Source organism: Tauraco erythrolophus, chromosome 4 (assembly GCF_009769465.1).
Source record: "Tauraco erythrolophus isolate bTauEry1 chromosome 4, bTauEry1.pri, whole genome shotgun sequence".
Classification (NCBI taxonomy): domain Eukaryota; kingdom Metazoa; phylum Chordata; class Aves; order Musophagiformes; family Musophagidae; genus Tauraco; species Tauraco erythrolophus.
In genome coordinates, this window is record NC_141468.1 from 28,667,253 (window position 1) to 28,810,797 (window position 143,545).

The window sequence follows — 143,545 nt, forward strand, 5'->3', positions numbered from 1 at the left end:
ATATACAATCAGGTGAGATGGGTCCTACCACAGGGTATTATCATGACTTGAACCATTCCAGAAAAGAAGAGAGACGCATTACCCATGTACATATGGAAATCTAGAAACCAAATTTAATCTCCTATTCCTTTACCAAACCTAGCATATTAAAATCGTATTTTCAGTGAGAATTACTGAGATTTTTATTAAACTGAAGAGAAAATGCTAAAGGTAAAGGAGGGAAAAATACATCTTTCCATTTTTATTCTGCATTTCTTCTCAAGGTAGAAATCCTAGTTGGAGTTAAGCCTTAGCTCACTATTAGTTTTGGAGAACACAAGGCAAAGCTTATACCTAAATTGAAGGTTATATCTAAACACCATGAAGGAAAGCCTTTGCTTTGGATTTATATAAATTTAGGATTCAGAGTGCCTAGAAAGAGCATCGTTTCCAGCAGAGCAGCTTTCAGGGAAGTAGTTTGCATTACAGGTTTATGCCAGAGATATAAGTAATTTTACAGCTTTGAAATAAATACACGATGATCCTGTTTAGGCTCCAATGTATACCTATGACTCATTAAATGGATCATTGTTTTCTGTGTTCTTGCCAAAATCTCTACTCCATTTGCTTCCAAGCTTCCTCATCTACAAGTACCACATATATCTAACCCTGGAAAGTTGTTCAGACCTTCCCACCATGCTGGTGTGTCATCATCTTGGAGTCCACACAGCTGTACAGTGTTTTCTCCTGTGTGCGTTTCTCCTGTGGCATCCTGAAACACATGTAAATGTCCCTTTTTTGGCCTTGGCATTTGGTGTACTACTCACCAACATAAGCAATGTAACTGTCTGCTGCAGGAGGAACCCCAGAGCCTACCATGGGAGTCATGGCAGGTCAGATGACACCTCCCAAGAAGGACCCAAACCAGGCAGCACATTGCTTCAAGAGCTGCCTTAGCCAGCAGTAAGAAACGGTGGCCACCAGACAGCATCCAAAATCATGCACCTCCTCAGGCCTCTTTATGAGGAAGGAGCTATGTCTGCTCAGGATCCACAGGGCAGTGCCTGGCTTCAGCCTCTGTGCCTCAGGGCTCTGGGGTCAGCTTCTCTGGCAGCCTCCAGGGATCCAAACCCCTGTCCATCACTTTGAAGGAGCAGCTCTGCCCTCCGGCTATAGAATCTAGCTGGAAATATTCACCTCCCTGCTGAAGCCAATGTAGCAAGTGCCACGAGCCTCGGGCCGGCGGGACAAGAGCTGCGAGTCACAGCAAGGCTAATGGGGTCAGTGGCCTCACAGGCCAGAACGCAGTCCCACCAGCCCTGAATAAGAGAAGCAGAACACCGTCCCGTGACAGCAAGCAGAGTCAATCAAAAGTGCTCCAAGGCTACACAGCTGTACATCAGTGATGGCCCTGAGTCGACTCCAAAAAATCTCTGGAGGTCGAGGATGCGCTTGGGGCCATAATAAAGCAGTGACAAAGAATGCCCTGTTCATCCTTGTTTTGTATAGAAGTGCATCAATCCTGTGACCTGCTCCAAGTACCCATGTCTTTAACTGCATGTGGTCCCTTCCTAGCTGCTATTTTAAACTAGAGAGAGAGGCACTCCCTGAGGGGCTGCAAGATGTCAGCACTGCAAAGGAAAATAAAAAAATTAGGACTAATAAGAGAGCTAAAATTCTTCCCGCCCCACAGAAAACCATGTCTGGGCCATGTTCTCTTAAGATTCCCTGGCCTCACTGAGTTTCTTCATGATCTCATGATATAGAGAAGATGATGTAAAATAAGAATTTAATAGAGAAGCACTATCCCAGTATGATCCTAATAGCAGCAATTTAGCAGACAAAATGCATACATTGGGAAGGAGTCATATCATATTTTGTCTTAATTCATGCTGTCTCCAGGCTGCAACTGAGTAATAATTAAACATAAAAAATCTGCCTTTCTGTAATGCTAGGGTTAATATTTTATGCGCAGGAGGAGTGAAGAAGGAACAGAATTATATTATTTGTCTGTCAAGTCAGACGAAATTGATCTATGCAGAATATTTTATGCCTAAAGAAAGAAACACATTGCTCACTAGGGGGTAAAAATAGGAGTCATGTCATTAGAATACTAGAAATATGAAATAATCTGATTTATATCACTATAATTACAGTATTTTTGAAAGGTACATAATAAAGTCTTGTTCTCTATCTTAGGGAACTGTGTTGTTTTACTTGCTGTCACTAGTGGGCACATGTTCCACGTTATGCTCCTGTAGCTTCAAATAAAATGGGCAGCTAACACTGCATAGAGCTATTTAACAAGATTCAGAACATTTAACTGCATCTGTGTAAGAAGGAGTCTGAATATAAGAATTTATTGCGAATAAGAAGAATCATTGCCAATATTAGTTAGTCCTAAAGTGTTTCTGTTACTGATTAAATTACTGTCACCTTAAAAAAAATCACCTTCTAAAGGGAAACTTTCTGAAATCTCAGATGCCAGTATCTCCTGGTCCCAATGTCTTTCTGCGTGCACTTTCCTGACCTCTGCTAAAGTCTGCCTTGTGTCCTGCATTCATTCATCAATTATAGTGCAAGCTGTCCCCATTTTGCACTGTATTTGGCAACCAGAGTGAATCCTGTTCTGGAGTGACCAACGTCACCACCAGTTCAGTGTCTGCACCTCTCAAGGTCTTAACCTTTGCAGTGAAGGGATTTTTCACATACGGTACCTTAGCAACTTTCTTCCATTTGGACAGTTTTCTCTGAAAATGCCACAAATAGGTGAACTCCTTCTTGCCCTCCCACCTGCCCTAGACATGCTGCTAGATTTTCCGGAATGCAACTACCATCCCAACTTTTTCAAAATCTGGTCCCTCACATTTACGTATTTAACTTTATCTTTGCTGCAGTTTACATTACTTGTTCAGCAAAAGCTCAGCATTTCGCCTGTCCCTTTGCACTAAATTGTGCCTGTCATGAAGCCATTAAGTCAATCTATACTGCAGCTGAGCATAATGTTTTGCATTTGTAAAATAACCTCAGGATTGTTTCATTTGACACTGGAGAGAGATAAGAAAGGCACATTGCATAAGGGGGAGGAAGACTTTGACCTGCAGCTACTCTGATACTTATCTCTGTGTAGCCATCAAAGTGTTACTAATGTTATGTTTCTTGCTTCTCAGCAGTAAAAGAAAATACACCTTGAAACACTTGCACTTCATACTTGAAAATTACAATACGTATTTTGGAGGTGTGATGACACTCTTTGCCTTGGAAGAGGCACATAACTCCTGCATCTCCAGTCTGAGCATCACCAGTTCCTCTTCTGGCATTATCACAGGATGGAATTTTGGGGAATACTGCAGCACTCATGCACTATTACAGTGCTCTCACATCGTTCAAAGTTATGCTGTGCTAACATGCAAATTACTAGCTAAACAGGAAGTTCAGGAAGACATCTGTAATTACCACATACAAGACAAGGATACCTGCACTTATTTTGGCTTTGAACCAACAAAGTATTTAATCACACATTTATTTTTGAGCATGAGACTAGAACAATTAATTTCAAGTGACAAGATAAGGAAATACTTAACTGCTCTGCTAGACCAGGGCTATGAATTGCATTATAAATTAGTGATAAGGAAATAATAATGCCTTTCCGTGTGATAAATCAAGTAAGGGCAAAAGAATTCATCTAGGAATACTCAACTCAATAGTAGAAAGAGAGAAAGTGTGGACAGCCTGTGGGAAAATACAGACATTTCAAAATGGTTGACTGAGGTCATGCAATGCTTTGATCCCATTTCAAATCTGCAAGTAATCGATGACTACACCCTTCATGCACAAAATAAATCTCTGAAGATTTGCAGGACTATGAAATTAAAGACAAAGCTCTAGCTCAGGTGTTGCATTCCCTATGGAGCCATTCACTGTCTTGAAAATATGCAGCCCTAGAGAAGATCCTCAGTTGATATAAAATGATACGCTACTGAAGCAGGATCAACTCACGCCATCCAGGAATCTGTACTGGAGGGCAATAAAGCTGGGGGAAAAAAGAGGAGGAGATAATAACAGAAGACTTTGTACAAAGAGAACTTTAATGTCATAGCTCTAAAAGAAAATTTATGGATAGGTAGATGTGCAATAACACAGAGAGAAAGCAAACAAACAACAACAAAAAACGAAAAAGCACAGTGAGAAAGCATAGGTTGCTGAAATATTTGTTTAAGATATTACAATACCCTCAGGAGGTATTTGCAATGTTACTGAAGTTGAACAGGTAATCCGAGAACTTCCACTCACATACCTGCTGGAAAAGGGACTGAAAATACGAAGAACTCAAGTCTGATTAGGGTGCTCCTACATCAGCAAAGAATTTGGTATTGTCTTCCTTGTGCACCCAAATTTCTTACAGCATCAGAACCACCAATACACGAGTCTTCGTTTCCATCTTAGCCGCTTTTCGTTACCCGAGGTAATCAAAACCCAACTGAAAACTAAAATGGAGCATATTAGGAAGGGGGGAAAGGAAGCATAAAATTATAGATTGGTAGCTAATATCCAAGCAGCCCAAGAGAGAGATGAAGAAAGATGTCATGCTTATCTTCTGTTTTCCTTCTGTGTCTCAAAACCCATCTATCATGTGTAATCAAGTTATAAAACTGCTCGTCTTAATAACTTAACAGTCAGAAAAATATTCCACTCCCACACACATCGTCTGTGGTAAAAAACCTGCATATCTCGTGAAATTGTGTTTAACCATACAAAGAAGAAAGTGTATCTTATCTTTATTATGAATGCTGGATTCTGTGATATTCTGCTGATATTACTCTATAAAAGTAGATTTTCAGTATTGCTGAAAATACCCAGTAGTAATTAAGCAATTCTTTACTTTAAATATTTAAAATCTCTCACTGACATTCTGGAACAGCCAAACCTCACTAACTAACATTAATGATCAGAGCGATCAAATTAGTGAATAACAGAACAAACGCATGAACAAAGCAGGGTAGTATGTCAATAAAAGTTGGTTTTAATTTATTTGTTGAGAACAGTTTCATTTCCTATGTAGGGAATTATGATTAGAGTTTACTAGAAATAATAATAATAATAATAATAATAATAATAATAATAATAATAATAATAATAATAATAATAATAATAATAATAATAGTTGTAGTAAAATACTTCCACAGTGGCAAATGCCAATCTGTTAAAACTGAGATATCCTGTAGTAATATCAGAAAGCAAGAAAAACATTCACAGAGAAAAACAGTACACTTCCCCAGCTCTTTGGTATCCTACCAAAGGTAACACTGCCCTGTTCCAACTACTGCCAGGTAGAAACATTGGGTCTACCTCCAGATAAATCAGTGTTCCCATACAGCAGAGTTCAGTGTTATCAGATATTAGCTTGGGTCCCAGATGCAGTACCCACCCCATGTTTGCACAAACCTCTGCTCATGCGATTTAGCCCAGGCAATCAATGGTGAGCGCAATACCCATAGTGGGTCAAGTTCCGGACCTGGCTGGTTCAGAACAGCCTTGCACCATACAGTTGCATGCCCAGAGACAACCAGCAGCCTTGCAGCTCTCATTCAAGACTCCAGCAGAGATTCAGGAAGGCCTGAAAGCACATTCTGCATCCTCTTGCTGCAAGTATGTATGTATAGTGATGGCAGGATTCCCTCATCTCCATGCTGGACCCACATACTGTCCCTAGGGCTGATCTGGACCGCTCCATCACTTTAAAATTAGCAGAGAAACTAATTTCCATGTTTCCAAACTAAAAATTTTAGTTTAGAATTCTTTTTCCATAGAAACTCTTTAAAATCCACATTTTTTTTAATTCCTGAAATGATAGAATTTTAAGAATTGCAGTGCATGATATGTTAAAATGATAATGACACATTTAAGCCCTAAAACTCATATTGTAGAAAACCTGAATTTTCTTAACATGTCTGTGTTCTAAACTTGCTCCCTTAGGAGTGTCCCTAACTTTACCAGCTAGACATTGAAGGAACTATTGGAGCACACAACAGCTGCCATCTGGCATCAGGCATCTGTGTTTCATTTCAGACAGAGTAATTATTGGAAATACATCTTCCAGAGAGGTTTGACTACTAAAGCAATCTAGAAGAAAACTCACTTTTATGTAAAAATGCAAGTTAGTAAAGTTTTGTTTTAACACTTCTTCCCAAGATATGATAGCTAATCTGGCATGATAACAAAAAGGCAAAATAGAGACATATAAAATAGTAAGACATTTAAACAATTGTCGTGGGTTAGGCCGATCTGGCAACTAAACCCCACGCAGCTCTCCCACTCCAGTAAAACGGAGAGGAGAAAAATATAATAAAAGAGCTGAGGGTCGAGACAGGAACAGAGCAGCACCCACCAACCACGGTCCCGGGCAAAAGAGGCTGTTTTCTTAAAGCAAAACAGTTTATTAACAGCTACCTAAAAAGAGAAAAGCAAACAAAAACAGTTACTTGAGAGGATAAAAAGAAAACAAGGCCAGATTTAAAAAAACACCACTCCCCCCCCCTTTGCCTTTTCTTCCTAGCTCTACCTCCTCCCCCCAGCAGTGCAGGGGGCAGGGAATGGGGGAGTGCAGGTCAGTTCATTCCATGTTGTTACTGCTGCTTCCCTTAAAGGAGAAGGAGTCCTTACACCATTGTCCCTTGATCCAGTGGATCCCCTACTCACAGCGAAAGCATGAATCCTACCTGCTAGGAGGCAAATCCTTCTCCCATCGGATTGCCCCAAGTGCGGACTTTACCAGTCCTGGGCTTTTAAGGAGTTGTAGCCACTCGCTCTGGCGTGGGTCATCAACAGACTTTAAATGCGCTCCGGCGTGGGTCGTCATGTCGACCTTAAATGCGTCTCCGTACAGACTTAAAACGCGTAAATGCGCCTCGACCTGTGCCCATGATTCACAATAGTCTGCGGGCTCAGGCATCTCCTTTAACAAAACACCTCCCCGTCGGCGGGGGTTGTCCCACAGACTCTAGATGCGTACTGTACTCAGGCTCTGGCATCTCTTCTCCACGTGGATCCTCCAAGGGCTGCGAGTGGGTCTCTGCCTGCTCCACCGAGGACTGGTTGCAAGGGGCTGCTCGCAAGGGGGACTCAGCCGTGGCACACGTTGTTCTGTTCCATCTTCACTGACCTTAGTGTCAGTGTGGCTGTTTCTCTCATATCTCAGTCTTTTCTGGGTGAACTTGGCCCGGTGGGCGCCCCGGGAGCAGAGCTCTCCCCGAGTTCCCCAAGCGGCTCCATCAGGGCCATTCCCAGCGGATGGCCCTGGCCCGGCCTGGGCCGCCGCCCAGCCGGGCAACAGGGAGCGGGGGGGCCATGCCCCCCTCCCTTCTCCTTGCTCCTGGGCAAAGGCACACCTTTCCAGTTCCTTTGTCCCGACGTCAATAGGGCAATTCGCAGAGGCGTCGATTGGCTCAGTCCCCGAGGGGGATGGGAGTCCGGTCTGATGGGCAGCTTCTGCCACCCGGCCCTCCCCCCAACACATCAAACCATGACAACAATTTATACATATAAAATAGTAAGACAAAAGCTGACTATTAAATGCAAATGTTGAGCTCCTACAAACGCTATGTAACTCTCTGTAGAGGAAGTGCACCACTGCATGTACCTGCGCTTCTAGAAGCTCTATGATAAGCCTATGCTCATTTACAGCCAAAAAAGGGAAATTGGCAGTGGAAGTTATGCCGACGGAAGCTGAACAGATAAGATAACTCCCCAGGAAGATAACTCGGTGATGTCTACACAGATGGACAGGGACTGTGCATGGCTTCTCTCTTTCATGCCCTAGCACTGAGCCATGAACAGCTTCACCCCAGGAACCAACCAGTTGTATCTGCAAAATGCAGAGTTGTGTGGGCAGTGGGAGCGGACAAGGCTGCACTGCTCTAGACAGGAACGGGGATCTGGCCAGGCCTGGCTTGCACCTTCTTCCAGTGATTTCTCTGTTGGGTGACAACACCATATTAACAAAAGTTGTGGCACTTTGCCCAGGGTCCCAGCCCACCCACTGGTGTTCCCCAGCCTGAGAAAAGAGTTGCTATGCACAGCAGGGCTTCATGGCTCTCCTGAGCCTCACCCCTTCTCTTCTTTATTAAACAGGGCATATGCATGGACTGTAAATAAATGAATTCACCAGGGAAATTACTTTCTGTGTCACTAACTTTTCTATAGCCTCTCCTTCCAGAGCCCTGAAAAGACTCGTACTGAGCAAACAGGCAAAAATAATTAACCTCTCTGCCCTTCCAATTGATCAGCTGTGACCATCCCTCTTTTTTTCTGGCTAGGAGGAATAGGTTTGTGAAACAGCTTTTCTATAGTTTACCACTGGTCACTGCATGGGAAATTATGAGATCTACTGATGCAGAAAGAGCTTATAATTAACTATCTGAGACGTTCGAAAGCTGAGCTAAAAGGTCAGAGATGAGATCTCAGCCTTTATCGAATATCTGGGGAAAATGACCAGCTCAGTGACAGAGTCCAGCTTCCCGCTGGCAACAGTCTACTCTAGAAGGATTTAACCCTTAGACACTAAAGTATTTTGCATGTGGAAATTCTGTTGCAAGGCTCCAAAGAAACAGTTTGAATGAATGCAGGTTTGTCCTTCCAGCCACCCAGTTGCCAAACTTTAGAGATACTCACAGGTGATGTGTGATGCAGCTGTCTGCTTCTAAGCATCTTTTAACATTATTTATTAAAGTGGGTGTGGAACTGTTCCAAACCTGGGTTACAAATAATCATCTCAAGATAACACAATTATTGCTGTATGTTAAAAAAGACATAGCTATATTTGTTCTGAACAAAAGCTTCTGTAGATTTTGACCAATGAATTGTGGAAATAGTTGGGAAGTGTTTTACAATAACTGTTTCATATGAAAGTTGATGGTCTTTAACTGATAGTTCTGTGCTATGCCCTAGGCCGATCTGCTCTACTTCTATTTTTTCTCATAATTATAAAACTAATAAGAATAATAGCTCCATTCTTCCAATGCTGACATAGGAGTTCTTGTAACTCTTCCACTCCCAGTTTTTAGCCAGAGAAAGGCAGAAGAGATCAGAGGTCACACAGACTGCTGTGACACCAGTGAGGTTTTGCTTAATGATGTCACACATCTTGCAGACAGTGACGGCACAATGGGGTTTTTGGAGGGGGAGAGAGGGTCTGCTGAAGTGAATGGGGAAGTGGAGCCTCACTGGGGTTCGTGGGTGGCACTGCTTTCTGGAAGCAGAAGGGGTGACCACAGCAAGTGAGAGGTTTAGTCATCACCAGGTGACCAAGGAGATTGTTTTCCTGTGGTACCTTCTGCAGATCTGAGGAACGCAGTCTTGGAGAAAGAGACCTGAAAGGGGAGTGCTGATTTGGAGGATTTGGTATTTAGGTTGTGTGACTGCATGTCAACTAAGGCAGGAACAAAGGGACTCCTTTCCCACAGTACTCCAGTGAAAACAGGATGAGCGGCTTTCCTACTATATCTCAAGGACTGCAGAGACCAAAGTAACCCCACTGGTTACCCCTGCTTGCTCTGTGGACAATGACTGTTTTTCCTCTTCTTATTGACTGGCCTGGACATCTTAATTTCCATTTGTCTCTGACTCACAGAGCTTCAAAGGCTACACTCAGCCTGCATCCCATCACACTGTGTCTGAGGTGCCTGGGGTTTTGCTTCAAAAGTGGCCAACGTTGAAGAAGACAGCCAGTTGCTCCCTTAAAATTCAGAACAGTTCTGCTTTAGGCGGAAACACGAGCTTACTGTTCCTCATCTTTACAATTGAGACTGATCCAAATGACTAACATTTTACAGACTGTGTTTATTAGTCTCTTTTAAATATTTTTTCTCTTTAGTACCCCCATAACTAATTCCTTCTCTTCCAGTCTCTCTTTCTTTATACCTGTTTTTGTCTGCACTCTTTAGACCAGTGCACCTGGTGAGTCATTTGTGCTGCCGCCCAGCTGAACTTGAAGATACAATGTACTGGATAAGATGGAGTCCAGTGTTATTAATCTTAACTAATCCACTGTATAGCTAGTTATCTAGCCATAAACAATTACTCCAGAGCTGTTTGACAGATGTAGCACAACTAAAAGTTCAGTGGTAGATCACAGTCACTGGGGACTTGTGCAAAAAAATGCATCAAGAAGAAATCATTAAACTTGTACACTCTACTGAGGCCTACGTATTGTACTTCTGCGAGAAAGAAGTGGCCAGTCAAGTAAAACCCCACAAAATACTAAGATGCATTAAACTGATGCTAAATGATGCTAAATAATATGGAAACTTAGTGGTTCTTCAGCAGACATGCAGGTTCATCCACAGCTGAAGTTCACTAGAACTTCAGAAAACAAATAAATGCACAATATACAAACAAAAATCTCCAGTAGGAACTGGAGGAATTCAGCTACCTAGCTAGTGTTCCTATTGCTAGGGTGGGACGTGACTAAGCCAAAGCCCCTGGCAGACAAAGTACTGAACAAGGTGGACAAACTCTCTAGAGAAGAGTGACAATAACAGTGACATTCTTGTTTTTACTGTGGTCAAGCCTAGAGACATATTATGGAGATCAGCTAGGATCAAGCCTGAGGGTAGGAAAGTAAAAATGTGTCACATTTCTCTGAAAATAGTGTTGTGAGGTGGTTTTTTTTTAAAAAAAAAAAAAGAAAGAATATATCCATAACATCTTTTCTTGGGAATAAATACAAGCAGCCTGGTAAAGAGGCTGACAGTAGCCGTCAAACCCCTGGGAACAGCACCAGGATTCACTACTGACCCACTGTGTGTCACACGTAGCTGCTAGGTGTCTTTTGACATGTGATATTACTCCATAATGGTTATGTTATCTGTGATGAACAAGGCACTTCAACTACACCTCTTTGGCTTTTATAGAAGAAAAAATACTTCTTTCTCTCCCCCTTTCCCCACACTTGGAACAAGAATTAAAATTTTATTTTTCTGGATTCCATCCTTGGTGAATCAGAATTAATTAACACTGAATTTGTTTTTTGATTGGGTTTTTTGTTTGCTTTTTTCTGTATAAAGAAAAAAGGAGGGGAGATTTTTCCCAAGTAGTTTACAACCACAATTCCTCTGAAAACAAACAAGGTTTGTATTCCAAAGCTAGTTACACATTTTAAATAGCTTAACAATTGTATTTTATATACATACTTATTCAACTACATTTGTGCATATGTATTATGTATATAAAGAAAGCCACAAATAGTGCAAGGTGTATACAATAGACCCCTGTAATTTGAAATGTATAGCAACTGGCAAGGAAAGCTCCAGCCTTTCTAATGAAGAAGAAAATTATTGATTTGTGATTACTCACTTAAAAATCTTGTTAGTGGAAACTAACCAGACAAAAAATATATACATGGCATAACAGTGGTACCCAGAGACGAAACAAAGAAATGCACCCAGTTACTTCACATCATTTATAAAAGATTTTTCTTAGACAATATTTTCATCATCAAAAGTAATCCTTTCATTAGCTCATGTAAAATTCATACCCTCTATTTTCTGCCTTTCGTTAATATACCATTAGTGTTATGTGCAAATATAGAAATCAATGTTTTTAAAAACCTGATGCTGAAAAATAAATTTAACCTACACTTTCCAGCTTGTGCACCACATGGGTGATTCTTTTCTTATCTGCCTTTTAATTGCATTTATAAACTGCAATGGCCAACTGCAATTCTGCAATTTGAGGAAATGTTGCACTACCTTTTATTATACCCCTTAGTATTCATCGCTTATTTATCTCTTTCTAAAAGATAGCTGTCCTTCCAATAATTACGGTTAGGCCAATAAAAATATAAATGCCCATTTTTCTTCTAGTTATGGGTTAGACTTGTACAGCGAAAAACACTGAATTATTATAACTGTACAATAGCAGCGGACCACTCGATGTCTTTCGCAGCAAGCTCTGTACAGACATAGCAAGCCAGGTTGCTATTTAAATATGAGACGAGAAACAAAAAGTGGTTATAGTAACTGAAAAGATGGGGAAAGGCGGTAACAAAGCGCTAACTGCATTCAGCACACTATTCAATACCAAAAAAACAAACACCAGTGAAACAAGAGTAACTGTCTCGCTCTGAGAGCACCAAATACAGATAGCTGAGCATCAGCGACAGAAGAAGGCTCATTTTACCATTTCTAGCTACTCATTTTAATTTGGTATAAAAAAGTCTGACTTCATAATTCCCCTCTTCTTTATGTCACTCCTACAGGTACAGGACAGTTTCTCAGCTTCTCTCACACACTTAAAGGACTACTATCACAGCCAATGGCAATGAATAAAGGCTGAGGCTCAAACCAATAAAAGATTTAATGGTTCAATGAGCCTTTTACTTTCATTCTATGAGCTTATAACTTTAAGCAGCTTCAAAATTATTTATAAGCAAAGATTATTTTAAGAGTATTGTAAACCAATTTCCTTAGACAGAAGAAGAAATTGAATTGCAAATACCCCTCAAAATCTAAACATTATAGGCATAGAGGCTTCGACACATAGAATCACAGAATCATAGAATTTCTAGGTTGGAAAAGACCTTAGAGATTATCCAGTCCAACCGTCGTTAATGCCCCATTAAACCATGTCCCTAAGCAGTTCGTCCACCCTTTTCTTAAACACATCCAGGGACGGGGACTCAACCACCTCCCTGGGCAGCCTATTCCAGTGGCTGACAACCCTTTCAGAGAAGGAATTCTTTCTAACATCTAACCTGAACCTCCCCTGACTAAGCTTATACCCATTTCCTCTTGTCCTATCACCCATAACTAATGTAAAGAGCCCTTCTCCCACTTCCCCACCATCCCTTCTCAAGTATTTATAGGCCATAATCAGGTCTCCTCTCAGCCTCCTCTTCTCTAGGCTAAACAGCCCCAATTCCCTCAGCGGCTCCTCGTAAGTTTTATTTTCCAGCCCCTTGACCAGTTTAGTCGCCCTTCTTTGGACCCGCTCCAGGAGCAAAATATCTCTCTTAAAGCAAGGGGCCCAAAACTGGACACAATATTCTAGGTATTCAGCAGAATAATGCTCTAGCAGGACAGGAAAACTTCCAAAAATAAGGTGGAAATGAAAGAATATCATTCCTTAATCACGTCATACCACTTAAAGATAAGGAAAGGGCTCTGCCCCCAGCTTGGCACTCTATATAACCATGTCCTGCAATAAATAAAACAGCGTAGGTGATCCGGAGCAGGCAATTTGGCTTACTTACTGAGACTATTTCTGTGGGTAAATATGTAACATTTATGTTTGCTGGGCTCGTTATGTATTAGCACATTAAGTCTTTTACTTATCATGAAAAATTTAGTATCCCAATAATAAACCACACATTTGAGATATCTTTGCTATTGGTATTCTTTTTCTTTTTCTCTTTGCTGGCCTTCTTAAAATTCAGTTTAAGTTCTTGTCTTGCAGTAATAGATTTTCAGAAATAAAATGCTTGTCCCAAGAAGGAGCATGGAAAAGACACAAATTCTTTATATTGTGCAGCATTTGAGCTATGACTATTCACCCTCTCCTGGATTCACCTGGAGTGGTGAAGGACTTTGCCACTTCCAGCTGTCAGATACTGGCCCTCTCTCAGAACTACTATCCCACAGCTGGGTGTAAGCAGAGAGTAATTTTGCAGACAGCAGCCAATATCCTCATCTCAAGCTATCACTTCGAGCCTGTGGATTATTTTGCTAAGTACTTCCTCAACTGCTTCAGGCAGAATCCAGTCGATCACTTTAAAAGGGAAAGCCCATCAGGGAATGATTACATGTACCACAGAAGTGAAAGGCCACCTCTTTCCTTCTGAGTGGAAGGCAACAGCAAGCAGCTGGAGGCAAGATAACCCTAAATCACCACAGACGCTTGCTAAACAAACATCTATCAAACAGACATCTGGAAATGGTGTAGTAATTGGACAGTAGCCATCTGTGAAGTTTCCATAGGGGAAAGCAAATTAGCAGGTTTCATTTCAGGGAAAGGTGAGCCACTAGAGCTCAGTGGGGAAACAGCTCTGTAGAGACTCATCAAATGAGGTGGGATTAAGGGTCTGTCCTCGTGGCATCCTCGTGAACAGGGTGAAGATACTACTAAACAAGCTCATTTGCTCATGGGAGCAAATCTAGACATGGCAATGTAATCTAATTATGCTAAGAAAACGTCCAACCATAGAACGTAGATCTACCTTAGCTCCTCATCTCCAGTGCAATGCTACTTTGATCTGTGATTTCAATATTGCCTTCGACTGGACGGAATTTTGCACAGTGTTTCTGAATCTTGGGAGATAACGCCTGTCTTGGAGCCAAGAAAAATGCACTGTCAAAAGAGCCTGCTTACCAAAGGTACGCATTGCATAGTACTCTTCAGACATTATAACCTTCTGGAGAGTATTTGGCCGTCTCAGTGTTGTTCTGCAAGATTGCTCCTGAGGGTTGCCCTGGTAAAGCTGTTTAGATAAAGGACCACTCCAAGGTCACATTTCGGGACATCAGGACTTGCCTGAAAAACTCCATAAACAGCTACACTTCATGTCATGTCTACTCCTGTGTGCAACATCTATCCCAAAGCACCTGGGACATACCTGCTACGGTCTTTTGGCATGTACCACCCATGCTGAAGCTTGCTAATGGTTGCTATAGGACTCAGTACCTCAGCAGTAACCTGGATGGATATTATTACTATCATACTTGCAAAATGGTAAGATCATGGCGTCTTTCAGATGTGAGGTGACCTACAGTAGGCTTCTAATTTCTGGATGTGAAAAGACACTTTTCACAGCCTCACATCAGGCACTAGAACAAGCCATCAATAAAGACAAACTCATTTCCAAGTCACAGCCTGCTTCAAAAGTGAAAGCTCAGGAAGGTTGCCACATACAGTCCCTACAGATCTGCAGGATCGTAGTTCAGTGAGGGAAACTCCTCTAAAGCAATTTGGCATCCATGTCCTGGAGCTGGTTTAACTACCTGCATCTCCAACGCAACTGCTGCATTTCAGAGATACAGCATACTTAATTGTGCTGAGGGTCGCCGATGGAATTAAAATTTCCATCAAAATATGACTTTTCATTTTAGAGGCTCCACAATGTTGCCTTTCAGGATACATTCCCAAATCAGCAACAAAGCATCCGTATGATCACATAATGGGTATTTGCTTAAATAACCCAAAACTTCATTAAGCTTCAGAAAAGCACCAATTTTTGAGAATTCCTGTGATTTTACTTGACAGTGGATACTTCCTCCAGTCTGACCATTCCAGGAAAAGCTGGTCTCCTGTCCCTTCGTCACAGCAGTACAGTCAGTAGAGTGGATGGATAGTTGCACCTACAGCACAGTTTTTGTACCACGGCTAGAAAGTGCAATTACCAGAGGCAAACACTACACCAATAGGTTGCTGCCACTAGATGGCAAAAAGCGCACATGGAAAGCAGCAACACGCTCCTGAGAGGACAACTAGTCTCTTCACTCAGGGGAGTTGGTTCCGTCCTCGGGCAGCACAGGCAGGAAGGCAACAAGGCCTGTCCAAGGCCTGTCCAAGCCCTGTCCAAGCATGCACTGTGCCTTTGGAAATGCTGCATTGGATCCCAATGCTGCCTAATTATCCACCTCCCTCTGCATTGAGTTGTGTTATAAAGCTAGCTACCAAAAAAAAAAGGCTGTTGCTGGAACCCCCCCAGGGGACATGGGGAAGCTTTGAGGACAAGGCTCAATAGAGTCCCGAAGTCTGGCTGCAAGAGACTGTGAACCTCTGGGGAGAGCGCAAAAGGGGACAGGGGGACATCCTTAGCCATTTGGAAGGCATCTGATCATGGGACACACCACGCGATGTGGACAGACACTTAACTACCAAAATCACCTCACTCACCCTAGATGTGGGGACAGACTGCACTGTGGGGGGTCACCTGGGAAAACACTGGCACCAAACGCTAATTACCACAGTGATGGTGTTACAAGATTTCTTTCGCAAACACACTGGGAAACAAATTCCTCAGCTTATCTCCCCCATCTATACGGCACCATCTCCTTTGAACACTAGGCTGGGTAGTGATTCCTACTGCCATTGCATCTCCGTGAACACAAAATGAGCTGTCTTTGGGGGCCGAATGACTGCAAGGCTCACAAGCCACATGGCGTCAAGGACTTGTGCGACACATCCCAGCAGGTGTGCTACAAAGGACCATGTTACTGGCAAGCTTTATATCATCTGGCACAGCGCGACAGACAGGGCACAGCCGTCCTCTTCTTGCACCTACTAACTTCCTTCACAATGAAATGCCCTTTCCATGCTTCTTGAGTTTAACAGCCTTTGCAACACTTTGCAAAGCACAATGACACAAGAAAAAGCAGACTTAAGAGACTTCACTCTTGGCTGCACTAGGGCCATGCTAGGGCAGTTACAGGCATGTCAAGGGAAAGACAGCTTACATGAATCTATTTGCTTATTAATACATTTTTGTCCTCCACAGCCCCCAAGGATTAAATTGCACCTTCCTTGTGCTGACCCCTGTGCCAACACAAAAGCTCAGTCCTGAGCTTCCCACTGTGTGGCTGAGGAGGAGGAATTCCTGGCACAGGAGCTGCTGGAGGTGGCGGTCTCTTACAGCATCCCTTCACAAACACCAGCTGTATCACATAACCTTTGACCGTCCATTAGGGAACTGTGCGGTTTCCCCTGCTCACAGCTGTACTGATCCACTTACAGTTGGACTTGTTGAGTATGATATAATTTCACATGCTGCTGCATTTTCATTCTTTGGCTCCTTCTGTATCCTACCATGCATTCGGACACCTGGGACTAGAAAGGGTTGATCTTGTTCCAGGTCTGGCCAGGTATCAGTAGCAGCAGCCAACTACCAAGGTCCACCTAACCAGTCCTCATCTCTTCAAATGAAAGGAGTTACATAAGCATTAAAACTTTGACAAACCACTCTGGACACATACAGCAAAGCACACATGAAAAGAAACGTGAAGACAAAACACCATCTTCTTCCTCTCCTCATCAGGAATAGTTTGGATTAAAGAAAACATTATTAATGAGAGAAGAATGATCAGGAAGGAAAGAGAGAGAGGATGAGAGAGGTGCTTTCCTCCCTCACAATGTAGGGGACTGGGAAGGCGATAAGCTGTCGTGGCTCCACTCCCATGACCTCATTCTCTGCAGATATGCCAGTTTCCCAAAGAACGGATACTTCCAGAGGAAACCCAGACAGTATCAGAACTGACTACAGAGGTCTAGGAGCAGTAGTGAAGGGCACGAGGGCCCAGGTTGTGTTGTCCTCAATCCTGCTGAGGAGGGTAAGTCAATAACTGGTTGTAGAATTGGTGTTGGCGACAGTGTTTTGGGGTCTATGAATGTGGGACCCTGTTTGCAGATCAGTGTCTGCTTGAGCGAGATGAGACACACCTCATTAAGCAGGGCAAAGCTATGTTCACCAACAGGATGGCTGACCTCATAAGGAAGGCTTTAAACTAAGAACAGTGAGGGAAGGAGAGAGTAAACAGCAGTCCTGTGGGGAAGCGATGGACAGGATCACTAAGCAAAGGGCATGGGGTGATGTGGCAGGAAGAGACTATAAGATCAACAAAATAGGTCTTAAGGAAGGACACCTCCAGTACTTGATGTAAGTGAGGAAGTGTCTACAAGGTACTGTTATGGAAAAACATGTGGCAGAAATGTCCATGTGTCGTGGCTCCATGGCTGGTGTCATTGCCACAGTTTTGGCTTTTTTGACAATGGGATGGGCCACACAGCACCAGGCTTACTGGCACCACATGGGATTTGCCTTTCTCAAAGGTGAACAAGGGTCTTTGCACAACAGCTCGCAGGGCTCATTCACAGGGCTTTAAACTACATTCAAAGAGGGAGGGGGATAATATCAAGCTCGATCAAGATATGCTGGAAGCACCTGAAGAGCAGCAGAAAGGAATTCCAGCCACTCCAGCCAGGAAGTCAGATCCATCCAAATTAAATGCCTCTATGCAAATGCACACAGCATGGAAAATAAACAAGAGGAGTTAGAAGTGTGTGTGTGCCTGCAGAAATATGATCTTATTGGCATCACGGAGACATGGTGGGATGAATCCCATGACTGGAGAGTCAGAATGGAAGGATTCAGGCTCTTCAGGAAGGATAGGCAGGGGAGAAGAGGAGGAGGTGTTGCCCTCTATGTCAAAGACCAGCTGGAGTGCATGGAGCTCCACCTGGGGATGGATGAGGAGCCAACTGAGAGCTTATGGGTCAGGATTAAAGGAAGGGCAAGGACAGCTGATACAGTAGTGGGGGTCTGCTAGAGGGCACCTGTCCAGGAAGATTGAGTGGATGAAGCCCTCTACAGACAGATAGGAGCAGCCTCATGTTCACAAGCCTTGGTCCTCATGGGGGACTTCAACCACCCCGATATCTGTTGGAGGGACAACAGGGCATAGGCAATCCAGGAGGTTCCTGGAATGTATTGATGATAAATTCCTTCTCCAAGTGACAGAGGAACCAACGAGGAGAGGTGCTTTGCTGGACCTTGTTGTCACCAACAAAGAGGGACTGGTGGGCAACGTGACACCCAAGGGCACCCTTGGCTGCAGTGATCATGAAATGGGGAGTTCAAGATTCTTAGGGAGGCAAGGAGGGCGCACTGCAAGCTCACTACCCTGGATTTCAGGAGAGCACGCTTCAGCCTCTTCAGGGATCTGCTTGGTAGAGTACAATGGGATGAAACCCCGGAGGGAGGAGGGGCCCAAGAAAGCTGGATAATATCCACATTTCTGCGGAGATCCACTTCAGAGCAGGTAAGACTGCAAGAGAGAGAGCAGCTCTCTCTCTCTGGGGAGAGCTGCTACAGAAAAAAAGTCGAAGAAAAGCTCTTTTTTTGGGCTTTCTCGAAGCATTTTCTAGCCGGGACCAGATTTGTCGCTGTTGGGGGTGGTGTCGGCGTAGGCGGGTTGCTGGGACAGCCGGGGCGGAGCCAGCACACCCGCGGCTCTCTGGGCTGTAAACAGGCTCAGGGAGGGGAACGACTTGCTCACCCAGTATGAGGCAATCAAGCCTATTGTTCCTGCCTAACGAGGGGGCAACTGCTGCTGCTTACAGCTTGTTGGACGGGATTTGAAGTGCTTCACCTTATCCAGGAGCCATGGTGGCTTCTCGGAGGAGGAGAATTGTGCTTTTAGCACCCACTCGAAGGGATGTGGGTGTTCAGGTCACAGGCTGTGAGGAAGGTCATAGCTTTTCACTGGTAGCTGGGAGCAATCCTCAGGATGGCTGTGTGAGGTGCAAGCAGGTTGATGACCTGCTAAACCAGGTGGCGCAGCTCCAGGATGAAGTGTTGGAGCTCAGGGAGGAGGTGAGTAGGTTAAGAAAAATTAGGGAAAGCGAGAGGGAAATTGACAGCTTCTATAATCTGGTTGTGGCAGAGCTGAAAGAAGAAGTGGAGAGGTTAAAGGGGATCAAGGAATGTGAGGAATTAGGGGACAGAGGGCAATGACACAAGTTCCCTGCTCTGCGTGGCAAGCGCAACTGCCTGGCAATTCCTCCGCCTCCCCAGGTGTCCTTACATAACAGGTACACTGCTCTGCAAAGGGAACTGGATAACAGTGAGGATGATGATTCTCCCTGCTTGGAGGTGTCACCAAAGCCTAGTCGGACTGCTATCGGCATTAAAACCTCGTCAGAAGAGGAAAATATAGATGAGGGCCCACCCAAGGGGTTGCCTAAGGTGAGACAGTCTGCCCCATGCATTCTGATTGCCTCTATTAAAAAAAGAAGGAGGGTAATTGTCATAGGTCATTCCCTTCTGAAGGGAACAGAGGGACCAATATGTTGACCGGACCCAACCCACAGGGAAGTCTGCTGCCTGCCTGGGGCCTGGGTCAGGGAGGTCATTAGGAAACTCCCTGGTCTGGTACGGCCCTCTGATTATTATCCATTACTGGTCACGCAGGTTGGAACTGATGAGGTAACAGAGAGGTCCAAAAGCCATGAAAAGGGACTTCAGGGCATTGGGGTGATTGGTTGAAGGGGTCAGGAGCCCAGGTAGTGTTTTCCTCAATCCCTTTAGTGGCAGGAAAGAATACAGATAGGAACAGGAAAACACACTTGATTAACAGATGGCTCAGAGGCTGGTGCCACCAACAGAAATTTCGTTTCTTTGATCATGGGGAGGCTTTCACAGAACCGGGTCTGATGGCAAATGACAGATTTCAGCTGTCTCAAAAGGGGAAAAGGATTCTTGCTCATGAGCTGGCAGGGCTCATCGAGAGGGCTTTAAACTAGGTTTGAAGGGGGAGGGGGATATAACTAGGCTCAGTAAACTAGGCTCAGGGAATAAGGCTTCCCACCCCGCTAGGGTGGAATCGGTGTGCTCAGCTGGCTCTCTGAAATGCCTGTACACCAATGCACGCAGCATGGGGAATAAACAGGAGGAGTTAGAAATCTGTGTTCGATCAGGGGGTTATGATCTGGTAGCAATTACTGAGACTTGGTGGGACAGCTCGCATGACTGGAATGTGGTCATGGATGGCAATGTCCTCTTCAGGAAAGACAGGCCAGCAAGGCAAGGTGGTGGAGTTGCTCTTTACGTGAGTGAGCAACTAGGGTGCATTGAGTTCTATCCAGGGGTGGATCAGGAGCAAGTTGAGAGCTTGTGGGTGCAAATTAAAGGACAATCTGGAATGTGTGATACTGTTATTGGTGTCTATTACAGACCACCGGATCATGATGACAAGGTTGATGAGGCCTTCTACAGGCAGCTGACAGCGGTCTCGCAAATGCAGGCCCTGGTTGCCATGGGGGACTTCAACTATCCTGATATCTGCTGGAAGGCCTACTCAGCCAGCCATCCAGAGTCCAGGAGGTTCCTTCAGTGCATTGATAACTTCCTGATGCAAATGGTGGATGAGCCTACTAGGAGAGGAGTGCTGCTGGATCTTGTTCTCACTAATAAGGAGAGTCTGGTTGAAGCGCTGAAGGTTGAGAGTAGCCTTGGTTGTAGTGACCATGAAATGGTGGAGTTCAGGATCTCATGTGGCAGGAAGAGAATACCTAGCAGAACTAGAACCCTGGACTTCAGTAGGGCAAATTGTCGTGGTTTTTGGACTGAGGGTCGAGACAAGAACCGAAAGGGAGCACCCACCAACCATGGTCCCGGGCAAAACATGACTGAGGCTTTTTTTCTTAAAACAAAACAATTTATTAACAGTTACTTAACAAGAGACAAAAGGGAACGAAACCAGTTACTCGAGAGGAGAAAGAGAAAACAAGGCCAGATCTTAAACACAACAACCTCCCCACCCCCTATTTCCTTTTGTTCCTGGCTCTATCTCCCCCCCCCAGCGGCGCAGGCGGACAGGGAATGGGGGAGTGCAGGTCAGTTCATCCATGTTGTTACTGCCACTCCTTTCTCAAAGGAGGAGGAGTCCTTACACCATTTTTCCCTTGATTCAGTAGATCCCTGTCATGGTTTGATGTGGAGGGGGGGGTGGTTCTGGTGGCAGGAGAGGGATTTTGCTCCCTGCGACCTCCCCGGTTTTGGATCCGGGTTAGGCTTAGTTCTGGCCACCGGATCAGACTGCCATCCCCCTCGGGGTTGAGCCAATAGGGCGCCTCTGCGAATTGCCCTATTTAAGTCAGGACAAAGGGACCGGAAAAGGTGCTTCGCCCAGGATCGAGCAGAGAAGGGAGGAGGGCACTGCCCCCGCTCCCTGGCTCCCGGCCGGGCGGCTGCCTGCGTCGGGCCGGCGCCGCCCACGGAGAATGGCGGCGGCGGAGCCAGCTGGGGAACTCGGGGGCACCCCACTCCCGGGGTGCCCACTGGGCTGAGTTCACCTGGAGAGGACTGAGATCTGAGAGAAACAGCTGCATCGACAGCAGGTCAGTGAGGATGGAGCGGGAGGAGGTGTGCCGGAGCCGAGTTTCCCCTGCGGCTGATGGTGAGATAGCAGGCTGCCCCCCTGCAACCAGGACGGCCTCGGTGGAGCAGAGACCCACTCGCAGCCCGTGGGAAGAAGATGCCTGAGCCCGAGGATGGTCGTGTTGGGGGCACGGCAAGGCAGAAAGGCATCTGGAGTCTTCGTGACGACCCACGCCGGAGCGAGTGGCTACAGCTCCCTAAGTACCCGAGACTGTGGTATAGCCCACACCGGAGCAATCTGTGGGGAAGGATTGTTTCCAGTGGGCTGGACTCACGCTGGAGAAGTTTGTGGATTTTTCCTCGTGGGTAGGGGATCCATTGGAGCAGGGGAAAAGGGTGTAAGGACTCCTTCTCCTTTAAGAAAGAAGCAGCAGTAACAGCACGGAATGAACTGACCTGCACTCCCCCAGTCCCTGCCCCCTGTGCTGCTGGGGGGAGGAGGTAGAGCCGGGAGGAAAAGGAAGGTGGGGGGGGGGAAGGTGTCGGTTTTAAGATCTGGTTTTGTTTCTTTCTGTCCCCTCAAGTAATCGGTTTTTATTTCCCTTTGTCCTTCTAAGTAATCATTAATAAACTGTTTTGCTTTGAGAAAAGCGCTGCCTGTTTTGCCCAGGACCATGGTTGGTGGGTGCTCCCTCTGTTCTTGCCTCAACCCTCAGTCCTTTTGTTTTTTTTTTTCTCTCCTCTCTACTTTATTGGAGAAGGAGAGACTGTGTGAGTTTTAGTTGCTGGATCAGCCTAAAACCACGACAATCCCCTACTCACGAGGAAAAAATCCCCAAACTTTTCCAGCGTAAGTCCTGCCCGCAGGATTGCAATCCTTCCCCATGGATTGCACCAGTTCGGGCTTTACCAGTCTCGGCCTCTTAGGGAGCTGTTGCCACTCGCGTCGGCGTGGGTCGTCCCACGGACTCCAGATGCCTCCACAACCTCGTCGTGCATTCCATGCCCATTATTAACAGTACCTCGTCGTGCATCCCCATGGTCCACGACCTCTCCTGGGCTCAGGCATCTCTTCCCCGACGTGGGTTTCTGCACGGACCACGAGTGGGTCTCTGCTCCACCGAGTACACCCTGGCTGCAGGGGGGCCACCTGCTATCTTCACACTGATTTGCAAGGCAAAACTTCAGCTCCAGTACACCTCCTCCTGCTCCATCTTGACTGACCTGGTCGTTGTGGTTGTCTTCTCTTAGATCTTAATCCTCTCTGGGGGAGCTCGGCCCGGCGGGCACCCCGGGAGCAAGATGCTTCCCGAGTCCCCCATGCGGCTTTGATCTTTTCAAACAATTGCTAGGAGAAATCCCATGAGACAGAGTACTGGAAGGTAAAGGGGCCCAAGATAGTTGGTTAGCCTTCAAGGACCTCTTCTTCCGAGCTCAAGACTGGAGCATCCCAACAGGTAGGAAGTCAAGAAAGGGCACCAAGAGACCTGCATGGTTAAATGGGGAACTGTTGGGCAAACTCAAGTGGAAAAAGAGAGTGTACAGATCATGGAAGGCGGGGCAGGCCACTTGGGAGGAATATAGGTCTGCTGTCAGAGGATGTAGGGAGGCCACTAGGAAAGCTAAGACCTCCTTGGAATTAAACCTTGCAAGAAAGGTCAAGGACAACAGAAAGGGCTTCTGCAAATACATTGCAGATAAAACTAACATTAGAGGCAATGTAGGCCCACTGGTGAATGAGGAGGGTGCCCTGGGGCCAGAGGATAAGAAGAAGGCAGAGTTACTGAATGTCTCTTTGCCTCAGTCTATACTGCTGAAGGCTATCCTGATGAGCCCCGGAACCCTGAGGCTCCTGAGGAAGTCAGGATAGAGGAGGAGTCTACCCTGGTTGATGAGGACTTGGTTAGGGACCAGTTAAGCAATCTGGCCATCCATAAGTCCATGGGTCCTGATGGGATGCACCCACGGGTGCTGAGGGAGCTGGCGGATATCATTGCCAGGCCACACATCATCATCTTTGCTAAATCGTGGGGAACAGGAGAGGTGCCTGAGGACTGGACGAAAGCAAATGTCACTCCGGTCTTCAAAAAGGGCAAGAAGAAAGACCCAGGTAACTATAGACCGGTCAGCCTCACCTCCATCCCTGGAAAGATAATGGAACACCTTATCCTTGGTGCTGTCTCTAGGCATATCAATGATAAGGGCAGTCAATATGGCTTTGCTAAGGGGAAGTCGTATAGCCTTTTATGAGGACATCACCCAGTGGGTGGATGATGGTAGAGCAGTGCATATGGTCTATCTTGACTTCAGTAAAGCATTTGACACAGTCTCCCACGGCATCCTCACAGCTAAACTGAGGAAGTGTGGTCTGGATGATCGGGTAGTGAGGTGGATTGTGAACTGGCTGAAGGATAGAAGCCAGAGAGTAGTGGTCAATGGGACAGAGTCCAGTTGGAGGCCTGTATCCAGTGGAGTCCCTCAAGGGTCAGCACTGGGACTTGTATTGTTCAACATATTCATTGATGATTTGGATGAGGGCATAGAGTGCATGGTCAGCAAGTTTGCTGATGACACTAAACTGGGAGGAGTGGCTGACACACCTGAAGGCTGTGCCACCATTCAGAGAGACCTGGACAGGCTGGAGAGTTGGGCGGGGAGAAACTTAGTGAAATACAACAAGGGCAAGTGTAGAGTCTTGCATCTGGGTAAGAACAACCCCATGTACCAGTACAAGTTAGGGACTGAACTGTTGGGGAACAGCACAGGGGAAAGGGACCTGGGGTCCTGGTGGACAGCAGGATGACCATGAGCCAGCAACGTGCCCTTGTGGCCAAGAAGGCCAATGGCATCCTGGGGTATATTAGAAGGGGTGTGGTTAGTAGGTCGAGAGAGGTTCTCCTCCCCCTCTACTCTGCCCTGGTGAGACCGCATGTGGAATATTGTGTCCAGTTCTGGGCTCCTCAGTTCAAGAAAGACAAGGAACTGCTTGAGAGAGTCCAGCACAGGGCCACAAAGATGATTAAGGGTGTGGAGCATCTCCCTTATGAGGAAAGGCTGAGGGAGCTGGGTCTCTTTAGCTTGGAGAAGAGGAGACTGAGGGGGGACCTCATTAATGTTTATAAATATGTAAAGGGTGACTGTCATGAGGATGGAGCCAGGCTCTTCTCACTGGCATCCAATGATAGGACAAGGGGAAATGGATATAAGCTGTAATATAGGAGGTTCTGCTTAAACATGAGGAAGAACTTCTTCCCACTAAGGGTAACAGAACACTGGAACAGGCTGCCCAGAGAGGTTGTGGAGTCCCCTTCTCTGGAGATGTTCAAAACCCGCCTGGATGCGTTCTTGTGTGATCTGATCTAGGTGGTCCTGCTCCAGCAGGGGGATTGGACTAGATGATCCTTTGAGGTCCCTTCCAATCCCTAACATTCTGTGAATATTCAAGGATCACCTCCTTCAAGCTCAGAAGCGGTGCATCCCAACCAAGAGGAAGTCAGGTAGGAACACCAGGAGGCCTGCATGGATGAACAAGGAGCTCCTGGACCAACTGAGACACAAAAAGAAGGCCTACAGAAGGTGGAAGCAAGAACAGATAGTCTGTGAAATTGTCTGAGCAACCAGAGATCAGGTTAGGAAAGATAAAGCCCTGACAGAGTTAAATCTGGCCAGGGACATCAAGGGCAACAAGAAAAACTTCTATAGGTATGCCAGTGATAAAAACATAACTAGGGAAAACGTTGGCCCTCTCCGGAAGGAAATGGAAGACCTGGCTACCCAGTATATGGAGAACGCTGAGGTACTCAACAACTTTTTTGCCTCAGTCTTCACTGGCATGAGCTCCAGCCACCAGTCACACTGCCCAAGTCTCAGAAGGCAAACGCGGGAACTAGGAGAATGAACTGCCTACTGTAGGAGAAGATCAGGTTTGAGACCATCTAAGAAACCTGAAGATGCACAAGTCCATGGGACCTGATGAGGTGCATCTGCTGGTCCTGAGGGTCCTGAGCAAACCAGCAGATGAAATTCCTAAAAAATTATCCATCATGTTTCAGAAGTCATGGCAGTCAGATGAAGTTCCCACCGACTGGAAATGGGGAAATGTAGCCCTCATTTCTAAAAAGGGAAAAAAAGAAGACCTGGGGAACTACAGGCCAGTCAATCTTACGTCTGTGCCAGGCAAGATCATGGAGCAGAACCTCCTGGCAACTATGCTAAGGCATGTGGAAAATAAGGAAGAGATTGGTGACAGCCAACATGATTTCACTAAGGGCAAATCCTGCCTGACAAATTTGGTGACCTTCTATGATGGGCTTACAGCGTTGGTGGATAAAGGAAGAGCACCCAACATCATCTACCTGGACTTGTCCAAAGCATTTGACGCTGTCCTGCACAACATCCTTGTCTCTAAAATGGAGAGACACAGATTTGATGGATGGACCACTCAGTGGATGAGGAATTGGCTGGGTGGTTACACTCAAAGAGTTGTGGTCAATGGCTTGATGTCCAAGTGGAGGCCAGTGACGAGTGGTGTTCCTCAGGGGTCAGTAACTGGGGCCAGTGCTATTTAACATCTTTGTTGGAGACATGGACAGTGGGATCAAGTGCACCCTCAGCAAGGTTGCAGATGACGCCAAGTTGTGTGGTGTTGTGGACACGCTGGAGGGAAGGGATGCCATCCAGAGGGACCTTGACAGGCTGGAGAGGTGGGCCTGTGAGAACCTCATGAAGTTCAACAAGGCCAAGTGCAAGGTCCTGCTTGTGGGTTGGGGCAATCCCAAGTGCAGGTACAGGCTGGGTGGAGAATGGATTGAGAGCAGCATGAAGGAAAAGGACTTGGGAGTGCTGGTGGATGAGAAGCTCAACATGAGCTGGCAATGTGCGCTGGCAGCCCGGAAAGCCAACCGTATCGTGGGCTGCATCAAAGAATTAGATTTCAATTAGCCATAAGGAAGAAAGTTTTTACATGGCGGGTGGTGAGGCACTGGAACAGGTTGCCCATGGAAGTTGTGGCTGCCTTATCCCTGAAAGCGTTCAAGGCCAGGTTGGATGAGGCTTTGCGCAACCTGTTGTAGTGGAGAGTGTCCCTCCCAATGGCAAGGGGCTTGGAACTAGATCATCTTTGAGGTCCCTTTCAACCCAAACCGTTCTATGATTCTATGACAGACTGCAGACAGTCCAACAAAGGACCCCTAAGCTGATGAAGGGACTGGAGTGTTTCACACAAGGAAAGACTGAGAGCTGGGACTGTTTAGCCTGAAGAAGAAAAAGCTCAGGGTAATCTCATCAGTGTCCATAAATATCTCAAGGGAGCGTCCAAAGCTTTTTTTGGTGGTGCACAGCAACAGGACAAGAGGTAACAGGCACAAACTGAAACACAAGAGGTCCCCTCTGAACATCAGGAAACACATTTTTACTGCAAGGGCGACAGCACTGGCACAGGTTGCTCAGGAAGGTTGTAGAGTCTCCATACTTGGAGATTTTCAAAAGGCAGCTGGACACAGTCGTGGACATCAGGCTCTAGGTGACTCTGCTCAAGCAGAGGACCTTAGCCATTTTGTGATTCTTTGCAGGGAGGGAGCAGCAAGCACTAGCAGAGCAAGAAGAAGGTCTTGATTTTCACCACCCTGCGAGAAGTTCAGACCACCTTTCTGTTGGAGGAAAGCACATCATCCTGAAGCTTCGGCATGGCAGGCTTGGAGCGATCACTGGGCATCTATAGAGAGATCCTGTGGCCCCTGACCGCCTGAGCTGGGCTCTGACCCCACCTTGAGCCTCCTTTCCGTGACATTGAAATGGCTTTAGGCAACCTGGTGTAGTGGAGGGTTTCCCTGCCCATGGCAGGGGGGTTGGAACTAGATGATCTTTGAGGTCCCTTCCAACCCTAACCATTCTATGATTCTGTGATTCTATGACACCTGTCCTGAGGCACCCTGGCCATGTGCTGCAGGAAAACCAGGAGCAGGGGAGGCACAAACTAATCCAGCATCTGCTGCAGCCTTCTGCCAGGCGGGAGAAGCCTGGTCCCCTGACCTGGGGCACTCTGTCACAAGGACAGAGCTGCCTCTCCCCGGGGCCCAGGGAGCCCTCACGAGCCCCGTGTTGTGCTCCTGGCCACCCCGCAGGACCACCCTCGCCCACGCGCCCTGCAGGCAGGCACCCCCCCCCCCAGGGTGCCACCCTGCCCTCTGTCACGCCCCTCTCTGTGACACGTCAGGCACTCGTCACCAGTGGCACCAGCGCAGGGCTGGTGCACGAGCAGCTTTGTGTTGCTGCTCACTGTGGGAGCTGCAGCACTTCCCGAGCTGGAGCATCAGTGTGTCCCTGCCTGCATGTCAGGGGCTCCCGGCCAAGCCCACTGATCCGGGCGAGCTCATCTCCCTTGTGCCTCTCCTTGTTCTTGCCTCACCCTCCTCCTTGCCCTTCTTCGTGTCCTTGCCCAGGGCCTGGCAGTGTTCACCAGGTGCCTCTTGCTGCTGGTCGCTCCCGGCAGGGCCGTTCTGCACTGTGCAGCATGCTCCGCAGCGTGTGGAGAGTCCTGGGGCTCTTCAGCAGGAAGCGGCAGCAGTCGCCCTCCGACCGCGCTTCTGGGCAGCCCTGCACTGCCGCCACTGCCACCACAGCCTACGAGATCCAGGAGAAGGACCTGGGCAGGCTGCACCGCATGGCTGCTCACGGCGACCTGCCCCGGCTGAGGCGGTGGCGCTGGTGGCTGAAGAGAGGCGGCATCGACAGGCGAGACCAGGAGAAGCGGTGAGGGGTTGTGGGTCACCGATGGGACACCGTGGCTGCTTCGGGCAGGTGTTGCTGTGGGACATGCAGGATTGCAGCAGCAAGCAGGAGGAGCAGACTCTGGGCAGGGTCCCCAGGGATGGGTGGTGACACAGCTTTGGTTCTTTCATTGTCTATGTTAAGCTCATACGTTTGATTTTTAGGACACCTCTGCACCTCGCTTGTGCAAACGGCCACGCCGATGTCGTTAGATTTCTAATACAAGCGAAGTGCCAGTTGAACCTTGCTGACAATTTCAACAGATCGCCACTGATGAAGGTATGTGGAATGCGTTAAGCTCTTGGAAGTGGGGCTTATCAACTGTACATTAAACGAGAAGTGTCTGGCAGGATTCTTTACACAGACCTGGGTAGAAACCTGCGTGGTGTATTTGGTATGGAATAGGCATATGTTAGCTCATCTTTAAAGATCCTCTTCTTTCCCAGCATTCAGAAGCTGGGCGAGTTGTGACGAGTGAAACGTAAATGTTGAAAGTGTTTCCTTTCTTGTCTGTTCTTCCCAGGCAGTACAGTGCCAACAAGAAGAATGTGTGGCTATTCTGCTAGAGCATGGTGCTGACCCAAATCTGGCAGATGCTGACGGCAACACTGCCCTGCACCTGGCGGTCCTATCTCCTAATACAGCTGTAGCGGGGCTGTTACTTGAGCATAATGCCAATATTGATGCTCAGAACCAGGTAACCTTGGCACTTTGGTAAAGCTGCTCTTTCAAAAGGCACCAAACTTGTCTTTTTCTAACTGGGATTATTTATCCATTCAGGAGGGATACACTCCCCTGAATCTTGCTCTCTCCAAACACCATGAGGAGATGGTAGAGTTTCTTCAAAGAAAAGGAGCTGATGGGCAAGCTCCAGATCAGCATGAAAGGTGAGCAGTTTGTCAAAACAGCACATAGGTCTCCTCAGTGGTCTGCAAGTGTGATCAATGAGAGGCGTGGGAAGGAGCTTTGGAAAAAAAAGAAGGAGCCGCATGGACCAAGTTCCCTGTGTGACTGGTAAAAGCAGGTCTGCGCTGGGCCGCTCTCATACCTCAACTGCTCTCTTACTTTCCCCACTGTCTCACTGGGGCTCTGACAGATATCCCTTTACTTAAACCGTTAAGCAGTTTTCCTCTGCTTGTGCATAGCTTTGCACCCATGGGAAATGCCTCTTGAAGGCAGTTACATAGACTCAAAAGCTAGGCTGAAGAAAATAGCCCATTTTCCTCAGGGTGGTAGCCAGTTGAAAGCGCTACACTATCCCTAGGAGCATGCCTTCTCTTGCTGTCATGGTTTGATGTGGCGGGGGGGTGGTTCTGGTGGCAGGAGAGGGGTTTTGCTCCCTGCGACCTCCCCGGTTTTGGAACCGGGTTAGGCTTAGTTCTGGCCACCAGATCAGACTGCCATCCCCCTCGGGGTTGAGCCAATAGGGCGCCTCTGCGAATTGCCCTATTTAAGTCAGGACAAAGGAACCGGAAAAGGTGCTTTGCCCAGGATCGAGCAGAGAAGGGAGGAGGGCACTGCCCCCGCTCCCTGGCTCCCGGCCGGGCGGCTGCCTGCGTCGGGCCGGTGCCGCCCACGGAGAATGGCGGCGGCAGAGCCAGCTGGGGAACTCGGGGGCACCCCACTCCCGGGGTGCCCACTGGGCTGAGTTCACCTGGAGAGGACTGAGATCTGAGAGAAACAGCCGCATCGACAGCAGGTCAGTGAGGATGGAGCGGGAGGAGGTGTGCCGGAGCCGAGTTTCCCCTGCGGCTGATGGTGAGATAGCAGGCGGCCCCCCTGCAACCAGGACGGCCTCGGTGGAGCAGAGATCCACTCGCAGCCCATGGGGAGAAGATGCCTGAGCCTGAGGATGGTCGTGTTGGGATGCACGACAAGGCAGAGAGGCATCTGGAGTCTGCGTGACGATCCACGCCGGAGCGAGCGGCTACAGCTCCCTAAGTACCCGAGACTGTGGTAAAGCCCACACTGGAGCAATCTGTGGGGAAGGATTGTTTCCAGTGGGCTGGACTCACGCTGGAGAAGTTTGTGGATTTTTCCTCGTGGGTAGGGGATCCATTGGAGCAGGGGAAAAGGGTGTAAGGACTCCTCCTCCTTTAAGACAGAAGCAGCAGTAACAGCACGGAATGAACTGACCTGCACTCCCCCCAGTCCCTGCCCCCTGTGCTGCTGGGGGGAGGAGGTAGAGGCGGGAGGGAAAGGAAAGGGCGGGGGGAAGGTGTCGGTTTTAAGATCTGGTTTTGTTTCTTTCTGTCCTCTCAAGTAATCGGTTTTTTGTTTCCCTTTGTCCTTCTAAGTAATCATTAATAAACTGTTTTGCTTTGAGAAAGCCCTGTCTGTTTTGCCCAGGACCATGGTTGGTGGGTGCTCCCTCTGTTCTTGTCTCAGCCCTCAGTCCCTTTGGTTTTTTTTTCTCTCCTCTCTACTTTACTGGAGAAGGAGAGACTGTGTGAGTTTTAGTTGCTGGATCAGCCTAAAACCACGACACTTGCCCATAACCATCTGCCAGAAACCACTGGTCACTGAACGCCGACTTCATTGCTTCTCCCCTTGCCTAACGTTCCGTTAGCCTGTATCAATGGGAGGGTGGAGAGGAGGTCACCTGGGCAAACTCTGGCATCTAAACAGCTTTAAGAACAAAGTATGTTTGATGGGCATTACTCTAGGAAAAAAAAGATCTTCGTTCCTTACTCCAGTGTTCTGGCACAGCATAAATGTGCCAACGCATTGTTTTTCAGTGAAGCCTTAGTCTGAGCAAACGCTTCTTTGTTGGTGCTGGTGGAGTTTTAGGCCTCAGTTAAAAAACAAACTTGAAAGGGGTCTCTCTCAGGAGCCCAAATTTACTCTCTCTCAAGGTTGTTAGAAGAGAATATCTATTCGATGGGGTTAATACACGCAGCGCTCAGAACGCAACCACTGCTTGATCACACGTAGGAGCTGTCTAAACTCTCAAGTCCTTGGGCTAACTAAGCATAAAGATTTCAGCAGTCTTTCCAAGCCAGGACTGCATTCTAGGAGACCACAGGCTGGTTTGACCTTAACAGTTTGCAGCACTAATGTAGCATCCCGCGGACATAGCACCTTGCAGTTAGATGTGAATCCGCCAGAGGGTTTCTTCATTCTTGTAGCACTCCCTACGGAGAGATTGTTTGTCAGTTTAGACTGTAGCCAGCAGGGCTGAAGTGCTTCGCAGATAACCAATATGCGTCTAGAGAAAGAACATGCCTGCAGCCAAGATTTCATTAAGTCATAATGGTGTAAGAGCAAGGGCGGGGAGGGTGCAGGCGTGTTACCGTTTCTCAGTTGGCAACGAAAACGGAGAGGCTGGGTAAGGAATGGCTGTTGCTGCCCTAGGCAAGCGTGTCTGCAAAGACGAGCTTATTTTCACCAACCCTATTTCCTCTCTTGCTGTATATATCCTTAGTAACCTACTAGTGGAAAACTGGAATGGTGAAAACGTGGAAGAATGTCCTGCAGGCAGTGCAGAAGACGAAACAGTTCTCAGCAGCTCCCGCTTTGTGAAGACTGCTGACCTTTCATGGACTGCCCTTGCTGAGGACACAGGAGGTAGGACCCTTAACTGTGGAAGAGCCAATGAGGAATATCGCTATGGCCTGTAGTAGAACCATTCCTCATCTTTTGGACACTGGGCTTGGACAACAGGAAAAAGCAGAGTGACATAAACACTCACGACGTGTTGCTTCTTACTTCCTTTGTAGGTGCTCCTGCAGAGCAAGAGGAAGATGCTGAATCTCTCAGGGATTTTGAGGTACTTTCTGTGAGGGACGCAGTGGGGTCCCCCTTGGTTCACTTGCTCTTGGGCTTATTTACCTCCAGGTTCCTTGACCTCTTCTGCTGCTTCCACTACACACTGGTAACTGGAGGCCCTCGTGCTCATCTAGGACTGGGATGAAGGCAGGTCAAGCTAAGGATCCGGGTATCATAGCAACTGGCCTTTGAGTTTCATTTCTAGTATAGACTAGAAGCAGTGAAGATTCCCCCTGCTTCCTCCTGGTAGCATGGAGGTGCTCAGTTCAGAAAGACGGAGAGAGGTCACCAGTTTTGCAGAGGCCTGCTGGTGGTGGGCAATATTTCTTGTCTTTGAATTCACTCTGGAGACTGACCCAATTAGGCAACCTAGCAAGTAAAAGCACACCTCATATTCTCACCTTCTTACCGAATTCTTCGTGCTCATGTAACAACTTTTCTTTAGGTCATGGTCACACAGCTGCAGCAGCAGCTTGCCGATGCTCTTAAAAAGCAAGCTACATCAGAATCTTCACTGGAGGTTGCTACGCGCTACCACAGCGACCTGGAGGAAGACACGTGGCGCTTGCAAAAGGAACTGGACAGGGTTGAAGCCGAGGTATGGAAAGCCTGTCACGATAGGAATACACCTGTGGGTGGCTGCTCCTTCCTGTACATCATGAAAAGGCACAGAACAGTATTCTGGGAGCCAGTAGGAGAGAGAGCTACTCTCTAACCAACAGTGATCCCCTGTCATAATTCATGAAGCCAGTGAAACCTCGGAGTTCTGAAATAGAAATCATCTTACATCTCCTTACAAGGGAGTTGAGAAGTCATTTTAGAAGGACGAACTTTCTAATTCCTGTTTTCAAGGAGGAGCAAACGTGTGCGTACAAACAGTGTCACGAGTCACCAAAAGGGTAGCAGGGGCCGTGTCGGTGCTTAGAACCCTGCTATACGGAATCAGTGGAGGGATGGCAGAGGCCAGCATGAAAGATGAGGAAGGAACACAGTTTGTGCTCTTTTGCTAGGAGGAGTGAAGGTCTGAAGGTACTTGAAATTATTACAGTTCTTCAGGTGGAGGCTATGGGCAGGCAGATGCAGTACTTGAGTTCTTCAGCAGCAGTTGACTCCTCTATATAAAAGCTCACCTGACTACTGTGGCTGCTTGCTGTGATTTCACAGTTGCGGGAGTTGGAAGAAGAGCAGCTTCAGTCTGAGCATCATATTCATGACTTGAAGACTGCCCTGAATGAGAAGGAAAGAGAAGTAGAAGCTTCTTCCCAGAAACTGCAGGACCTCCTGTTGGCATCTTCTGGGACTCATACTACTATAAAGCAACTGGAAGAACACGTGCAACGGTAAGAGAATAACACACTGAAGCAAAATGTCTTATTGCTTTCTGGAATTGGATGAAAACAACACGAAGCCTTGTTGCCTCACAACAAGTTCCTGCACAATTCTGGAGGATGCTTTTGTCTCAAAGTATGTGATTTCATACTGTTCTTTCTGAATGGGTGCTCTGGTGGATTTCTGTAATAAGACCTATGTTTCTTTTTAAGCCTCGAAATTGAAAATGCCAGGTTGGAAGCCACAGTCCAGCAACAAAACAACAGGATTGAAGCCCTTCAGAGAGACCTGCAGGCCTCTGCCTCAGTAAGCTGATCTTAAACTTCCCTCTGTGTGAGCTTGTGAGCCTGGTTACCTACTGCTGGGGGGGAATGTGAAGATGAGGTTTTCCTGGAGAGCCAGGGGAAACTCAGTTCCTGCGTTCTACTGAATATAGGCTGCTTGGAAAGCAGCCTGGTCCGTTCCCCACCTTTTTGGTTTTGAGAGTTTTCCCCTGCTACTATAGCAAGTCCTACTTAACACTCTAAAAGGTTTGCCATTTGCCACTTGCTCATTTTCTTCGTAGTATCTTGTGTGGTGCTGCTTTGAATTTGTGGTGAAAACAGTGTTAACAGCACAGGGATGACTTAGTTATTGCTGAGCAGCTCTTGCACACTTCAAGGCCTCCTCTGTTTCCCATACTGTTTCTCCTGACACCTAGCCAACACCCAGGAGAACCGTGTCTGCCTTTTTCTCAAGTTCTTACATACTCAGCTTTTTCTGTCATCCCCGCCGTTCAGGCGCTGAGCATCTTGTCATTTGGGGCCATGCAGGAAGCAGCAGAAAGAGATGTATTGCAGCTTCTCTGTGGAGGACACTAAATGCACATACTGCACGTAGATATTGTTCCTGTGCTATGTGTGTCACGCATCTTTTCTCTTTGGAAAGAGTGACAGTCAAGAACAGCAAGAGAGGAAGCTGGCAGTGGGGATCTGCATAGACGAACTGCAGCTGTATGAAGAATTGAAGATACAGTTGGAACTGCAGAAAGACCGTGACAGGTATCCAACGATAGGACAAGGGGAAATGGATATAAGCTGGAACATAGGAGGTTCCGCTTAAATATGAAGAAGAACTTCTTCACAGTAAGGGTAACAGAACACTGGAACAGGCTGCCCAGAGAGGTTTTGGAGTCTCCTTCTCTGGAGATGTTCAAAACCCGCCTGGACGCGTTCTTGTGTGATCTGATCTAGGTGGTCCTGCTCCGGCAGGGGGATTGGACTAGATGATCCTTTGAAGTCCCTTCCAATCCCTAACATTCTGTGATTCTGTATGGCTTTTCAGTACAGTGAAGAGGTATCCCTGAGTAGAAGTCAAGCTTTATTGAACTTTAACGTAAAAATAGCTGTACATAACTCTTCGCAAGCAAATTCAAGGCGTTTCTGTGCATGAGCCTCTAGTTTTCCATAGCTGCCAAAAGAACTGCAAATGCTGGTTGCCCTGCAGTTCTCTGGGGAGAAAGGAAGTATTTTATTCTTCTTTTCAGGCAAAATTTGGACCCTCCAAGTGACTTGTTGCACGAGAATGCTGTTTTTTCTCAGTAATTCCTAGTGCGTCAAGCACGTTAGAGACGAATCAAGCCATGTCTGCGTTGTTAATGTGAGAGCATGTGAAACAGGTCGGTTGCTCCTCTGCTTCATTGTTTTCTTGACTAATTTGCTGCGTAGGTTGTCCACTCATCTGGAGAGTGCTATGATGACACTAAGGGCGTATGAGAAGAGACACATGGAGTCCGAGTTTAGTTTCCAAGGAGAAATTCAGAACAACTGCTCCGAAATGGTCAATGAAGGTGCTAGATTAAGAACAAAGGTGAGCTCTGGTTTCTCCGGGTGATTCTTGGTGATTTTGTGTCGGGGAAGTCTTCTGGCTGCTGTATAGGTTAAATAGAAGACACCTGTGGCTCATTAAAACAGGTGTGGTGAGTCACGTTGGTCAGCTGGAAACCACGTGACCCATGGATGGTTAAAGGTGGGGCACTGCCTCCTGGGAGAGGGGGTATTTTCCCTCCTGGGTACTGGAGAGGTAGGAGCCCTTGGAGAGTGGTGACTTGGAGCTCTCTGTTGGATAGATTTCTGATTGAGATAACATTGAGATTAGAACAGCCTTCTGATTGTGAGATACATCGTGATCGCAACAGACCGTTTGGTTGTGATTCACTGTGAGAAGATACAGGCAGTTCGTGACAATTTTGTTTCACTGTTCTTTTTTTTTTTTTTTTTCTTTTGAAACCTCTATTACCCTTTTCCTATACATTTTTGGTACGGTTAATTATCTGTTGTCTTCCTGATGCTCCTTCTGTTGTTATAGTAGGAGTAGTAGATGATGATAACCACTGCTGTAGTTGTCATTGTGGGTAAAAATGAATGTGCAGAGCAGTACCTGCAAAGGCACATCAAGGGCGAGCCAAGAGTCGCAGCAAGGCTGCAGGGTCCATGATCTCGTAGGCCAGGGAACAGTCCCACGGGCCCTCACCAAGAAGAGCAGTACAGGTCCGGTGACAGTAAACGGGGTCAGCCAAGAGTGCAGATTGCCAGGCCAGTCCACTGGAATGGGCAGGCCTGCAGTGCTACCAGGACGTCATGTCCAGGGCTGAGAGTCAGGGCTGAGGGCAGTGAGGCCCCACAGAGGCCTGGCCGCAGCTTTGAGGCGTGCCAGCATCTTCTAGATCTGACAGATGAATTCCTTCTCTGGAAGAGAGGGAAGTAACACCACCATAGCTCGAACTACTGTATGAAGTTGGCTTTGCCCAAGATCACCCCCTGAGCCATGTCTTAGGCATGAGTTGAGCAGGAGGCAGTTCAGGTTTTGCTTTTCTAAACAGTCTTGTTGCTTCCTGGGGCACGATGTGGTGAGGCAACGCAGAAAAAAGGCTGTAACTTTGCTCATTGGTAGCTGTCTCAGCCCACCTTTCCCTTGCCATGGGGACCCAGAAGTCGAGTTCCCAGAAGTGCTTTTGAGGTTTCTCTGGCTGTTCAGTAGCACGTAACCTTTTATCTACTTCTCCGCTCATTACTCAGATTTGTTGCGTTTCCCTATTTTCACAGCCGAAGAGACAACGTCGTTACCGATCAGAAGATGCTGGAGCAGAGAAGTCCCACTTCCAGCAAACAACAAGCGGTTATACTGAAACAGTTGCCGCCTCATTCAAGGACTGGAGTTTCCAGGCAGTCAGGAAGAGCAATGTGATGGCTTGATGTAAAGGGGTTCTGGTGGCAGGAGAGGTGATTTGCTCCCTGTGACTTCCCTGGTTTTGGAACTGGGTCAGACCTGGTTCTGGACACCAGATCAGACTCCCATCCCCCTTGGGGTTGAGCCAATCAGCGCCTCTGTGAATCGTCCTATTTAAGTTGGGACAAAGGAACCGGAAAGGTGCTTTGCCCGGGAGCGAGGAGAAAAGGGAGGAGGGTGCTGCTGCCGCTCCCTGGCTCCCAGCTGGGCGGCTGCCCACGCCAGGCCGGTGCCACCCGCTGAGGATGGCGGAGCTGCCGGGGGAACTCCAGAGGGAACTCCAGGGTGCCTGCTGGGCCGAGTTCACCCAGAGAGGACTGAGATCTGAGAGAAACGGCCACACAGACACCAGGTCAGTGAAGATGGAATGGGATGAGGTGTGCCAGAGCTGAGTTTCCCCTGCAACCGGTGACAAGATGGCAGGCGGCCCCCCTGCAGCCAGGACGGACTTGGTGGAGCAGAGACCAACTCGCAGCCTGTGGAGAAGCCCATGTCGGAGAAGAGATGCCTGAGCCTGAGGACGGTCGTGGAGCATGGGACGCACGACAAGGCAGAGAGGCATCTAGAGTCCATGGGACGACCCACGCCGGAGCGAGTGGCAACAGCTCCCTAAGGATCCGAGATTGTGGTAAAGCCCGCACTGGAGCAATCCGATGGGGAAGGATTGCATCCTGTGGGTAGGACTCACTCTGGAGAAGTCTGTGGATTTTTCCTTGTGAGTAGGGGATCCACTGGAGCAGGGGAAAATGGTGTAAGGACTCCTCCTCCTTTAAGAAAGGAGCGTCAGTAACAACATGGGATGAACTGACCTGCACTCTCCCATTCCCTGTCCCCCTGCACCGCTGGGGAGAAGGTAGAGCCGGGAAGAAAAGGAAAGGGGGGGGGAGATGTTGGTTTTTTTCAAGATTTGGCTTTGTTTCTTTTATCCTCTCAAGTAACTGGTTTTGTTTCCCTTTGTCCTTTTAAGTAACTTTTAATAAATTGCTTTGCTTTGAGAAAGCCGAGTCTGTTTTGCCCAGGACCATGGTTGGTGGGTGCTCCCTCTCTGTTCTTGTCTTGACCCTCAGTCCTTTTATTACATTTTTCTCCTCTCCACCTCACTGGGGAAGGAGTGAGAGAACGGCTGTGTGTTTAGTTGCTGGATTTGCCTAAACCACAACAAGCAGCATGGCCACTGCGTTGGCAGGAAGATGACAGTTTTGGGCTGCTAACACCCTGTATTTAGTTCCAAAGTGGTATTTAATAAACTGCGTTATCTAGTACATGTCTCTGCTTTCTTCTGTTCCTGCTGCTGGCTTTGCTTCCGCCACCCCCTGGTCACACGGCTGTATCCTCTTATTCCCTCTGCTTGACTTTGGTACACACGAGGACCTGTATGATCGCTGCAAAATGGTGATGGCTGCTCGAACTGCCGTGACATTCTAGGAGAACTGCTGGCGTTTCTGTCACAGAATTTGAGTTCCTTGGACGTAGCTAGTAGGGATGAGGAGAGTCCTATTTTTGAAGGCTTCTTCAGGTTTTCTTCCTAGGCAAGTAGTTAAGACTTCTCTCTCTGTCTTTGGTCTGAGTGAAAATCAGTCATGCAGACATCTTCAAGGGTGTGCTGGACTATGTGGTGGGGTTTTGGTAGTGGGGGAGGGGATACAGGGACAGCCTCAGTAAGGAGCTGCTGGGAGTCTCCGTGGCTCCAAAACCAGTCAGACCTGTCTCTGGCCAGGCAGGACCCTCCTGTGACCAGGGCGGAGTTGGCATCTAACATAGCAGGAGTTGATAGCAGTTACAATGGGGTGGGAGGTGAGGGGATAAAGAGAAGTCCACTCAATTCTTTCATGTGAAAGTCCATCTCCAGCGTCACTATGAGGACACTTGATCTCAGAGAGGCCATGGCAGTCAGGAGAGGCTCCTGAGGCCTGGAAGACAGAGAAGATGCAGCACTGATGTGGGGATCTTCACAGCATACGGCATTGTGCATGAGACCTGCCCGCACACAGCCCCTCTTGTAACAGCAGAGCTGCGTCTAATGGACCACCCTAAGCCTGAAGGATGTGATAACCACCCAGTCCTCTTCAAAGCCTCTGAGCAAGCAATGCTGAGAAACTCAATCTTCCCAGACAGCTTTTCTGAGTTGTACCACCCCTCCTACAAATACAGCCCTTGCAAAGCAGGTGTACTAAACCAGATGACTAGCAGCACATGGTTATCAGCCCAACAAGGCTTTACTGAAACTTTTCCTGCTGGGCACGCAAAATACACAGGGTGAATTGATAGTGGGAAAATATAGATTGGAAAAAGGGGATTTTAGACTGCCGTTTTGTACCTCAGCAGTACAAAGACTGTGAGCTAAATTAGCCAGGCACAGCGGGCCAGGCCAAAGGAAAGGCGCACCTAGAGCAGACTAACTCCGGTACGAGGCTTACGCAACGCTTAAGCCACACGTAAGCCCGGCTGGAAATCCTACTGCGGTGCCCGTTCCTGTGCGGGGCGTCAGAGGGCGCCTGAGGGGCAGAAAGCGGCGTCATTCCGTCACACCCCTGACGAACGACTCTCAAGGGCCGAGCAAGAACGGACCGAAAGGAGCCTACGGCCCCGCGCCCCGCTCGGTGCCCAACCGCCCGCCACGGGCCCCACCTCTTCCCGCGGTGCGCATGCGCGGACCCGCCTGAGCTCCCGGAGCAGAACGGGCCTTTTCCCTCCCGTCGCCGCCCAGCCGCGCCTGCGCAGGTTCCCTGCTGGACGGGACGCCGCGGCGCTGGGGGCTGCTGTGAGCAGCGGGGAAGTCGCTGCCCTTGGGTGGCCGGCGGTTCGCTGCGCAGCAGCCGCACGGGCTGAGGCCGCTGCCGGGGGCTCCGCTCCCCTGTCCCGGCCCAGAGGCCGACACAGCCCGCCGGGTGCCTCCCGCCGGGTGCTTCCCGCCGTCGCTCCCCTGAGGCGGGCCATTGCCCGCGTCCCTCCCGCGGGATGAAGAGGATCTTTGGGTTCGGGAGGAAAAAGAAGGGGCAGCCCCCGTCCAGCAGCGCCTCCGTGCCTTGCGCCGCCGGTGCCTACGAGCTCCGGCAGAAGGACTTGGGCAAGCTGCACCGTGCGGCCGCCAGCGGCGACCTAGCCCAGGTGCGGCAGGGACTGAAGAAATACAGCATCGACGGGCGGGACAAGGCGGAGCGGTAAGGTGGGAGCAGCGCTGGGCGGGCGCTGAGGCGGGGTGGGGGGTGCCGGCAGCCCAAGGTGCCCTGGGTGCAGCTGCAGTCCCTGACAGGTCAGCGGCGCTGAGGGCGAGCGGCCGCGTCCCTGGGAGGAGCGGGAGAGCTGGCCCCGCAGCCGAGCTCAGCCTTCGGCTGGTTGTGGGAGTCAGGCTTGTGCTGCCAGAAACCCCTGAATTCGGCCTGGCATCCAGCCGCCGTACCCTTTTTGCCCCGGCCTCCTCGGTGCCCTCATTCCCGGTGTCGCGGTTCTTTGCCTGGGGGCGCAGGGGTGGAAGGGAGCTGGCAGCAGCCTGGCAAAGGTGGGTTTCTGAAGGAGCTTCACGGCCGTTCTCCAGCCACGCTTTGAAGTCAAAGTGCAATCGCATGCATCCCTGAGGGCCCAGCGTGTAGGTTTAGTAGTTGAGCCGAGAAAACTGCACGGTCTCAACTGGGAGTAACTTAAGGACAGGTAAGCACTGCAGTTAGGAAAGAGCTATAGTGCAGAGTAAACGTGTTGTTTACTGATGCTGCATGCGCAGTTGCCTCATGTGCCTTTTGTGACTGTGATGTGGCAGCCAAAGCAGGAGTCTGATTTTAGGTAGCAGTTACTTAGTTGTTTGCTCTGAGGCTTTGGTACAGCTAATCAGTATCTTGGATTGGAGGATCTGGGCGGTATGGGTTTTTGAGTCAAGCACAGCAACTGTTTGGCATACATATCTTAGAGAAGCCCTGGGCTGCAGCGTAGCTCCTAGTGATCCATCCTAAGCATAAGGAAATCAACTGAAGTTTTTAGGTCTTATATGTGACAACCCTTTAATGCCTTTTCTGAAAAGACTTGGAGTCAAAACCTTCGTGGTATTCCAAAATAATGCTGGTTTTGTCAGAGTAGCTCAGCTTCCTAGACTGTCTATCCTGAAGACTGGGCTTTTTGCCAGCCAGCTAGCTTATTGCCCTGAAAACACCTAGAACCACCTAGATTTGTAGGAGCAAGGAGGAGCATGGTAAGCATCCATGTTGTTAGTGTGGGTTGTGTGCCTGAGTGTTGCCAGTCAGTGTTTGTGTAGCTGGAGATGGGGGATGCAGTTTAAGGGGAATTTGGTTTGTTTTGTGTGTACTCCGGCTGCCTGAGTCAAGGTGCCCAATGGCTTTTATGGAAGTAGCTGCTGAATGTTTCTCTTTTTTTCTTCTTACTACCCTCTTTTTCACTGTGGCCAATTCAGTCAGTCATCAGGTCTTAGCAGACCCTAGTATGAAATTCGACTAGTTTTTGCATTTTAAGTTTATCTTGTCTAGAAAGCTTCGTTTCCTCTGGAAGGGTTTCCTTCTGTGTTTCGTGCTATTATCAGTGTTATAACTGGGCAAATGAAGTAGCACACTGTAAAAAAAGAAAAAAAACAAACACACAAGAGACAAGGCAGTGTACATACAATAGAGCACTGCGATGATTCGGCATGACAATGGCCAGTACTGAAAAGCTGCTAAAAGCTTACCCGAGACAGATTCAGTGGACAGAGTCTGTCTGCTTGCTGCAGCCCCTGTACGCTATACCAGCCATGAGGCTTGCAGGCCCACCTTATACCCTCTTGGTTTTTGTGGGTGTGATGTGTGTTGTGAGTGACCACCAGACGCAATAGTGTTTCAGAGCTTCATAGTGTCCTCCAGGGACTGGAAGAGTTGACATCATTGGAAATAGAGGTGAAGAATGGGAAATGAGGGAAGTAATGCCTAGAATGTGTGCATTGTTCATACAAATATCTCAGTTCTGCTCCTTAGGGTTTCCAAAACCAAAATCCTGCACCAGGGACATGGCAAGTATCACACTTACAGGTCATTCCATAAAGTGGGTCTTGTAGCCCATAGGACCTCCCACAAAATGTGCTTGGAACAGCATCGGTTAGGAGCAGGCAGCTTTTCAGAGGTGGTCTAGCAAAGCCTTCAGCCTTGCTGAAAGAGATGGGCAAAACTTAGCGCAGAGTTGGAAGCACTGTAGGCATGATGCCAGCTAGTCATGAATCCTGGGTCAAAGCTAATTACTAAGAGAGATTTACCCTGTCAGCTGCCTGTCAGAGTGAACTGTAGAGCTTTTCATTCCTTAGCCTGTAGCCGCTGGGTTGTCAGCTCAAGTGCCCTTGGAAGTGTGTGCTGCCAACCTGGTGTTTCCCTGTGGTCTCCCAGTGGGGTTGTTTTGCAGCTGCTCAGGCATCAGTGGTTCTCTTCTACCCCATGGGTGATCAGCGTAGGGTTGCAGTAGCAGGAGGAGCAGAGTCTGAGCAGGGTCCCCAGGGCTGGGTGGCAGAACAGCTTTGGTGTAACTAGAGGCCTTTTGCAGGGACAGGCAACTGTGAACACTCTGATGTTCTCTGCCAGCCTGTTCCCCAAAGCGGATCTCCTGTGGAACTCAGCAGGCCTTGCTCCAGGCAGAGCCATCTCCTTTCCTGTCAGCAGACTGAGAGGCTTGGTTGAGGAAGGCAGCAACAAGTCCACAGGTTTTCTGAAGGCTTTTCTGTTTGCAAAGCTGACAGTGACTTCTTCAGGTTTGTCATGTTTCCTAGTGCGTGATAGTAGCAGGTTTTAGATGATCGTGGACTCCTTCATAACCAGCCCTGGTTAGCTTTCAGATAATCTCAGTCCCTCATTTCTTCAGAGATGGAAGATCCTGCATACTTACATGGGAATTTCTCAAAAAATGGTGGTAGTCGCTCTTGAGGGACTGTTCTGTGAATGCTTCAGTGTGTTTCCTGTCAGTAGGAAGACATTACAACTTCTTTGAAGTTTTGTTTCTTGTCCTCATCCTTGTTGCCCTGGAGGAGGCTCATCAGCTGCCCTGTAACAAGAAGTATGTGCATAACAAATTGCTGCATTTCTGCATCATATGCCACTGTGTTTGTGTACCTCTCCCTTTCCGTTCCCACCTAGCCAGTGAGCCGTTGCACTCCTATCTCTCAGCAAGGTACCAAAACAATTGCGAGGTTAGTTGTGCTTTCCTAAATACAGAGAAGGACCTACCCATGGTGATGTGGTTCAGTACTGGTGTTCCCCTCAGTTCTTGAGGAGCTCCAGGATTTTTATTGCATCACCTTAAGCAGAGGAAGGTCCTGACTGTTTTCTAGCTTGTCTTCTGCTCTCTTGGGACAGGTGTCCTGCAGAGCAGCAGGCACTTTGCCTTCTGCACAGAGTGAAGCTTGTTCTGCTTTGTGCCTGTGAGTTAGGGGAAAACGCATGCAAGGACTTTCTGGGTGATTGTGTCTTTAGGTACAGGTAGGCTGGTTAACTGACATCAGACCTAAGATGTTCTGTGGTTTGAAGGCGCCCTTTTCTTTCTGCCAGGGCTTTAACTTGAAGAAAAAAGTTTCGTTTTCTTATGCTGGTCATGTATTGTGGAAACACGGTGCTCCCTCATTGGAGAGGACTTCCTCTGTAGTAGGCTTTTTAAGACTATGACAGTTACACATCAGGAAGGTCAAATACTACTTTCCTGTAGTCAGGGTTACAGTGTTCTGAAGGTAGAGAAAACGCAGATATTCTCAAAGTGCGGGGAAACACTAATATTCTTGCTATAAAACCCATCTCCTACATCTCTGATACACTTCTTGCACATGAATGATCATAGAAGAACTTAGAGGTTTACTTGCTGTAGTCCTCAGATTTCCAACCTTTGGTCTCTGTTGCTGTGCCGTGTGTAGTCCTGCTGCAGACAGTGACCAATGCCTGAACACAGGAATCTGTTTGTGCAGATTCAGTTGTACGATGAAGGAAATGTCACTTTACTGAGCAGATGCTGTGGAGGGTTTTTGCCAGCCAGCCTCAGGCATTTGGTGTGCAACTGTTGTTACTGGTAATGGAGTGAGAAATCTTTTCTTAAGCTTACTTTTTGCAAAGTGAAACTTCTGGTCATGTCCATTTATCACAGCCTGAAATTATTTCTTTAGTTGTCTGTCTGTGCTAAGTCAATATATTTGTTTTTAGGACACCTCTGCATCTTGCTTGTGCGAACGGCCATGTGGATGTTGTCACATATCTAATAGAAAACAAGTGTAAGCTGAATCTTTTTGACAGTGATAACAGGTCACCACTGATGAAGGTATGTGGAATGTGTAATGCTCTTGGAAGTGGGGTTTATTGATTATGCACTAAATAATGTATCTTCAAGAGTTGTCTGCATAGACCTATGTAGAAACACGCATATTGTGATCGGTGTGGAATAGGTAATCTTTGAAGACACTCTTCTTTTGCAGCATAGGAAAGCTGGGGGAGTTGTAGCAGAGTGAAATGTAAATGCTGGAAGTTTTTCCTGTTTTGTATGTTGTTCCTAGGCAGTACAGTGCCAGCGAGAAGAATGTGTGGCTATTCTGCTAGAGCATGGTGCCGACCCAAACCTGGCAGATGTTGACGGCAACACTGCCCTGCACCTGGCGGTCCTATCTCCTAATACAGCTGTCGCGGGGCTGTTACTTGAGCATAATGCCAATATTGATGCCCAGAATAAGGTAAATTTTTATATCTGTTAAGGAAGTTCTTTCACAAAGTTGCATTAATATTTCTCTAGAAGGGTTTTTTGACTTTGATTTTTAACTTGATTCATTTATGTATCTTTTCAGGAGGGGTGCACTCCGCTTGTTGTTGCTGTCATGGAGCATCAGGAAGAGATAGTAGAGTTTCTCCTTAAAAGAGGAGCTGATGTGCATGCTCGAGATCAGTGTGAAAGGTGAGGGGTTTGTCAAAACTCTAGATGGATCTCCAGTATGCTTTAAGTTGGATTGATGAGAGGCATGGGAATGAGCTCTGAAAAAAAACATGGAGCCACACAGAAGGAAATGTTTCAGTGTGACTTGTGAAAGCAGGTGTGCACTTGGCTGCTGTCATACCTCAGTGGATGCTTTTCGCATTCAGGGTTGCAAGGAGGCATTGTCTGTGATGGCCCTGCTGGCAGGAAACGTGCCATGAGCTCAGCAGCATTGCCTCAATTTGAAAAACCATCTCCTGCATAGCAGCCTAGTTTGTATGTAAGTGTTATCTGTGTGGAAGCTTTATCTGAAAATTGAACATTTAATTGTTTTGACTCCCTCTCATTTTATTGTTGCGCTTAATGCTTAATCAAAACTACATTTTCTTTCGTTCATTTTAAAATAATAAGGGAAATACATTTTTTTGAGAGCAAGTAGGAATAAAAATAATTACAGTGTCTATGTAAAATAATCTGTTTCATGTTATATTTTGGATGTTTCAGAACTCCACTTATGACTGCTGCTTCTGGTGGGGAGCTTAATTTGATAAAAGTTCTTCTTCGGTATGGTGCTGATGTGTCCCATAAAGACACTAATGGATGGACAGCTGAAGATTACGCTGTTATTCATGGATATTCTAGGTAAATTTTTAACTTTATTGTTAGGAAACCTGTCAGTCGTGGTTTTGGACGTTTTTGGTAACAGCATGAAGGTTTAATGGTGTTCTGTGACCTGTCTCGAAGCCGTGCACAGTGATGTCTTCTGATACGTAATGTTCCTGCATCTAGTGTTAGTTTGCAAGTTGAGGAAAATTTCCTCAGAATTCTCTGTTAGATTTCAGGTTTTGTTGCTAAGCTCATATCTGCCCAATACAAACTCTAAAAAGTGTATCCTACAGTTATCCAGAGCTGGAGCTTGGCAAACTGAAACGGTGTAAACCCACTCCCCAGACCAGCACCGTTGTCCTTACTGGCTTCCAGTACAATGACCAGGAACTGCCAGCCTTTGTTTCAGAGGAGATCTAAACTGATCTCTCTTTTGTTAAAATCTTAAGCAGTTTTACTCCTCTTACGCCTAGCTTTATACCTGTGGGTGTTCCTGCTCTAAGTTGGTTATGTCTGCTTAAAAACTAGGGTGAAAAAAATGAACTAAGCAGGAGTTAGTAACTTCGTAGGTATGAATATGGATGTGTAGAATGAACACGAGTGTAGTGAATATTGAAGTACGTAGTAGTCATGCAATGAAGTTCTGTGTGGATTACTCTTGGCGAATGCACACAAGTATATGAATTCATGTGTGTATGAATACGTGTAGGATGGATAATAAGTGGCTGTTAACTATTCTATTAAATGGTATATGCAAGTACATGGTAATTTTTACCAAATATACTTCCTCTCTCTCTCTAGTCTTAGTAAACAACTGGCAGAATACGCAGACTGGGAAAACACAGGAGAAGCTTCAGCAGGTAGCGCGCAAGGCATCACGACACTTAGCACTCCTCACCGGGCAGGAGCTGCTGGCTTTACGTTGGGTGCACCTGCTGTGGACAGAGGAGGTAGGATCCTTAACCGTGGAGGAGCTTATGAGGAAAATCACTGTGGCCTTTTCTTTAGGTGGCTTGTATTGTTAACGCTTATTTGTGCTCACCGTTGACTTCAGTGGAGGCGTCCAGTGGAATAGCACAGGAAGTTTTGTGAATGTGCTTATTTGCTGCTAGCTGGAGATGCTTCTTGTCAGGCTGTGAAGGCAGTTGTCATTTGTGTGCTGCACGTCCACCTGTAGGGTTGTCGCCTTCTGCCTGTCAGATTGCACATCTGTATGGTTTTTCCTAGAGAGAAGGGGGATGGGAAAGAATCAGGCAAGATTGTGTTTCTTTTCAAGGTCTGTTCTTTCACCTATAGATGGCTGTTTAGGTTATGAAGATCCAATTGCAAAAGCAGTAGGTCCATCCTGAGTAGTTGTTCATCTTTCTGTAGTTGGGAAGCAACAGATGAGTTAGTGGGAAGATGTATGTCTTGTTGATTTCCACTGAGTTTGTGTGTCTTTATTTCAGTATTAATAGTTTGACCAGCACTAAGCTTCATTTAATGAGTCATCTTATTTCTCCGCGTCAGTTACGATTGATTCCGTGTAGGTGCTGTAGAGACACATTTAGGAAAATCTGTCTTGAAAAAGTAACTTTGTTAGCAACAACAATAGTGTCGTTTATACTGTATCTTGGGCATAGTTTGATTTGCAATAAAAATAATGCTTTTCCTACACTTTTAGTAATTTTATGAAATAAACTTTAAAAAATCCGTATTACCTTGTGATCCATAACAGCAATTAAATTGCCTTGTGATCAAAAAATTAACTCCTTCAGTGAGTTTTTATGATCCAGTCTATGCTTATGAGCTCACATAGCCCTAAAGGAATCTTAGAAAATTAGTATTTTAATATAAATGAAATTGTTTGTCTTGTACTTTACATCTCAGACCGTACAGTGGGAGGTTTTATCCTTTGTTTTTTTTAAGGGTGTTATATCAGAACTATGTGGCAAATGGGCAGCAGACACAGTTCATTACTTCTTTTTTAAATATGTCAGGAAGCATGAGCAAAACATGGGATATTTTTCCTCATTGACTTTTCCCAGATATGGGTATTTAATTTAGAGCCCAACTTTGTTCCTTTGACTTTGGAACAGTTGCTTTCATCTCGTAGAAGATTTATAAAGTTTCTTGATAGATTGAAGGCAGTTTGTGTTTGTTTTTTTTTTTTTAAAGGGCTTGGGACAGTAGTTTAAGCAGCAAAATGTGACTTTCACCCAAACATCATTCTGTTACTGCCTCCTGTGTATGCTGTGGTACCACATTGTAATGGCTGACAGGCCTGGATTGTTTTAAAACAGGTGGCTTGAAGAATAATGCTGTTGTGTGATTCCAAAACTGACATACCCTCAGGGAAATGCAGGTTCTTGAACCAAATAATTTGCCCCGTTCCTTGAAGATAATAATACAAGTAATATAAATCCCCAACATTATGGGAAATCTTTACTTCTTATCCTTGTGTGAAGAGACTGTTATGTGGGTTAGGGACTTGGGAGGAGAAAGAGTATGTGCTGTTCTTGGCCTGTTTCTAGTAGGGCTTCTTCTGAGTGGTGTGAATCCTTTTCTCCTTGTGCTCAGTCTCTTAAAAATTACCCCAGTGTGTTGAGCACGAGAGATTAGTAGCACATAGGGAACACTTATTGGTATTAATTCTTCAGTCCCTGGCTCGCACCCGCAAAGCACAGGTCCTGCATCATGAGAGTCCCTTTGATGTGCTGCAGTAACAGGCTTTGAAGCCTCTGTTGGAGGAGAAGCTGGGATGATCTTGAGAGACCAGAGAAACACACGCTTTGGAATTCTTATCTTTTCTTTGGCTCTTTTGTACTGTTTTTCTGGGGTCTTCAATGTTGTCCTTATTCATTTTGCTGCTTTTGCTCTTGTTGAACATTATTCAAAATATTCTCCTCTAATGAGCAAGTCTGCATATTTAAGAAGTTGGTTCATGCTTATTTGAATGTTTACTTTTTGTCAAAACATGAACCTTTTTATTAATCACATACAGGTTTGCAAAAATCTCCAAATGAATGAATGAATGGCTTCCAGCCCTGGCATATTGAACAACGGACTGTTTAGATCTGAAGTTGGAATTTCTTTGGCAAAATATATTAATTATGCAATTTTTCTAAAGTCAAGGATTCAGATTTTTAGTATGGCTGCAGTGGCAGCTTTGGTTTTTTAGCTACTGCACTGCATATTAGTGCGTTGTTCCTTCAGTGTTTCCCTGAGGCCCTGTAGAAACTGTTGATTTTTCATTGTGGAGCTCTTGGAAAATAAATGAGTGCTTCAGTGTGATTTATACCTCCTGAGGTCAGGAAAAGTTGTCCAGTACCACCTTTTAAGAAAACTAAGAAATGGAGAAAGGGTGAGAAACCATCTTGAGGTCCTTTCTTAAATCTTTAAGTGTATGTTTTTTGATGGGAGTCCTTTTGCCACATCCATTCCATGTATTTGTGGTAAAATCAATATAAGCAGGACTCCCTTCTGCTCTGAGACAAATGTTATGGCCTCATAATGGAGGAATTTGGTGTCAGATAGTTGCGTGGTGGTGTGAGTGCTGATGAGAGCCAAGACTTCCTTCAGAATTTCTGGGTAGTGCATATCCAAAGTTTAGTTGTTGTCACTTAAGGATTTTTGGGATGCTTAGGGGGAGGGATTTAAAGTGTGCTGTATGTATAGAGCACTCTACAAATATGAAGGAATTGCATTTGCATTCTGTGCTAGGCAAGGACTAGTCAAGTTAAGGGAAATATAAAGTTGGCAGTAGAGTAAATTTCTGACAATCTGTTTCAGTATGTCAAAATATTGAAATATGAGTGTTTTACATGGAGCAAGTAAATCAAGTTGCACTGTTTGACACTGTCCCTTGATAGTAGAGTTTGGTAGATTGATTGGTTTTGTTTCTAACACTTCCAACTGTAGAGTAGGTGGATAGTCACAACACGTTCTCCCATTGCTAGCTTTATTGATGCTTATATTTTCCAAATTTCTGGGAACTCGAATTTATTCTGATGTCATTGTTTCGTCTGTCCTTTCCATGCCTTTTCCTAAATGGATATAGGAATGCAACAATCTCCTAACCAGACATCAAGAACAGGAAAATCAAGGAAAGGTATTCTATACAGTAGCATTTCAAATATGAAACATGTTGTACAATATACAAATGTTAACACACCTATGATGCTTATTATCCTAGAGATACCTATTTTGATTTTAGTAGTTTTTTGATTTTGGTTTTATAAATCAGATTTGAGAGCAGGCTTTGGCCACTTTTTATTTGTTTGCATGTTTTGCATGGGTCCTTTATTATTGAATTCAGTGTTTGCTTTGTGTCATTAGTGATAGTAAATATATATATTTTTTAAATATGCTCTTCTGTTACTCCAAAATGGAAATGGACTTCAATTAAAGTGGAAACAAGCAATCCCCAGGGACTGCTTTTCTAGATCCCATTGCTACAGTAGGGCATCAAGGTCTGTCTGAAAGCTAGCTCATGGACTTTCTCTCTTGCCTTCTAAAGGACAACATGACCTGGTTTTGATCATTGCTTAAAGTTATTGTACATTGAAAGCAAAAGTTCAAATAACTTATTCAGCTGGTTTGGTTAATTGTAACTGTACTAACTGAAAATGTAACTGAAGTCACCTGTCAAGAGTTTATAACTGACTACTCCACACTATCCACCCAGTTCTAAGAGACAGAGTTTTATTCATCCTGGAAGGTTGACAGGTAGATTAGACTGCTGGTACTGAGAGTGTTAACAGAAAACTGCGGTATGTAAAACTAATTCATATTTTTAAATATTATGTTTGTAATAAGAAATATTAAAAATTAGAGACTGTGGTGGTATTCCTAGAGTTCAGGTTTCTTTAGCACATCAGTGATGTGCTAGAGTGCACTCTCTTGAGTTTGCAAATAGCCCCAAATTTGGGTGATCAGTAGATAGGTTTCAAGGCAGCACTGTTGCTCAGAGGGACCCTGACAAGCTGAGTAAATGGACTGTCAGGCCTCTCTTAAAAAATTCAGCAAGGCCAAATGCCAAGTCCTGCATGTGGAAAGGAACAGCCACTTGCTACAAAGCATACTAGGACTGCCTGGCTGGAGAGCTGCTTTGCTGAGAAGGCCCAGAGACTTTTGGCAGAGAGTGAGCTGAGAATGAGCCAGGAGGGTGCCCTGGCAACTGAGAAGGTCAACAGGGCTGTATGAAGAGCAGCATAGCCAAGAGGTTGAAGAAAGTGATTGTCCACTCCTGCTTGGCACTGACTGGATTATGTCCAGCCCGCTGGGTAAAATTTTGAGCCAACAGTGAAAGGGAGATTGGTCTTTCAACAGTGAGCAAGTTCAGTGGAGGGCTATGAGACTCATCACAGGCAGGAGCATTTGCCCTTTGAGGAGAGGCTGAGGAAACTGGGCTTGTTCAGCCTAGAGAAGAGGCAACTTTGAAGGGGACCCAGCAGTGGCTTCCAGTACATATGAGAAGACGACAAAGCCAGGTCCTTCCCAATGGTGAATGACAGCAGGCAGAGATACAAGAGGCATAAATGGAAACGAGAGTTTCTAATTGAATGTGAGAAGCTTCACCACAATAAGGACAGTAAAACAGAGAGGTTATACAGTCTCCCTCCTTGGAGGCACCAGACTGGATAAAGCCTTAAGCAAGCTTATCTGACCTCATAGCTGAGCCTGCTTTGAGGAGGCGGTTGGCTGAGACTTCCTGAGGTCTGTTCTGACCTGATTTATCCTATGTACAAGTTGCCTTCGTGACTGATGAAAGCATAGCATAGAATGCCCTGGTTATGCCCCTTTTGTATGCTGAGTACCCTTTTTGGTGCAGCGTAGAGAACTGCTGGGGATTCTTCAATCTGAGGATAAGCTTTAGGTCTTGATTAGGCTTTTTGATTTTCTTTGTTTTCAGAATAATCTGTAACTGGGTAGAGCAGCAGATAGTGTGGTATATAGCATGTTACATAAAATAGTCAAATCTCTGCATGTGATTTGTACTTGTATGTGTAATATGAGTACTTTGGAGGTTCATTTACTTACTGTCTTGCTAAAGCACCACCGTTTTGTTAACTGTTTATCTATGTAGCATATTCATGCTCTGCTATTTTGTAGTTTAGAGATGTTTCTTAAACTTCTAGGTATAACAGTCCAAAGGAGATAAAACTCTGGTGTTTTCTCTTTTTTTTTTTTGTAGTTCAGTGTTTCTTGAAAAGATAGTTGTTTTTTAAATGTATTCGTTCATGCTGTCTTGTGTTGAATTGACTACCCAAAGTTTCATTCTGCTATGACCTGTAGAATTGTCCATGTTAGATGTTTATATGTCCTGGTTAATTTTTAATATGCCAAATCTAATTTCAACATTTCAATTAATGTTTGAACAGCAATAGATGACTTTTCCCAAGGAGATTCAATAAGGTGAGACTTTTAAAATACCTGACGCTTACCTGAGGAATGATTTGAGAGACACAGTACTCATTTTGCTTTGCTTTTTAAGAAGCTCTGAGAAAGAGGGGAGTGATGACAGTTGGCATACTTCTGAGGAAGAAGAGCTCGATTTTACTCCCAAGGTATGGTGTGTTTACAGGAAAAATATCCTGTTAAAGTAAGTGGTTTGAAGGTACGTTTTCTCTGGGATTGAAAGAAACTGCAGTTCCAGCCAATATTGTTTTCTCCTTAGAAGCAGTCTCTGGCCTGCCAGCCTTTCTTCTGCTGTGAGTTTTTCCTACAAGACCTGTAGCTGTGGCAGAGCATGCAGTAGATTTGTGGTTTGGGGCAAAAGAGCAATAGGTGACGAGATAAACAACAACAGTGTTTTGTTTGTTCTTGTTCGTTTGAGTCAGATTTGCAGACCCTAAAAGTTTTTAAGTTGCTATTTTAACCTCTTCTGTTCTTCTCCAAACATTGTTATTGTTTCCTGTAAATTTAGTGATAAAGAAAAAGGGCATTTATTTATCAAGATCTACTGAAATCCTTCATCACCTAGTTCTCCTTTCCTCATCATGAGCGCTCAATAGATGAGTTACTCAAATGGGTCGTCTTTTTTCTTCTGTGAGATGGGATTCCATGCTTGCATGTAGTCTCACACTGCATGTTTTCCCTCTTTTATTGAATGCTTGGGTAGTATTCTTTTTGTCAGCTACAAGCTGTTGCACCTGCTGTTATTACTAATGTTCTGAAGAATTGCAAACTTCTGCAGTGGTGTCTGGAGAATCTATTCTGTTGCACTGGGATTCTGCAGTGATGAGGAACCTGAGAGTGGTAGTTCAATGCACTCTGTAATGCTGAGATGCAAGCATGTTAATTTTAACATGATTTCATTTTCTTCAACTGATTTAAACAGAAGTGATGTGACTTTCTGGCATGATCTAGAAATTTAGGGATGTTTTGGTAAGTTTACTTGCAGGGACTAATTTATGCATCAAGTCAGGATCTTAACAGTTACTTGCATTGTGCACATCTGCAAGTAAGCATCCTGAAACTGCCATCTTAAATATAGCTGAATTTTACTTAAGTATTACAAATATTAGAAACATATATTTAGAACTGTGACACGTGTAAACATAGTTTTGGAAACGATTTGCAGAAGGGTGCCTCCACAATATTGAGGTGAAATACTCACTGAATTGCATGTGTGAGGAGTAGTTGAGTAGTTAGAAGAATAGAATGGAGCCAGCACCTAAGCGCTATCAAAAGGACGGCATGATTATATTTACTGTTCAAGATTTGATGTGAACAAAGGATTGTTATTGTTACTGTTTTTAGAAAAAATATCTTTTTTTTGCTTAAATAAATCTGTATTTACAGAAGCTGCAGAAGCCAAACTTGACACTGTTAATGAACGCTTCCCAGCAGTTCAGGAAAAACAGTAAGCTATTTGGAAAAGATTACATGATATATATAAAAGTAGACTTGCTAAGTGTTTTGCGTTTTTTTTTTCTGTTGCTATACTAAATGAGATGAGTAGTATTTTTAAAACATAGCATTTAGTCATTTCAGAAAAAAATGAGTCATATCGTTAAACTGAAGATATTAATCCCCTTCTAAACCCTTGTCCCTAGTCAAGTCCTATCCTCTGTCCTGCCCATCCATTACCTGATTCCTTTTCCAGAGGTGATCTTATGGTCATCATGGAGATGTGGTGAGATGAGATGAATCCTATGACTGGAGTGTCAGAATGGAAGGATTCAGGCTCTTTAGCAAGGATAGGCAGGGGAGAAGAGGAGGAGGTGTTGCCCTTTATGTCAAAGACCAGCTGGAGTTCATGGAGCTGCACCTGGGGATGGATGAGGAGCCAACTGAGAGCTTGTGGGTCAGGATTAAAGGGAGGGCAAGGACAGCTGATACAGTAGTGGGAGTCTGCTAGAGGCCACCTGTCCAGGAAGACTGAGTGGATGAGGCCCTCTACAGACAGATAGGAGCAGCCTCATGTTCACAAGCCCTGATCCTCATGGAGGACTTCAACTACCCCGATATCTGTTGGAGGGATGACACAGCAGGGCATAGGCAATCCAGGAGGTTCCTGGAATGCTTTGATGATAACTTCCTTCTCCAAGTGGTAGAGGAACCAACGAGGGTTAGGTGCTTTGCTGGACCTTGTTCTCACCAACAAAGAGGAGCTGGTGGGGCATGTGATGCCCAAGGGCATCCTTGGCTGCAGTGACCATGAAATGGTAGAGTTCAAGATTCTTAGGGAGGCAAGGAGAGTGCACAGCAAGCTCACTACCCTGGATTTCAGGAAAGCAGACTTTGGCCTCTTCAGGGATCTCCTTGGTAGAGTACAATGGGACGAGGCCCTGGAGGGAAGAGGGGCCCAAGAAAGCTGGCTAATATTCAAGGATCACCTCCTCCAAGCTCAGAAGCGGTGAATCCCAACCAAGAGGAAATCAGGTAGGAACACCAGGAGGCCTGCATGGATGAACAAGGAGCTCCCGGACCAACTCGGGCACAAATAGAAGGCCTACAGAGGGTGGAAGCAAGGACAGGTAGCCTGGGAAGAATACAAAGAAATTTTCCAAGCAACCAGAGATCAGGTTAGGAAAGCTAAAGCCCTGACAGAGTTAAATCTGGCCAGGGACATCAAGGGCAACAAGAAAAAGTTCTATAGATACGTCAGAGATAAAAACAGATCTAGGGAAAATGTAGGCCCTCTCCGGAAGGAAACGGGGGACCTGGCTACCCAGGATATGGAGAAGGCTGAGGTTCTCAATGACATTTTTGCCTCAGTCTTCACTGGCAAAAGCTCCAGCCACACATCCCAAGTCACAGAAGGCAAAGGCAGGGACTGGGAGAATGAAGAACCGCCCACTGTAGGAGATCAGGTTTGAGACCATCTAAAGAACCTGAAGGTGGACAAGCCCATGGGACCTGATGAGGTGCATCCGCGGGTCCTGAGGGAACTGGCAGATGAAGTTGCTAAGCTGCTATCTGTCGTATTTGAGAAGTCGTGGCAGTCAGGTGAAGTTCCCACCGACTGAAATGGGGAAACATAGCCCCCATCTTTAAAAAGGGGAAAAAAGAAGACCCAGGGAACTACAGGCCAGTCAGTTTCACATCTGTGCCTGGCAAGATCGTGGAACAGATCCTCCTGGAGACTATGCTAAGGCACACAGAAAACAAGGAGGTGATTGGTGACAGCCAACATGGCTTCATTAAGGGCAAATCCTGCCTGACTAATCTGATGGCCTTCTATGATGAGGTTACAGCATTGGTGGATAAGGGAAGAGCAACTGACATCATCTGCGTGGACTTATCCAAAGCATTTGATACTGTCCCACACGACATACTTGTCTCTAAACTGGAGAGACATGGATTTGACGAATGGACCACTCGGTGGATAAGGAATTGGCTGGATGGTCACACTCAAAGAGCTGCAGTCAACGGTTCAGTGTCCAAGTGGAGGCCAGTGACGAGTGGTGTTCCTCAGGGGTCAGTACTGGGGCCAGTGCTATTTAACATCTTTGTTGGTGACATGGACAGTGGTATCAAGTGCACCCTCAGCAAGTTTGCAGATGACACCAAGTTGTGTGGTGTTGTGGACACGCTGGAGGGAGGGGATGCCATCCAGAGGGACCTTGACAGGCTGGAGAGGTGGGCCTGTGAGAACCTCATGAAGTTCAACAAGGCCAAGTGCAAGGTCCTGCATGTGGGTTGGGGCAATCCCAAGTGCAGGTGCAGGCTGGGCGGAGAATGGGTTGAGAGCAGCATGAAGGAAAAGGACTTGGGAGTGCTGGTGGATGAGAAGCTCAACATGAGCCGGCAATGTGTGCTGGCAGCCCAGAAAGCCAACCATATCGTGGGCTGCATCAAAAGAAGTGTGGCCAGCAGGTCAAGAGAGGTGATTTTGCCCCTCTACTCAGCTCTCGTGAGTTCCCACCTGGAATACTGCATTCAGCTCTGGAGTTGACAACACAAGAAGGACATGGAGCTGCTGAAGCAAGTCCGGAGGAGGGCCACAAAGATGATCCAAGGACTGGAGCACCTCTCCTATGAAAACAGGCTGAGAGAGTTGAGCCTGTTCAGCCTGGAGAAGAGAACGCTCCAGGGTGATCTTATAGCAGCCTTCCAGTACCTAATAGGGGCCTGCAGGAAAGCTGGAGAGGGACTTTTTACAAGGGCGTGTAGTGATAGGACAAGGGGCAGTGGCTTTAAACTGAAAGAGAATAGATTTCCATTAGAAGGAAGAAATTTTTCACTCAGAGGGTGATGAGGCACTGGAACAGGTTGCCCAGAGAAGTTGTGGGTGCCCCATCCCTGGAGGTGTTCAAGGCCAGGTTGGTTGAGACATTGAGCAACCTGGTGTAGTGGAGGGTGTCTCTGCCCATGGCAGTGGGATTGGAACTAGAGGATCTTTGAGGTCCCTTCCAACCCAAACCACTCTGGGACTCCTCTGGGACTCCTCTCCTGTGCATTAATCTGCTAACATGCCTATTTCTGTTTACATAACTTCTTTTGTTCACATGCATTTTTCTTATGCTTTAAGATGATGGTGATGGTTCTAGAATTGAAAGTCCTAAGTCATCAAAGAAAAGCCTCAAACAAAGAGCCCCATCAGATGTGCACCTGAACAAAGGAGAATGTGGAAAATTGTCGAATCGAGATGTTTCAGATGCAAGCAACCTGGAGGAAGAAGAATTGGAGGAAGAGGAGGAGGAGGAAGAAGATGATGATGAAAATGACAGTGGAGATGATGATGTAGATTATGAGGAGGAGGAAGAAGAGGAGGATGAAGATCTTAGTCCAGATGAAAGGAGGAGGAAGATCTGGAAGATGAAGAAACTCAGTCTAATGGCATACTGAGGATGAGCAGGGAGATAAAACAGAACCTAAAGGAGAAATTAATCAGAAATTGGAGCGTTTAGTAACGCCAAGTATGAAGGGGAAGCTCAGTGTGGAACTGGATATGTCTGTGCTGCTGATGATAAAGTAAGTAAAGCACTTGATGAAAAGGTGGAGGAATCTGTTGATACTCCTGTCTCTTTTATAGCTGGGTGTTATGAAGGGTTGCAAGAAAATGTAACTGCCATGTCTCCAAAGATAATGAATAATGAAGTGTCTTGCAAGTCGATACCAAAACAAGCTGTCTTTCAAAATCTAAATAATTTGCAAGATATACAGGAAAACTGGAACAGGAAAAGCATGATTCAGGATAAGTTTCATAAAAATGCAGACTCCTGTTTTGCAGACTCTGAAATGACAGACTGGAAAAGAGAAATACCTCAGCCTCTCTCAGATAGTTGTGATCTTAAAGAGAGAAAGTCAAGCTTCGGTGATAGCTTTGAAAGTGGTAATAATTCTTGGTCAGCAGCAAAAAACCTTAGACTTGAAAGTCAAAGACTGAACTCTGTCATTCTTGAACGTGTGGGTGATGAAGATACTGAAGAGGAGGAATATAAAGAAGTAGATGATAAAGTCTGTGAAGCACTGAAACAAGAAAGTGAAAAGTTGCACTTAAATAGGTGTGAAGAAAATTTAAGAGCAGCGTTTCGCTCCAGCAGCAGAGTAAGTATACAGGATCATTCAATCAAAAGGATATTTTCTCAGGGTAATGTAGGTAACAAACATATGGTAAGCTGGATTACTTTAATACTTACTCCTAACATATATCCATCTTTTGATCATCATTTTTTGATATTAGAAAATGTCTTACTCCTTGCTAAAGCAGTTTCTTAGGTATAAGAATAAGTATCAGGCAGTATTTTCAATTTTTTTTTTCTATTTTGCAGGGAATAAAATAGGCAGTAGATTTTTTTTCTGGAATCAATTACATTTTTCTCAGTTGCAAGTACAGATGTTATCTGTGAAGTTTTACTGCTATTTAGTAAACTTCATGGTGTGATGGCTGCAAGTGAGGAAAGAAAGTAGTTTGAATAAGATTGAGAGCAGGAAACTAGTGATTTTCCTTGGAGCAAAGTAGGGGAAAAGGAGGAATGTGTTCCAGAATGATGTAACTTAAATGAAGCTAGAGTTAGACTGACATGAGGAAGTGCTTCTCGGGGACTTTGCAGAACCAGGGGTGAGACTTCAGAAATTAGGCATAGCTGTCTGCTCATATAGATTCCTGTGGAAAAACCAAAGGCCTTGTAAACAAAGCTCAGCACAGTTTCTCTTTTGTCTTAAACAAGAAAAGTATTCTTCAAGTTGTTGATGGATGGTGAAGAAGATGCCTGTTTCTGCTCTTTCCAGCTGTTTTGGTTGATCTCTTTTAGGAAGAATCACCTGAACAGGAAGAAGAGGAGGAGGAGCAGGAGAAGGACAACACTGGTGAAGAGCTACAAACTGCAGTTGTTGAGGGTGTGAAAAATTCTATTTGTACTGATAGCCATCAAGTCCATGATGCTTCAAAAGACAACACTGGTGAGAGAAATGACTTAGTAAATACTGATCCAAATTCTTCCTCTATAAATATTAATGAACAGTAAATGAACTAAAATGGTGATTGACTTCTGAGATAGCAAATTTTTCCATTGCCTGTGAATCCTGGTGGATGTTGGCAGAGAAGGAAGGCAGCTTTTTTTCCCCTTTTCATTCATTCTTGAAGAACTGAAATTGTGGTGTTGGATTCCAAACAGTGCAATGTGAAGCAAGTGCCATTCTTGCTTTTGTGGCTGTATTCTCCCTGAAGCCATCTGAACAAAATGCACAGATCAAAAGGAGGAGAAGGACTAGAATGTCTTGGGTGTGACAGTATTATTGCCTTTTCTGTCCTGCGCTGTCGGATTGAAAAGCTGTGATTGCTCTTGGCTGAAGCCTGGGAAAGATTGAAGTCAAGGTGGGAGAAAGCTGTTCTGTTCCAGTGCCTCACCTTGTCCAGTTTTAAAATGTAGAAGGTCTCTCCAGTGCCACATTTGTGTGTGCTTGAAAGTGTTACCAGCTTGGTCAGAGTTGAGCACTTTGGTACTCAGTGCAGCTCTCGGAGCAGGAGGAGAAGGCACCGTTTCCATTGTCTCCAGAGAGTAGCTTCATGTGGTAAATGTTACCAGAGCACATATAGCTGCTGATCAAATGCTACACAGGGGGCCTGGCAGAGCCTGCTGTATTGAAGCGTTGTGCCTATACGTACTCTTCTCTCTCTATGCATTTCACCATAAGCATGTGTTTGGCCTAGTGTCAGTAGTCAGAGCCCAGGCTGGAACCAGCAGTTTCCCTCTTCTGGGGTGGGTGCCCTCACTGGTCTCCAGTTCCTTCCCTCTTCTTTGCATGTCTCCACATGAGTGAATCCTGAACGAGTTTTACCTAATGGAATAGCTTAAAACAGAGAAGTGAAGATAGTCTAATCTGGCCAGAAACCCACTGAGACTGAGCCTTATGTTCATCTGGTAGAGAAGAGATTTGGATGTTAACCCCCTGAGATAGAAGTGGTTTTTGTGTGTTTGTGGTGAGTGTTTGAACTGTAAGCCTCTATTTTCAAATGGCAATGCTTAGGTGTCTAGCTACTGGCAAGGTGCAGGGTAACAACTCTATCAAGAAAGATCTTTCCTGGTAGCAGTAAAAAAGGAGCATTGCTTCATGGTGATTTTAGTGATGTTAGTGCGAGGATATTTTGAATAGTGTTTCTATGATACTTCCAGTAAAATGGAAAGTGGTAGTAGCTGCCAAATTCTGGAGATGTAGGCTGGAGAGCAGGTGACCGAAACTCTCTATACCACAGGACTGCAGCATGCTGGAGTCTCTTCCTGAATGTTACCCAAACATGTGGTGGGCGTTGCTTGTAGCCGTGTCAGCTGTTGTGCATAGCCATCTTCTGCTGGAAAGAAGGCAAGAGGAGGTGGTGATATAAAGATATACCATGATGTGGCTGGGTGTGAAGAAACCCTTGAATAACGCTCACTTCTTAGTTTATCTTCAGCGATAGAACCACTGCACATCTTTTGGATGCAGGGCTTGACTGATGGGGAAAAGCAGAGTGAAATATAAACGCTCAGTGTCTCACTTCTTATTTCATTTGTAGGTGCCCTGCCGGCAGTGGGAGCAGAGGAAGAGGAAGATGCTGAATCTCCCTGGGATTCTGAGGTACTTTTTGAGGACACGAGGTTCCCACTTGCGGTGGGGCAGAGTGAGGGGAGGGTAGGAGTAAGATCCAGAAGCCCTTGAGAGCCTGCTACTTGGGCCCTACCATTGATGAGGCTGATTTCCTCTTTTCCTGCTTCTGCCATGTGTAAGTGGGGGCCCTTGAAATACCTCAGCTCTAGGCCAGCTGTTCAGTTAGGACTGGGATGACGTCAGGTCAAGCTAACAACTTGGGTCTCATAGCAACTGACCTTTGAGTTTGATTTCTAGTACAATGTTGAAGCAGTTGAATTTTCTTGCTGCGTAAAATAGTCTGAGCTTTTCACAGGGGCTGGCAGGATTCTTGCTTTTTCACCACACAGCTCTGTTCTGCTGACCTGGTCAGTGGTTGCCCTTAGAGCCTCCACACTAGACCGTTAGCTGCTTATGACTAGATCCTCTCTCCCTTTTGTAGGTGTACTTCAGCCCTTTTTGAAAGCCACATTCAACAGAGAATACCACACATGCTGGCTGTGTTTGCCTTTTCAGTTCTTTCTGTCTGTGGTAACAGGCTAGAATAAAATGAGCAGGATGTGTAGCTAACCCCTCTGGCTTTTCTTGTGAGGAAAAACAAACTCTTCCCCACCTACTCTTTAAAAATATGAGACTAAAATATTATTGAGGGTTTTTAGGTAGTCTTAGTTTCTGTAAGCTTTGCCTTGCTAGTCTTTGTTCAACCTAAATCGCGCTTGCGATTGGGAGTAGCAATGTGTTCACTCAACACTGCAGGATACCTGCCTAGGGAACATAAGCACAAATTGAATGTCAGGTACAAGTTCAGTACAAAAGCTGGATCATCACAGACCTGCGGTTTTTGGTTCACAACCCACATCCTGAGTTACCATGTTAATTCTCTTTTGCGGCTGTCCAGTTCATCAAGGTTTGTCTTCATGACAGAATAGTTTGGATGAGTCGTGTGTGTTTTCAGATCTTAGGCAAAAACCTCACAACTACTGTGATTCTTCTGATATGCTATGTCTCGTTGTGTCCTTTCCAAGGATCTCATCAAAGGTTTTTGTATCTCTAATATACTTGATACTATGCTGTGCAAGTTGGCCTAGCAGGAGTTTTTTTCCATAGAAATGAGTTGAAAAGGCATTTGTGTCAATTCTCATGCATGTGTTTTAGGTTATACAGACGGATTCTGAAAGTCTGAGAAAAGTGTCATCTGGTGTGTTGCTCCCAGCTGCAGACAGACATGGAGTATGCTCACAGATTGTGTCGGGGGAACACGACAATGGTAACTTCCTGGTGGACTAAATGTTCGTCTGTAAGCATTTATAGGCTGAAGTGAACTTTTATCAGTGTCTGTCTTAGGAATGCTGTTTTGATTGGATGTGTGCTATAGCAATGAAGTGTTTAGTATTTGTTATTTAACACCAGTTGTCACAGTGGTTTCTCGCCAGTTTGTAAAGAAAGTTGCTGTGTTTGCCTTATGTGTGTTCTTTGGGCATGTATTTTTTTGGGTGCAGGTTCTCATTGCGTAGTGAAGAAAGTATACATGGTTTAGGGCTGACCTGTCTGAACCTTTAAACGTTCTTGGATGATAATGCAGCAGAAGAAAGCTATGATCTAGCTAAGCGGGTTTTTTTCCCCTATCTTAATTTTTGATAGCTTTCTGTTTTGCTTTGCTTAGGAGCTAAAATGTGACTAAAAGTTCAGATTGCTAAGGGTTTGTCTGTAGTTTGTGACACTGTCACTTGAGCATCTTGAGCATAGGGTGGTGGGGAAGTTTTGCTATCGGGGTAGAATCCTTTTCTGAAGGATTTCTCCTTTAACAAATGGTTCGTCAGTCCTGCTTGTAGTATAGGTACAATAGAATAGCTGAAGAAGCTAATCCAGTTTTAGTTTAGTAAGCTTAAAGGAAAACTTCACAAGCTTCTGGAAGCTTGTAAATCTACTTGTTGAGTAGTTCTCATGGAAGTCTGCTTTGTACAATTCTAAGACAAGTTTAAAATCAGTGTGAAAAGGGGGTAAAGGTGACTATGGTAATCTTTCTGAGGTATTTCTGTACCGCTAGACCACCGAACTGAAATCAAATACTCTTTGTTTTTTAATAATGAGTTTGTTGTTTTTTCTAAATATAAAAATTTCGCTGTGGAGACGTTCTTAGTAACATTTCATATACTTTTTTCATGAGAGGACTCAAACTGTAAGATGACTAAAGCAGAGGATTTGAGAAATATAGGTGGGCCAGTAGATTGTGTGGGTTTGGAAATGATCTAAAGTTGGACAAAAATTTTAAAAATAAAAAAGTATTTGAAACTATGCTGTAAATGCAGGTTACAACCAAAGAACATTTGTTTCTTTTGTTTCCTTGCAAGCTAAACCAGAATAATCTGATGAGAACTAGCTTGATTTTTTTACCTCATTGAATAACACGTGTGTGAGCCTTCTGTGTCTGCACCCATGCTTTCTCTGTCCCACCATTGGAAAGGAAGATGATCCTCAACATTAAACACTTGTAGGATAATCAGTCACAGTGCTGTTGGACTCTTAATGATCATAGGATCATTCATTACAGTTCGAACAGCTTTGACTTTTGAAATAATCCTTTTAGAAAGCAGGATTCAGCTCCTCAAAAGGACTAAATACTTTGATCTTGTTCTGTTAGCAAGCATGGCCTTACTACTTCACATGAATTATCTTAGTTCCGTGATTATTATTTTTTAAATCCAAGTTGCACGATGCATTGTCTATTTCTTGTATACTGATACAAATGCTTTATGATGAATAAATTGAATGTTAGGTATCGTACTCTTGATGAAATAATGCTTGCAACTAGTAGTTGTAGAAACTACTGATGTTGAATGGATTAAAAGATACCTTCATTTAAATAAAATAACACTTCTCAAAACATTTTTCACCTCTAGGCTTTTTGGAGAAACCCAACAATTCCCAGGTAAATATTTATTCATGTCAGACTGACTGCTTGTTCTGTTCATTAAATAGTATGTAATTACTTTGAATTTGTTTTTTTATCATTGGATTGTGTCTTTCATAGCTGAAGACTCCCGAATCTATTTTGGAAATGAACAAAACCTCCCCAAAAAAAAGACAACAGAAATCAGGTAGTGTTCACTTCATGTGGTTCTGGGTTTAGCTGCATAATCTTTTTGGATAGGAGTATTTAATAAAGCATCTGATTGATTTCTTTGCAGATCTATTGGAGGAATTTGGTTTAGAGGATGCCGAGGATATTGAAGGTATTCACAACAGTTTCTTTGTAGTGTTCTTTTATCGACAGACACATTGTACTTGCAAATTTTTTCCTAATATTAAATTAATGGCTCTAGCAAGCTGTTCTAGGAGCAGGTAGTCTACTGAAATATACATCTATGCGTGTGTGTTTCCTCCCCTAGTCTGCCATTCAATGTTGTATCCTTCCATGGTATAGGCTTCCTCCACCATGCCTGCTGTCATCTCCTCTTTTCAGGCAGTCCTGAAGTTTGCTTTCTTTCCAATTTCTGAAAAAAAACCTTCCTGATATGCCTAGTTCTCTGAGCCTGTGCTGTGGCTGACGCCAGGCTAGAGATCTGCAAGCTAAGTTGTCTAGGAGCTGCAGGTGAGACAGAAAGAGTAATTCTTGGGCTCATGGTGTAGCTGTACTTAGCAGGAAATACTACTTGCCTGGCTTTTCTCTACCTGTCTGGCAGTTGTTTTGAAATGTGTAGCAAATATATTCCTCCAAGCTTCCCTCTCTTGCTTCATGGAACCTGACCAGCAGGTTCAGAGGTAGGGGAAGGAAGTGGGGAAGAGAGGCAATGTGGGAGGAAATGACAGTGTCAGCATGCTGTCAGGAATTCTCTTTTCTTTGGAAACAAGGCTAAAAGTGGAGCAGCTAGCTGGTCCAGCATATGTTGGAGAGAGGATATATGACCTTAATGGTTTTTCAGTTTCTTTGTTCTAACATTTATCGATTTGCGTATTTTTTAATGAGATTAAAAACAATTCCCGTTCAGGTTTTAGAATTTCTACAATTAGCTGTTGAAAATATAAACCAGAGAGAGGTGAACAGATACATAGGCAGGTAAGTGAACTTGTAACTTCTAAGTATAGAATACAAATAGTTTCAAGTTCTTTGGCATCCTTGTTTTAGAATGGGAGAAAAAGTACCATTGTTCTTTTAACAATAATAGAGATTAAACTTCTCTGTAAGAAAAAATCTCTCTCCTCCTTTTGCTCTTCTCCTCTCTCTCAGGTATTTGCAGCTGGTAAGCAACACAGGTCTTCTTTTGCCCTTTATTTTGTGATGATAGTGTTTTTCTAAGATGCATAGAGGTTTGTTAGAAGTTTTTCAGTGAAAACATGAGTTTTAGGTTTGTCTCTATTAACACAGTAATGTGAAATGTAGCCCCATAGTGGACCAGTGTGTTCTAATATTAAAAGACACCTACATATTCTGAACAGAGAATGTGAATTGCTGTGTAGAAGGCCAGTACAAAACTCTGGGTGCTGGCAGGTCTGCTTTTATCCTGCTTTCAGGTATGTCTCAGTTTGAAAAAAAACAAAAACCAGAGGTCTGCTAAGGAAGGCAGGAGCCTCCCTCGAAATGGAAACTGTAAACCCCCTCCCTCCGAATTACTAAAATTTTGAAATTAAAGGGCTCTCAGGCAAAGATATGGGAGTAGAAATAACAGTTCTTTACTGGGAAGATTAAAGAGAAGGGAAAACAACAACAACAACAACCCAAATGCAACAGTACACAAAAAGAAAAAAAAAACAGAAGCCCGCTGACAGAGTCAGAATACGACCTGACACCCTGCTGGTCAGGGTGCTGGCAGCAGTCTGATCAAACGGTGGCTGCGGTCCTCCTGCAATGGCAGACGTGGCTCCACAGAAGCAGCGATCCTGCCGAAGGGCGCGGGCCCCTCCGAAGGGCCGGCGGTGCTGCAGATGGCCCGGTCTTCCTCGAGTGGCTGCTCTGTCCCAAGTAGTCCAGCAGCAGCCCCAAGTGCCCGTCTGTCTCCCCCGGTGACTGCCAGAGCCCGACCGCCGCCGCCGCCCCTTTCCCGCGCGCCCCCCGGGTGCAGTCCCCAGGCCCGCCCTCTCCTCCCCCGCTGGAGCATCTCACATGGGGCCGATGTTGTTCTGGGAGTCTGGCCGCAGATCCTTGATTGCCCATCAAACAGAGATGGCTCCTGGAGGGAGTGATCCACAGTCATGGGCAAGGCATTGATGGCCCATTAACAGAAGACAGTCTGGGAGGAGGAGGCAAGGGAAACATTGCCCCACCTGGTTTCAGCAGCTCATGAAGATGGTGATAGAATACATACTTTTGGGCACATCTTACATCATAACCTAGGACAAGGTAGATACAGTCAACCACAAAAACTTAGTCTGTGTTGTGCAGTGTTATTCAGGAAAGGTGTCACAGCTCTCCTGCATCCACAAAATACTTAAACTACCTTTTAAGCAAAGTTGTAGTGTCCATTTTACATGGTGGGAGTGATCACATGTATGGAGTTGTATAGCAGGAAGCTGCATGCACATTGCAGTTTGTGACCTGAACAAACATTGATGAAGTGGCAGTAGAAATCTGGTAAGTGTACCTTTATGGAAATGGTGTAGGAACAGTCCCATCTGTCTGTGAGATTACCACCCCATGCTATACTTGGGGTGGAGAGGCTTCTGGGAGTAGTAGAAACTGCAAGCACACTGGTGTGTCTGGACCTTTCTCATTCTAGGAGATGCTATTACTACCCAAGAAGTTTATGTGCAAATTACCAGCATACTGGGTGCCTGTGTGTGCCTAGTTCTGCTCTCTTGAGGTTTTTTTGTTTTGTTTTCTGAAAGGATGTTACAAATCAGTGTGACACCAGTGCAGATACTTCTCTTGGATTTCATCAGGCTTCAGTGCTTCTGGCCACCCCTTCCAGTTGGCACTCCCAGAACTGTGTGCTCAATGAGGGAGAGACTTGCTGGTGCAAATTATCCAGCCACATTACAATTCTAGTAAGAGGGACAAGGACCCATCTACAAAAAGTATACATAACTATTGGAGGAAAGGAAGATGTTGATCTCCAAATTATAGAGGTTATTTGTATAGGAGCTAAGTGTTTACTTATTCCAGGCATCTTAGTATCGCTGATTTATGACACTCTCTACAATACCTTCTCTGGTGCTATCTACGAGTGTTCCTTGACAACCAGCACATCTGTCCTCTCTTTCTGATGCTGGTTGGAAACTTCATCTGTGCCAGCAAACAGCTTGGAATTGGGATATCTACAAGAATCAGTAAAGGCTAAATCTACTCTGTGATCCTGAAAAACAAGAAAAAGGGAAAAACGCCCATTTTCCTTACAGAACATTATCCTTAGATAATCATTAATTATTTTTGTTATTATTATGATGTTGTTATTAGTATTAAAACTCATCAGACTGTCTAAAATGCATCATAGCCATCAATAGATCATCATAACAACCCTGTGAAATAAGTGCTGTCAACCCACTAATGACTAATGTCTGTTGGGAAATGTCTTGTGTTAAAATACCTAAAAAACACATTTACAAAAAAATCCAGGAAATTACACCCACCAGTGATTGAAGTGAGAGGAGAAGGTTGTTAATTGACACCGTGTAACTGGGAGATTAGAATGGACCTCTGGAGACCTGTATGGCTGACTGAGGAGCTTAGTTTCCCAGTTCAGATGTATGAGTTGTATTTAATGTAATCCCATTCAAGAAATTAAAGGTTGCAAAAGAAGTCACCTAAAGCAGAAAAGAGTGGACCCTTTTGTGTTTTATGATGATGCTTATTTTCTCCCTGTCTTAACTTTTCTTCTAGGAAGAATATTCATGTCCCTCTTTAGCGGTGAAGGTTTGTGTATAGAAAGGCTATTGTGTAGAAATCATAGATTTAGGGAGCAGGAAAGGAGTGATTTAGGTGAAGAGCCTCCATCTCTGTTTTTAGATGCCACACTTGAGTGCTGGGACTTGGGGCTTGGGGTTTTTTTTGTATACTTGATACTTCAAAGTGTTCAGTGTGCCTTCCACACAAACAATGACAGAGTTGCTGCTTCTAGATGGTATCTGGGACTATCTGGAGTCCAGTTCTCAGATGTAACATAGATTGAAAATAGGCACTCCATAACGGAGGGCCCAGACTGAGTGACTGCTTCTGAGGAGATTGTGACCTGTCCAATATTATTTAGAAATTCTGAGAGGAAGGGGTGGAATCCAGTTTTCAACAGTAGAAGTGAAACGTCCAAATCATGGATTGTTTCTCAACATTTCATAAGCCTGTCTGTGTCCCATCTGTGTCTTCTGCAATAGATGAGGCAGCAGTTTGACTGAAATACTCAGATCAGATTCATGTCTAGAGACAGATTTGTTTCATGCATGAAGTAAAGCTAGGGCCTTAAAGATTTCCAGCCTCTGATTTTGTTGTTCTTGATTTTCTGTGCACAGCACATAGGGAAATCAAAATTCCTGGAGGAACATAGCTAGTTACTGCATGGCACACAGTGTGTCAGATACATATACAGAAAGAGGTATCATGCATTTTTAGGAAACAGGAATGGTTTATTTGTGACTGTTTATAATGATTTTCAGCAAATTTCCTTTGTACATTAAGAAGTAAAATGTCCTGGAAGAAAAGAATTCACACAGATGCATCTTAAATCTGTATTATGATAATTTTCTCTCTAGGAGTTCACAAATTTGCAAGGATGTGTTAGTTTATGTTAAGATTTTTCTCACAAATGTGATAATTCAAAGTGCGCCCTAGGTGTAAATAACTAGTATTAAGTCACATGGGTTATAAAAATATATGTTTTTCACTGTAGGTGAGTACTCAGGATCTCCCTTTCATACATCATCATCACCTGAAAAGGAGGACATCAAGGACACTATTGAAGACTATGGGGTGCAGGTATGTAAAACTGAATATTTTGAATTAGAGTCTGAATTGGTAAACTGTGTTATACACTAAGGTAAAGAAAACATACCAGTCAGTGAATAATGATGGAGAGTCCTGTAGATGAAGGTTGTATTACAGTCTGAAGTAAAGTTGGATACAGTCGTCTTATGGTACCGTAAAATCTCTGTCATTACGTTGGATACTTGTTGTTACACCGATTTTCTTTCTTTTTTTTTTCCCAGTTGGTTTGCTTTAATTTTGACCAGTGTTCTTCCTTTTGTGTGGTGCTGAGAAACCATGCAGTCAAATGCATTTTTTTCCCCTACGCAAAAGGCACGTTAAAGTGAAGAGGGAGATTTGTCTATAATATGCAGATCTGTTTGATTAAACACGTCTGGTCTTCCTCTTTGTAAGAGACAGATCAAATAAAAAAGCTTGGAATTTGGTGACCTTTCTGATGCTTTCCCTGCCTCTGCAAAACATGCGGTTGTTTGGCCATGTTAATAAGTGTTTGAAAATAGGTTTTTTTCAGAGGACATTCTAGAGGGCAATAAGGCAGGAATCCTCTTGGTGTTGACTGTACAGGATAGGGCAGGGTAGAGGAGTCTGGAGTTCTCTGTAATACCTCAAGGGACAGTGGAGCAAATTATTTCTACCTCACACCCAGACACCATGAAATAGAGACATGCTTAATTTTAACAGGCAGAGCACAGAACTTAAGCCTATTGGAAGGTGGTGATAGTAGTTGGGCAATGAACTTGGGAATGGAGAGGCCGAGGCAGATGGTGGCTGACTGCGGTGCTCCTTCCCTGTTCTGAAAGGCAGAATTTTTGCAAGTGGAGAAGAAGGGCCTGGCTAATGAGAAAAGAGAGTGGGGAATTGAATGGTGTTAGCCCATTGGGACGCCAAGGCTGCGGGCCTTACTTAGAAGGCACCGTGAGGGATGAGGGAAGGGAGCATGTTGAGAGGAGTGTGACAGGAGCCATCAGAACTGTTAAGGAACAGAGGGATGGGGTCAGGGATGTGAGGAGACTGGGTGGAGTTGAGGCATGGTGCAGTTTTCAGACAAGCTTGGGTTCCTGATATTTGGGATGAGGGAAGGAATGGACAGGTTTCCCTGATAAATACTTTTCTCTGGAGCTTGGAATGGAATTTAATATTTCTGAATCTTGGGTGAAGGAATAGTCCAAACGTAGCCAATTCTTCATGTGGTGGACAGTAAAGAGCTTGTCATGTTCATTCACATTGTATTAGCTTAGCTGGCAGGGACTGTAAAATGCCAGACAGTAGAGAATGATGAAGGAAGGAAGGTGAGAAAATGTAGGCAGTTGTAAAGAAAAATGGTATTAAAGCAATAAAACATGAAAAAATAAATTGCTTTGTGGCAAATGCCACCAGCTGCAGAAAACAGGCAGGCTAAAAGGTAAAAGCAGCCCTACTGTCTAGACAAATCTAATCCAAGAAAAACTCTTATCTCTAAAGTAAGTCCTTCTATGTTTAAGAAAATTATGATTAAGTGAACCTTTAATTTATATCCTTTCATTTTTATTTTAAAAATTGCTTTCAAAGTGTCTTATTTCTATTATTTGTGTTATATGATAGGATGAGTCTGCAACAGAAATTACCTAGATTAACTGTAACTTCCTTTCTCTTGGTAATCTTTCTGTCTGTACCTGTTCACTTAAGGATAAATATATTTTAGAAACTACCAACTTGATAGAAAAAACAGCACATGAAAATCAAACTGACAAAGCAGAAATTTCGCATCAGGAAGCCCTAACAGAAAATGAGGAATCGCACAGTGTTGGCAAGCAGTTACCAAAACCTTGGGAAGAAAGATATGAAAGAATGTGGGTTGAAAACGAGAAAAGGGAATTGAAAACAAATTTTAAAAACATTACAGCAGAGCTGAAGCAGCTGTTTGGTGAAATTAATGAAACTGGGAAGACTACTTCCCTTGTGGAAGAAAGGTCAGAAGATGGCTTCAGTGAAGAATTGAAGAGTTCTCATGTTGTGTCATCTCATGCAACAAAATCAAGTAGTAAGCTAGAAAGTAAACATGAATTTGGAGATACTAAACCTATGCTAGGTGGAAAAGTACCTAAAATGGAAATTGTAATTCCAAGTCTTGGTGTCCTTCCTGATCAAAATAACTTAAATGCAAACATGAAAGATACCCGGAGTATAGAGGAAGAAGATAGCACAAACAATACGGATAATACAAAGGGGCCTCTAGTAAAAGGAGAGGAAAAGAAAATGCCTGCTATGGAGATGGAAGAGAAGGAGAATGGAAGTAATAGAAACGTAGAGGAAAATCCTGAATATGCTCTGAGACATAGCTTAAAAACAAGTATTTTGGATGATGTTTCTAATATTCTTCCTAAAATGGGACCTGTTTCTTCTACAAGTGATGAAAATGCACTTTTTGTAACAGAAAGCAAACGTGGAAAAGACTCTGGATTTAAGGACTACCTTATCGACAGTACTAAAATAGGAGAAACAGAAATTGAAAGTCTTTTTGCAAATGCTCAGCAACCGTGTGACATGCTGAAAGGAAATCTTGATGAAGAACTAAAACAAGATATGGAAAGATTTAAGAGTAAGGTAGGAATGCTGCAAATAGTATTCCTGGCTTTGGAGAAAGAGAAGGTACAGCTGCAAAAAGAGGTAGAAGTTCACCTGCTACTCCTTATTCTTTAGTCTTTCTCCATATCAATGGTCCTGTTCACTTTAGCTATTCATCATTAAGGGAAGATGCTTTGTTCAAATTGGTTTTTGTTTTGATGGAAATACACTACTTATGGATAAAGAGAGCAGTGGAGAGTTGTACTTTTCCCAATTTTCTGGAAAACACAGAATGCATGATTGTTCCAGTTTAACAATAGGTGGCACTCGGTTCCAGTGTAAGTAGTTATCACTTCAATGCCCTAAAAAGAAATGCACGCAATTACATCAGTTCTGAGTCTGAATCAAAGAATGAAAATAGCTTCTGAACAGGGTCTTAACTAATCTATTCATTTCCTGTGATTCCTGCATGGTGTGTCTTCATTACCCTTCACTAAAATTCCTGTTTGCTGTGAAAACATTTCTGCTTATGGGTTTGGGATCTTCCCCTCTGCCCCCTCCCGCATCAGCAGCGCTTTCACTTTTTTGTTGTTTGTGTTTTAAGATACATTATTGTTTTCTTTCTAAGGGCTAGATTTTTGTTCTGTCTTTAATCATGAGTGAATTCAAAGTACTTTCCATGACTTAATACACTTTGTAGTGTAATTTTGTGAGAATGCTTCTCTATATGAATTTTGATTTTTATTTTTTTTTCATTTTTACATTATTTCAGAGGTAAACCTTGAATTATTCAATCTTGAATCTGGTATTTCTCTCTTCTAGAAATATTGAGAAATATATGAAACTTCACTTTCTTTTGTAGGTTGAGAAGGAAAAAAGCAAACAAAGATGCTTCAGAACACAAGCAGCAGTGGCAAACCAGGAAGATCTTGATAAATTAAACACCCCGCCAGGCAACATTACTAATCAGCAAATGAAACACAAGCTTACTCTAAGGAAGAATGACTGTTTGGAAGTGGAGAATGAAAACACCATAGAAGAAAAAGAGAAAGATAATTTTTCATCTGAGGAGAGATCTAAAGTCATTAAAATGCCAATGAAAGGGTAAACGAAGGCAAAAATTGTCTAATTCTTGTTTGTAGTACTACCTAAGTATCTTTTCGCTTTTCTAATATTGTAGTAGTTGAAGTAGTTTCTTCAGTGCTAAAAGCCATACTGAGTAGTCCACTGCTTCTCAAACATTGAAGAAAAAAAAATTTTAGAAAAAACTAAGCTCATAATAGAGGACAAATTCCTGTGGATTTCCTTGTCAATACCGAGGCAAAACGCGTCTTCAAAACCAGAGTTGAAGACTGGAAAAAACAGTTGTTTTTGTAGGAAATGGCCATCCAGAAAAGAAAGAGAAGTAGGAACTTGCAGTTTACTTTACTTTTCCCCCTTTTCTAGGCGATTTTAGTGATCTCTATGCACTTGGTGTTTTCCTTTTTCCTTAAGTTCAGATGCTCTGTGTCAGGAAAAGGGAAAAGATAATACCAAACCAATCTCAAAAGTTTGAAGATGGCACAGATATCTGCTCCAGATACTTCCTCTAATGGGAATATTGTATCTGTTCCAGCTTACCCAAATCTAGCTCAGATTCCACGTTTCCCTCTCACTCCTAGGGGAAGAATTTTTTTTAAATACTTGGGTATCTTCCACGATCTTCGAGTCAAGTGTGTGTTTTATCATAGATACTTTTCATCTCACTGATGTTTCTGAACATCATCTTAAGTATGCCTGTTTCAGAGAAATATTTTCTGTAAAGCTACTCAAATTGGTGGTGTTTTTTTCTCTTTCTGTTTGAAGTAGTAAATTTGCCCTGAATGCCAAAGTTGCAAAAAAAAATAAAAGACAGACTTCAAAGCAGAAGGCTAATCAGCAGATGAGCTCCTCCAGTGGGAATCATTTTCAAGTACTGGATGATAGCACTTTCAGTGAAACATCTCAAGATGAAGGAAGGTACTGAGTATAACGAATGTTGTAAATAAAACTTACTTAATGATAAAAATTGACCTGAAAGCTAAAGGTAAATTTTGTGAACCTGATGTGTATAATGATTCTTATTCTTTTATGTAACAATACTAACTGATGTCCTTTGTGTTCAAAGCCACTTCTTTTTTGCTTAGAGTGCTTTGAACATACTAGCCAAGTTAATGACAAGGTCAGATGTGCACAAAATGTGAATAATTACGTGAGTGTGTGCACATTTGTAACTACGTTATGTTTTTTCAAAGGGAGAGGAGAGACTTACGAAAGAGCAAAATTACTCTTTCACTGCAGGCATCTCAGTTTTTTATGCCTTTCCCACCTCCCCCCCAGCAGTGTCCCCTCCTGACTTCTTGCTCACCCCAAACTTACTCACGTGGGGGGCAAAGTGAGAAACAGAAAGTGTTGATGCTGTACAAGTATTGTTCAGCAACAGCTGAAACATTGGTGTGTTGTCAACATTATTTTGGTCAGAAATCTAACGTACAGCACTGTGTGGGCTGCTGTGAAGAAAATTAACTACATCTAACCCAGATCTGGTACACTAGAGAATCCAAAATTATGGTTCTTTGACCTGTAAAGGAAGGATTCTCAATACTGACGAGAGCTAAACCTCTAGTATTGAACAGGGATCGCACATAGCTTTGTATCTGCATATCTGTAGCTGTAAGATTCCTGTCGCTTTGAGTGAAGTGCAGAGAAACAGTTATTTCAACTATTTTCTTAATATTTTGTGGAAAAAAAAATAGCCTTTCAATAGTCATAATAGTACACATTTTTTTTTCAGTCTTCAACTACATCTAACAAAATTCATACTAAATTTTAGTTTAATTCTGAAATTAAGATTTCAGAGCAACTTTAGACATTGTTCATAATGCAGTATAAGCATTCCAGTACTGAAATATATTTCTGTTTTCCAGACCTGCAGCAAAAACAGGGAGTGACAAGAACAAGGTACTGTAAAATTAGTTTCTTGATGAATAGTGCATATCAGCTTTTAGTCACTTAGATGGGAACAGGGTTTAGGTAGTGATCAACCAGATGCACAGATTGCTGCTAGTACGCAGCTTTATTGTATTTAAGCCAAATCTATGGGGTGTGAATGAGAGAATGAATGATTCGTGCATTTGTAATGATCTGTAATACCCTATAGCCGTATACAGAAAATACTGTATTGTTTGTAGGTCAGCATACAAGTGGATGTAACTGATGATCTTGACTTAACTCACTCGTCTGACACAACTTCAGAGGATGTTGAATTACCAACTTCAACCTACAAAGAGGCCATGTTGCTGTTAGAACAGCTTAGTGTGGATCATACAGGTGTGTTTTCAAGTCACTTTGTCTTCAGCTGTTACAAGTTCCTTCTTTAAAACATAATTTCTTTGTTTGCACTCCTGGGTATTTTAGTTTTATATTTTGATCTAATATTTCTTTATGATTAGAGATCCCCCTCAAAAGATGTGAAATTATCTCACCTAACCTTAGATGTTTGCCTGTATTGTCAGCAAACATGCCTTACTATATCATTGGTTCTCTGTCTAGTGGAGTTGGAGAAGCAGGTTCATGCAAAGTACAGTTCAGCTCCATCTAATGCAGTCATCAAAAGTTAGCAAGATCTTCTTTTCACCTTTACATCCCTTCAATAGCTAATGACAAATAGTACAGCAAAATAACAGCTTTGCTTAAATATATATCTAAAAAAATAAAAAATAAACTGTCATAAGATGCTTACATATATACCCATAGCATTATAGAAACATAAGCACCACTTACTACGTCTGTTAAACTATGCTAAAATTTTGTTAGGCAAGGGTTAACCTTGGCTGAAGGCCAAATTCCCACCCACCCCACTCCTCAACAGGACAAAATAGAATGCAAAAGCTCAAGAATCAATACAAAAGCAGGGCTATCACTTACCAGTTACTATCACAGGCAAAACGGACTCCACTTGGGGAAACTTAACTTAATCTGTTACCAGTTAAAATAAATTTGCATAGTGAGAAACAAAGACAAAAAAAACCCAAAAGAACACCTCCCTACCACCCCCTTCTCAAGTTCAACATCACTCCTTCACTCCCAACTCCCCCTACCCCTCCCCAAGCAGCACAGGGAGGCTGAGGTCTGCAGTCAGGGCATAGCAGTTTCCCTCTTTTGCTTCTTCCTCCTCACACTTTTCCCCTGCTCCAGTGTGAGACCTTCCTTGGGCTACAGTCCTTCAGATAAAATCTGCTCCAGCCTGGGCTCTTCATGAGCTGCTGGTCCTTCAGGAAATATCCACCTGCACTGGCATGGGGTCCTCCATTGCACTGCATTATGCATGTCTGCTCCAGCATGGTCCTCTCCAGGGGCTGCAGGGTAATAATTATACCACCATGGTGTCTCCATGGGCTGCAGGGGAATCTCTGCTCTGACACCTGGTGTACCTCCTCCTTCGACTGACTTGGGTGTTCACAGGGCTGTTTTTCACATTCTTTTCTCTTTCTCCTGTGCCTGTGTGGTATTTTTGTCCTTTCCTAATATATGTTTTCCCTGAGGTACCACCCACGTGGCTGAGAGGCTCAGCTGTGCCCTGTGGTGGGTCTGTTGGAATTGGCTGTGGGCAATTGCATGGGGCAACCTCTGGCCTCTTCTCACAGAGGCCTCCCCGCTACCTGCAGTCTTCCCACTATCAGAACCTTGCCACCTACACCCAGTACAGCAAAGCGTTAAATAATTTATACATTGGAAAGTATATGTGCAGCTTTGTGTCTTTTCTGTCTCAAAATAGGTTCTGCTATTTTGTTGAAAATTCAAAACATACTTCTTGAATATGAACAGATAATAGAACGTGAAAAAAATCGGTATACAGCTGTCTGGAGAGAAGTAAGGAAATTGGAAAGTGAAAAGGAGGAGTCACAATTAATAGCGGAAGAAACTCAAGATTTGAAATCCATATTGGCTCACCAAGAAGTGGAATGGAAAAGCGATATCCAAAGCCTTAAGTATGTAACCTTGTGTTCTGATCATGTGTTATCTTGTCAGTGTTCATGTTGCAGAAGATGCTGGTGGTACAGGCAATAGAATGAGAAGTTTCTACTCTTTTGAGTTTGGGTGTTTTGAATCCTGTGGGCAAGTTCTAGTATAAAGGACATAGTATCAGGGGGAAAATGCCTGGATACTAGCTCCGTGTAAAATCTTCTAGATGTTAACTTTTTTTTTAGTAGCAAGAGGAGAGAGCAAGAGAGTATTTATGGGAAAATGAGATTTACAAGAGAGATTTATGAGAGACATTTTTTTATTATTATTTTGTCTTTGCAGCTTGTGTTGGTGTACAATATTAGGAATTCTGGAAACTCCACAGAGTGCAACTCAGAACAGAGTTTACAGCATTTGTTTTTTGCTAGTTTGTTTATTTGAAAGGTCAAATTCGAGATTGTCCCTTTCCCCATGCTCCTGAGCTAGACCTGGATGTTGTGAGGTTTTCAGGCACTGCTCACATCACTTCAGACAAGAGTGGCCAGCAAGCACTATATGAAATTCAGCCAAAGACAAATGCGAAGCCCTGCACTTGGGAAGGAAGATGCCCTTGTGATGATGTACTGTGGGATGGCCTGGCTGGGGAGCTTGCTGAGAAGGCCCTGGGAGTCTTGGCAGAGAACAAGCTCAACGTGAGCGAGTATGAGGTGGCAGCTGAGAAAGCCAACAACGTTCTGGGCTGTGTTCAGAGCAGCATAGCCAGGAGATTGAGGGAAAGTGATTATCCGCCCCTACGCAGCACTTGCTGAACTGTGTCTAGAGCACTAGGCCCAATTTTTGACCTCCCAGTACAAGAGATCTTACTTAATTGACATATGTGAGTTCAGTAGAAGAGTTACCAAGCTGGTCAGGGGGCAGGAGCACCAGTCCTGTGAGGAGAGGCTGAGGGAACTGAGCTTCGAGGAGTTGTGGCTCCCAGTACATGCAAGAGGATTATGAGGAAGACAAAATCAGTCCCAACTTGGCCTGGATTTGACTCCAGCCATTTTTCAAAATTCTTCAATATCTATCCATTACAAATAATTAATATTTTAATTCTAGCTGAATTCTCAAAGCAATGTTAACTTTACACTTAAAAAAGCTATACTTTTTGTGAAATTACACTAAAAATTATCTGTGAAGCTTTTTCTTGCAGTATAAAGAATTCAAATACAAATGTTATTGTCGATCTTTCAAATCATTTTAGTGGTTGCTGATAGTTGTTTTGCAAAATTTCTAAAGCATATTTTCAGTTGGCAGCTCTTTCCTTATGTTCATACTTGATATATTTTTTTTCTTGTTGACCATTGCAATGATATCAGAAAAAAATATTCAAAATAGTTATCAAACATAATACTGCTTTCTTGTTTGGCTACCATGGACACACCATGGGCCGTTTTTTACCATATTGGTACTTACTGCTGATTGTTTAGTAAAGAAGCTAGCATTTCCTAAGGCTTTCATTACAAATTAGCTTCCAAAATACACTGCTATTGTTTCTCCTAGATGTAGATCTATTGAGGTTTAAAAGTATTTTTAATCGTATTAAGCTTAAACCCTGTGCATTGCTAAATCTATTTTTGAACACTGACCTCATTCTTGAGTAAATAGAAGGTGCTTGCTTTTCCTATGGTCAGCAGTTGTTTTAGACTTACAGAAGGCTTGATAAAAAATTCATAGATAAGTTGAGTGCTGCTTCATCAGTATTAGTCGCAGTCACTGAAGCTGTAATATGTAGGCAATGCTCAGCATATTCAGAAAATGTATTTAATCATAGTAAAAGTTTATTATGCTTTGATCTGGTAAGACAATGAACTCCTTTTGGATAAAGTGTCTATAACATGAAGATGATTTTTCTAAAGAAATCATAGAAATGTGCATACTACTGTATATTTACCTGTGCAAATTTACTTACAAATAAATGATAAATCATTCAATGGTTCATTTCCATATCTTGTACAAGTGATACTATGGATAAGTTAGAATTCTTCAAAAAGTTAAAAATTACAGTAAAAATATGAAATCTGAAAAGATTTAAGATTTTTTTATGGTTTAAGTTGTCTCTGCAAGTTCATAATGTGGAATACCTACTTTTTGTATCAGTAATGTAGTTCCTCAAATATGCTGTTAAATCCCAGATTTACTCTGAAACAAGAAGAGGAAAAGAGGCTCAGAGTAGAAACACTATATGAGAAAACAAAGGAAAAACTCAGAAGGAAAGAAGATCAATATTGTAAAGAGATGGAGGAGAAACAGCAACTTGAGTTACACTCCAGGAATTTAGAAATGGAGTTAATAACACTGAGAAAGCTCTTGAAACAGGTATATTAAATAATGGGTTAAACACCAGTCATCTTATTTTCTCCTTCTGTTTAATTGGCATTATATTCCCGTATGTCTAAAGAAGAAGATACTTTGTTCATGGAAGAGATATTGGATAACTGTTGCAAATTTTGAGAAAGGTTCAGGACAGCTGTTTTTTTTTTTTTTCCCTTCTTTGATTTCCTTTGTGATTCCTTTTCTCCTTTTTCAAAGTTTAGGTTTCATTTGTATTTCAGGCAAAGCCTGACTTTGAGTTATTTTTCTAAATTACTACAAAACATTCTCTATTTTTTTCTTAATTTTTCAGAGTAAAATTAGAATTTATTATTTGTAGATGGGTTATCATAACTGTGGGGAAGCGAAAATATTTGCAAAAATACAAAGGAGAACAGAGAGATAATGTTAGCTCTGATTTTTCTCAAGATGCAAGTAGTTTAATTGTATTACTGTAGGTTGAAGAAGAGCGCGATGAAACACAGAGACAGCTCTCTCAGGAAAAGAGTGCCAGAGCCCTGCAAGAAGGGATTTTGAACAACCACCTTTGGAGACAAAAGGAACTAGAAGAAGAGACAAGAAGAACGATAGGAAAAAATTCAGAGGTAAGCAGATGTATTTTTTTCTAATTAATTAAATTTCACCATGTTCATTCTAAAGTCATAATAAATTTTACGTAACTTTTTCTGCTTCTCGATGGATTATTTACCAGTGTAACTTAACTGTGTAAATACCTTTTCTATTTTCCCTTATGTCTTTAAAAGTTCCAGAAAGCAGCATCAGTCCTGTATGTACCTGAATTGCATGTGCAAGTAGGAAACTAATAGAAGACACTATTTACTCCATTTCTTAAGCTATCTGTTATTTTTCATTTCATAGACGTTTTATCATCACTTTTTAAGGGTTCTAGTAGTGAAACACCTAGCTACCTACAACAAGGTTGACCAGGAAGAAAGTTGTTCGACGCTCACTCTGTGTGTTCCCATTACTTGTTTTTTTTAGTTACTTATTCCCTTATCAAACTTACTTCAGATGTGCCTTTCTTTTCCACCTCCACATACTAAAATTTTGTGAAGGAATATCATCAATGAATTAAACACTCTGTAGGCGTTACAATAATTGGAGGAGAAAAAGCAATCATAAACACTGTATAAAAAAAAATCAACCAACAAACAAATCTTGAAAATAATTTACTGAATTTACTAAGAATGTGCAGTTCTAGGAAGAATTGTTTGGTTTTGGCTGTGCTGCCCAGTAAATGTAGAGTGAATATGTTTATGTGGAAAAAAAAAGTCGTATATGTAATAAACAATATGCAATGAATAAGAAATATACAAGGCTATTGCGTTCCAGGGATGATTGAGTTGTATAGCTAACTTTTAGTAATACAAAAGATAAGGGTTAAGAAGATGTTCGAGAAGGAAAATACCTTTTTTAAGCTTCTTTTTACCAGATTTGTAACACAGTTTAAAATATTCCCTTTGGGGTTAATTTAAGGCATGCATATACAAGAAGGCATTGTCATTTTAAAAGCTTTATACTTGAGATATTTAAAATAATTTTATTACTTGGTGGCTGGTTTAAGGAAAAAAAAAAAAAAGCAATGTATATTTGAGAGGTTCATTGAGGTTTTAAGAGTATGTTACGCTTCCATTGCATGCCTGTGTTGCACATGTGCATGAGTTCATAGAGTAGCTTACGTGTTACCGGAAATTTCACTCTCATTTTTGAAGTCATGCTTCAGTCTTAGAAAGGTTAAAATGCAGTTTAATGCTGAAGTGGTTTTGTAGATTCATTTCCCAGCTGGCTATTTATTCATGTTCCTTGTCATTCAGGAATCTGACTCTGAGAGAGAAAAAGATCTGTTGTACAAAAATCAGTTACTGCAAGATGAGATTGCTATGCTAAGACTGGAACTTGACCAAGTAAGACTTAGGCACCAGGAGGAAGAAGGAAAATATTTAGAGGAAAACGAGACCTTGAAAGAAAAAATGAAGATCTCAAAAAGGAACTTAAACTGAACGAGGAAGCCTTAACACAAACAGTTTTTCAGTACAATGGACAGCTGAACTTATTAAAGACCGAATCTGCTGTGCTAACTTCCAAACTTGAGCAGACAAAAGAAAGCAAAGACAGACTAGAGACAGAAATCGAATCATTTCGTTCCCGCCTGAACACTACTGTTCAAGAACTTGAACGTCATCAGTCATCAAAAAGCGATGTTGAACGAACGTTTCAGAGAGAACGCGATGAATGGCTTCGCTTGCAAGACAAGCTCCATCATGACCTCTCTGATGTGCGAGAAACCAACAACAGCTTGTCTCAGCAGCTGAGTAAAGCTGAAAGCAAAGCTAATAGTCTAGAAAATGAGCTTCACCAGTTGAAACAAACACTCAGAGAAAAAGCGTTGCTTTTAGAAATGACACAAAAAGACTTAAGTCAAGCCCAGTGTCAGGCAAAGGAATGCGATCATGCTCGACAACTTGAGAAAGATCAAGTAAGCAAGCTTCTAATAAAGCAGGAATCCATGCAGGAGCGATTGGCCCAGCTCCAGAGTGAAAACCTTTTACTCCGTCAGCAACTGGAAGATATGCAGAACAAGGGGATCATCAAAGAAAAAGTAGTGAATGATGTGCAGGACCGGTTTAATGATATTTTCAACAAGCTCAGAGCTGATACTGAAAAGCAAGTTTACCTAGTGGAAGAGAGAAACAAGGAATTAAATGCTAAGTGTACTGATTTGAGAGAACAAGTCTTTAAATATGAGACTGACAAAGTAGAAAGAGAGGTAAAGTATACACTTGGAAAGAGCAATTTAAAGTTTGTCAGTTCTTGGAATTATTTTATGTTTCTCAAATGTAGCATGGCACCAAATAATGCTGATTTGTTATGGTTTTTCATGTTTCTTTTGGAGCTGTGAAAGGTTTCAGCAAACAGGATGTTACCGCTCGGATCTGAGCAGAGAACAGAAAAAGGTATCTAAGTCTAAGCTTTGATCAGGAAAGGTGATTCTTCTCTAGAACTTTTTTTGTCTCTTTTCCTTAGTCTGTTTTATGCCCTATAGAATGGTTTTTATGTAGACATAAAGAGTAGTATAAAAGGAAGAACCATCTAATATGTGAGGGTTGAGAAATGAAGATGCGGACAAGTGATGAGGGATAAATTAAACTCCTACAGAGAAAAGAAATCACTTCTCTCTAAGTTGCTATCAAAATTGAAGAGTATTATTAGTGTCCAGGTGTTAATTTATGTATGTGTTTGGGGATTCTAAGGGTCCTGCCTGTTCTTCAAGAAGCTCGTTCCAGACACTGACCGAAGGTTTCTCTTCTCTGTTTTATGATGTGTAGCTATATTTAATTTGTTCTTTCTTTGTGGCTCCATGATAGATGAATTAACTGGTCAGAAGACTCATTAGGACATCAGTGAAACTGCAAATTCACACAGTACATGTATATGAAACATGTTCCTGTGCAGAGCACTGGTGTGGTTTTACGTTGCTCAAACATGCATGAATCAAATGTTGCTCCCGTTTCTGCATGTAGATGATTTTTGTCAAGAAAAAAGATGGAAGAGAATAAAGGCAGGGTAGGAGTGAGGAATAGATAGGCAGTTGATAAAGCTACAGGTAATGGGAGAGTGCATTATTATATATGTTCCTAGGAGCAGGTGGGGTATTCTCTATTGATAAAGTATTCTATCAATTCCAGGTAAAGCAGTGATTTAAAAGTTGCCATATCCTTCTTGTTTAATCTTCCTTTACTTTCTGGGAAATGGGAGCTAATCACATTAAGTATTTAGACACTCTGGTGTAAGGTTTGTCTCCCTTAATGATTGATTAGTGATTTAAAATTAAATTTCCTTCTTCGTAACAAACCCAGAATCTTTGAGTGAGGTAAATATCTGCATGTGTCAGATAACCACGTTATTCTTCATTTGTCAGTTACTTTAAGGGGAAGGGAGAACTCCAGCAGTGACATCAATCATTTTAATCTGTAAATTACTTTGTATTTTTCCTACCCAAATAACAGGTTCCTTTTGAAGGTACTAGATATATATTTAGATAGATAAATAGATAGATATGAACTATCCAGATTTTTGTTAAGCTAATCTGTCAGTACAATGGCAGTTGTTATTCTAAAATGGACGTGGTAAGACTGCAAGAGGATGTGGTTCAATATATACTTAAAGTGTATCTCATAAGACCTTTCAGATATGTGTTCATTTAATTATATTTGCATAATGGAGAATAGAACAAAGAACGATCTAATACAAGCTCCTGCCTTTGGTCATCAGTATTATCTGCGGTCAAACTGTGGCTCTTATATAACAACAGATTTCTTTGGGTTTTGTTGGAAAAAAATACACAATTGCAGTGTGTGCTTGTGTATTGTTCTGAGGAGAATAATACTTGAGCCTTTTTTATGTGTTAGGAAACAGAAATCCTTGTGAGCAGCTACTAATAGTTTGGAGGTGCTCAGCTGAGAAAGATGAAGAGAGGTCATCTGTGCAGATGCCTGCAGGTGGCAGGCAAAATTTCATACCTTTGAGTTCGATCTGAAGACAGGTCTAATGTATAATCAAATAAATTAAAGGCATATTTCATTTTCTTACAAATTTTTTTCGTGCTCATTTAACTGGTTCGTTAGGTCATAGTCAGACAGCTGCAGCAGGAGCTTGCTGATGCCCTTAAAAAGCAATCTATGTCAGAAGCTTCACTTGAAGTTACGACGCGCTACCGCAGTGACCTGGAGGAAGACAAGCTGCGCTTGCAAAAGGAATTGGAAAAGGTTAAAACCAAGGTATGTGATATCTGTAACCATATGATTAGATCTGAGGGTGGCTGTTCAAACTAGGAGAAAACATCCTAAAACCCTACAAAAAAACTTCAACAGGATAGATTGAAGGGTGTGTGAATTAATTGCACAGTTTTATGAACTTTATGTCCATGTATTTGACATGAGGACACTATGTCCTTACTTGGATAAAGGTTTGTATTTCCTAATGTGCTTTGCAAAATAAACTGATGTGTCTATAGCTTATTGCATTTGGTTTGGCCAAGCAGATTGTCTGGTTTCTGAAAAACAGTAGAAATATTGGATGGCTGCATTTGGGCTTTTTTATGCTGTCTGTGCTTCCCCCTCACTCCTGCCACCACCAGGTAACATCATTATTATTATTATTATTATTATTATTATTATTATTATTATTATTATTATTATTATTATTATTATTATTATTCCCCTTCTTTGGCCCTGCTGTCATTTGCCATCCTTAAGCAGCTTTCTAGCAAGTGAATTGTAAGCTACTTTCTGAGGTGGGGACCACCTTTTGCAGTGTTCTTACAAAAACTGAAGTATGGAGGCCTCAGAGTTCTGAAATAGAAATCATCTTACATCTCCTTACGAGGGAGTTGAGAAGTCATTTTAGGAGAAGGACGAACTTTTTAATTCCTGTTTTCAAGGAGGAGCAAATGTGGATACAAATAGTGTCACGAGTCACCAAAAGGGTAGCAGGGGCCATGTTGGTGCTTAGAACCCTGCTATATGGAATCAGTGGAGGGATGGCAGAGGCCAGCATGAAAGATGAGGAAGGAACACAGTTTGTGCTCATTTGCTAGGAGGAGTGAAGGTCTGAAGGTACTTGAAATGATTACAGTTCTTCAGGTGGAGGCTATGTGCAGGCAGATGCAGTACTTGAGTTCTTCAGCAGCAGTTGACTCCTCTATATAAAAGCTCACCTGACTACTGTGGCTGCTTGCTGTGATTTCACAGTTGCGGGAGTTGGAAGAAGAGCAGCTTCAGTCTGAGCATCGTGTTCATGACTTGAAGACTGCCCTGGATGAGAAGGAAAGAGAAGTAATAGCTTCTTCCCAGAAACTGCAGGACCTCCTGTTGACATCTTCCGGGACTCATACTACTATAAAGCAACTGGAAGAACACGTGCAACGGTAAGAGAATAACACACTGAAGCAAAATGTCTTGTCACTTTCTGGGATTGGATGAAAACAACACGAAGCCTTGTTGCCTCACAAAAAGTTCCTGCACAATTCTGGAGGATGCTTTTGTCTCAAAGTACGTGATTTCATACTGTTCTTTCTGAACGGGCGCTCTGGTGGATTTCTGTAATAAGACCTATGTTTCTTTTTAAGCCTCGAAATTGAAAATGCCAGGTTGGAAGCCACAGTCCAGCAACAAAACAACAGGATTGAAGCCCTTCAGAGAGACCTGCAGGCCTCTGCCTCAGTAAGCTGATCTTAAACTTCCCTCTGTGTGAGCTTGTGAGCCTGGTTACCTACTGCTGTGGGGGAACGCGAAGATGAGGTTTTCCTGGAGAGCTTGCATTTCCAGTTCCTGCATTCTGCTGAATATAGGCTGCTTGGAAAGCAGCCTGGTCCGCTCCCCACCTTTTTGGTTTTGAGAGTTTTCCCATGCTACTATAGCAGCTAAGATAACGATTTGACACTAGTATGCTGATGTAACTATTGCCCGCTTTAGACCTGTAGTGATACCAGGTGCTGCTTCAGACACTTGTTGCAACGTGTATCAGTAAAGGTATTCATCAAATTAACTCATTGAAATTCCACAGGAGATATTGATGCCAAGCACTCTGTTTTGGAGGGCTGACTGGCATCATCAGGCTGGAACAAAACCTATACTCCCTAGAGCTTTTATTGTACAGAACTGCTTTTCGTTTGGTCACTTAGTGTGTGTTTGGTTTCATGAAACAGTGAACAGGAATGCCTGTGGTATCATATGCAGAACTCAGTGCGAGCCTTGGAATTTCCCACTGCCTTTACACAGCGGTTAATTTTAGCTCAGATAAGGTGCTGTCATCTGTGGCCTGTTGTCTACGTTTAGCCTGTGTCCAGGGGTAAACAATAGCCAGCTGTTCTGTTACCTGGCGACCTCTCCTCGCTCGAGAAGGAGAATCCAGAAAAGGAAGGTAGGCCCATGGGTTGAGAGAACTATTTAACAATTGAAATAAAATAAAATGAAAAATAGTAATGGTAACTATTATAATATATATAGGTAAGTGATATACGGTGCAATTGCTCACCGCCCCTTGACCAATGTCCACCCCATTCCCAGCTAGCGAACCCAGAGCAGGAAAGTCCTGAAACTGCAATCCTGGAAGAGAGAGTAGGCCTCGGAAGCAGAATGGCAAGTGACAGCAACCATTGAGGGAGAGGAGGAGAGAGAAGAGTGCGCGTCCCCAACAAACTTTCCCATTTATAGTAAGCATGATGTTACTTGGTATGGAATACCCATTTGCCAATTTAGGTGTCAGTCACCCCGGCCACTCTTCCCCCAGGTTCCTGGACATCTGGGTAATTAGCAAAAAACAAGCTGAGAAGTCCTTGAGCGCTATAGATACCTGCATGCCATGTCTGGCTACAAACTAAAAATAAGTGTCTTGTCAACTTTGTTCTCACCCAACCGATGCTGCAGTCTTTTTAGAACTGCAGCTTACTTCAGAAACGTAACTTCTCTGAACAGAAAACAGTTTCTATGATTGTGTCCCAGTGAAAGCAGGATGCCTGTATGAAGCAAATTATTTTTGTATTATAACCCATGAACTAGAGTTCTTGTTACCACTGTAGTTGTTAATTAGTGCTGAAGAGATTTTGAAATAACTACATGTGCAAGTTGAACTTTGTGATGTACTGATACTGACAAGAGAAGAGGGGAGGCAGTCCCAGTGCTGGTCCTTCCCTGGGTTTCAAATGTACTGTGGATGGGAAAAGCTACTCCTGCCTGTTTTCACTGAAGATTCTTTGCATCCCACATGGTGTTCTCTCTCCCTGGAGCACACAGCAGAGGTGATGATTGCTCACGGTTTCACAGCGGCATCAAATGAAGACCATTTCAATCATTGGTGCTGGGTGTAAATACTGTAGGCATGAAGAAGTGAAAAGGCATATGTAATATTTTTGGTAATGAGGTGTAAACTTCAGTCTGGAAAGTCATAGTGTCTTCTTGCTTCTCTAAATGCAGGTTCATAGCCGCCTGGAAGACTTGATAACTGGCTTACGGACAACACAGGCAGCTGCAGAGGACCACCACCAGCAGCAGGTACATGACTGGCTTCTGTGAATGACTGTTTTAGTCTTTGAATTTTTGTGTGCAGGTAGTTGATGAAAAGATCAGGTGAGCTGAGTAGACTCAGTTCAGATGACAAATACCCTTCTGGTTTTAGGGCAAGGCACCCTCAAGGGAAAAGTCTATAAATTTCCTCATTCGCCTGCTGCTGTGGTTTATATCCGTGTGATGGTGTGCAAGATACTTGTGTTCGTCAGCGTGATTTGTTTGATAAATTCCCTCCTCCGTCCCACCAGGGGGAGTGAAAAAGTGGCTATGTGGTGCTTAGCTGGCTACTGGAGTTAAACCATGGCAGAGGATGGATAGGATGGATGTTATGGGCAGGAGGGAGATCTGTGGTTGAAAGCTGAGAGAGGAGACTGGACTTGGGAGATCTGTGTTACCTTTGCAGCTTTGTCAAAGCTTGCCCTTGAGACCATGTGAGCTTCTGTCACAACACCCAGTGTTTCACTTACTCTGTAAGGATGCTTGAGAAAGTTGTACACCCTTATGATTTTTTAAGCCTTTGTGCTAAGGTTTGCATGACTTTCTGTAGATCAGTAGACTTGGTTTTTTTTCTCCTTATAGAATGCCACTAAAAGGATCTAGTCAACATGCATTCTTTATACTTGAACTGAATCTGCACGTTCTCCTTCTCTCAAATGCATCTGTTAGGCAAATCTTTGCCCCTTTGGGTAGAAGCATAAATAGCATTGGCTATTTGAAAACATTTTCTTTTACAGCTGTTACAGAAGTAGTGAAGTAGTATTTTCTGTGGTGGGCACTAGAGGAATTATTCAAGTATGTATCATAACCTCCAGAGGACCTTTGGAAGAAAGTTGTAGGGTGATTTTGTACATGCCTGTGTCATCTTATCCCCCAAAGTTGTAACCTCATCTTGTTACTTCTAGAGTGTTCATTCTTTCCACCAGCTTCGATGGCTGTTCTTGGTTATGCTTCCCGAGGTATTTTACACTCTGCCTTGACCTTAACTGTAGATCTTAGATGGGAAGAGGAGAGCTTAGGCCTGATTCCATTAAAGTTACAGCTTTCCATTGCAGTGTTATTTTTCCAGTCATCTTAGTTTTTTCTTTTGCCACTGTTGCTTTCACAGATGCAAAAGCAGGATGTGCTGGCTCTGACATCAAAGGACTTGCACAGCATGTGGGAAGAGCAATTGAAGTCAAGGTCCCACCTTGAAGAGCGTATTGCTCAGCTTGACAGGGAAAAGGCTGAACTCTTGGAACAGGTGAGCCCAGAAAATTCTCCAGATATCTAGCCAATACCCAGGAGAACCGTGTCCACCTTTTTCTCGAGTTCTTACATACTCAGCTTTTTCTGTTACCCCTGCTGTTCAGGCACTGAGTATCTTGTCACTTAGGGATCATTCAGGAAGCAAATAAAAGCTAGCTGAGTATCTTTGTGTAAATTCTGGAGTGGTTCTGTTGGGAAGAGTTCCCAGTGGGGTTTGCTATCAGTTGAGCACATGGAGCAAGGCTACAGTTACCTAGTTCTTTCCTTGGATCCCTTCTGGTCATCTTCTGACCCTGTGGTTTCTGGGCAGGGTTAAAATTGCTTCATGTTTCCACTGTAATGTATGGAGGAGCTGCTGCATGTTTTCAGGGTAGCAGGAGCTTAAAAGCTTTGCAGAAAAATGTACTGAAGGATTTCTGGCCAAATGAACTAGTGCTTGGGAAACAAGAAACGGCTGTCAGTTTCCAAGGGGCACGTCTTTCCCTTTTCTCCTTTTCTGTAGAGGAAAAATGGAAGTACAAAGTCAAAACAGTTGCCAGCTCTCCTCTGGTTTTGCTGAGAAAACACCAAGAGGAAGAACAACATGTGAATAAGTAAACACACAAAAAGAAGAGATGGAGGTAATGGCAGAGGGGCATAAAACATTCAAGAATTCCAAAAGAAAAAATTCCTTCACAAGCCCCTGCCTGCTGGTCACTGAAGATCCCATGAAAGCTTTAGATTGACCTATGCTCTCCTGTGATGTGCATACCTACATAATCATAGAATCATAGAATGGCATAGGCTGGAAGGGACCTTAGAGATCATCTACTCCAACCTCCCTGTCGTGGGCAGGGACACCTCTCAACTAGATCAGGCTACTCAAGGTTCTGTCCAACTTGACCTTGAACACCTCCAGGGAGAGGGCATCCACAACCTCTCTGGGCAATTTATTCCAAAGTCTTACCACCATAATCTCTGCTATGAGTAGAAGAACTGCTGAAGTGTTCTCCAACATCTTTTCTACCTTTTTGCCTTAAAACGTTAGAAGAGGGCGGCCTTTGCTTCAGCAGGGGCATCTATTTCTGTTGTTAGGTATTGGCCTGTTGGATGTGGAACCTTGTCGGAGTGCAGATCCTTGAAGAGACTGCACGAAGAAAACCCTGTGTGAATAAGGACTGGAGCTCTAAAGTTAGGCCTCAGGGGCAGAATGCCCTTGAAGTTAAGGATAAGAAAACTATGCAGTATGATAAGGGAGTAGTGTTTGCTTAGAGCAGAGCTTCGCTAGGCGGGTACCTGTTTGAAATAAGCTGTTAAATATGACAAGCATATGTATCATCCAATAATGGTGTAGAAAAGGTGTGGTCTCAGGATTATTGGCAAATACTGTCTATATAAGCAATAAGAACTGCGCAATAAACGAGACTTCCTGCAGCTAACTCATATTGAGTCGTCTCAGTACTTCTCCAAATCCCTTCTCCGCATTATGGCGCCCAACGTGGGGCGGGAAAAAAATGAGCTGGACTCATCGTTTCACTCGGGACATTTATTACTTGTTTTGAACGAGTGTTATTTTAGCGGAGAAGGGACGGCGACCTCAGGCGGCCCATCGGGGAAAGCCGGGCGGATCTACCCAGGCGGCCTATACAGGAAAGCCGACGATCCGCAGGATCCATTAAGGCGGCCCATCGGGGAAAGCCGTGCAGATCTACATACAGGCGGCCTATAGGGGAAAGCCGGAAGATCTGTAGGATCCACTGTCGCGGTAAGACGATGGAACGGGACGTTGCATTGTCGTTGTTGGGAAGCTTCTTAGAGAAGCGTGGATTAAAACTTGGAAAAAGATATTGGCCCCCCCTGATTGCAGGGGGGTATGCAAAAGATATTATCGGGAAACACGAAGAATTAGGAACCAAAGGAAAGAAGTAAGCGACTGAAGAAAAAGAAAAAAAAAAAAAAAAAAAAAAAAAAGCGACAACTGCCTCAACAGGAGGAGGTAAGCGACTGGGAACAATGGGAAGCATGGCTTTAATAGAACATAAGTCTGTAGTTAAAGTGCTGACAAAGTGCTAGAGAAACCAGCACTATTAACAGTTCTGACTTGATAAAACTCCCGGTACTCCTGGTTTGGGTATCAGCCCACGTACCGGAGGCAAACTCTTCAAATATATACATGACAAGGACTTGGGACACTATAGACGTTAAACTTTGGCGTGCAGCCACCTGTGGGGATGCTGCTGGTCTGGAAAAGTCATCATCGAATCTTTTGATCCAGGGCCCCGAACGAAAGACAGACTTATTTCTTTTCCCCTCTTCCAACGCAGTCGGTACACCGGCACCCCCGCGCCGCGCCGCCCACTGCGCCCGGCGGCGCCCCGGGAACGCCGCTGCTGCTGCCGGCCGGGGCCGCGGGCGGCGTTTGCCTCGGCGCTGCCGCCCGTGCGCGGAGCCGCGGCTGGACGGGACGGAGCCGCGCGGCGGGCCCCGCTGCGCCGGTTCGTTCGCGGCTGATGGTCCCTCGGCGGGAGGGGGCGGCGGCGGTTACGGAGCGCGAGCGGCCGGAGCTGCGGCAGCAACAACAACAACAACGACAACATGGGGGGGCCGGCACAGGGCTGCTGGGTCGTCATCGCCACCCTGCCCCCCGCCCGGCTGAGGCGAGGGAGGGCGGACCCCCCCCCCCCCCCCCCCCCCCCCGCCGCTGCTGCCCCCCACCCGTCGGCCGCGCCTGGAGAGCGGCCGCTTGGCCCCGCCCCCCCGCCCAGCCGCTGCCTGTGGCCCAGGTTGTACCGAGAGAACACATCGTAACTTGGATCGTCTCGATCGGCATCGCGGGAAATAACTAATTCTCTTCTGTTCCAGCAATTTCAACAGCTAATATCAGTGTTGCAAAACCGTAAACATGCATATTCCATTGTACATCTGCGAGCGCGCACCACGCTGCCAGGGCCTATAGCAGAAGGGAGCAGGCGAGCTGAGCCTCTCACGAGTGCAGCTCTGGTACCAAACTCGCTCATGCAGGCAAACATCTTGCATGACTTCTACCATCAGAATGCTGATGCTATTAGGTGACAATTTGGTATAACAAGAGAGCAAGCCCGCTCAATCGTACAATTGTGTAGTACCTGTCAAAATACGATCGTGCCACCAGTGAATGGTGTTAATCCTCGTGGTTTACGCTCGCAGGAACTTTGGCATACACTTCTTATCAGCCATATGTATTTTTGTCGTCATAAGGTATTGAGCATGTTGCTGGCACTACCTACAAATTTTGATCCTAATAAATTTAACTCTTGTGGGGAAATATATGGAAGACCGCCCTTTTTTTTTCTTTTTTTTTTTTTTTTTTTTTTTTTTTTTTTTTTTTTTTTTTTAGTTATTTGCTTTAATGTTAAATGAATTCATTCAATAACCACTTGTCCCATAGGTGAATGAGGGATACTGGTAGTGTGCGTCACTCCCCAATCCTGTAAAAAGGCACCATACTGGATCACTGTCTGTCCCGATTTTCTCTGGTACTCCCATGGTTTTCTTCAGTGTGAGCAGTAGCAACAACAACGGCAGAAAACATATCAACAGTTACATGCACATATTTAGATCGATTAAATGATTGAATATAAGTAATATCAGTTTGCCATAATTCATTGGCACATAAACCTGTTAGATTTACTCCTGCTGGAGTATTTGAAGGCACAATATGTTGACGGTCAGGGCAGGCACCTGCAATCTGCTGAGCCTGATCTGCTGTCTGACCTGACAGAGAGCATCATCTACCACCAATTGACAAACTGTAGGACTATTCATCATTCCTTGAAGCAGTACAATCCAATGATATTGTTGCGTGGGTCGTTCATTGTTAAGCACTGGAACTGAAAAGGCAAATCTAGGACAATCGTTAGGGTGCAAATAAATAAAAAAGTAAAAAGGTGAAATAACCCAATCTTTTAAATCAATCACCATCAAATGCTAACATTCTGGAATCATAGTAGGATTTGGTACACCCGGTTGTAAAGCACCCATTGGTGAAATGATTGCATTAATAGCTCTTAAATCTTTTAACATAAATCTCCACTTTCCTGATTTCTTTGAGATAACAAATTTTGGAGTATTCTATGGGCTAGTGGAGAGAATTATATGTCCTAATTTGAGCTGTTCGTCGACTAATTTTTGAGCTCACTCCAGCCGCTCGCTTTTTAATGGCCACTGATCGACCCAGACCGGCTTGCCAGCTTGAGTCAGGGCTGGACATCAGTGATGTGTGTTAAAAATTTGGGGTTAGCCTCACATTCCAGCGATTCAACAAATCCCGACCTCATAATGTACGTGGGACATCAAAAACATATGGTTTCAAAATAGCTTGTTTGTTACCTGGGCCTACTACTAACAAGGTCTGTGCACTCTGCTGTGGGATCTGTGTTCCACCTACTCTGATCACAGCTGCCAGGGCTTGTATCAGAGGCCGAGAGGGTGGCCAGTCAGGATTTTTCACTATAGATACATCAGCCCCTGTGTAAACTAGGCCAGAAAAGCCTTCCCATTAATGATTACTGTTAAAGGAGGCTGTGCAGCTGTGACTGTCTGTGTCCAAAATTCTTTTGTGATAGCAGAGTGGCCTTTATTGTTGTTATACAGGCAGCTTTTATAGATTATTACTCTAGCCACGATGTGTCCACGCGCCCCTTACCCAGCTGTGATTGATTACAAACAACAGTGCACGCACCTATTTTAACTTTACTATTGGCTATGCCTAAAAAGGAGCTATTTTTTACTTGCTAAACTAAACATCATTTTCTCACACACTCTATATCAACTTCCCAAACTCCCATGTCAGCTTCTCACACTCCCTGCACCAGCTGTTCACACTCCCTTTTCTTTCTCACCCTCTTTATCGGTGTTTCCCAACTTCAGAAAAGAGCACAGGCTTAAATCATCAAGGTCAAACCCCAACTGTAACTGTGTGTATGATGCCACAATTCCCCTTTTTTGTTTTTCTATGACCATTACTTGATGAACCGTACTCTGTACCGTTCGCTGGGAGCGTGACAATAGGCAGGGGGTGATTATTACTATGCATAGAAGAACTACTAGCAATATAATGCCTGCTTTACTAAAGATTTTAACCATCCTGTCAATTAAGAGCATTGATAAAGCAGAAGCTGTAGCATTAGTTTGTTTTGCAAGCCAACAACCCAACTTATTCAGTATAGTTAACACCTGTGCCACTCCAACTCCTGGTGCAAATATTGAAGCTGCAATGATTTTAGCTGGTTCCCAAAATTCTGCTCTGGAATCGCACTAGCTATCATAAGCATGCGTGCTGCAGCTATTCTGGGTGTGTCTATGACTTAAGTTCATGGTGGTGTTAGGGAAATACATTCTTAAAGTCCCTATAGTACATGGATCTCCCCTTATATGCGAAGGAATACCCTGCTAAGCTCTATTATAGCCCTGCAGAAGCAGTTATTAGCATTTTGGTGGTTTGTTTTGTTTGTTTGTTTGGCCTCTTTTTTTTTTTTTTTTTTTTTTTTTTTTTTTTTTTTTTTTTTTATTATTATTATTTTTTTTCTGATCAGCTACAAATGGCAGTTCAGAGATAAACAGAAAATCCGGCTACTGCAGATGTGTTGGTATTCCAGTTAGCCATTGAAAATGCTAACACAGACTGCCAACAAGCTCTTGATCTTATCGGAAATCGGGCTAATAATAAAAAAAAAAAAAAAAAAAAAAAAAAAAAAAAAAAAAAGGGGCAGTCTTCCATATATTTCCCCACAAGAGTTAAATTTATTAGGATCAAAATTTGTAGGTAGTGCCAGCAACATGCTCAATACCTTATGACGACAAAAATACATATGGCTGATAAGAAGTGTATGCCAAAGTTCCTGCGAGCGTAAACCACGAGGATTAACACCATTCACTGGTGGCACGATCGTATTTTGACAGGTACTACACAATTGTACGATTGAGCGGGCTTGCTCTCTTGTTATACCAAATTGTCACCTAATAGCATCAGCATTCTGATGGTAGAAGTCATGCAAGATGTTTGCCTGCATGAGCGAGTTTGGTACCAGAGCTGCACTCGTGAGAGGCTCAGCTCGCCTGCTCCCTTCTGCTATAGGCCCTGGCAGCGTGGTGCGCGCTCGCAGATGTACAATGGAATATGCATGTTTACGGTTTTGCAACACTGATATTAGCTGTATGTATTTTTGTCGTCATAAGGTATTGAGCATGTTGCTGGCACTACCTACAAATTTTGATCCTAATAAATTTAACTCTTGTGGGGAAATATATGGAAGACCGCCCTTTTTTTTTTTTTTTTTTTTTTTTTTTTTTTTTTTTTTTTTTTTTTTTTTTTTTTTTTTTTTTTTTTTTTTGATCAGCTACAAATGGCAGTTCAGAGATAAACAGAAAATCCGGCTACTGCAGATGTGTTGGTATTCCAGTTAGCCATTGAAAATGCTAACACAGACTGCCAACAAGCTCTTGATCTTATCGGAAATCGGGCTAATAATAAAAAAAAAAAAAAAAAAAAAAAAAAAAAAAAAAAAAAAAAGGGGCAGTCTTCCATATATTTCCCCACAAGAGTTAAATTTATTAGGATAAAATTTGTAGGTTGTGCCAGCAACAACCACGTTACACAAACATGTGTTTTTTTTAATCTAAGTGACCATGGTGAGTCCATCCACAAACAATTGCAATGGCTTGGAGAGCATTCGGGGAGAATTGTGGTAGAGGATTGTATATTGATATGTAAACTGTCTTTATGTTTCTTATGATTTAGTATATTACGTGTGTGAAAGTTGCTTGTATATATGCTTTGTGTCTTTTCTCCGATCGGAAGGTGTATGGATTCCACCCGTAGCTACTGGAAGGAAAAGCATTAACTGGTACCGAATTAATGACAAAGAATTACAAACTAGACTTAGTTGTGAGCACGTGACTTTGAAAAAGGAAGCTAGGAGAAATATGTTACAACTTAAAAAGTCCGCTGTTGCCCAGCAGAGCACATACCTGGCGGCCTTGTTGCACGCACTGGCCACGCGTGCAGCAACGCCGTGTCAGTGCCTATTTCATAGACTCTGCTGAGGGTGTAAAAGGGATGGCTCAGAGCGGAGCGGAAAGAGGCTGCAGAGCACACTGTGTGGATAAACAGGGGACGCCCTGAAGGTGCCGTGCCTGCCTCTCTTCTCTGCGATGACCCTGCTGAGTGACACCCTCCTGCTCAGCGGAATCTTGGATATAGCGGAAATAGTAAAGCCCTCAGAAAGGGAAGTAGTATGCTAGAAACTGCTTTTGCAAGGCTGTACCAAAACAACATGCTAGTAACTGGGGTGACAGTCTCATGCACAGGGTCTTCTTCGTGCAAGAAAAGAAAGGGGGATTTGTCGGAGTGCAGATCCTTGAAGAGACTGCACGAAGAAAACCCTGTGTGAATAAGGACTGGAGCTCTAAAGTTAGGCCTCAGGGGCAGAATGCCCTTGAAGTTAAGGATAAGAAAACTATGCAGTATGATAAGGGAGTAGTGTTTGCTTAGAGCAGAGCTTCGCTAGGCGGGTACCTGTTTGAAATAAGCTGTTAAATATGACAAGCATATGTATCATCCAATAATGGTGTAGAAAAGGTGTGGTCTCAGGATTATTGGCAAATACTGTCTATATAAGCAATAAGAACTGCGCAATAAACGAGACTTCCTGCAGCTAACTCATATTGAGTCGTCTCAGTACTTCTCCAAATCCCTTCTCCGCAGAACCTGAAGTGATTAAATGTTCTCAGGAATTCTGTCCCTGTTGTTCTGTGGAACTTCACTAACAGATAAAGATTTGTTGCAGCAGCTCTGTGGAGAGCACTAGATGCGCATACTGCATGTGGGTACTGTTCCTGTGCTCTGTGTGTCATGTATCTTTTCTATTTTGAAAGCGTGAGACTGAAAGAAAGAAAGTGAAGAAGCTGGTAGAGTTGAAACGCCCAGTTGAACTGCGTCTGGACCAAGAAATGAAAAGAAATATTGAACTGCAGAAAGACTGTAAGAGGTATGGCTTTTTAGTATGGTGAAGAGATATCCCTGAGTAAAAGTCAAGCTTTATTGAATTTTAACACAAAAATAGCTGTATGTAACTCTGTGTGCCCCATGTTAATTCTTGCAAGGTGCTTCTGTACATCTGCCTGTAGTTTTCTGTAGTTGCTAAAAGAACTGCAAATGCTGGTTGCCCCAAGGTTTTCCTGGGAGGGAAGGAAATCCAGAGAGGTTGTGGAGTCTCCTTCTCTGGAGGTGTTCAAAACCTGCCTGGACGCGTTCTTGTGTGATCTGATCTAGGTGGTCCTGCTCCAGCAGGGGGATTGGACTAGATGATCCTTTGAGGTCCCTTCCAATCCCTAGCATTCTGTGATTCTGTGAAGTCTCTTATTCCTCTTGTCAGGTGAAATTTGGACCCTCTGAGTGACTTGTTGCACAGGAATGCTGTTTTTTTCTCAGTAATTCCTGATGTGTCAAGCACGCTAAAGACAAAGCAAGCCATGTCTGTGCTCTTTACGTGAGAGCATGTCAAACAGGCCAGTTGTTCATTTGCTCTTTTTCTTGACTAATTTGCTGTGCAGGTTGAAGAGGCTTCTGAGCAGAGCTATGAAGAAATTAAGGGTGTATGAGGAGAGAGAGAGAGAGTCCCACCTTAATTTGCAGGGAGAAATGAAGAACAGGTATTCTGAAATGGTCAATGAAGTTGGTAGATTAAGAATAAAGGTGAGCACTGGTTTGTTTGGGGGGTTTTAGTGGTGGTGTTTTTTCTTTCGAAACCTGTGTTTTTCTTTCCCTACGAGACCAACCTTTTCATGTTGTTGGTCTTTTTTCTTGGCTAATTTTGGAATCAATTGACTTTTCTTGCTGCTCCTTCTACTGATACTGTAGTAGATGACTATAACTAATATTGATGTTTTTATCCTTATGGGTAAAGATGAAAACGTTATGTGCAAAGCCGTGACTGCAAGGACATATCAAGGGCAAGCTGTCCTGTAGAGGAAGGACAAGCCAAGAGTCACAGCAAGGCTGCAGGGTCTGTGATCTCATGGGCCAGGGAACAGTCCCACGGGCCCTCACCAAGAAGAGCAGTACAGGTCCGGTGACAGTAAACGGGGTCAGCCAAGAGTGCAGATTGCCAGGCCAGTCCACTGGAACGGGCAGGCCTGCAGTGCTACCAGGACGTCATGTCCAGGGCTGAGAGTCAGGGCTGAGGGCAGTGAGGCCCCACAGAGGCCTGCCCGCAGCTTTGAGGCGTGCCAGCATCTTCTAGATCTGACAGATGAATTCCTTCTCTGGAAGAGAGGGAAGTAACACCACCATAGCTCGAACTACTGTATGAAGTTGGCTTTGCCCAAGATCACCCCCTGAGCCATGTCTTAGGCATGAGTTGAGCAGGAGGCAGTTCAGGTTTTGCTTTTCTGAACGGTCTCATTGCTTCCCGGGGCACGATGTGGTGAGGCAATGCACAAAAAAGGCTGTAACCTTGCTCATTGGTAGCTGTCACAGCCCACCTTTCCCATGTCATGGGGACCCAGAAGTCGAGTTCCCAGAAGTGCTTTTGAGGTTTCTCTGGTTGTTCAGTAGCACGTAAGCTTTTATCTACTTCTCTGCTTATTGCTCAGATTTGTTGCTACAGCAGCCATGTTTCAGCACTATGTTTGTGTTTAGAAGGTATTGTAGAACGAGTGAACTGCCTTTGTAGTGACTCATTTTCAGTCCACAAGTTGGCAGGGTTTTGTGTTTCTGTTGGAAATCCTGTTTTGAGTGATGGGAAGGGATTACATTTAGGCAGTTTAAAATAAGTCTAAAGTTTCTACTTTCTGTTAGAGACTTTCAAGTGTTTACTTTGCTGGTTTCCTCCACTTCTTTTTATTAAAAGACAGGGCATCATGTTCTGTGTTCAATAGGTGTAGAAAAGGTATGTTTCTGGAGAGAGGAAGAGGAGGACTGAGCTGTAGTTGACCATCGGGACCTATTGAAAGTCTGAGATTTCCTGCAAATTTTTGAAAATAAACTGCAGCCTTGACCTAGAAAGAATACGTCTTGTTCCACCGCTGCTGTAAAAGCTGCATTCTGAACCACTATTTACAAATCTTTCAGTGTAATGGGAAAAAAGAATATCTACTGCTTCTCCTGTCGGTTCTGTAATGAAGCTTTGACTGTGTTGACAGCATGTAAAAGTTCCCCTAAAGCAAGATACGTCGTCTTTCTGATGAAACCAGAAGGTGGCTAGGTGTGGGTGTGTTTGATTTCCCTTGAGCATATGAGCATCTCAGAAAAATAGCCCTAGTGCTTTTCAGCCCAGCCCTATGGGTGAAGTGCTGCTAGTTTGATACTTCTTGGTACCTACTGCAGAAGAAATGAGAAGGAATCTCTCAGGTCCCCATCCTGTCAGAAATAATGTGAAAGCTGCTCTTGTTTTAAGAGAGGAGCCTGATTTCACTTTGGTTTTAATACTGAGTCATCAGATGATGAACACAGTCTCAAAGGCAAACTCCTTTACAGATTTATGGATTTTTCACAGAATTGACTAATTTTAGATCCCTCTGAGGTTTTTTTTTTTCTGCTATTCTTGTTGTTGTCTACAGGTTGGTGAACTATCCCAGCAGCTGGAGATAGAGTCTAAAAAATGCATGCAGCTAGAAGCACAAAATCAGGATTTGCAAGAAGAGTTGTCCACTGTGCGTGGGAACTATGAAAAACTGGAGAAGAGCAAATGTCAGCTGAAAGAAGAGGTGGCCAACCTCAAACATCGTTTGGAGACTAACATGGTGGATCACAGCCAAATAGAGCAATATAAGAGAGAGATGGAGGAACGAACCGGACAGGAAATAAGACAAAAACTACAAGAAGTCAATCTGTTTTTGCAGGCAAGTGAATTTCTCACTTGTGTCTCTAGTCTCTATTATATACTTTTGTTGTGGTTGTTGTTTTTTGAGATTTTGTTTTTAGTGCCTGATTCTGTGCGTTAGTACTGTACTTCTGTCTTTCCTGAAGGGCAATGGGAGAAGGCAACATGGTTGGGCCAGAGAGCTTTTATGTGTTTGTAAAGTGGCTGCAGGTCTCTGAAGCAAAAGCTTGCCCAAGATAGTTTTCCGTTTCTTGAGGAGTATTGCTGTCCACTGGTTGTGTTCTTGCTGTTCATACTGGAGTGGGTGTTGCAACTTACAGTTGTCATGGCCACACATACAGGTTCTATGTTGTCATTTTACAGGGGAAAGTGCTCAGAAGGAAGTCACCAAAGTTGCGGGGGAGGAGGGGTAGAAGTGAGGGATCTTCATAATTTCTTTGAGGAATCCTTTTCTATATGCCTTGTCCTACAGAGATTGTGTTCTTTCATTAGTAGCTTTGATGAATAGCAGTGGTAAGAGGGGGTTTCTTTCTGAATGAAAAACATTATTTAACATGGTAGTTCCAGGGTTCTGCCTTGATTGCTGATGGTAGGGAGGAGGCACAGTTGCCTCACCCAGAAGGCTGGGCTCTTGAAATTGGGTATAGGCAATTGACTGGCAGGGAAGAGTTCTCTTTTTCTTTGGTTTAAAGTCTGTTATCTGCTTCAGTCGCAGGCAGCCTCCCAAGATAGACTAGAACAAATCAGAGCCAGTCATCATGCTTCACTGAGAAACCAGCTAAAACACAGAATTAGAGACCTCGAATGTGAATTGGACAGAATAAAAAATACTCAACAAGACAGTATTTTTCAAAAAGAATCCACGCAGGCAGAAGTAGAAAGGTACAAAGAGCTGTATCTGGAGGAAGTAAAAATTAGAAAATGCCTAGCAAATAAACTGGAAAGGTAAGTCCATGCTTTTTTGGAGTGGTAATAAGATACTACTTTTTCCTCATGCATTTTCCCCCTAAAATCCCTCTTCTGCATCTGGTCAGCATTATATATGTAAACACAAGATGGCATATTTGTGAGGAAAGTTCACAAAGGCTTAAGACCCTTCCTCTTTATAGAGCTGTCTTCAGTTCTCTTTTGTATTGCAGCAGTAACACCACTGATCATGGCATTAATAGTGTATTTTTTGCCTTGATATTGTGTCTTAACAGGTAGCCTTTTTCACCAATGTCTAATAATCTCCTCTTGTGTATGGCAGCAGAGATAAATTTGGTGTCCTCTACTGCTTGAATAAGGCTAGGCCCTTCAGAGAACAGAATTTGATTCTGTGAAGCAAACAAAAATAAATCTTTTTTGGCTTCCATTTTAGCAGCATGTCTGAGGTTTGAGCTTTCCTTGGGAAAGGGAGGGTAGCCCTGAGTTCTTACACAGGTGAGGTACCTTTCAGAAGAAGCTATGTACATGCATTCGCAGATTGCTTTGAAGTCCTAAGCGTTGGTAACTCTTGCTACTTCTTGCAGGTAAAGTGACTTAGAAACAGATTCTCCAAAAAACCTCAGATCAGATGATGGTCTTGTTTTGGATGCTCTTAATCCCTTCCACTTTCAGAAGTCAAATAATAGTCAAAAACCTGGAGGGTGACTTTATGAAGTGTTACTACAAAAGATAATTGCTTGTATGCTTCTGAATGTTTCAGAGCTAATGAGAAACTAGCAGAAGCCAATGCTAAGCTCCTTCAGGAACGCCATAGAAGCAAATCTTTAATCGCAAGCAGCATTGTCAGTGGAGGTCTGACTGCAAGTCCAGTTCTGTATTCAACTGAACTGGGACATCTTGGCAACGGTTTGGCACTGAACAGAAGTCTAAGTCTAGGGGGAAGCTTCCTAAGTCCAACTGGGAACGCGTTATCATCAAGAAACAGGGTTGAAGCCTATGTGGCTAAGGTAAGTATTTTGAAATACTGCTCTAAGCTACTGCTAAAGAGTATTCATAATGCAAGGTTATGCTTTTTAGCTTAAAGTTAGCATCCATTTATAGCTCCAAACTATATGATCTCATATGCCAAAACAACTACTAATCATCAAAACAGTACACAACTATATGTGGTAGTGGTGAAGACTTTTGGTCATCAGGGTTGTACAAATTTGCAAGTGTGTTTGAAGACCAAAAAGTACTGACATCTAAGTAATGAACTGTGTAACTACATTCTTTTACAAGAGAAACTGTGATAAGGAATACTGTGGCATAGGAAGTTCCCAGCTAAGCTCTTCATTAAATTTTAACATATGGTATGTATGACCTGTTTAAAATGGCTAACTTTATGATGAGCGCAAAATCCCATCAGACATCTTTTTGAGACACCTTTTCCTCTTCACTGATTTTCATTCTGGTAGTTTCTCCATTGGAATTTTAGTACATTAATCCCAACAAAGGGATGTTTCAAAAATAGAGTGATATGAACAGGATCACATAACTTCTCACTTTATACTTCAGCGTGGAACATATACTATCCATAGGAGGCATTTGGTTTTGCAGTTCCTGCTACGTGTTGTTACATGAAAAGATAAAGTTAACTACTCCTCAGGAATTCTCACAACTTTCTAATTTTGCAGCAATACCTCTGCAATACCTCTGGTCAAAGTATGCCCTGTGATTAGCAGTCAATACGACAGCACGTCCCTCACAGACTGGTGAGAACGTTACATCATGAGATTTGGAAACCAGATGTCAATGATCCGTAGTCAGTTTCCCCCCTAGCATAGGACTGAGGCATGGACAAGCTTCTCTATTCAGTCAGCGTTCTATCCCTTGCATATCCTGTTGTTGAATGAACGTGAGAAGTATTCATTCACTTCTAAGTCCCTCTCTATTCACTGGTCCCACCCGCATTGGAAAGAACCCATTTAAACAGTGTATCTACATACTGCACCTGTTTGGTTTTTTAGTTAAAAAAAAAGCAAACACTAAACAAAAACAACGAAAAAAAACAAAACCAAAAAACATCCCAAAAACACACACACACACACACAAAACCCACAAACATAGAGAAAGCAGTGTCAGCTAGAACTTTTTTGTATCACTATGAATGTGTTTTACCAGACGCACAGTCTGTGGTGTCATTTCTGCGGGAGTCCTGTGCCATTCAGTAAAGAAATTGGACCACAAGGAAAGAATTCAGAGATTACCGTTTCAGTCTATTTTGAAGTACTTTGCCAGTTGTGCTGCTTACTACTCTGCCTGTTCACCAGAGTATTTAAAGACAGAAGAGTTTCTCTGACTCTAAGCCTTTTCTTCACTGTTTGCTTCGATTATGCCTCTTTTTTTTTTTTTCCCCCCCAGTAACCTGGTTCCCTTCTACAGAATTTGTCTTGCCTTTAAATTCAAGTTGAGCAGTGCCACCTTGGCTGGAGATTACAAGTGCTCCTACCACTAAAGCCCATAATGACAGGGAGTTAAGGAGCTTAAATTGCAGTGTGCCTCAGGTAGTCGTCTTTCGCTTCTTTTTTTAGTCAAAGCTGTCTGTGCAGGTTTGGTGTTTCTCCAAGTTGCTTCCCCAAGGTGAGAAAGCCTATTCGAAGTAGAGGATATGCTATTTGTAAGAGGAGGATGTTTATGTAAATTTGGTTTGCGCAAAAGCTTTTAAATAGCTTTAGGGGCAAGGAGGTGAAAATACTTCACGCTGCTTTTACTCAAAATGCTAGTATTCATTCTTTAAGTCCATGCAACTACTGGAAAAAACATTGGTAAATGATGCTGATTGCAGACAAGAGGAAGAAGTGCTCCTCTGGCAGTTGCTTCTTTTAGATGTAACTAAGAAATGTGGAGTTTAAAGGCTTGAAAGATTTCACAGTTTTTGTAAACCACTAGCAAATGTCAGTGATGATGCATATAGCCTTACATTTTGAAGAAGGTCATGTCAAGCTCAGCAAAACCCAAGCATTTTATTATTTAAAAAAACATAGAATTTTGTTCCCTTATGGTATAGCCCCTTTTCCCCTTATCAAATATATATGCTACAGAAATTAATAACCTTGAAATGGAAGTGTAAAAGTATCTTGAAAAATACAAAACATTCATATGGACGTTAACCAGTAAAATGCCAATCACATGCAAATGTCTTTGGGATTTTTTGGTTGTTTTTATTTTTGTTAGAGCTCCAGTAATGAGGAATAAATTACAAGTACTTGAAAAATACTGTGCATGTAATTACAAACAGTGACTGTAGCAACTAACAGTTCATTGCGTTCTGGAAGGAGGTTGGCTGAAATTTGTTTCATAGTAGGACGTGTGTCATAAGGACATGCATGTGTATTGCCTGTCCTTTACAGGAGTAAAGAGATCTTTGATGGGTTCTTTTTATCTTTTTGTGATGTGATCTACTGACTCCCAGACTGCTCAGGAATTGGCATGTCACCATCCAGAACTAAATTAAATCAAGCAGATGAAACACAAATAGTGAGGTACTGCTAGTGTTCTGGGTACCATAATTTGAGAACTGCTGCCTTAGTCCATAGACTAAGGCAAGGAATGTCTGCTGCAAGGAATTTTTGGGACTGGAGTCCTGTTGTTAGGTTTAACAAGCGTCAAGCTTAAATCCTAACAGCTGTGGAAAGGTTGGTGAAAATGAACATGACTGTTCTTCCCGACATAGAAGATAATAGTGAACTCTGCTAGCTGCAACCGGCGTGAATTTGTGAAACCAGTTTTCCTACATAACGTGAGAAAGGAATGTCTGCTTCCTACTCTATCGCTCAATTTCTGTTCCTTTTCCGATTTCATGTTCCATCTGCACTCTTGTATTGTAGCAGTCTTTGTATTGTCAGCTTTTTTACTTGCTTCATTTACCTGTGGGCCATGTTCTTATTTCTCACTGAAGACCTTTGAACTTAAGGCCCTTTTCCTTTCTTCTTCAGCTCCTTAATCAAAAGATCTGTTCTCTCTCTTCTCTGCAGCCAGATACATAACAAGGTTTGTAGTCAGTATGGTTTAATGTTGGGTGGTGTGTCGTACTGGAAATGTTTTGTCTATTTATGCTGTTAGGTTTTGATTAAAACTTACTGATGCAGTCACAGTATTAGGGGGTCCCTTCTCCCCAGGATTTTACTGCAGCTTGTACCTACTTGAAAACAATTAGAGGTTTGCAGGTTTGAGGAGTCCTTTTCCATTGTTTTTTCAGCTCCAAGCTCCCCTCTTCAAGCTGTGAAGGCACAGACTATTCCAACGAAGTACCACTGAGTGGTTCTTCCCCTCGAGGACCTGGTGAATTTGGTCACAGCTATCCCTGTAGTCCTGGAGAGAGTGCCCTTCCCTCCACTTTTCTGGTTATAGTCCTACTTCTTTGGCTCTTGGAGTTACTGCCTATTACTGCTCCTCTTGTGAGAGTTTCCAGACTGCTTCCCTTACTGAGCCTTTTGCTCTCTATGGTCTGCTGAGTACACTGTATAGTGTTTCATTTCTTCTCTTTGTTGGTATGTTGCTAGGTGAGCCTGCTTATTTCCTGAAATAAATACTTACTCCCTCAGGGATTTGGTAGTAAAATCAAAGAATCACAGAATAGGTGAGGGTGGAAGGGGCTTCTGAAGATCATCTAGTTCAAACCCACCCCTGCCCAAAGCAAGATCAGCCATAGCGGTTGCTCAGGGTTATATCCAGCCAGGTTTTTGTATATCTTCAAGGATGGACACTCCACAACCTTTTCTGGTCAACTTGTTCCTGTGTTTGACCATGCTTACAATTTAAAAAAAAAAAAAATATATTCTTTATGTTCAAATTACATTTCCTCTATTTTGATTTCTGCCTATTCCTCTTTTCTTTTACTTGACACCACGAGAAGACTTTGGCTCCATCTTCTTTGCTCCTCCTCCCCCTAGGGATTTATACACATAGATAAGGACCTGCTGAGCTTTCTTCACTCCAGTAAAGAAATAGTCACAACTTTCTCAGCCTCTCCACATAGCTCACATGGTCCAAGCCCTTCGGCATTTTTGTCAGTGTCATAGGCCTGGAAGCTGTATGGTATCTGTTTCAAAAATGGCTTTTATGTGTCACAGACTTGATGGAAAAAATGTAGGAGTCACAAGTATTGTCAAATGTAAACCACAGCCTATAGCACCTGGACTATGACTCTTCAAAAGATCTGGTTTCTTTTTATGAAGATTTTGAAGTCAGAATCATAAGTGAGAACAACTTAATTGGTAGCAGTAACCACCACCTAGGGGAGAAGGGGGTCAGTGCTCCTTTCTAGTGATTCAGGGTGATTTCAGTTACATAATAAAACCCACAGCACTTGCTGTGTAGAAGCTGTAGCTGTTGCTGTCTTTTCTTAGTACAAAGTTCGCCAGAAAAAAATGTGTGGTTTTATATTTTTATATATATGTGTGTGTCATGGTACTTGCAATAACAATAAAGAAAAATCTTGGCATGATTTGTAGGAGCTCTTTCAATTTTCCATCTTAAGGTAGAAAACAGAAAAATATTGGTGCATGTTTTTTTCCATACAGTGGAATATGTCAATCCTGCAGCAGCTCCTGTTGCATCTCTTCTCTTATGAAGCTGCAGAAGCCAGCCTCAGCTGAATTTGTCCCTATGGATGGCATTTGTGCATATCTCAGCATTTAGCTGACGTTCTGCTCATGTATTTGATGACAGGCTTTAGCCATACCTTCACTCTAATAACTCCACTGTGCTTTCTCCCTGTGTGTTTTTTAAATGCCCAGTCATAATTCGGCTGGTGAGTTACGGGTTGTTTTGTGCTACAGTTAATGTTGCCCAGCAACGAGAATGCTACAGCCTGACTGACCAGGAGTTTCTCTTCATTATATATCAAACCCCAAACCAAGATGTCTCTATTTGGGATGATATTTGTATCAACATATGTGTGGGTTTTAAGAATGTTTTAGAAGTTTAATACTACAAAAATGTAACTGGTAAAACATTAACTGTATATTTTCTGTATAATTTCTAGGTACGACAGGAACTGGATGAAAAAATCACTAAAGAACTTGAACAAGGTAATGGGTCGTTGTTAGGAGTGTTTTTGAGGAAAAAGATGACTGTTCCTAACTCGTGAAAATAGTGTCTTGAAAGCTGTCAAGTTCCTTTGCTAAGCACATTTTTTTTTTTTCTGCTAGCTTTACAGTTCAGACTTGTGTGTGAAAACTTCCTGCTTACCAAAATATAGTGTACAATGTTATGCCAAAAAAAAAAAGCGACCAAGAAAACTGATTTCCCCCAGATACACTTGGCTTACGCTGAAGTCATCTTTGACTAGAGTTAATCCTCAAGCACAAACATCAAAGAAGCCCTGAGATATGATTTTTATAGACTTGAACTATCACTTCTCCTTCCACATACATCAATTGCATTCAGCACCAAACCATACCATACACATTCTCCACTGCTAGTTCTCAGTTTTTGCTGTCTGTTATTGCTTCTATTTGTAGCTTATATGTTGCAGTCATTTTTGAATAAGCAGAAAGAATACCATCAGTGACAAAAGATACCCTTTCTCTAGGAAAAGATCATTCAGTAGTCTATAGGCCAACATAAGACGAGTTGACTGCTTGTAGTACATAGCATAAAACGTGCTCTGTAATAGGCCAGGTGTCCAAAGAGGAATTTCACCTGTTTCATGGTAACTGTTCCTCCAGAGTCACCACTTTGCAGTGATTGGTGCTATTTCAAAGTGGGTGGCCCCTGAGAGCATTTCCTTCTGTTCCTGTGTGCTTTTAGTCATACAGAGTGTTCAGCTGTAGCTTTATAGTTCTTTCCATGTGTCTGAATGGACACAAAGCCGTTGCATCTGCTAGGAGTCATAGAGTATGTTTAGTTTGGGGACCTTGTCTGAAAAAGGTGGCTGGAGAAAGATGGCGAAGGTGGGCTTGCTTTCATAGAGTGTGTGTTTTCATGGAGAAAAGAGAGTTTTGCCAGACACCCCTTAGAGAAGGTGCCAGGCTGGGAGACTTGTCGTGGCCTGACTGCAGTGCAAAGGTGTTTGCATTTTCACAGGCAGATTTTTTTAAAAGCTTGTCACGGCAAATGCAGAAGCTGTTTTTCAGGAGTAATGTTCTAATAAATCACTAGTTTGAACGTTTTAAGGAAAACAGACACTTGAGGTTGGAGAGGTCCGCAGGGGAATAAATTTAGCACTGGTGTAAGCAGGAGTCATTTGTGGATTTTCTGAAGATGTTCAGTGTGTAGCCTCTGGAATTTCTTTCATTAGCTTTAGAAATACTGTTGACTGTGTGGTGGGTTGACCCTGGCTGGATGCCTGGTGCCCTCTAAAGCTGCTCTATCACTCACCTCTTCAGCTGGACAGGGCAGGTAACGAAAGGCTTGTGGGTCGAGATAAGGACAGGGAGAGATGATTCACTAATTATTGCAAAACAGACTTGACTTGAGGAAATTAGTTTAAATTATTACCAGTCAAATCAGAGTAAGGTAATGAGAAATACAGATCTTAAACCACCTTCTTCCACCCCTCCCTTCTTCCCAGGCTTTGCTCCTGATTTTCTCTGCCTCCTCCCCCACAGTGGTGCAGGAGGACGGGGAACAGGATTTGTGGTTGGTTCATCACATGCTGTTTCTGCTGCTCCTTCCTCCTCAGGGGGAGGGCTCCTTACACTTTTCCCCTGCTCCAGTGTAGAGTCCCTCCCACAGGAGACAGTTCTCCATGAATTTCTCCAACATGAGTCCTTCCCACAGGCTACAGTTCTTCACTAACTGCCTCATCATGTGTCCTTTCCACAAGGTGCAGTCCTTCAGGAACAGATTGCTCCAGCATGGGCTCCTCTCTCTCCATGGGTCCACAGGTCCTGCCAGGAGCTCACTCCAGTGTGGGCTTCCCACAGAGTCACAGCCTCCTTCGGGCACATGGACACATCCATCTGCTCTGGCATGGAGTCCTCCATGGGCTGCAGGCAGATCCCTGCTCCGGTGCCTGGAGCACCTCCTCCCCTTCCTTCTTCACTGACCTTGGTGCCTGCAGAGTGGTTTCTTTCACATTCTCACTCCTCTCTCTGGCTGCAGTTGCTATTGCACAGCAACTTTTTCTCCTTCTTATGTTATCCCAGAGGTGCTACCACCATTGCTGATGGGCTCAGCCTTGGCCAGCAGTGGATCCATCTTGGAGCTGGCTGGCATTGGCTCTGTCAGACATAGGGGAAGCTTCTAGCAGCTTCTCACGGAAGTCACCTCTGTGGCCCCTCCACTACCAAAACATTGCCACACAAACCCAACACAGATTGATAAGCAAATGTGGAAAAAATATATTTCTTCCTTTGTGCCTAACCCTTTCATTGTTACGTTCTCTTGAAAGTTTTTAAATCCCTTTCTGGACTGTAGTCTCTCCAGTTACCCGTAATGTTTTTACAGTGACTTATTTGGCCTTGTCTATTGTAAAAGTAACATCGGGAATCTTGTCTCTTTTCTCCCTAGCCACTGCTGAACTTGAAACTGGATCTGCTGGAGTGTCTCCCATGGTATCTACAGATGGATCTTCAAAAAATTTCCATGTTGACCAGGATCCCCTTTGCAGGGCAATACAGGAGTACCGTGATGTTTTAACCAAAAACTATCTAATTTGAACAAAATGCTAGAGAGAGGCTCTGGAAATAATTTTGTTTGCATAGTGCATCCATGGCCTCATCCCATGGTTCAGGTGTGAAAACATGTTTATTGCAGTCTGAATATAAATTCTATTAAATGGATGTCAAGCACATTGCACTTACCTGTTGGTTTATTGATGCATAGTTGGTTTATTTTGCGTTCACAATAAGAAGCATATCTATTTTTTGTGACTGGCAGATTGACGAATCTTGATTGTTGAGCTTGGCAGAACTGTCAAAATGTTTCTGATTAAGGTAGATGCATTATTTTGCTCTACTCGTGTTCTGTGTTTTAACAAAAGCATTCCCTTTGTCCTCTTTAATACTTTCACTCTGTGTTTTTAATGTTTCCAGTGTTATTTTAATGCGTAGGACGTTGTTTGATGTGCTTTGAGCCTGATGCTTCAGTCCTGATGCAGTGAATGTTTCTGCTGATGAAGTGGAAGTTTTACCAGTGTTCAAGCTGGACAACAGAGCACTTTACATTGCTGTCACTTTATGCGCCTTAGGTTTAAAATTACTGCGAGTGTGTAGTAGTGCCAAGAAAGTTGTTTTGTGGTCTTTCTGGTATGTTCGTTTTGTATCACAGAACCACAGAATGGGTGAGGTTGGAAGGGACCTCTGGAGGTTATCTGGTCTAGCCCTCCTGCTCAAGCAGGACCACCTAGAGCTGGTTGCCCAGGATCATGTTGGCTTTTGAGTATCTCCAAGAATGGAGACTCCACAGCCCGCAGGGGCAACCTGTGCCAGTACTCGGTCACCCTGACAGTAAAGAAGTGTTTCCTGATACTTGGACAGAACCTTCTGTGTTTCAGTTTGTGCCCGTTGCCTTTCATGGTATTCGTGTTGATTTTTGTATTAAAAATTGCTGCAGCTTTAGACATCCACAGTTCCTATATCAACTGAGGAATGATTCTTCCCCTCTACTCTGCCCTCGTGAGACCTCACCTGGAGTACTGCGTCCAGTTCTGGAGCCCCCAACATAAGAAAGACATGGACCAGTTGGAGAGGGTCCAGAGGAGGGCCACGAAGATGATAAGAGGGCTGGAGCACCTTTCCTATGAGGACAGGCTGAAAGAGTTGGGGCTGTTCAGCCTGGAGAAGAGGAGGCTCCAGGGTGACCTTATAGCGGTCTTCCAGTACCTCAAGGGGGCCTACAAGAAAGATGGGGAGAGGCTGTTCAGGAGGGCCTGTTGTGATAGGACAAGGGGTAATGGTTTTAAAATAGAGGGAGGTAGATTCAGATTGGATATTAGGAAAAAATTTTTTACCATGAGAGTTGTAGAACACTGGAACAGGTTGCCCAGAGAGGTGGTGGATGCTCCATCCCTGGAGACGTTCAAGGCCAGGTTGGACAAGGCCCTGAGCAACCTGATCTAGTTGGAGATATCCCTGTTCCTTGCAGGGGGGTTGGACTAGATGACCTTTGAAGGTCCCTTCCAGCCCTAACCATTCTATGATTCTATCAACAGCTGTGATGCACCTAAAACACTTTGTGTGGGGAGGCAAAAGGAATGTTAATGTGTCAACCTTCAGTCTCCTCAGTGTGTGACAGGATAGCAAATCTTTTTGTTGCTGCTAGCAGCTGGATGATACAGTGGCCATAGCCCAGGTGTTGGCCAGTGTTGTGGGACATTTCTGTCAATAAAAGAAGCAGTTTTACTTATTTTGGGGAGTTACCTGTTGTTACTGAAGATCTCCAGTTGTCCTTTCCTATCTGCAAAAGTCACTAGAGATGAGAAGATTATAGAACAAAGTCCCAATTCTGGAAAAGTAAGAATGGCTGCACTGAGACGAATTGAGGCTGGAAAAATGTGAGGGGTTTACCCACTAATTCAAGGACTTGATTAACAGGAAGTGAAGAAAGCAGTGAATGCTGCTGTGACTCTGTTCCTTTTTATATGAATACAATTTTGTGAAGCTAATACACTGTATTTAATTCCAGATGTTCTGTTCTAACTTTATATTTAATAAACTTTGTTATCTAGTACATGCCTCTGTTTTATTGTTCCCCTTCTTGACTTTGCTTTCCACCCCTTTCCCTGCCCATGTAACTCTCCAGAGCTCTCCTTTGCTCACATAAGCTCTGTTCACAGCTGCATCTTCAGCTTGTCCTGGAGGCCAGAAAAGGGCCAGCACTCACCTGTGTCCTTTTCCTCCAGGGAGTCTTGAAGCACAATTGTGTTAAGATTGTGGACTAGAGTTGAAGTATTGCTGATAATCAGTTCCCAGTTCTATTTGCCTAGAAAAGCCAATGATAAATGCTGCTGTACTGCTGGCTCTCAGTGAGAAGTGAAGGGTATTGGCTGCTGGACAAGCCAACCTGAAAGCCAGAGTTAACACCTAGCATGACGTGTTACTCGTAACTCTTACCGTGAGGGGTGGTGGGTAAAGGAAAGTCTAGTCAATCCGTTTAACTTCAAAGCCGATGTATTTGTTTTCTTGTTGACGAGTGAAACACCTTTTCTCAAAAGTGGGTACCTGGGTCTTGCTCCTTGTTGGGAACAGCCACAGCTACCCTGAAAGCAGTGCTGCTGCGGTGTTACATGACAAGACATGAGGTCACTATTCTGAAACAGTCATATCCTGTTCTATAAAACAGGGAATCAATCTTCTGTGTAGGTGTCTGTCTTTCATAATTTCTGTCTAGGCATCTGGACCACTTAGCTAGTGTCTCGGTGCTTGATCACGTACTACTGGCACATAGTGGGTGCATGTTGAGTGTTTTGTTTTTTCATTTTCTTTGTACAGCGCAAGCAATGCAGGCAAATTGCATGTGAGCAAGGCAATTTCAGCTTGTTCCTGCACTCCCATTGTTCTTTGCACCTCAGAACAAGGGGGCTTTGGCTCCGTGTCACACAAAGAATGCCTTTCTTAAGCAAGGCTGAAACCTATGAGACTTTCAACAAGCAAATGCAGCACATGGAGAGATGTTTCCCACTATCAAACTATATCTCTTCAACTATGCATATTCAGGGAGGTCTTTCTCTAACATAAGCTTCAGTTTTTTTCTATATCCATCACATCTTCAGCTCCAGAGCATAGTGTCAGGCAGTCCTCTTCCAGATGAGGTACAGCTTCATCTTCCATACTTTGGGAAGTAACACCCAGCTATCTGTTCATGGTATGCCAGTCTACCTGTGCATTGGCAGTGTCTTTTCCTTTCAGCATTTGCCTTTCAGTGCAACGTGCAGTCACCAGTCACTTCTCTCCAACCCTTTTGGCTCCAGCCATTGTCTGCTTTTCAGTGTATTATATAATTTTATTCATACTATAGTTCCTGTGCTCCCATCCTTCCACATTAAGCATTTTCTTCCACACACCTGATGTCTTACATGGTATTAGTAAGAAGAAAGAGCTTAACGGTCTTGATTCAGTCCTGAAAGGTCAGATTAGATTGTTGGAAAAATTGGAGCCTAAGGCCATTCCGGATACACAGGGCAGACAACCTTTCCTTTCTGAGTCTGCCATTACCAGAGAAAGCCTCGATGTGGACAGTTATGACTCACATATGGGAATTGCAGCATGAGCTTTCATAACAGGAGTGAATCCTGGTTCTGTCGTTCATACCACTCCAGCTGCTCTGCAGTATCACAGCTGCAAAAAAGGCAAAGACCACATGAGAAGTGCATTCTGAAAAGCCTTGAATGCACCAATACGTGTCTATGAAGGGCACCAAAGGCTACACAATGATATTAAAACTAGGGATCTTGTTTCAGTAGCAGATAATATGGTTTAATTTTTTATAGCAAGCTATTTTTCATGCTACGTTCCTCAGTTTATACAGGGAAAGAATGACATTTGTGTGCCTAGCTACTAAAAAGAAAAACTGACTCTGTCCCAGACGAAATCAGGACAGTCTTGCAGCGAGCCAGCCACTGGTATGGGCTCAACAGCTTTGGTGTCTTCAGATTTGCCATGGGAGAAATCAATGAAGTGGATGCTTGAAAACAGAGTGGAGAGGTGTGATTTTAATGGGCATGCTGAACTGCTCGCCAGTGGTGATACACTATCAGCAGGAAGCCAAAGGTAGGGTGTCCGTTGAAAATCTAGCCACACATAGGGTTCTTTGGGGTACCTTCTTGCAGAAGGCTGGCTGTCCCTCCATGAAAGGGTCTGTGCTGATTCTGTTTTGCACACGCAGCTGAAATGGAGGTCTGCATATATTATGCTCCTTGGTGCAGATGCCAGTTCCCTTGAGCGGGCAGTTGTGCACCCAGAGCCAATCTTGTGAAGCAAAAGAAACTCTTGACGAGGCCACAGCTTTAGCTCCCGAGGCTTGGACGATGTTGTACATGACAGTGGCTGCCTGGACTGGGACCGCCTACGTCTGGCCTGGAAGTACCTCCCAAACACTGAGCAGCAGCTGCAGCCATGAGCAGTGATGGAGCTGTGGGAGCAGGGGCATTACCAGCCCAGTGTCACAACTCTGGAGCAAGCCAAGCAGGCTGGACCCAAAGATTGCGGCCAGATCCAACCAGGAGTGCAGATTACCAGGCAAGTTCCTGGTAACAAGGCAAGTGCGAAGTCTGTCCCCAGGTCAAGGTCAGCATCAGGATCAGACCTTGTGAGAGCAACCAGGGTTGGACACAGCCCCAGGATGGCTGGGATGGGCCAGGCTGAGACATCAGCCCTCAGTGCTCATGAGGCGCAGGCTTGATACAACGCTGAACCAATAGTGAGTCAATCACTTTTCTCAGCGGCGCCAATTTGTCCAGTCACCCAAGGTTCCTGTTAGAAAAATCATTTCTGATTGCCTTGAACTCTTGATTTAGGTATGCTGTCCTACAAGAGAACCAAGCACTTGTGCAGCCCCCTTAGGGGCTCTTGTTCTTTAATCTGGAAGATCATTTACTTGTTTATAGTTCATCTTATATCAGTATTTACTGTAAGCAAGCTGTCAAATGCAGTAGCCTGATAGGGATGGGATGGTACAGATATAGAATGATAGAATCATAGAATGGTTAGGGTTGGAAGGGACCTCAAAGATCATCTAGTTCCAACCCCCCTGCCATGGGCCGGGAAACCCTCCACTACACCAGGTTGCCCAAAGCCTCATCCAACCTGGCCTTGAACACTTCCAGGGATGGGGCATCCACAACTTCTCTGGGCAACCTGTTCCAGTGCCTCACTACCCTCTGAGTGAAAAATTTCTTCCTTATAGCTAATCTAAATCTGCCCTCTTTCAGTTTAAAGCCATTGCCCCTTGTCCCATCACTACATGCCCTTGTAAAAAGTCCCTCTCCAGCTTTCCTGTAGGCCCCCTTCAGGTACTGGAAGGCTGCAATAAGATCACTCCAGAGCTTTCTCTTCCCCAGGCTGAACAGCCCCAACTCTCTCAGCCTGTCCTCATAGCAGAGGTGTTCCAGTCCTTGGATCATCTTCGTGACCCTCCTCTGGACCAGCTCCAGCATCTCCATGTCCTTCTTGTGTCGTGTTATATGTATAGCTAAAGATACACATATGCATATAGATATGTCTGTATACATAGCTATCTAGTTATGGGTACATACAATGTGGATCCCTCCAGCAGCCAAACGCAGACACTCAGTCTGCCCCGTAGCTGAGCTATTCACTCATCTTGATGGTTTCACACCTGGGCCATGGGGCTGAGGGTCTCCTGGGACAGCCCTGGGAGTGGCCTGGATAGCAAGTCCCTTCCTCAGAGTCCCTAATTTGAGTCCCCACCTGTCCTTGGGCCTCTCTACTTCCCTGGGCTGGTGCAGATGGACCTTTGATGGGATGATGGCTCCTGCAATGGGCATGGGTGTAGCTGGAGCAGGGTATTATTCCAGTGCCCCTCTCCTCCACTAGTGCCACCACCACTGTGGTCTTTCTGCATCATTTGTGAGGCCGAGCAGAGAAGCTTTCATCACATAACTCAACACTTAACTCCTCAGTGCCTTAATACCTTCCAGGCTGCACAGGGGTCAGGTTTCACACTGCAGTGTCATTGTACCCATCATTTACCCTTAAAACCCTCAGTAACAAGCAAGAAGCCCTTTGGCTGGTGTTAATTTACACTCTTTGTGGCTGTTCAAATCTTTCCTCATACATTAGGAACAGCCTAATGTTGCTGTTTGCTCACTCATTTCTTTTAACTTCTGAAACAGATCAACAATGAGGAATGTTTAAAGAAACAGCAGTGTGAAAGACTTCTTGATCTGCTTATAACATCTTTGCATGCCTTTTCCTAGTACAGCTAGTTTGAGAAGGCTATGCAAATCATCATTGCAAGAGACCTCTTCTAAACGAGAGCCAGAAGCATGCCAGCATGATCCGCAGGTGCTGGGAGGTGTCAGCCCCGGGACGAGGGGTTGACAACCAGTTATCCAGCCTTTACTGCATCATTGGTTTAACTTATGCCTCCTCTCACCCTTTGGTTACATATTGCCAGTAGCGGACGGTGTTCATCCTCTGCACCTGCAAATCGAGCCGATAACTTTGTTTCTTGACGCTGTCAACCTTGGATATGCAAATTGCTTTTCATTGACAGCAGCACCTTTCCCTAAGCTTAAGCACTACTTCAGCTGAGATACTGCAATAGCTGACCATTCTACTACCTATTAACTATGATGAATTATTAATTATTACTATTAATTGAATCACTGCTATAGGCACAAGGACAGTGGCTGCTACGCAGCCAAGCAGCACAGTCCATGTTTTATTCCAGATAATGTGGACCACGTACTAATCAGGCCCTAAGCGCACAGCTGTGTATCGCAAATGACAAGACCAATTTTCACTTTCTATCTTCTCTTGCCATTTCTGTTTTAACTGCAGAAGCAGAGTACAAATTCTGCTTCCTCCTCACAGGCCCATCCCCAGATGTCTATAGCAGTGCCTCTATGTAGAATGGAGCTCTAGGCATCTTTGTAGACCAAAAAAAAAAAAAAAGTCTCCTTCACATTTATAAACACTCATGGCATCTACATGGACACTACTGCCAGTCACCTTCTTGCCGATGAACTGCTGAATTGCCGTAGCCTTGGAGAAAAGTCACTTTTAATCTCCAGTTTTGTTATCAAAATCCTCTACATACCACTACCTTCCCTGTTGCATGAATGGACAGTTATTACCCAACTCAAATGCTTCTCTTTAATGGCTTTGGCTTTTCTTGAAACAGGATCATGCTTACGTATTCCTAGAGTATCAAGCAAAAAATAACCCAATGCAAAGCTAACAGTCCTTTCTTTCACAGCAGCTAGGTAGTCACAGCAGAAATTATTTACCATAAAATCCTGAATCACATAGGCCCATTGCAGCTTCCTTTTCCACACAATTCTTCAGACCAACCTAATCATCAATATGTCTTTGTATTTACTGTTAATAAACTCAAATTGTTTTATCCTGTCCTCTAATTTTCAAGAGTTGCAGGGCCGTATCCTGGAAATGCACTGGTATTTTAGAGAAGCTGGGCTTTAAAACCTGGTTTGCTTCTTGGCATCCACAATAGAGCTGAGCCTTCTTCCATCAAGAAAAGGACATACTTCGTTTTTTTTCTTAGCCATCATCTGTTTTGGGGCAGGAAGAAGTTACCCTGAACATAGGCTGAATTTAATCTCCTCCCTGTAAATGACTGGCCATATTACTTTTCAACTTTATTCTGGAAACAAAATCCTACACTTACATTTTGTCATCAGGTACATGACGTGCCCAAGTCACTGTGAGAAAAATCACCTTTAATTTTGGACATGGAAGATACAATGTGCAGATGTTCTGGGCATGCAGACAGGAGCAAAGAGACAAAAATATGTACCAGAAGTGCAGGGAAAAATGATGAATCACTGGCTTTTGCCACTTACCTACACTTCCTTACATCCAGATTATCTTCACCGATTAAGGATTTCTTGGTGCTGTAGTAGAACCTTTGTCATCTTCGAAATTTCTCACTTCATTAAGTTACTAAGGCTCAGGTGGCCAATGGCAGAGTGCGTGGAAACTTCAGTGCTTTCATAAAAAATGCTCAGCTGCTAAAAGGTCCCAGATGATGATGTGCCAGCCAGGGAGGACTGAGGCTTTCGATATGGCTCTGGGTACATCTGTGTGTTGAAGCATGGCATTAGCAGTAGGGTAGCCTGGCAACTTCTTTTCAGCTAAGGGCATGTTGTGGTGAAACCAGGACAGGGCAATTCTGCTAGCATTTACATTTTGCTGTTGAAACTGAGAAAAAGCTGTCCTGGTTTTAGCTGGGACAGTTAGCTCTTCTTTTTATCAGCTAGAAGAGCTCCGTGTTTTGGTTTTACTCAGAGGCTCGCTCTGAGAAGAATGTTGATAGCAAGCTGATGTTCGTGGTTGGACGTGAGACTCCAAGGACTTTTCAGTGTGCCGGAGTGCAGAAGCACAGCGAGATAAGGGGGGAGCATAGCCGGGACAAGGGGGACACGATTCCTTTTGTGATTTGTGGTGGAACTTAAGATTGAGGGCCAAACTGGCCAATTAGTATTCCATATCATGCAGCGTCATGCCCAGTATAAAGGTGAGGGTCAGCCAGACAGAAGGGCTTTTGCGCTTTGGCTCTTTCGCTGCTTTTGCTCTTTTGCGCTTGCTGCGCTTTTGCTCTATTGCTTTTTTTTTTTTTTCCCTCTCTCTCCCAGTACTCCCACTCTCGGAGTACTCTCTCTCTCTCTGCCCCTCTCTATTTCGGGGCCTCGCGTTTGTCCGGGATTTGCAGTTTCGGGACGAGACGGGCTTCGCATATGAGAGGGTGGTGAGCATCTACCCCGTGTATTAAATCATCTGTATTAAATTGTTCTTATTCTCAACCCACGGATTTCCCGTTTATCCTTTAATTCTCTCCCTCATCCCTGGGGCTGGGGGAGGGTGAGTCAATGACTGGGGGGGGGAGCGGTTTGGTTGCTGGAGCGGCCTAATCCACAACAAAGCACAATTAGAATCAAATCCAGAACTACTGAGATACACAGTATGGTTGTAGAGCATCATACATGTCTTATCCACAAAAAAAATGCTATGACTCCCAGATTGATGTTTGTCTTTCTTACTGCTTTCTGGCTGGACATTCTGAAAAATGGTGGAATCAGAAGTTAGAGCATAAAACTCAAAGTTACTTGATGGGTGTTCTAAACTATGCAAGATGTTAAATTAGTCTCTTGATAAAACAGGAAGCTGTCCCCTTCACCCACATAACAATCACAACTTAAATTTTAACAATAGCTAACTCTACCAAGTATTTGAATTCTGTTCCATTTCTCGTCAGAGACTGCGTCCACTTGGATCCTGACAATTTGAACTGAACGTGAGCTGATGACTTCAGGGAAGCAGTCTTGAAAAGCAGAAGCGCAATTCCAGAGAGCAATCCTACCCAGTTACAATTACACAAAAGAATTTTGAGCCTGCCTTTTCAAAGACCTTGAGCACTTGCACTTCCTAGATTTAAGCTGCGGTTATGCCTGACTCTCGTATCCAGGACAAGATAGGACAAGCAGTAGAACATGGAAAAAGGCAAGAAGGCTGTTTCCGCTCAGTGCTGATGAGCACACACTTTCACACGTTTTGCAGTTGCAGTGGAATCATGGAAATCATTCTGCACGCTCCTGCTGCTAATGATCTCATTGTTCGGAGCAAGGCGGGCCCCAGCCCGATGGACTGTTTACACCTTAATGTGCCCTGGTTTTGAAATCTCTTTCCAAACTGACTGAGGTTCTATTGTGCGATATTTCCTCCGCAGCATCACACGTTTTCAATCAGCACCAGCTCCTTCGCCATAATCACTTCCTGCTTTGGCTTCTGTTCAGCACTGCAGCTCGCTGCAAAACAGAACTCCTGCGAATCCAGTCTGCATAGATGAAATGGTATGGATGCACTGGTACTTAGGTGGCAGTTGGCAAGAACTGGGTTTATTCACTGGAAACGCTATAAACTGAGTTTGAAATGGTTGCAAATAGCTGGGGGTTTTCTTGCTGTGTGTTTTTTCCTCATCTTTTGCATGCATGCTGCTTTGAATACAATGTTGACAATCTGTTCCCTGTATCTGAGGACAGGACATCACCTGCATGTTCCACCAGATCAAATCCTTGCCATACATCACCAGCAAATCTGGCTAATTTGCAGAAATATCATAGTGTTCAACTGCATATGGGAGTCCATCTGCATCATAAACAGAGTTTAAGTGAAATTACACGAGTGAGAATTCCCAAAGATTTCAAAACAAAAATTAAAAGCAAGAACCATAATTAAAAAATATGATTTTAGGATAGGAAGCTTCCATACGATACTCTAGTGGCTTAAAATTTTTCTGAGCAGAGAATGCTTTCACACAATTTCTCAGCATTTCTCATAATATGACATATAGGTGCAATAATTTTATCTGTGTTAAAGGGAACTTTGCTATAATGAGCACCGCTGTAAAACCTAACTTTGTCCATGTTTAACAGGTTTCTATCCTGCTACTTGTATTTTTTTTATGGATTTCATTACTTCAAATACAGCTTAATTGATTTCTCCACTTGCATGATTTCCACTCCAGTTTCTATGCAGACCACAGTGATCATGAATACCGGAAAAATAGACACTGAATTAAAGAGAAGATAAATCTAGAGCATAAAACCAAAAAATGATGGCAGGAGGAGGACAACCATTAAAGATGCTTTAGTAGACAAAACCAGTACATGCACGTGCCCTTGCGCTCTGTCGAGTAACACCCTTTATCTAAAAGTGCAAGTAGTGGGAGCTGGCAAGAAGTTCAGCATTGAGTGAAATTTCTTGGCATTCGGTGGCATCATTACTGATGTAAGGCTGAACGGCAGCAGCACGTTGTTCCAAGAGTTCCTGGAACGTGCTGTAAGGCTCCAGGAAGGAAGATATTACCGCCTAGATAAGGTCAGGCTTTTAGTGCTAGCAAGTAGTTCTTGGCAAAAGTCTGAATGCTGTTTTGTTTTCAGCTTCGATTTCCATCTTCGTCAGCAGAGCTTTTATTTTCTTCATGGAAAATGCTGGTACCGGAAGAAATGCCAGCATTTCTGCCATTATTGGAAAAATTATTGCAAAAAGAAGGCTCCTGAAAAGGACTCTGAGACAGTATATAGCACACTGGAAGGATTTCCAGGACAAATGCCTGGCTCTTTACTACCTTCTGTCATATGTTTTTAACCTAAGCCTGGTACAAGTTTTCCCTCCGTCACCTCAAGGCTTGGTCTGTACAGATACTACCTCCCAGCACATCTGGATTTCGTGGGGTTTTGTCTATGAATACCTGATATACGAAGTACGCTTATTATTTAAGCAACAGGGAAGCTCAAACTGTTTGATATGACACAGCTTTTCTGGATCTTTACTGTGACCGAGGAACTCTCTTCTACTTAAAAAAAAATAAAATCCACAGACTTATTTTCATGATCTAATCAATAAACTGCAGTTTCCCCAACTGGAAAGTAGAAATAACAACATAAATAGTAAAAATCAGTAGAGTTGCATACTTGGGTGCTAAAATGTTCTATAGATCAAATATAACTAGCAAGCACAAACCATCTTGATGTTTCACTGGCATGACTCGTAATTAATAGATTCATAGATTCATAGATTCATAGATTTCTAGGTTGGAAAAGACCTTAGAGATCATCCAGTCCAACCATCCCTAATCCCCATTAAACCATATCCTCAAGTAGCTCATCCACCCTATTCTTAAACACATCCAGGGATGGGGACTCAACCACCTCCCTGGGCAGCTTATTCCAGTGGCTGACAACCCTTTCAGAGAAGAAATACTTCCTAACATCCAACCTGAATCTCCCCTGACTAAGCTTATGCCCATTTCCTCTTGTTCTATCTCCCATCACTAATGTAAAGAGCCCTTCCCCTAACTCCCCACCATCTTTTCTCAAGTATTTATAGGCCGTAATCAGGTCTCCCCTCAGCCTCCTCTTCTCCAGGCTAAACAGCCCCAACTCCCTCAGCCGCTCCTCATAAGTTTTATTTTCCAGCCCCTTGACCAGTTTAGTTGCCCTTCTTTGGACTCGCTCCAGGAGCTCAATATCTCTCTTAAAGCGAGGGGCCCAAAACTGGACACAATATTCCAGGTGCGGCCTCACCAGTGCCGAGTACAGGGGCAGGATCACTTCCCTGCTCCTGCTGGTCACACTATTCTTGATACATGCCAGTATCCCATTGGCCTTTTTGGCCACCTGGGCACACTGCTGGCTCATATCAAGCCGGTAGTCAACCAACACCCCCAGGTCCTTCTCCGCCAGGCAGCTCTCCAGCCACTCCTCCCCGAGCCTATAGCGATGCTTGGGGTTTTTATACCCCAAGTGAAGGACTCTGCACTTGGCCTTATTAAAGCTCATGCCATTGGCCTCAGCCCAACGATCCAGTCTGTTCAAATCCCTCTGAAGGGCCTCCCTACCCTCGAGCAGATCGACACAGCCTCCCAGCTTGGTGTCGTCCGCAAATTTACTGAGGGTACATTCAATCCCCTCATCCAGGTCATTGATAAAGATGTTAAACAGAACTGGACCCAGCACTGAGCCCTGGGGAACCCCACTGGTGACCGGCCTCCAGCCGGATTTAGCCCCATTTACCACCACTCTTTGGGCCCGGCCATCCAGCCAGTTTTTAACCCAAAGGAGGGTGTGCCTATCCAGGCCAGCAGTTACCAGTTTCTCAACCAGAACACTATGAGAAACTGTATCAAAGGCTTTACTGAGGTCCAGGAAAACTACATCCACAGCCCTTCCCTCGTCAACCAGGCGGGTCACCCTGTCATAGAAGGTGATCAGGTTTGATTGGCAAGACCTGCCTTTCATAAACCCATGTTGACTGGGCCTGATCACCCGGTTAACCTGTATGTGCTCATTAATAGCACTCAAGATAACCTGTTCCATGACTTTGCCCGTCACCGAGGTCAGACTGACAGGCCTGTAGTTCCCCGGATCCTCCTTCCGCCCTTTTTTGTAAATGGGGGTAACATCCGCCAGCCTCCAGTCCAGCGGAACTTCCCCAGTGAGCCAAGACTGCCCAAAGATAATGGACAGGGGTTTGGCAATGACATCCGCCAGCTCTCTCAGGACTCTCGGGTGGATACCATCAGGCCCCATAGACTTGTGGGCATCCAGCCGAAGGAGCAGATCCTTGACCCGTTCCTCTTGGATCACAGGAGCTTCGATCTGCTCTCCCTCCCTGCACTCAGACACCGAAGGCCAGCTCACCTGGGAACTGCTGACCTTATTATTAAAGACTGAGGCAAAGAAGGCATTAAGAACCTCAGCCTTGTCCTCATCCCTAGTGACTAACGTACCCCCTGAGTCCAGTAGGGGCTGGAGGTGATCTTTAGCCCTCCTTTTGTTATTAATATATTTATAGAAAGACTTTTTGTTGTCCCTTACGGAGCAGGCTAGTCTAAGTTCCAATTGGGCTTTTGCCTCCCTGATTATCTCCCTACATGCCCTAACTTCCTCCCTGTATTGATTCCTGGATGCCTGCCCATTCTTCCAAGACTTGTAGACATCCCTTTTTCTTTTGAGATGTTCCCAAATCTCCTTTGTTATCCAAGCTGGTTTTCTACCCCGGCGGCTCGACTTCCGGCACACAGGGACAGCTCGCTCCTGTGCCTCCAGAATTTCCTTTTTGAATAGTAATAGTTTCCAAGTCTCTTCAAACGAGGCTTCTACCTCCTTCAGAAGCGCCTTCATGGTCGCCATTTAATTCCTAAAGAAACCACAGCTCACGGCTTGGTATTTGTCATGTTGACTGTAGATAAATCAAATCCTTTCTTACCAACGCACAGAACACAACCCTGATATTTAGGATCATTTCTGTATGAATCTGCAGAACAAAATTCTTTGCAGAGTGCAGCTTCACACGGCAGAGGCAAAGAGGTGGAATGACCTCACCACAGGTACAAAGCATGTACTCAGGCACACAGATCCGGTACGTTTGCTACTAAAGTAGTATGGCAATGGCCAGGAGACAAATCTATCACACAAACCACCCACGTGTTATCTCTACCACAGTGTGCTTGATACATCTCTCAGCTGTTTTACTTATTAAATGGATTGAAGGATCAACACTAACGCCAGGGACTGAGGACAACAGGCTACAGTTGATAGCGAAGGTTGATCTAATCTAGGTGGTCCTGCTCAGGCAGGGGGATTGGACTAGATGATCCTTTGAGGTTCCTTCCAATCCCCAATATTCTGTGATTCTGTGAGTCGCACAGAAATTCTCCACCGTCCGAGTAAGTCCTCAAAACAGAATCCACGTTCTTTCAATCCAGTCACCTGCCTGTAGGCCATGTAATAGTTGAAGAACTTTGATTGCAAACACACGAAGTAGACATGGAGGCACTTCACGTGGATTGCAATTAGGGAAGTTGTCCTTGGACCACAGAAGATGACCTCAGTCTTGCTTCATGCATGCCAAATGAATTTAATTATCTCCTTATAAGCCAGCTCGGTCATTTCACTGGAGGCATCCTTTTCCAGTACTAGTCAAGACTTGTCCTTTCACTCCAAGATCTCTATTAAACAAACAAAAGGAGGAAGTGACCAGCCTAGGGCAATGCAGGAAACTTAATGGAGCATGACAATTACCTCCAATTCAGCTTCACTTCCTTTTGTCCTTAGCATCACCTTTCTCTGCCCTACTCATGTTTGTAAAATTGGTTTATTACTCTGCAAGGACTCATTGGATTTTTACTGAACATCACCTGTTATTTATTGGATCTTTAATCTAGGCTTTTTGCAGGAAAAGACAGCTTCCAAGAACACTATGGACTACAACTCCTTTTTCCTATCTCAGCAGGGCTCTTCATGTACCCCGAGGAACCAGCTGACAGTCACACAGCCACAGTGGTCAGGACTCACAGGGAGTGCCTTCGAACTTGAAAAGGAGTTGTTGGTTTTTTTCTTGAGAGTACTTTTCACTCCAGCAAGAATAAAGCAAAGACTTTTTGCAGACAATACTACTCCTTGTCTCCTAGGAGACGTTTGCTTTGCTACATCTCTACAAACAGTGGGAAAGGGCAAAGAGAACCTTTGCCCCAGCCAGCTGGCACAAACCAACTGGCACACATCAACTGGCATACCTGTGCTCACAAGCAGTAGTGATCTGTAGTGCTCTTTTCCATTCCAATCCTCTTTCACACCTCCACAGCACCTGAGGAGACAACATTTCCTCTCAAAAATTCAGCTCTTCTTCATTTCCTCTACCTTTTACCTCTTTACTACTGTCAACACTTTTGCTACACTGGCTGCGGTGTGGGTTCACCTGGAGCCAGGATACATAGACAGCCTTCACACTTGCTGAGCTTCCACCCTGGACTCTTCCTCCTCTGTGGACTATCATTCTCTGGCTTTCTTTTGTAGAATGACTAATACAAAGCCATCGCTCTATGTCTGCTTTCTGGTTTCAATCTATCTCATTTATTTTTCCTACCTTGATTCATTTTATGAAAGTAAATTCATGGTATAAAAAAAGGTGTTAACTTTCATTGATGACCTAATTTTTAGCTGGACTGCACTACAGGTTCGATTCAATAAAAATACTGTTTCAGACTGGTTATAATTCAACTTTCTGCATCAAATACTGTTTTCCTGAGTGATTTCTCTCCACTATATATTTACAGGGACACAGTTATAAACTATAGATTAGAGCTCCTGTAAATTCACAAGGCTATAACTTCATCTTACAATTTTTTAAAGCATATTGGGCCTTAGATTCGATTTCAAGAAACCCCTTCTGACCAGGTGTCCTGGGTTTGATCCCTTCACCAGTACATCCAGAAGAGGCTTTGGTCAAACCCAGGCCAAAACCAATGGCATCAAATTGAAGCAAAATCTGGTGCAGAAATTGAAACAAAATTTTGAGTGTGAGCAAAAAAATCACAACTCCGAAAAGCTTTACATGGCTGCTGTCTAAGCATGAAGGTAAGCAAACTCCAGAGCTGCCAGTTTTGGTTTAGATAGAACTTTGTTTCTGAGCAGGCTCCATCTTGGCAGGGCTGTTACCACCCACAATCCCAACCCGAGCTGGGAGCTGGCCAGCCTTTGACCATCTCCTTGCAGAAGAATCACTTTGACAACGTGCTGCGTATCAACCCGTTCGGGCTTTGTGCAGCCACCTTCTGGTCAGATCCTTTTCTGAAAGGGAGTTTAAACTTCTCTTTCTCATGCCCTTGGGAGAATGTCCTAAGTTTAGGTCAGCCTGTGAGTGGAGACACATCTTAACTTCCTTAACCTGTAACCCCCACACCCCCCAACCCTGCACACACAATTTCACAGGTCTGGAAAGAATGCATGTGAGAGCTGAGGTCACTCACCTGAAGGGAGGAGGACAGGGTTTGCAATTTGTGTTTTAAACACCTAAGTCTGTGAAACTATTATTTTTTTGGATCATGTGTTTCCTGCTTTAGCAATTTCTGAACTACTTGGAATTCTCCTCTCGTGAGTCCCTGGACTTTACTGATGAACTTCACCACCTTGATTCCACAGCTTTGCGTCTGAAATTGTCACTTCAAGGATAGAGAAAATAACAGTGTCAACTAACACCAGCAGCTCATCATACCTGAAGTCCTCAAGCAAGCACAGGACCAAGGAGTTGCATCACAAACGATGTGCTCAAGGCAGACGGTCTCCATATGCATTAACATTCTGTACCTCGGCTTCAAACATAATTTCTCAACTAAAAAGAAAGCAACAGATTTCCTTACTCATTCCCGTGCTTCTACAAGTATTAAACCTACGTATTTCAACTACAACTCTCAAAATACATCCAAGGCTCAGTAGTGCATTTAAAAATCGGCTCATCCTGATTCTACTTTAACTCTGCACTTTTTTCTGCTGAGCCCTGAAGTACCTAATTTACATCACCTGCTTTATTTGTCCTTTATCACAGAATCACAGAACATCAGGGATTGGAAGGGACCTCAAAGGATCATCTAGTCCAATCCCCCTGCTGGAGCAGGACCACCTACAATACACCTATTGTATCAATACAATTCACTTTCTACACTTCTTCTCTCGTGCCAATACCAGTGTTTCAGTAGCAAAAGGGCTTTTCGTGATACAGGATTTTGTTGACTGTTCAATGGAACTGATTGATTCTTTTGACATAATGAGTTATAGCCAGACTTTACCAACTTTCAGTAATCACAGAAAAACCCTGATTTGCCTTATTCGATGTCTACTCAGCAATTCCCTGCAGAAATGTGGACAGAAAACTACAAGACATTACTTTACTAGGTCACAAGATGGATAAAGGAGAAAAAGGTTTGCTGGGCTTCACATGCTCTGCCAAGAACAATCTCAGAAAACAAGCCGGAAGCTGTAAGAGTTGAGAGCCAGAGTTCACAGAGAAAAACACATTCAGTTCAATGCATTTGGTTTCCAAACAGTGAACTTGTGATCAAAAGTAACAAATCCCACCTAATATTAAAATCAATATAAAAATCAAATATGCACATTAAAGTAACTTTTTTTTTTTGACAGTACATTTCTATATGGGGGAAAAAATTATTGGACCTGTTGGCACACTAGAGGACAAGGAAAACAACTTTGTCCAATAGTATCAGCTTCCTCTTGTGGCCACCACACCAATATTTCTGGTGGGTAGTGAAGAGATGTGGCCTAAAACATATTACACCGTGCATAGAGCTTGTCCCACTTGGCTGTTGCTGATGTATAAGAAGTTGTATATTATGGTTACGTGTGATCCTTATATTAGACAGTATAGCAAATTTCATTCCAAAGAAAGAATTTCTCTCTTTAAAGTATTCCTGTGTCTTCTAAACTAGACTCTAACAAGACAATGGTTACATATTAGCAAACACTCAGTTCTCTCTCTGTAGATCTTACCTAAATTTCGAGCAACACAACAGCTGCCAAGAGAAGACAGAGAATGGTCTAGAATTTAATGGGCTTCAAATAAATGTGTATATTCGGTTTAGGTTCTGTGTTCTGCTCAAAAGTCTTTCTTCAATTTAGTTTGTCTGCAAGCATTAAGGCACTAAGAACTCCTGTACCCCTAGTATAGTCTTGGGGACTAGAGAACAATGTCTGATAAACATCAAGAATCCTATTATATGCATAAGGCATTAATTTGACCGTGAAAGCCTTAAATATGCTTGCTTTCTACATTGGCAAAAAAAAAAAAACAAAAACAAAAACCCCCCAAAAATAGTTTTCTACTTACAGCCAGAACTATATTTAGAGATGGTTAAATGGACTGTTATACAATCTACCTCCAAATAATCCTGATTTAACACAAAAAGCCTTGGTTTACCTTTAGGAATGAGATCTTATTTTAAGAACGAGGTATACATACACAATATCAGGACTGTCATCAATATTGCTTGCACTTCCTAGTATGTATTTTACCGTGAAATTATGCAGAACGAAACCCCAAAGGAAATTCAATGAAAACACCTTTAGTAAAACATAGAAACTTTAATTTACATGCAAAACTACAACATACTCATAATAAAAAACTGGTGACTGAACAAATTAAATGCAACTTGTAAAAACTGTCCATGTTGTTAAATAGGTCTGTACAACTAAAGATATACAAAGTCCCTGTGCATCATCTTCTTTTCAATGCACAACTGAGTTTAAAGGTTCTGCTCGAATATTCCCCAAGTCAAGAGCTGAATCTGTCTCTTCATCGATTTCGCCAATGACAGCACTGCAATAAAAAACAGGTTATCATTTGTTGAAATCCCCTGGTGCAAATCTGGAAAACCACAAAACTAACTTGCTAGTGAAGACTTTTTAAAAAAAAAAAAATCGTAGAGGTCTATTCTCTGAACTTCAAATTTTGATGACTGTAAGTAGAGGCTAAAGGAAGTTTGTTACTTGTTTTTTTTAAGATATAGGTTATAAGAACCAAAAACTACTGATCTGTTTTAGGCAGTAGGTTAGTCTCTGAAACAAGAACTGGAAAACTCTTCGAAAGAGAATAGCTTTTCAAGAGTAATGCCTCATCATAGCAATTTGTAAGTGCATATGGCATCGGATAAGCAAGACAATTTCCTTCAACGCAGCCTAATAAAATGTTATTAATTTATCCAAGGGATAATATATAGTACTTCACTCATGCTATGTTAAGACTTACCTGGACTAAAACACTACTGGACTCCGTAAAACTACTCTAAAGAGAAAAGAAGGTCAAGGGAATGGAGTTCATACTAGCTCAGGATGGGAACTAACCCAGGGAGAGCCTTCCAAAATGATCTGCTTTCTCAATGATATCAGATAAACACATCTAGACATAAATCTAAGTCTTGACATTTCTTTGTACAGAAATATCCACTAGATTAAGAAGATCAAAATTCCTATCCAGGCTCACGTGGTCACTGTGACATGTTCTTTTTCTGGTTGTGACAAAAATAATCTCATTTTTTGCCATCAGTTTCAGAATGCTGCTGCAGAAGTCATCTTCCTAGTAGGCCCACTTAACAGGTCTTCTTTCCACTTCTCTTGTAACAATCCCAGCTGTTTGGCACATCGGCTACTTTTCTCTGCATTTAATGAGATTCTACTCTCATTTTGTCATGACATTTTACATCAAATATTAACTCATACCTCTGACCTGTCACTACATCGGCTTCAATAGTTGTTACACTGTCAAGCCAGAACTTTCATGCATTTTCCAGATTATAAAGTGTTCTCCATGAACACCTCATCTGAAATAATCCTGTTAAAAATGAACTTTGTATATTTTGCTGACTTTTTGCACACAAGTTCTGTCTCATCTTTTGTGCATTCTTCTATCTTTTCCACCGTCCACGGATTCTGTCTTTCACAAACTGGAATAAAGAACATCTACACAATGCCTAGACTCAAGAAAGGAAAATGCTGAGCTTTATACTGACCTTTCCTAGGCTGCTATTGGCACATGAGCTGCTCAATTTATAGCTCAGTCAATCTAGACTAGTAATAGCTTAACATTATAACACAATCACTTCTGTAACGGAAGCAGATATTTACTATTTAATATGCCTCAGCTTTCACAGTACTATCAGTGCCACCCACAAAGATGTAAGATGTCTGGGGCTATCAAGACATATACAGATATGTTATACATATACACACACACTAAATTTTTATTGATTGGTTTAAACAAGAATATGCTATACTTACACATTATCACCTCTTACAATGTATAATCCCAGGACGACTTGCTCAACTCCTTGTGAAGAACTGAACACTCGTTCATGGCTTTCATCCAAAATCAAGTTAATGGTCTGATCAAAACCTTTGAGGGTTCCCTGAAAAAACACACAAAAATAAAGCACTCCAATTACCTTTTAAATTTATCATCTTTGGTCTCAAGGGTATCTTAAAGAAGGTGGTAATACTAAGGCACTAGTGAACAGATGTTCTATTTAGGTTTTATTGTTAGACTTAAAGACAAACAGCTGGAGAATGAAACTTTAAAAGCAATAATCAATTTAAGAAAAGCATCTGTATTTACTACTGAGTGCTCACATTAAAAGCTACACTAATCTTTAGCATTGAAAGAAGTAAAGTTTCCCTTGTAAAATTAGCTTTCTAGAGGGCTGTCAGTGGTACTATTTAGACACTATTTTAGTCTTCCTTGTATGGAAGTTTCCAGAAATCAAACAAATATTTAAATCAAAGAACAGAAAAATCAGATTCTTGTGGTTAACAGTAATGAAACCATTCTCACCATGCAATTTTACATGTTATCTCTTTGAAGGATATTAGCTTGGTTCCACAAAAGTACTCAAAATAAAACAACAAAAAGAATAATTTCTGAGCCACTTCAATATGCATTTGGAAAAATGATAACATAATTGATTTGTGTACTTTACCATCAGCAATTGATTAAGAAATTTAAACTCATGTAAACCACCATCATTTAAACAGTAATACTATCCATTTGTATCACCTAACCATGTTTTTTATGACAAAAAGTTTACCAAACTCCAACCAGACAGAAGATTTGGTGAAGCTAGAATATTTCTGCTAAAAGTACTGTTTTCTCTTTCCAGAGGCCACGCAAAGCTAAGTATAGACAAAAAGATGTAATCTTCATGCAATGAAGATAATATTAAGTCAAACTTAGAACCCAAAAGAATAAAAAAATGAGGGGAGAAAAAATACAAGAAAAACTAATAAACAACACAGAAGCAATAAACCCAAAACATTATACAGTCTAATATATAATAGTTTGCTTATCCTCAGCTTTTCATGCTTAAACGGAATCCCATAACAATTCTTCAACAATTACCAGCTGATGCTTTTCTATAACCATATGGAAAAAATGGTTTTAGCATGAAAGTTGAAGAGCTTACTGAACAAAGAGGACATTTTAGTTGGAAACCAAATTACTGAACAGAAAAAGAAATGCATTTTCTTTTGCATTCCTATAGAAAAGGCCATTTGACAAAAAGTCAAAGCATTTGCATGAACAAGTTTATCAATGGACAAAGCTGACAGGCAACAACCAGTAACTGTTTAAATCATGGCCATAAAGCTTCTTAAAAATATAAAAAAGTTTGTTAAGGTGTGAACATGTAAGTGATAATATCCTAGCATGGTTTCTTTACTATCATGATGGAAAGTCTTTATGGGGTAAAATAAGATGTTAAAAAATACAAGTCTCACCACAATCATTCTTCCATCAGAAGTAATTACTGCAACAGTACCTGATAGTTCATTAAGGAAATGTTTAGAGATATCTGAAATAGAAACATTAACATTTTCTGAAACATTCATATGTAACATAATTTTACAAGCCAAAAAAGCCTATCGGCAAATCCATTTTTTAAAAAAAGGAAAAGCAGCATGGTTGAGAGTAACATAGCATTTTTAATGACAATCTGTTTTAAAAGTTTCACTTTACCTAACCATGGAGAATCATACACAAACGTAAACACCATTAAAAGTAGACTGAAGATCTGAGTTCACCTCTCTTCCCATTACTAACTGCCCTACCCCAAAATTGAAACAACATAAATAGTTCTATAAAGGCTTCAAGTCAAGTCCTTTAAAAACAGCTTAGCAGCGGGGAGACCATGGCGTTCTACAGCCCCTCACTCTGAAGGTTTGACCATCCCAATTTATGATTCTGTATTCATTGTCCTAAGTGATTTTGGGTTAGTACCTTACTGTTTGCAAGCAAAATGGAAAATGCTTATAGGTTATTAGAAGTACTGAAACCTAGCAAGAAAAGGGTTCCAAGAACACTAACTCACAGCTTTTGAGCAAATTATGTACATTTGATATCTAAACACATGTTAAGAGACCTTTACGGGGCCAGGCTCACTAGGAATCTTGTTCCTCAACACAGACGAAGCAAGGATCAGGTTTGCAGCATTTGAAGCTATAACGGACCGTATTCCCTGGGTTTCCTGTAACCTCCGTTCTACCTGCCAAGCCAGTCCTATGTAAAGAGAAACCGACACAGCCAACCAGGAAGGATCTAAGCAACGCAACGGCCCGTGGAAGCAAGATGCAGCGGGCCAGAGGCCCCGGCCGGTGTGCTTTTCACGGGCCCGCCTAGGGCCGGGGATCCCCTCACGGCTCACAGCTTGCCGGGCCCGGAGTTACCCGATGCCCGCAGCAGCTCTGGCACCCACCGTGCTGCAGCCCCCAGTCCCCCAGGGCGGAGTGCCGCCCGGCCCTCAGCGGCAATCGAGCCGCCGGGCTCCCGGCCTCCTCTCACGCCCGCGGGCGCGAAGGAAGGCCCGTTCCCGCCGCCCCAGGACGATTCCGCCCGCCGGAAGGATACGGTTGATGTAATTCTCTAAGGCAGAGGTCATGGCGACGGCTCCCGCGCTTCGCCTCACACCGGCGACCACCTCCCGCGAGACGGCAGCAGCGACGAGAAGGAGGAAGAGGCCCCGCGCGCCACATCCGGCGCGAGCCACTGACGCGCGGCGCGCAGACGCACAACCGCGGCGGGAAACGAGCCCTGCAGTCCCTGCGCACGCGCAGCGCCGGGGCGCCACCGGGTTTCAAACGGCGCGAGGCAGCGCCGCTGCACGCGCGCATGCGCAGAGCGTCGGGCGGCGGCGCGGCGCTGCGAGCGGCCGCTACCAAGTGCCGGGGGCCGCGCGGGGGTGGCCGCGCTGCCCCCTGCGCGGCACGTGGCACCGCCCGCCGGGACGCTGGGTGGGCGGGAGGGGCGCGGGGCGGCGGTGGCCGCTCGTCCTCTCCCAGCCGAGCCTGCGGCCCGGGGGGTTTGCCGTGCCCGGACCCCGCCGCGCTCCGAGCCGCCTGCGTGGGCCCGGGCTGCGGTCCGCGAGTGGAGAGTTGTGCGGCTCCTGTAAAGAGCAACGCAGGGGGCAAGCTCTGCAGCCCACGCGGGACTGTGCGTCTTTTTAAAAGATGCGCGGTGCCGAGTAAGTGGTGATTCTTACGCAGGAGTCTGGGTTTTGTACTTAAAGGAATCTCCTTTGGCCATAATCTGCAAATGTGGGAATGGCGAATAAGGATGTTCTGAAGGTTTCATATTTTTTCATTTTTGTGTAACTTCACCTGTCAGTAGCGTTCTTCCCTTTCCGTTCTGGTGGCCCATTATTTCTTCTGATGCATCCCCGATTATTACTGCCTTCCGTACTTTCTGGTCAGTCTACATGATGCACACAGTGTTTCCTCAAATTTCCTTCCTGTGAAATGGAGGAGTGTATGAAAGCTGCTGAATTCAATGGTGGCACTGACAGACAGTTTTCAGGAATGCTGGGAGCTGGACTGGTACTTCTCACAAGAAGAAATATCTCAGGGAAATCAAGTTCGGACATTGAGTAATAGGACCAACTGAAGCTACAAAACTGATCCCGGTGCTTTATCCATCTTTGCCTGGGGAAAATAATGTAGTCACCGTTAGTATGCAAACAGGCTTTCCAAAACATACTGCAATAGTTTGTACATACAGACATCCTCCACATTTCGATGTGTTCAAAGTCAAGAACGCAGCCCTCTGATGGTATTTAATAGGATACCAGTCGGTGGCGGTACCTGAAGTCTTACACAGGTGTGACCTCTTACAGCAGTCTAGCTACCAAGTTTCTCGAAGCATGAGGTCAATGCTGTTTCACCACCACTGCTCAAATAGTCTTCAGGCGTCACATTAAAAAACATTTTCTTCCGCCTGCTTTTTGGACAGTATTGGCTGTTTATTGCGCTGAATGCCGACCTTTTCAGGTGTAACACTGTGTGGGAAATACTTTCAAAGTATGAAAACAAAGTGAGCCATTTCCAGTCCAGCATATTGTGAAATGAAATGAATTAAAAAATATTTCTTGTAAATTCATGACCTTCAATAGACTTAAGTAGAAAATTAGCTTGGGACTTAGAATACGGAATTCTCCTTTTGACAGTTTTTGGATGACACTGAGAAAAATTTAATCTCTGTAAAGTTGAAGTGAAGGTAGTGATTGTGATGGGCTTCATAAAATGGTCTAAAATAACATTGATCTGTGTATAATCAGGAGGTTGGATTTGCTGAAGCACTGCGTAGACATTCATAGGAGAAAGCTCTCACAAATAATACTTTGAAAAAATGTGGGGAAATTAACTTTCAGAATTATTTTTTTTAATCTTGATTTCCAGGGCTTTCACCTGTAAATTTCATAAATCTTCATACACTGAAATACTGAGAATGCATTTTTTAATAACTGGAAGGTACAATCAGGTGTTTAAGACAAACTGAAAATTCAAAGTTGTCTACTCTCAGTTTTGTAGAAGAAGCACTGAATAACTCAACACGGATGAGGTACCAGCCTTTGTTCTCTTTGACTGAAGGAATCCTATAAAAAGAAGCCTCAGATGATGTAGTAAAAGATGCAGACAAAAATAAGGGCAAACTGATGCTGCTTAAAACAGATGTCTCAGTTCTGCATTCCCTGGCTTCCACGTGTCTGCCTTTCAACTGTAAAAATATTTTATGGTTTTTTTTTTTTTTTATTTTACTATGTAGATGCTACTTAAGAGTTTAGATTTTCCGTGTCACTACCAGTCCAGCTTCCTTTTATCTCAGTGAAGACTCCAGGGACAAATTGGCAAGAGATACAAACTGAAAGTCGATGTCCAGCCCATCAATTAATTCCCATGGAGAATACCATTCCTGGACAGCAGAATGCTAATGTTTCATGCCCTTCTAGCATGCAGATTATTTCCTTTGACACTGTAGCCATCACAACTACAGAGAAAGCAAAATGAAGTTTTTGAAGGAAAATTAGCCAGAAAAAATGGATAGACATTTCCTGGCACCTCTGAAGGTAACTACACCAAAGTAGTCTTTCAGGAATTTGTCTGATGGCTCATCCTTTATCAAAAACATGACAAGAGATGTCAGAGAGCATAAAATACTTTTGGAATTGGGCTTTACATAATGCCCATCCTCTTAAGCTCTTTTTATAAAAAGCTTAACTACTGCCATTAAACCTTATACCAGGATTGGAAGTAATTATTGTATATTCCATGTAAGAGGCTGAAGATTTTTGTGTGTATGTGGTTTGACATTTTCCTATTCATACTCTTCTGTCTCCCTATAAAGACACACATTTTCAAAGGCCAAGAATATGAAATCATTAGGATACAAGGATGTAGGATAAAATCTTAAAATACTTGCACTGTAACATTACCTCAATATCTGATCCCCTGAGAATCTCTGATCTGCCTGTTTATTTTAACAGTGCCCCTGAAAAGCAGAGAAGGACTTTTTGTCTTTTTAAGGAGGGCTAAAACCCAAAGAGTAAGGCTTAGGTCTGGTCTCCTGAAGGCAAGTGCCCAGGTTTTGCCAAAGTAGGTGCCTAACAGCAGTTAGCACCCTTATTGTAAAGGAACTCTGAAAAGAGAATTCCTGGCTTCATCTACTTAGATTCTCTCTGCCTTTTCCTGGAGGGAAGCAGCTGTGCCCTTCTTCTCACAGTCCTAATTGGTTCAGTCTTCTCTGTGACCTACCACTACTATTATTCTCCTCTTAACAAAATAAACGTTCGCATAGGAAATGGAAAACTCTAATTTAATCTTGGCGTCTTTTTGGAAAAAAAAAAAAAGTATTGCCTGTCTCTACCCCTCAGTAGCAAGGTTTGGTAGACTAAGTTACAACCTGGGGCCATAATTTGCCTTTTTGTTGAAGCTGTGCCACATGCAGAGAAAACATGGATTCATCAGGCTACTCTGAAACTGTGGTTAAACTACTTGTCCAGTAGAGGGAAATCTTAGCTTCTGGTTGCTATTACAAGGTCACTTTCAATACAGAAATCCAGTGGCATTTTAGATGAAATGGATAAGCAGCCTTGAGCATCCGTTCTCTGTAACTGGTCAAGATCACTTGAGTCCTAACTTTAGATGTAGAAATTCAGTATCTTAAGTATGAGCATGTCACCTTGGTCTTCTTTAAAGAGAAAAATAATTAATTTTCTGCCATAAGATGAGATGCATTTCCCACTAAAGATGTCCGTGTTTCTCCAATGCTTATAAAGTAAGCCTGGGATGACTAACTCAGACAGAGACATTTCACAAGTTTACACTTACATTAGGCCAGACAAATTTTATTTTTGGTGATCATAGTTGCCAATATAACACTGGTTTTAGGATCAGAAACCTGCAGCTAGAGACCCTTTTCCTGTTTCTTCCCATCAGTTGCTGCAGAACTGCCCATGAGGACACACAAACTAATTGAATAGGAGCATATACTAAATAACTGAATATGAGCATTATGCTCATTAAGCTCTCAATTACTTGAAGAAATGAAACACCTTTGTAAAAAGGCTTTCCCTTTCTCGTACATTGTCTAGAGATAGCTTACTTGCTAATTACATTTACTCCTGTAATTAATATTGGTTTATTTCTGCAATTGATTCTCTATACATGAAGGTTGCTGTGGCTAGTGATTGCCTTATGTTATGCTTTCTGCAGAATATACAACTAACTAATCATGCTCTGGAGTGTCTCTGCTCACTTTCCTGCTTCCTTATAGTCTGCCAGGGCAGGAAGGAAACCCTGCAATGGTAGTTGTAGGGTGTATGTGCAGGCAATTATTGTGTGTAAACTTGTTATCTAGCCTAGGGCTGGTGGAATGGATGAGTGAATGGTCTGTTGCTGCTGTCACTGTATATTGCTTATCGGTTTTATGTCTCCCAAAACATGCAGCTTCTGGTGACTTTGCTTTCCTTGGTTAGTAAGAAGTAGCGAGGTTTTGCAGACCCAGCCATGCTGAAGGGTGAAAGGGCTTTGTGGAGTTCTCACGAGAGGAGAGGCGTGGCCAGTACCACTGTGCCATGGCATGTCAAGCCATGTTCCTGTCAGATCAGATGGAGAAAGATGCAAGACCGACTCCTCTGTCTTCCTTCAAAGCTGAAACTCTAATATGACTGTTGGAACAGGAGCTTTAAGGAATTTCTTGTAACAAAACCCTCAAAATTGGTAACATCCCCTGGTTGCTGCGCAAGAAAATATAGTATACCTGAGCTATGGAAAAATGGAGTGGTACATCCTGAAGAAGAATAATCAGACAGTACGTACTCCAGAAGAGAATTAAGCACCCCCAAATCCCTCACATTTCATTTACTTAATCTTTCTAACAACCTTCCTCATACTTTCTGGGACTCAAAAATTTAAGTATTTCTGATTTTTACCTACATTCCCAGAATATGACTCCATAAAAAGAGCCTAGCCCTTTAGCTCATTTTTAGTTTGTACACACCCAAGCTGGCTAAACATGATTGATTTCTGTTTATGTGTTCAGGAAAAACAGAAGCATCCCTTCACCTCTGCTTTGTTCCTCTGAGTCTGTAGAGACTCTAGGGATCCATTACCAGCAATACAAGGACACAGATTTTATCAGCTAGCTGGAGGAAAGTAGAAGGATCTTACTCACCTCATGCATGACTAGCTGCAATCTAAGTTGAGATGTGCTTCACGTAGTATATTATTATATCAAATGACAGGGGTTTGCAATGAAACAACTGGAAAATGTTATAAAAGGTTTAACAGTCTGAAAATTGCTAGTAGACTGAATATAAGTTACAGTGCATTCGAAACAAATCTTTAGCATGAGTAAAAAAAAAGCCCAAATGGCTTTTTATTTATCTTTATAAACTCAGTGTTAACAAACACCTGATCTAAATGTTGTTTGTTATGATAGCAACTGCTGCTATCATGGGAAACATTACCAAAAAAACCCTAATTTTACTTGAAGAGCTCCTTTATGTGAGAAAGTGTATATTTTTTCTAGCATTTTTTGCTAAAATATGCAAAATACGTTAACAATCTTAATGACTACATCCCTACTTAATGTGTTAGCATAAAAAAGAACTTTGCATGTTTCTGTTTGCAGGAAAACAAACTGTTTTCCATTTTTCCTTTTTTTTTTTACTAGAAGAAACTGAAAACAGCTGTAGAAGTTCAGTACCATATCCTTTTAGATAATACTTTTAGGGGATGTTAGGAAAAATGTCATTGCTAATGAGTCATGTACCTACAACTACAAAATTGCAAAGCAAATGTATTCTTGTTTTCAACTGCTCCAAGCAGAGCATTAAGACACTTCTGTTGTACATAAAATGAATAATAAGCTTCAAGTAGCTGGCATTTACTAGTATGCCAGGTTCTTCATTTTTTACAGTCATAGCTGAAATTGCATTTGCTAAATTGCTCTCATGAAGCAGGCTTTTCGTCCTGATAGATTCCCTACTTCTCAAAGTATAATTCATCTTCCTGTAAAAGCACTGATCCTAATCTTTAGCCTGTGTTAAGATGACTAGATCTTCCAGTTTTAAATACAAGGTCCTTTATCTTAATACTCTCTGCAGAGATGCCCATTTGACCCCGTTCCTCTTCTTGTTTCATTTGCTCTGAGGCGCATGATCACCGTGTAAAAGGAATAGGACATAGTCAAAGGGCTCTGTTCAGAGGTGACTTACACACTGCCCACTGCCAGGCATAATGTAGATTGCACTGAAAAATCAATGTAATTCTGCTTTGGCGTCATTATTTGGTGAAGTAGGCTATTCGTTGTAACACAGAGCAGTCTTTTGGCACCAGGACCTTTAAACCGATGACGGAAGTGGAGAAAGAATATCCTGTGGATTTGGTCCTGCCCAGAAGAGGTGCTGAAGTCATTCTTGTTAGAAATATGTCAGTGAAGAATGATCATGAACAGTGAAGAATGATGAATGAACAGGAGAGGAAGATAAATAGGAGAACTTGCCTTTCCTTTAACAGGCACCAAACCATGTTTCCTGAACTGTGTTTTGTCTACAAAAGGCAGAAGACCAAAGGGCAGGGAGGAGGCCATTTTTTGTGTCAATGGGCTACACTGCGAAAGGCAAAACTTGAAGCACAAGCAAAACAGAATTGCACCAACAGCAGTGAAGAGAGATGGCACATTAGGATGGCAGATGCTGTGCTTTCTTCGCAGCCTTGAAGAGGGCTGTCTGTTTTGTCATTATTTCTAGCCTAGGATTTTGCAAGCTACTGCTCCAACTGGATATTTTCTCTTAACAACCCTCAGAATCTCCCTGGTAATCACAACTGGCATCCTTGTTCACTGCCAGCGTACCAGTGCCAGTTCTAGCCGTTCACTGCCAGTGCTAGCTCTTTCCCTTGGTACTTTCAGGTGCTCTCTTCACATCCTCTAGTTAGTGTTTCTGCTGGCACTTGAGATTCCTTCTAGTGATGAGTCTTTTTAGCTGTTAGTTTTCAAATACTGAGGTCAGTTAACTTACAGGGAGAAGAAATAGCTTCAGTGAGCTTGCTTGTGCCAGCTGTGGTGTCTCGTGCTTCATTCAGGCAGGCAGCTGGCACCAGTGCTGGGCTCAGTGTTGAGGCCTTTGGTGGGAAGAAGATGACTGTATATGCAGCACCCTGAAATCTGGGCTGCAGCCAGCACAAGGGTATCTGGAGGGGAAGGAGGGATCACGATTACAGAGATTAATATGGGTAAGAACGATTGGCAGCAGAAGTTTTTCTGTTGACTTCTGTTGGTCTAAATTGGAGAACACCTCTGTCAACTAAAAAACCCTGGACTTTGGGTCATGACAAGGTGCATTCCTTGTTTGGAGAGGTATTGCCATGGGTAGAGCTTTTTGTTTGAGGCAGATCTACTTCACAGCCAGAAGTTGCACTGTGCTCAGGTTTTTTTTCCTCTTAATCTCAGGCAACATTTGTTCTCCTCAGATTAACATGATACCATGTCCAAGGCCTAATTGCCTCTCTAGTGTGACGAATGGCAAAGATAAATTCATGCCCTTAAATTTCTGGGCTGTTTGGATGGGTCCATCTAATGCTTGAAAGTGCAAGTTAGTTTTGCAACTCTATAGTGCCCTAGTAGTTGGGAGGGAAATGATAAAAGGCTTTGATAAATGTTCTTCTGTTGGAGTGCAGCTTACCTGGCTATGTGTGGAAGGATTATCATCACTCTACAATACCTCATATGAGAGAAGAGCAGTGTCTCAGAGAGCACAGTGCTAACCAGTAGTAAATGCTGCCTTTTCATTATCAACCACTGCGCTATTGCATTATTGATTAATGCTGTTGAAAGCCATTCCTGCTGGTCCCTTATGTTCTTACTGAAAACCTCTTAACATATCAGCCACATCTAACTGAATAGCAAGAGGAGTGAATGAAATGTCATTCATGAATACTCCCTTCCTTTATAGTCAATGGCAAAAGTATGTATGTTACTGAATATTGAAACCATCCTGAAGGCATCAAATTTCCAAATATAATGCTATTGGATGCCCCATCCCTGGAGGTGTTCAAGGCCAGGTTGGATGAGGCTTTGGGCAACCTGGTGTAGTGGAGGATTTCCCTGCCCATGGCAGGGGGGTTGGAACTAGATGATCTTTGAGGTCCCTTCCAACCCTAACCATTCTATGATTCTATGATTCTATTTTTTTTTATATTTTACTCAATTTGTGCTAAATATGCTGCTACTACTAATGTTCTGGAGACTTGCATGCTTTCACTTATTGTAGGGACTAGAAGTATTCTGTTCATCTTAGTTAAGTGTCACCGTACCTCAGAATGATTGGTAGATATTATTCCAATTATTTACTAAATCTGTAAGTTGAATCACATTGACGTTCACTGAAAGAGCAGAATTTCTTTTGAAGTCAGTGGTGGAACTGTAAATAGAATTTAACTAATTTTTAAATATTGGTATTACAATGATGCCAGAAGGCATCCGTCAATATTAGGGCTTCATTATGCTAAACTCTCTACATAAGCATGTGAAGAGAGACAAAAAGTCTTGGCTAGAAGGAATTTATCAGTGAATAGCCAAGAGAAGGTGCCGAAGGAAGGAGGTATTAATGTCTCCATTTTACAGACAGGATGCAAAGAAAAGTGATTTGCCTAAGGGTGCTGTGTACCACCAGTAGAAACCAAATTTGAATTTCAGAACTATATTATAGGTGAATTCTCACAGTTTATTTTCGATTCTTGAGGACGATACTCCTGCTTCCCCCTCAGCATGTAATTTGATACAGAGCATGTATGAGCATTCCCCATCTTGCCCTTTCTCTTCCCCTTTTCAGAGACTCCAGTACTTTGCTAATCATCTTCATTCTCTTTCAGCCTCAGGAGAAGTTCCAGAGTGGAACATGGACGGCAGAACGTCACACGTGAGGTAAAACACTTTTATCATCTGCCTCACCTGCTTGTCTGTCTTTTAATTAAAAAAAAAAGAGAAAAATAGAGAATTAAATGCATCTGAAAGAAGATCATTAGAATGGAAATAATATTCATTGCTGTGTCATTCCTCATGACACTGACATGACATATTAGGGTGTTTATCTATCTTTGAAAAAATGGTCTGTCATCTTTTACGTCAGATAAGTGACGAGGCAGGTGTGTCTCCTGGGCAAAACAGACTGCTGCGAATTGAAGCACAGTATCAAGATAGGACTGTCATTGTGTAAGTCTCTGCTGCCCCGAAGCTAATGTTCACAATCTGTTTTTGCAAGTGCCTTCATATTCTTGTTCTTTATTATGAACATATACAGCACATAAGTGTTTTTAGTATTGGCTGACTCTGGTATTTTGTAGTCACGATTGTGGTATTTAAACAGGAGGTGATCTGTTCTGCACATGGAAAAGGGGCTGTGTTATAGAGGAAATAATTTTTAAAAGTGTTTCTATTTTTTGGCAAGAGGGTGTTATGATTATTTTTCAAAGAATATACCCAGTGTTTATTATGTTCATGTACAAACCCATGGTGATTTGAATATGATTTCTACTCTGTACCTAGGGAGCATGATCGTTGTGTTAGAAATGCAAGTATGATATTAAATTGGAAAACTCTAATGTATATTTAGTCTCATCTATTTCTTTTTTGACTGCTGTACAATATTGCTCCCCAATTTCAGCCTAAGAGCTGTAATTACTTAGATGAAATGAGCAATGTCACTTGAATAGCAGCTATTGTAAATAATAGAGATCTTTTTATAAAAATTCATCATACTGTTGATATCCAAAATGCTTTTTGTATGATAAAGCAACACATTGCCCTTGATTAAGAAAATTCCTTTCAAAGAGTTTGCCTGGCAGTGGTTTTTGAAACACATCTGAAGACTTTCTGAAAATCTTGAAATACAAGCGTGACATGATTGTATTATGAAAATGTGTTTGGTGAGGGACACATAATTATCTTCAATTTCCAGATGAAGCAGAGCTGGTAACTTATCTCCAGTTGCTGCTAGCAAATTTGTTTAGACACTTCCTGAATGCAGGCTTTTTTTTTTTTTCTTTTCTGCTGCACCACTCTTGTACAGAGAGAAGTTATTTTTACAGGAGGCATTGTGTCCAGGATATGCATATCTAGCTGAAAGTTGTCTCAAGGTAGGAAAAACTCCCGAAACATGCATCCCTCAACATCTTAGGGATACCGTCTTTCCAGGAAAATCCTCAACTTTACAAACTGTATGTCTCAGCACCATGTGTGGATATATGGGAACACACAATGCCAAGTCTAATGCCAGGTTTTCTGAAGCAGGTCTGTTTTTCAGTTTAAAGCATTGTTGTGCCAAGTTGGTGCTTAATCGGTAATGTTCCAGCTGAACAAAGCTTCAGTTCAGAATGGTACAATTGCTGCTCCCAGTTTAGACATTGTCCAGCAAGGGGCCTCTGTGCAGTGTAAGGATTCCAAAGGCAAATATTTGAACATAGAAACAAAAAGAGCATGGAGGAAGCTGGCAACAAGGTTATGCCAGCTAATGCTCTTATAAACAGATTTTAAACAATGCTAGTGCATGGGGTTTAGGGGACGGGTGGATTACAACCCTGGTGTATTGTTTCATATTAGGTATTTTTTTTCTCACGCAGGTCTTTGCCTTTTTTTTCCCCCACATGGTTAGCACGGAATGCAAAGCAAACTATCGCTGTCTGTCAGGTGCAAACAAGAACTGAGAGTTCTAGAGCAGCTGAGAACATGGATACAGCATCTCGGGTGTCAGGATGACGCTGTACTGGCAGAGGAATCTGTAAGGGGCAGAGGCTTCCATTTCCTGCTGAGTTGTGTTGGGATCTAGGTCTGCTGTGTTATACAGAGAGTGTTGTCTGCAAGATGGCAGCATGTCTCTGTAGCACCTCACAGTCACAGTGACTGAGGAGGTCACTGCTTGGGAGTACAGGATACATCATGGGTTGCAGGGGAAGAACATTTTGGGATTGTGCAAACTTATCATAGGATGCTTGGAGGAGTAACCACAAGCAGAGAAAGGAAGGGATAGAAGTGATTTGAGGAGTAAAGATCTTGGGGAAATCTCAGAGAGATAAGGGGCTAAAAGGAGGCAGTTGCATGTAAACAGTGGCTGGTCAGTAGGCTTGTCTGGCCATGTACTGTGCTTGATCACCACAGTCTGTCCTGTCTTCTCATTAAACTCCATTTTTATTTTCCTGGGTGCAGGGCTCTCTTCTGTGTGTATGGAAAGGCCAGCCTCTGGAGTGAGACCATAGGATCACAGAAGCCCCTGTCCCTGTCTGTGGTGTTAGCAACTGGAGTGAGTGAGGGTATGTAAGTCAGTCTGATCGCTCCTGAGTATCAGCCTGGGCTGCAAAGCAGTTGAAGTGACCTGGGAGCCAGGTGTGCATGTGTCTCAGAGTGAGACAACGGGAGGAGCTGGCTGCAGGAGGGAGTGAGGTCCCATCCATACGACAGAGAGGCTGTAGGGTCTGGGGTTGACTCAGAGATCGGACACGCATGTCTGTGTGTCTGTCTCTCTGCAGGAGGCAGCTGAGGACCCAGGGCTGGCTACTGGAGGGACTGGGTGTCTGAGCCCAGGTACTGGAGGCAATTCTTCACATTTTTCTTTGCAATTTACATCTATGTAGGGTAGGCCTCATTCTGATCCTATAAAATCAGAGTGTTTCAATTTACCCCTCCTTTCTCTGCGTCCATAGAGACATGTTTCTGTGCTCCATATTTGTTGTGATGGTGTAGAGAGCAAGATGCAACGATTGCACTTAATTCTGATCTTCCTGCTTTTTACAGCCATTTGTTCTCCATGCAGATAGAGAGTAAGAAGTAGAAAACCAGACTCATTGTGTCTGGAATGCTTAGCACCTCTTTTCTGTATCTTTTCTGTTAAATAGACCTCCGTTCTGCATGCAGTTCACTTGCTGTAGTTGTTTACCCAGGAAATCTCTGGACTGAGTGTTTGTCATGCCCTGGATTAGGCAGACAGGCGTGTGAATTGTAACTATGGAGTCCGGATGAGGAGAGGAAGTACTGACTGGTTTCTTCGCTGTGCTCCTGAGGAAAACCCCCTTCATAAAGAGTTGTGTGAAATATGTGCTGCGTATTGAAATGTCTCGCAAATAATAAGTCTGTCACAGTGTCCCTCAAAGATTGCTTCAGGCTTCTGTCACACCAAACCTCACCACTTCCACATGATTAATTACGGCCAAGTCCAGTCTCAAGCAAGAGCCAGTGAGGCATGGACATATTTGTGTAAAGTGCAGCAGAGCATATAGGCAGATGTATATGCTTGTATGTAATACAAGTTTCAATATATAGTAAGGCTTCATGATGAGGTTTGAACAGTCCCTTACCAAGTAAGAAAGAACATTTTGCCTTAGTGTGGGCCAATTATTTTTTTAACACTTAGTGAAGTCTGGGAAGTGGCCCTCATTAACAGGCACTGCTTGCAGGAAGGAGAGGGATGCCTGCACTTGACCTCAAAAGGTGTACCAGCTGTTTGAGGAGGTGAAAGCAGTGAAGATTTTGGAGGAGTGAGTATTGGCATTGTCTCCTGAATAAATTAAGAATCAATGAGTCTTTTGATGGAGAACAGGAGTCAAGGCGGAGGTGAGAAGGACAAAGCAAAAGAGGCTGTAGAGGTGAGAATTAATCCAAATAGATGCTAATGGAAGGAGGAAGCACACATTCCCTGGCTGAGATCTTTAGGTTTACTTCCACACGGCATGATGGACTTGCATAAGGACTGCACTGTAAGCTCCATGGTTGAGGCACTGGTTTGACATAATAGAGTATAGGAAGCTTTCTGCTTGTGATCTAAAGGTAGGTAAATACAAACATAGTCATCTTTTATTTCTGTTCAGCCATTTTGCTAACTTCTGTTTCTATTCAGGAACTTGAAGTGGGAATTATAGTGCCCTAGACACCATTTCCTACCAGTAGATGGGTCCTGCCAGGGGGTGCTATGGATCTTAGGAGATGTGAAAAATTAGGTGGGATGATTGGACCCTGAAGGAATCTAGCACTCCCTCTCATTCCCCCCTCCCCACCAAGTTCAATAAATCAGTGCATAAAAGCTGTTTGGAAAACAACCAATTAAACAAAACTTGATTTATGGTGTTGTAATTATATGAATGCTAAGCAACACCTACAAAGAAGCAAACGGTGTGGTTGTGGAGCTGTTGTGTCCTGTCCAAAACATTTAATAGAGTTCCATTTAAAAAAGAGAAAAAAAAATCTTTGATAACATGTCTAGTCTAGAAACTTTCCACAGCAGCTTTCCATGATGGCTTCAGAGTCATCTATGATGACAAATTCTTCATTATCACTAGAAACTGTTCCTGCCATAGACATAAAGTTACTCGGTGGTATAC

At 43.5% G+C, this 143,545-nt stretch overlaps 3 protein-coding genes across 4 annotated transcripts; 2 read left to right on the forward strand and 1 right to left on the reverse strand.

Annotated features, from left to right (window-relative positions):
* Nucleotides 1–28,358: 28,358 nt before the first annotated feature.
* Nucleotides 28,359–36,945, forward strand: ANKRD7 (ankyrin repeat domain 7). Its single transcript, XM_086609913.1, has 12 exons — nt 28,359–28,597; nt 28,780–28,894; nt 29,139–29,312; nt 29,396–29,502; nt 32,040–32,182; nt 32,335–32,384; nt 32,829–32,981; nt 33,548–33,723; nt 33,925–34,018; nt 34,640–34,752; nt 35,419–35,560; nt 36,796–36,945. Exons 1-12 carry the CDS (start codon nt 28,359–28,361, stop codon nt 36,943–36,945), a joined length of 1,656 nt encoding a protein of 551 aa, XP_086466039.1.
* Nucleotides 36,946–39,937: 2,992 nt separating this feature from the next.
* On the forward strand, nt 39,938–108,440 carry LOC104375174 (uncharacterized). Its single transcript, XM_086610509.1, is given in 43 exon segments — nt 39,938–40,140; nt 44,125–44,239; nt 44,472–44,645; nt 44,757–44,863; nt 45,386–45,523; nt 46,289–46,437; nt 49,527–49,577; nt 51,850–51,883; nt 51,963–52,035; nt 53,273–53,333; nt 56,448–56,708; nt 56,711–56,763; nt 56,766–56,817; nt 56,820–57,466; nt 58,192–58,321; nt 59,916–59,977; nt 61,142–61,253; nt 62,887–62,915; nt 63,018–63,084; nt 63,175–63,219; nt 67,801–67,886; nt 69,561–70,541; nt 71,302–71,511; nt 72,286–72,437; nt 73,385–73,418; nt 73,649–73,787; nt 75,235–75,448; nt 77,600–77,783; nt 78,236–78,382; nt 79,613–79,760; nt 79,763–80,565; nt 82,424–82,576; nt 83,549–83,724; nt 83,926–84,019; nt 85,772–85,849; nt 86,970–87,104; nt 95,003–95,115; nt 95,681–95,822; nt 97,688–97,969; nt 98,660–98,895; nt 99,638–99,884; nt 104,906–104,951; nt 107,377–108,440. Coding segments are annotated over 43 exon segments (7,512 nt in total). The 3' UTR covers nt 107,526–108,440.
* Nucleotides 108,441–125,930: 17,490 nt separating this feature from the next.
* On the reverse strand, nt 125,931–130,366 carry LSM8 (LSM8 homolog, U6 small nuclear RNA associated). 2 transcript variants are annotated; one of them, XM_086609924.1, is made up of 4 exons: nt 130,254–130,366; nt 129,128–129,168; nt 127,637–127,764; nt 125,931–126,179 (listed from the first exon to the last, which is right to left on the reverse strand). In XM_086609924.1, the coding sequence occupies exons 1-4, from the start codon at nt 130,282–130,284 to the stop codon at nt 126,089–126,091; spliced, it is 291 nt and encodes a 96-aa protein (XP_086466050.1). In that variant the 5' UTR covers nt 130,285–130,366; the 3' UTR covers nt 125,931–126,088. The 2 variants fall into 2 exon arrangements, with proteins under 2 accessions (XP_086466050.1, XP_086466049.1); XM_086609923.1 differs by having other exon boundaries at nt 129,128–129,191; nt 130,205–130,366.
* Nucleotides 130,367–143,545: the final 13,179 nt, after the last annotated feature.

Coding starts and splice junctions, on each gene's coding strand:
- ANKRD7 (XM_086609913.1), top strand. CDS start 28,359: ATGCTCCGCAGCGTGTGGAGAGTCCTGGGGCTCTTCAGCAGGAAGCGG. Junction 29,503..32,039: donor GCTCCAGATCAGCATGAAAG/GTGAGCAGTTTG, acceptor ATATATCCTTAG/TAACCTACTAGTGGAAAACT. Junction 33,724..33,924: donor CTGGAAGAACACGTGCAACG/GTAAGAGAATAA, acceptor TTTCTTTTTAAG/CCTCGAAATTGAAAATGCCA.
- LSM8 (XM_086609923.1), bottom strand. CDS start 130,284: ATGACCTCTGCCTTAGAGAATTACATCAACCGTATCCTTCCGGCGGGC. Junction 127,765..129,127: donor CTGATGGAAGAATGATTGTG/GTGAGACTTGTA, acceptor GTGTTTTTTCAG/GGAACCCTCAAAGGTTTTGA. Junction 126,180..127,636: donor ATTGTAAGAGGTGATAATGT/GTAAGTATAGCA, acceptor TTTTTATTGCAG/TGCTGTCATTGGCGAAATCG.